We start from the raw sequence: 121,896 nt of genomic DNA on the forward strand, positions 1-121,896 counted from the left end.
ACCAGAGTATAACAGTGGCTCCTGCCATTCACTCCACCGCACGAGCTCGACGGCTGGCAATACCTAATATCATGGTTCATCACCTTATGACCCCAATATAACACTAACTGGTCATTACCTTGTGACAAATTAATCTTAACTGAATATAATAATGCATTATAATGCATTGATACCTAAGATATATATGGATACATATAGTCTAAGCAGGGAGATAGGTATATCTCCTATCCAATAATATCGTACACTTAGCTCATAAGCTCCAAAACTCTACTATCCACCATCCACCATTATATATACATTTTAGACTGCCCGGCCAAAAGGGTTGTCTAATAAATTTGTCGTTAGAAAACAATAACACTATATTTTTCATTTAGAACGACACCTCAAAAAGTTAATTAAAATCCCCCTATATTTTAGACTAAAAATTCCAAAACTATAGAACGACCTACTTATTAAAGTCCCCGAGTAAAATTCCTGGTCCTTTAGCCACCACTGGCCATGCCAGAGACGGAACCGGGGGGGGGGGGGGGGGGCATGCCTGAACCTTAGTGGACATAGGCATGTTAAAAATGATCTAAACCTAAATTTCTCACAGTCACTATGGGAGCGACACAGAACAACCGGTAGAGTGCAAGACGGACCACAAAGTGGACGTCCAGCTGACACCACCAGACGCCATCTTCATAAATCAAGGCTAATATTCGCGCCTCGTATGAATACGAGGAACGAATATTAGCCTTGATTTATGAAGATGCCAGCCGCCAAGACAGACTCCTTATCACCAGGGTCTTGTAACTCTAAACAGTCGGAAGGGCCTACTAAACTTATGGAGTCGGAAAGCAATACTAAAACGTTAGGTGTGTCACACGAACCACTCGTAATTTTACCTCACCTAGGACAGGCGTAAATTTCCAGATTTATGGCAAAATTTAGTTCTACACCAGACCAGTTGTAGCATTGACGTATCATTAGTTTGTGTGATTAAACAGGCGAAGAGTGGTATGATTCTAACCCTAACCAGGTTAGGTAATAGGATTTAACGTGCACATTCAGAAAAAAAACCCTATTTCAGGACAGAAAAGTGTTGGGGGGGGGGGGGGGAGGGGATCGCCTGTGCTGGCATGTGCAAGGGAGTACAAGCAGCCCTATCAGGGTCGGAAGCGGATGAGGGTGGTGGTTTTGGTGCTATTGAATTTGTAAATGTCCCATGGGATTATAGTGAAATAGAAACTCGTGAAGGTAATTTTGACGCTTAGTTTGTTGAATGCTAGCTCGTTGCAGGAACCTTGCCTTCACTAAGGCTGTGGTGGTTTGACTCCCATAGGTGCCCTCGTTTAGTCCTTAGAAGGACTATGTCCTTGGGGACCGTTTTGAGACTGTTTGGAGGCACCATATGGAAGTATTGTTGAAAGTCCTTAAAATGATTATTTGTAATGCTCTTAAAAGGACATTCATGTCTAGATGGTAATTCTCATGTCCTCAATGTTGGTCTGCTAACCCTCATGTTAACTGGATTATTATATTATATAGGCCAGGCATTACTGAATTGTTTGCAATATTACAAGATGATCTTAGGCGACAAATGCATTGGTCGCAATTGCTGTATGCCTCTACATCTGTAATTATAGTCTTATGTTAAGTATGTGGTTTGTAATTTATTTAACGACACCTCAGCACATTTGATAAAGTACTATTATTTGATGTCTAACATGGTTATTTCGACACTTTGGGGTGCGAGATGGAGAGGGAGAGAGAGCGAAGGGGACCCACTGGGCCAACTTTCTCATAGATATGGCAGTATATATACTAGTCTTTGACATATCAGTCGTTGGTCACCAAGTGGGAAGGGAAAAAAATATAAAAGTACACCAAGGGCGATCGATTCTACGTCGACCCATCGCTCCTCAATCGAGCGCTCTACCACTTAACTACATCAACCCATCTGTTGTCAGTTCGTGTGACAAGCATTTTCTATGGATCTCATTGTTGGAAACAAGGGAATCCCCTTCTTGTAAGTGTAAGTATTTTGAGTCAGTCGTTTTCCTCTAGCTTTACTTTTCGGTTTATACCAAAGCTACATGTATTTTGGGTTATACTACTAAACTCTTCCCTCGACTGTCGAAGTACTGTCGTGGCGACCACGTAACACCAAAATATTTACGACTGCTTCGAATTACCCTTCGTAATTGTCAATTCAATGCAACTCGGCTACAGCAGCAACTCCAAAAAGCAACGCAGACAGTTCTTGTTGCTTGTTGCACGCACGTGGACCGTACATTCATTTACCTTTTAGGCGTTAACTGCAAGACATCGCCAAACTCAGTTAGAATGTCATTGGCGTCATAAAAGATGGTCAGACGTTTGTTGATCAAATGACATGTTTAGTGACGGATCCTGGCCCCGTGCTTATAAACCTTAAAGTCTAGATTTTAATTAAGTCCAGACTTTAACGTCATGGCAACGCCATTCAAATAGCATTACGTTAAAGTCTGGACTTTATTAAAGTCTAGACTTTTAAGTTTTATAAGCACGGGCCCAGGTTTAATCTGGACTTCAGTGAAGGTCGTGTAAGAATGTTTTCAAAAATTACTTAGATGGACTTAACGCACCAGATCTCACCCGTGTGTGGGTGGTGATGATGGTGTGTGTATGTGCGTGTGGTGACCAGGGTCGTTGGTAAGCAAGGCTAGGTGAACGCTGCTAAGAGGTTGCTATTGAGATCGGTATGACGTAGGTCAATAATAACACGCAGAACGGATCTCTACATTTGACAAGGGAGACTACTACAAAACATTATCATCATGATGTTCTGCCATTTGCTCATTGTCATGGCACAGAATTTGTGTTCAGGATGACAATGCCAGAGCACACCATACAGTCATCAAATCTGGACCTTACCTTGGCCAGCGACATCCCCTAACCTTTTGCAAACAGAACACGCGTGGTATATCCATGGTAGACATTACACGTGTGGTATATCCATGGTAGACATTACATGTGTGGTATATCCATGGTAGACATTTTCAGCAATGTGAACAACCAACACAAACTTTTGTAGGATTAGGCAGGGTACTGCAGGAAGATTGGCATCAAGCCATATCAGAACCATGCGACAAAGGTGTATTGACGCTAGAGGGTCTTAACTGTAACAAAACCATTTTACTGGAATCTAGTCTGGCTTTCTGGTGATGTAAGCCATCAGTCAGCTCCAACAGTACAACAAATTTTAAATATTTCAACCATAACATTTTTGTTTAAATTCCAATTCTGATGAATTAATGTTTCATGACACATGAAAAATACATATACAATGAAAACATTTATTTTCTTTAACAATGCAACTAGGACACAATGATTTATTAATCATAGGCTATAGGATGTTAAAATTTGGTAATTCTGACGGTTGTAGAGAAGAAACCACCTACATTTTTCATTAGTAGCAATAGATCTTTTATATGTACCATCCCATTGATAGGATAGCACAAACCACAGCCTTTGATATACGAGTTGTGGTACACTGGTTGGAATGAGAAATGGGCCCACTGACATATGTCAATCCCATTGATAGGATAGCACAAACCACAGCCTTTGATATAAGAGTTGTGGTACACTGGTTGGAATGAGAAATGGGCCCACTGACATATATCAATCCCATTGATAGGATAGCACAAACCACGGCCTTTGATATACGAGTTGTGGTACGCTGGTTGGAATGAGAAATGGGCCCACTGACATATGTCAATCCCATTGATAGGATAGCACAAACCACGGCCTTTGATATACGAGTTGTGGTACACTGGTTGGAATGAGAAATGGGCCCACTGACATATGTCAATCCCATTGATAGGATAGCACAAACCACAGCCTTTGATATAAGAGTTGTGGTACACTGGTTGGAATGAGAAATGGGCCCACTGACATATATCAATCCCATTGATAGGATAGCACAAACCACAGCCTTTGATATACGAGTTGTGGTACGCTGGTTGGAATGAGAAATGGGCCCACTGACATATATCAATCCCATTGATAGGATAGCACAAACCACAGCCTTTGATATACGAGTTGTGGTACACTGGTTGGAATGAGAAATGGGCCCACTGACATATATCAATCCAAGACTTACCATCAGGCAAGCACTTTACCATTCCCATATATAATAAAATGGTTATTTAAGTTTCTCAAAGTATGTACAATGAGAAGAACTCTTTTTACAAATTACATCCAGCCCAGACCATCAGCAACACAACCTACAGGCATGTGATGCCTTTCTGCGAAATTAATACCACAGAATACTATCATTTTATAATGGCGAACAACAAACAAACAATCAGTATTAATGACTTTTATTCTTTCTTCTTTTTTTGTCAATCATATTTTTATCTTTTTTGCTAATCTAGTTAAAGGGATGTACCACAAGAACTATACAATGAAATCAGTTATGGAATCAGACATATTGAATTATACGTTTCATGGTAACAGAGTGAGGTAGCACCATGGATATGGATATTAATACATTATTAAGGAACTAAGAGAAGTCTTGTGACCCAGCACCACCAAAACACCCTCATAATTACATGTATAATGTACAATTATGTTAATAAAAACTGGTATTTTAACACAATCATTCCTTTGTGCAGACCTAAATATTAAATAAAATGATTTATTTTTATCAATAAATGTCACCACTATAATCCACAGTATAGTCAGGAAGGAGACTGACATTAGTTGAAATTGGCGGGGGGGGGGGGGGGGGGGGGAGAGACAAAATAAAAAATAAAATAAAAACATCCTCAAACTTACAGTACAGTAAATGAAAAAGAAATTTAGGTTGTATTTTAATGGTGCTTGGGTCAATAACTTATTCAGCAAACTTACCTGTAGCAACACAAACTTATCTGAAATAAACAAATAAATAATATATATTATGTTTTAATGATACATCTCCAGAACTGTTATTCAGTTTACAAAAGTAAGATGCAAAAAAACCACCACAATTCTTCTTTTAAATAATGATTTTTTTAAAAAGAGAAAGACTACTACTTTTCTTAATGATATAAACAAAAGAAAAACACCAGTTGGTTCATCTGATTGTTCAATTCCATTCTGCTTAAACAAATTATTTAACATAACAAAAATGAAAACAGAAAAACAAAATGCATCCATTTATATGGACAAACAACCAATATTTGTTTTAGTTATTCTAAGCTTATTTAAAAAATACAACTATTATAATATTACAGATAAAAATGGTAATCTGAAGTTGGGAATTGTAATGAACTGTTTTCATTAAGTCACAGAAAGAATTTTCACAACACAGAAAATATACATGAACAGCAGTACATAAAAAGCTGCATAGCAACACAACGCAAAACATTAACGAAGTTATAAATAAAATAAATTTATCACAATGTGTCAACTGTCTATCAATATTTATGTTCAATTACCTAATACCAAAATGTCAATAAAAAGACATAGGGTTTGTTTCAAAAATGCTTATAAAACTTCAAATTTAAAATATATATTGATGAAAAGAAATAACGATACCCATACATAGTAGCAGCAAATATTGAAAGCCACCAAAACCTTCACTGACAGTATCAGAAAGTTTACTGTGTTACCAGCAATCAATTCAACAGTACTGACATTTAACCCCACATTACATCCCACATTTTATACAGACGTAGTTCATTAAACTTGGCCTCAAATACCATGTTTCCTTATTTCCTTCCATCAGTATATCTCAAGTTAAAACAACTGAAGATCACAATAGAATTTTACATTAAAGCTTGGATGACCACCACTATGGTCACAGTGCACTCTCTCAACAAGAGGCAAACTGCAGAATCATTCATCAACATTTCCAAGATAGTAACTAGTAAAGTTATTATATCTCTTAATGCCATCTCATCTTATCTTTTTAAATTTTTTAGTAAACACTAAAATGTAAAATTCCATTCTGTCTACCAGTATCGTTTTGTTTTATTTTGTTTTAAGAATACCATAACAAGAAGATTTGGGTTATTTATCTAGAACATACTGGAACAAGAAAACAGATTTTATATATATATATACATACATACATACATACTGTTCTTTAACATAAATTGAATTAATGCCAATTATTAAACTACATTAACTGTATGTTCTGAAAATATTAAAGAGACAGTGCTGGTTAGTATGAATAATTAAACAGAAGTTTCAGAAGCAATATATAGTTTATATAAAATGCATCTCAAAAGAATAATTTTGCATCATACATTTTTGCAAATATTATCAGTAATTTCCAAAAGGATATAAAATTGTTCAAATGTCAGATCAAGAAGTTAAGTGTGACACACAGTGATAAAATATTGCACACAGAAAGCTATAAAACATACTGAAAGCCAATATTAATCGACAAAAACATAAAAACTCACAAAATTATGTCAAGTTCATGAAAAAAGAAAATTCCCTTTACATTGCTTGAACATACAGTAAAACAATAATGGCAGTGTTTAATAAATAGTCAATATTCTCCTGTCTATCTTAAGGCAAGTCAGTGAATGATGCAGTATCAAATTTTTAAATAATACATTTCATTTATGTTAAACAATTAAAAAGAAATTATTACATTTCCAAATTGTGATTCATATATTGTGAACATCACATTGTTCAATATCAATGTTTGAAGTAAAAGATTTTAACAAGGTAAAAAACAAAAATATTACATATATTAAACTAATATAATATTGACTTTTCAGGTAATATATTTAATTTCATATCATAAATATATAGTTTAATCCTTTGTTGTGAAACCACACAATCCAAATTGTAAATGTTTTGACCGTGTTCAATGACACATACGATGAAAACGTATGTTGTAATTTAAAGTTTTAGGAAGGCTCCAAAACCCGCATCATTTATTTTCTTGCCTCCTGCTGCCTTTAACATCTTCATGTTTGAACACATACAACTAGGTAATATATATCTGCATCATTAATAAGTTAAAGCACAGTAATGCAAAGCAATTCAAATGACACTTCATAAACCAGTGTTATGCCCTGCTAATGCCTAGTGCCTAATATGTTTCCTTCCAATATTAGATGCCAAGTGAAGATACATCTAGAACAGAAAAGCCAGTGCTGTGTGAACCGCAATATACCAATGCTCTACAGTTTTAAAGGCATATTATCACATATTTACAGGATCTTATTGCTCTAAATGTGGATAATAAATTAAAATATATAATGTTTATATTACTAAAATAAAGATTATTATTATTCAGAGCATGTTTAAAAGCATCTGCTTAATACACTTCACCAATGCCATGCTTTCTTCACACAGGAGTCACATGACTCATAAAATACTCCACACATAGTCATTATCCCCCCCCCCCCCCCCCATCCCCCGATATTTGGAACATTGCAAAAAAAAAAATAATAATAAAAAAAATAAAAAAAAATATATACAGTGAAACCCCTCAACACCGGATGTTTTCCGCAGTCCCGTGATTTACACATCTTTTAACACTATATTTTACCCCTCAAAACCGGAAACCCCTCTAAACTGAACACCGGACAAACAATTCGGTCCCAATGTGTCAACTTAGTGTAAATCCTACCCCTCAAAACCGGACCATCTAACCGATACCAATCAATATGGCGCCCACCTTTCTGTGAACACCGATGGCTAGTGCAATATGCGCATGCTCGAGATCGCTGTTATCAGTGTAATCACCGCTGCATACAGTACAGGTACTGCTCAGCAGGCAAGATTAGCAACTAGACAATAAACAATTAAAAGGACTGATTGCAAGCTTTGGTATGAAGTTAACTACTGTAAACACATTGATTGTGTTGTAATTATGGTTAACATTAGCGGAGTTCGGGTTTGGGTTAGATGTCTTTATTAAGTTACGAGTGTTGTGATGATGACGACAACATTCCGTTATCACGACTAGCACGCGAACTCGTCACTGCCGACGTGGACACTGACATCTAGACCAACTTCGACGATGACGTGCCCTTCCGTGGGGACGAAATACCCAATGACGGAAGCGACAACGAATCCGAACAAGATGTTTTTGTTCCGGGAAACGATCTCAGCTATCCTGACGTGTTGAACATGCTTCAGATTTTAAAGGACTTTGCAATACAGAAAGATGAACGTTTCCTATTGCATGTACAGGAATTAGAAAGTTTAACGCAGGCAACCATTGTTAAACACAGATGTGAAAGACAACAGACATCGATTGATACGTTTCTCAACGTAGGCTGATTTATCGATTGATTGACAATTTGTGGACTTTTTAATGTATTTTTTATTCAATATTACTCCCATAGATGTTTTTATTTTTCTTAATGCTCATAAATGCACCATTTTTCAACATTCTTCTTGTTCTTGTTTTAAAACACTTTCCCTATTTTATGGAGAACGGAAGGTATTTCCGTCCAGGCAGACCCCTGAAAACCGGACACCTCTGAAAACCGGACATTTTACTTGGTCCCATGGATGTCCGGTATTGAGGGGTTTCACTGTATATATATTTTTTTTTTTTAACATAATATCAATAAGTGGAATATGGTGGTTATGTCCCATAAAGTACTTTTAGGAACAAATAAAAGGTATATATTTTCAAGTAAGATTGACCATTAAATAGGTCAATGATCTGTGATAATATGCCTTTAATGCAGTGTATAAATCAATTTTTTAATTCATAATTCGATGAATATGAAAAATTATTAGATTAAATGTTTCAATAAATATAGGAATTCATAATTTTGTACCTCTTGTTAATGATTTGGAGAATGAGGCACTAGGCAATTTTAAAACAACTATGTCTAAAGATTAATAAAATAGGAATACTTTAAATGTTAAGAAAACAGCTGCCCTATCATTATACAAATATATACCGAAGTGTCTTAAAATCTAAAGATAGTGTCGTTATTTATGGGTTCTAATCATAGCTTAGTGCTATAAATTAATGGGGTGTAAAACAATAAAACCCACAGACCATAGTAAATATGTACATGTATTAAAATGATAATTATATGCTGGTAATTTGCTATAGGTAGACTGGCTACCTTTTTCTACACAGTATGGCAGCTTCAGCTTAACCCATGCAACCAGGTAAAATTAATATTTTATCTAATGCAGTCATATGGTCAAAACATTAGACATTTACACGGTCAATTTAATCCAACAGAGGGTATCCAAAAGGTGTAGTTTTTCTCCAGTTATGTATTTTCCCCTGGATTTTTGGAGTTAAATTTGTTTTATTTTAAATAATTTTAACTTTAAAACAAAAATGTTGACTTAATATTGCATTAACCATTGTGAATACCCTACTGTACATACCAACCTGCTTCAAAATCTTCATATAGCAAAACACCAACAGATTATTATGAATTAGTGCCTTGGTTTAAAACCATGGCATCTTCATACCATTAGATGTGTTCCTTTATCCTGCTACCTTGTCACAATAGCAAGATTAGAATCACACTGTGTAGGTATTTTAAAATGTCCACAAAGTCCCATATTCTTTTCTTAGATTCACATAGTACACATCAAATGAGTGTCCATATTTTTTGTTAGGTCCTTCTAACATTACTTCAATCTGAGAAATGTCCTTGTAAATAACCGCTCTTCAGTACACGTAATACTGCTTCCATGGTTACGAGCAGTAGTAGTTTAGTAATCCGTATGACTGATAAAGACACCGTCATGGTCATTATAGGAACTGAGATGAATGCAACTTGCAATCATTTATCGGTATCCTAAACATGGTATGTCCTTTCTCTCATGTTTATTAACACACCAGCTTAAGAACGTTTAACAAAACCTTGTATTTTTATACAGTCGACATAATACAATGCGACAATACAGGTATTTGTAATAACCGACCTATCATTGAGTTTGGTATAAATCATTTTGATATTTACATTAAATCTAGGTTTTATGACAGATCTGACTATATTTTACATTGTTAGGTTATAATAACACCCAACTTAAAGTGAATGCAGATTCTGAATGCACAGTTAAAAACATTCTGATCTACTGTCCACGTACCAAGTTTCATTTGTATCTGTCAGAGTAAATCATTACTAATACATAATATCAAATCTCTAATATACCAATACATAATACCAGATTATGTACATATACAGGGATGTGAATTTTCAGCTTTTTGTCCGATTTCAGCTTTATTTGCATAAAATAGTTTTCACAAAATAGACTGGATTTGATTCTTAAAAAGTTACCTTTACTTGGTATGGTACAGATATTCCAGCTTTAAAAAAAGAATCATTTAATTTTTTTTTACTGCTTAGTATCACATCCCTGATATACTGTGAACAATGATATAAACTCATGTTCTAGAGCACAGCATGCTATTTGTACATAAATATTCACTTATTTAAAAAACCCTATTATCTGAAATAGAGGAAAATGGCAAGGATATGTTACTCTTAGCCATAAGGAAGTTAAAAAGCTAAGAATTGGCAAATCCATTTATAGTCCGTCCCACAGGGAATGCCTTTTCTCATATTAGAACATTTCAAACACTTTATTTATTTACGAGCCAAATGTTTTCTAAATTCACACAAAACTAATTTTTGTATTTTATTTCCAAAATATTATTATTTTTATTTTTTTTACATCAAATCAAACTAAAAGTATTTACAAAAATAATTTTTGTGGAATGATGGGACGGACTACAGGCAATTATTTTTTGGCACCAAACTTAAAGACATTATAATGTATTTAGTATATGGTAATTTTTCATACTGAAACAATAATATACATGTATTACCCATATGAAGAGTTTCTCAACAAAACATAATAATTGCCAGTTTTAAATGTCTTTTTTTTTTAAATTGCTTGACCAACTGTAAAATGTGTAACACACATTTTTGTAACAAACAAGATCCTTCTGTATACTATGAAAACACTTCCAATATTTTTTTCCAAATTCAAATAGTTTGACCTCATGTGATGCTTATTGGTCTATAAATTTGGTGCCAAAAACATATTACTGATTATCTTTAAACTATTGACAGCAACTTGTCTAATCATTGATTTTTCAAAGCCATAACTGTACACAGATATAACAAATCAACACATCTCTTCCCACAAACGAGAGATTTCTGTACGCTGTAATTACAAGAGTGAACTGATTTCCAATAGGCACTATCTGTAATAATATTAGAAATAATTATTTCTCTACAACGTTCATCCCACATTCTAATGACATGATCTTCATGTATTTTAGCACTCCATTTTTATTATTAGATCAATGTAGTTTTTGGCATTACACCAAAGTCTATCCCCTCCCCCAACAATTTCAACCGATATACCCTACTGTCCATCAAGTAGGTGCCTACTTCAAAAGATCCAATAAGAATCATGCCAACTTCAGACTCTTAGGCCTGATGCCATTTAATTTGATGTCCTTTAGACACTACCAGCTCTTCTGTGCCTGATCACTGGTATTATGCAATAAGATTCCCTTAGTGCTATGTACATTACGTTGCATTCTCTGTATGTCACCATTCAGGACGTCTGGACTTTCTTTTGCTTGACCATGCTATTTACATTCTTGTTTATCTCCCCTTATCCAGGGCCTGCATCAGCAACCAGTGTTCGAGGGCCTAGCTGCTATACCTTTGTCAACTGCTGGACAGTTGCCTTTCTTTAAGTATTATATACTGTGCAATATACCGGGTAGATATCTTCAGAATGGAGGTGGACCATTGACGTATCTCAGTTCGGGTGAAATACGTATTGAGAAATTGAAGAACTTGTCTACAATATCAGAGTCCATTAAGTACACCATTCCTGCTAGTAAAGCAAGGGCAGTGAACTGCAGAGGTGCGGATCGAAGCCAGGAACGTGAAGTGGTGTCCCTTGAATGTTTGGAGATCACCTGGTACGACAAATCTTCAGGGTCTCTGAAAAATAGAACACTTTTTATGAAATGGTTTACATTAAAGATTCTTGTCCTCATTTATTAATAATAATAATTTATTACATGTAAAAAGAAATAGATTTACTGTTAAATCATTTACTGAAAATCAATACAGATACTTTTTGGTTTCAAGTTATGTTGAACGCAGACAAAATATAACTACCAAATGGAAGAATGGTGTCTTCAAACTCGGAGACAAAACAAGTTTTGGATCTCAATTTTAACCAAATACTGATGCTGGGTCAGACAGAAAAGCTCACTGTTACATGCTGCATATAAACCAACAAATTAAAATTAAATTAAATAATAGATATCTCAACTTTAACCAAATACTGATGCAATCAGATAGTCAGACAGAAAATCTCATTGGTGCATGCTGCATAGACACTAAAAAAAATTAAAACAAAATTAAATAAAAAATTAAACATTTTGTATCGACTTCACTCACAGCTTGTTTCTCCTAATGATCTTTTCGCGCAGGGTTGCCGCGGACATGGCGAGTTGTCCGATTTGTGTCTCCTCTAACCCAAGATCCTCCTCATCCTCCACGTCACGCTTCGTCTCACGGCACGTCTTCGTGAACACAAACAGCTGGTTACGCAGGTCCGCCAGTGATGCAAGGAAGTCTTTCTGGGTTTCCTCATCAGAAGAACTCTGCAGCTCACATCGCAATGACTGGATGTTTTCTAGCTTACACTCATAAAGTCCTAAACTGCCCTGTAGATTCTGTGAGAGTAAGACATAAAATATATCTTACATGAAGTTATCAAATAAAAATGTGTCTAAGTATACTTATGAATGGAGACCACACAGTTACAGTAAAGAAAAAATTGTATACTGTATTTTTTAAGTAAAGTAAAGTAAAGTAAAGTAAAGTAAAGTTTGTTTTGTTTAAGAACACCACTGAAGCACATTGATTCATTAATCATCTGCTATTGGATGTCAAACATTTGGTAATTTTTAGTCTTAGAGAGGAAATCTCTAAGAAAACTGACTAATGTGCAAACTACTGAATAATGTTTCTATAATCAAGCTAACAACTTTGTTCATCTTCAAAGTTGTAATATTTTCTGTTTAATGTTACTTTTAAATCTCTGTAAAAGTATATTTTTAACAATTAGAGTTACTCAATAAAAGTAAAAAAGCTAAATTTCAGCATTTTCAGAGTACATGAGAGCTAGATGAAGATGGTGTAAATGTTTAATACTGCACCTTGTACAACAATCATACCTCTAGTTCTGCAATTAAATCCTTGTGTTGAACACGTCGGCCATTATCTCGCTGACATACTAATTTCTGCAGGCGCTCTCTATCTTGAGAAACAAGACTTTCAAGTTCATGACGGCACTCGAGGTATTTATACCAGTTCTTAAGCATTGCACTTTGCTCGGACAACTGTAGCACCACACTGAAAGAAACAAAACACAATTAGACAAAACATATCCAGGTACTGAATTTGGGAATTTTTAAAATGATATAATCTAGATATTTTGGGAGTCCATCTCATAATCTTACACTTCCAAAACAAATTCTGGGATTCACAGAATTGGACTAAATTTGCAGTCTAGTACATAGATACTAGACTACAAATTTAGCACAATTCTTGGTTTACCTTTGCTTGGTAATTGATATATGCAATATTGATGTATCAGGTTGAAAGTATAAAGACTATTTCACTTTGTGTAATGTAGATTATAAAATATGAAATATTTTGAATATTTATTTCCATTTCATTTTAGTATTTAAAAAAATAAATTGGTCATTACTTTCACAAACTGCTTCATATTCATTTTATCAAATGATTTGTTTATTTTAATTCTTGAATAAAAACATTAACACTAATTTGTGTTTATTACTTAAAACATAGTAAAAAACACTAATAATAAGTCTAAAGATTACCTGGTTTGAAAAGTTTAAAGTTTGTTTAGTGTAACGAAACCACTGGAGCATATTGATTACTTAATCATTGACTACTGGATGTCAAACATTTGGTATACCTGATTTGAAGGCGACTATTAGCTTCCTCTATGTCAGCCAGCTCTTCAATGAACTTCTTGAGTGGGATGGCAGGATACTGCTCTCCAAACTCCTCCAGCATCCCCGCTACTTCACTGGTGGCCTGCTGCTCTTTCTCCAGACTCACCTGCTGCTCCTGATGTCAAAACAAATTTTTTTACAGACAAAATTGTTTAAAGATTTTTAAAATTAAAACAAAGTAAAAGTTTACTTGATCAGAAAAATTATCTGACCAAAATAATAATAAAAAAAAGAAAAAGAAAAAAAAAAAAAAAAAAAGTGAGAAAAGTTAAAGATTAACCTTTTATTAAAGAACAAAGGAAAGAACAGGTTTCAAGTAGTACTAAAACCCGTAGGATTTCCAGAATATTCCAGGGCATCTTTAACTTTGATTATTGACTGCCTCTTACTGCAGATGCACTGATATGATGTTAAACTTATAAGGTTATTTAAAAAACAATTAAAAATTAAAAGGTTTTTTTCCTCTATGAATTATAATATTACCCATACCTTCAATTTTTCAACAAGTGCCTCCAGCTCCTTAGCAGAACTGAACTTCTTAGTGTGAACATATGTTGCTACTTCCTGCTGCCTCTTTTTAATGGCCGACATTGATGACAAAATGGATGCCAGCTGGGTGGACTGCACCTGCCTCTCGGATGCCAGAGCCTGCAACTTCTCCCACTGATACAGCAAATCTGAATATCATTAAATACACTTATTTACTACATATCAGTGGCATGATTTTCAACTATAAAGAATTACCTGACTGTTTGTACTTCAAAGATCTAAAAAATAAACCCCAACATGTTGACAATTATGGTGTTATATACAAATGGTGATTAAAGATTGATGTAATAAGCAAAGAAAAAGATACTTGTGTTCAAACTTAAATTTCCATTACATATATTACAATATATCTTCATCCCATTTGTCCAGACAAAGGAATGGCAGTTTGTTCATTTCTCGATTAACGTAAAAATTACGTCGTTAGGGAACGTCATATCTGATGATGTCATTTTATACGGGCAAGATGTCTTATTGAGCCTTGTTTATGAAACAAAAATAATTCCAAATAAAATAAGAACTTTTAAAGTTATTATTGATAAGTATGTTTTAAATTTAATTATAGGGATTGTCTGTTATTTCTTTTTTGTTCATCTGGGTATGAACCAAAAAAATTATCGCAAACTTATATGAGAATGTTCGCCGATTCACAATTTTTGTATTCTGATGAACGTAAAAGAAATAACAGACAATCCTTAAAAAGATACAACAAAAGGAGAAGCATATTTGTAAACACCTCAGGACATTTTAAACCAGTTTGTTGTGTCTAACATATGATTCTTTTGACATGATCTAAATAGTTTTAAAGAAAAGGTGTCACAACAGAGGCTATTCCTACCAAAAGGTTTAAGTGATCTTTATATGCATTTTCCCACAGGACAGTGCATACCATGGTCTTTAATGTACCAGTCATGGGCCATTGGTTGAGATAAAAAAAAAAACCCACAAAAACAAGTCCATAAAAAGCAACTGATCTGCCATCCATCACACCAGAGATGTATTTGGCACACTTAGGCCACTAATATTTACAAGATTTTGCCACACCCTTAAATGTGGTGCCCTTGGCCTGGACCAAGTGTGCCTGTGCAGTAATATGGCTCTGTCTCAGGTAAGTGCTCTACCACTTAGCTAGATCTCGATTTGTTAGAGATGAAGAAGCTAATGGAGAACTAACCCTGCACCTTAAGAACATCTCGGTTTGTTAGAGATGGAGAACCTACTGGAGTGGAGAACTAACCCTGCATCTTGAGAACATCTCGGTTTGTTAGAGATGGAGAACCTACTGGGGAACTAACCCTGCATCTTGAGAACATCTCGGTTTGTTAGAGATGGAGAACCTAATGGAGAACTAACCCTACATCTTGAGTACATCTCATTTTGTTAGAGATGGAGAACTTAATGAGAACTAACCCTGCATCTTAAGAACATCTTGGTTTGTTAGAGATGGAGAACCTAATGGAGAACTTACCCTGCATCTTGAGAACATCTTTCTCTGTGACATCCTTGGAGTCGAGGTGGGCTGAGATACTTTTCAGACATCGGATGTTTGTCTCACACGTTGCTATGATCTCAGCCTAAACAATAAAACATGAACAAAAAAATACCATTAATATTTTAGATGATGTTGTCATTTCGTAGCTATCTTAGCACCATGAAATCATAAAATCATCACTACAGCACACCGTAGTGATGTCATAACTTACGATGATTTTACAATTTGTAGCACCAAGATACCTTCGAAAATATGGGCCCAGGTGACTAAGTGGCATTTAGATGTAAATAATTAACATCATTGACCAGGCTAAGTGAATAACTTACATATTTACTAGGTTAAGGCGAATAGTTCAATTGGATGGGTTGAGGTGCCGGATTAAAACTGTGGTTAATGACTTACATATTTAGAAGTTACATATTTGAATAAACTATTGTGAATAACTTACATATTTAGCTGGGGTGAGGTGAAGATGGGTGCCCATGGAATTTTTTCGTTTCTTCTTCAGTGACTGGTCAGCTAGTTTGAGCTGCATGCACGACTGATCTAGAATGTAGTGGAAATCCTCCATGTCAGAGTCACTGTCATCATGGTGACCCGATCCCGCCATCTGCAATAGTAATAAATAAGTATTTTATGTTTGGTTGGTCTGTCATATCTTTTCTGCATACATGGTTCAAATTTTAATTTTTATATATACTGTTTAACATAAAAATGGGATGACTATGTGTATAATCAATAAATATATGCAGCTGAGAAGGGGAGAAAATAGTTTGAGGACAGAAATTTTAAATGTACACTTCACTGAAGAAATCTACATAATGCAAAAAATACTCTGCCTGCATCCCCCCTCCCCAATCATGTAATGAAATCTGGAACACACCTAAAATCAATTTAAACTGTATCACTTCATTCCATAGAACAATCTCTAACAGTCAATTTATTGTGCTTCTTAAGATGTTCTCATGTATACACAGACTCTGAGCAACTCAAATATGTTCATGTTTCAACAAAACGTTAACTTTACTCTTACAATGACACCATCAATCATACCACTATAAACTGCCAGTATCTGTAGAAAAGTAATCACCTCTTAGTCTGCCACTCACCGTCAATTTAGCCTTGCGCTTCTCCGACGTGGCTCGTTTTGCGATGGCATCACCCAGAATGCTAGACCGATGCCCGTCCAAGTGGATCTCTTCATCAAACTCCATCTCGTCGATGGGCTCCCAGTGTATTTTCTCCTCAGTCAGATCCTCGCTCACACTCGGGTACAACGGGGCCTGAGCAAACATGACAAACACTTGTAAACACACTAATCATGGATTCAAATTACTATGGCATTAACAAAGTTTATAAAATATTACATTAGAAACAGTATAAAGCATGGACAGAATAAATTATTAAAAAACCCAGAATGCTGTTGTATGAAATATCTTTTCTACCATAAACTAAGAAAATAAATGGTATTCAGTTGAGGTTTTTAATTAACAATGTAATATTCATAATTGGTCTAGTTTAATTAATATATTTTCACTTGTAAAAATAAAAAATTTGACAGACCATGTATACATTTTCTCACCTGATAATTATCCCACGCGTTCTCGGAAAATGAACCAGTACTGTTGAGAATGTCTTCATTCTCGGATGTTGGGGGATCCATGGGTGGAGTGAGATAATCATCTGCGAGAACACAAAATATAAGGAATTTAAAACAACCCCTCAGTTCGTTATTTAAAAGCAATGACCCCAGTTAGGCTCATTACTTATAACAAATCAACTCTAATTGACAAATGTTATCATTAGAAAATATTTTAGTCATACTTGTCCATAAAGGTTATACATAAAATAATGCCTTTACAAGCATGTGGTCTTTAAGTGCAGGTGACCGTTATACGAAGGAATAACACAGGCCTTTGTATTTGACCAACTATCATCAGAGTTGTTATAAAAAGTGCTGATTATAGCAGACTTTACTTTACTGCTCATTTTGTAAACAGAAATAGGCATATAAAAGGTTTAATGATACCTTATAAAACAAGCATTATGATATTACTGCTAAAGCAATACATATTCCCTAACGAGTCCAAATTTTTTTCCATCTCCTAAGTTCAAGGACAATAACTCTGTCAAACATAGGCAAATCCCCATGAAACTCAAGCCTGGATCTTAATTTACAAAATTCTTGCAACTTTGCGATCTCGCAGTGCAATGCTAAAAGACTTGAAAAGAGGATGCTTTGTTGTCTAACAGAGCCTAAGAGACCTTTGTGAATTAGGCCCCTGATCTGTAGCTCTACATGATGAAGCTATATACAAAATTTATGATTCATATCTTGAGGCATTGCAAAAACTAAATGTGGGACAGACTGACAGACGAATGGACAGACAGATGGAGACATAACCGTACCCCACTCCTGTTGGATTAGTAGACAGGTCTATTCCACCCATGGATACACAATTTGTTGTCAGGGACAAGGCTTGCTGAGTCCCTGACATCATATTATGTACCTGAGGGTGGAATAGCCCTGTCCCACATGGATACATAATGGAGGATTATTTTTCTCCCATCCAAAAGATGAAAAACAAGCATTTTGGGAAAACGTAAAAAGCCTACTTTTTTTCTTTTTTTAATCTTACAATAAAATAATCATAACTGTACCCAAAAATGGTTTATACTAAAAGTATAATCCGAAAATGATAGTATAATTTCATTATGACAGCAGGTTTCCTTGTTTTCATGAAATATAAAAAGCATTTCTTGCGTTATTTTGCCTTTTATGTGATGTCACCCAATGTTAATATCAGCTCAAACAACAGAAATCACGTGGTCATGCAAGACCGATTTATTCCACATGGGCTGATGTCATGGCTAGGGATGGGAGAAAAGATAAGATCCAAGGACAAACATATGTAGAATTGACACAAAACTCTAGTCACTGGTAACAGCACCAACCTGACGTGTCAGACTCGCAGCTACTGGAGGATGCCCCACTGCTGGACTTGACCTGGGTTAACTGAAACCTGTCCACCATATCGTCCGTCTCGCTGACCGGGTGTGCTACATCATCCTCGCTACTCCACTCAATGGAAGGCACTGAAACATTTGAGTCTGCGCCAGACACAGCGGACGTTTTGTTTTGTGTGGACGAGTATCGCAGTTTGCGCTTAGCTGCTCTCGGAGATGTCTGCTCAGACATTGAAAGAGATCGTTGGAAAGTTTGGGGGGCATGCTTCTGCCGTGGCACTGTTGCTGCTCTTTCGGGGTATAAAAACTGTGATTTATGTTTCGATGGGGAATGGGTGATACGATCAATAGCACTTTCAGAGGTGGAATATGGCTGCGAGTCCAACATTTTCGTGAATTCCTGCATCTCTATAACACTCCATGGACGGTCTTTCAGCTTCCTCGGCCCCATCTGGTCCCTCAGTCGGACATTGTTCAGCACTTCCGCAGTTTGCTGAGAGAAGGACACATTCTCGTAGCTGGTGTTCTTGGAATCAGATGTGTAATCCAGACCGATGACGCTGTCAAACAGGGTCTCCGTGTTGTCATCAGTGGCCGTGGTGCCGATGTCATCACTGGCGGTGGAGAACTCGTCATCCTCACTATTGTGGTCGTCGGTCTCCTCACAGCTAGCCTCCTCCCCGCTGGCATCACACGAACTCACAGTGTTACAGCCGATGGACCGCACTTCCTTGACCGGCGATGGAACCACCCCAATCTTCACCGGACTCGTTCTCACCAGATCTTCTACCTTTTCTATCAGAATCTTTATCTTCTCCTGAGGGTCGGTTCCTCCTTCCACCTCAGACGACTGGCTACTCGAGCCTCCGTTCAGAAAGGCTTTCAGTGTGTCGTCAATCTCCAGATCCATCCGTCCAGAATTCACGGAGCAGGTGAACTTCTCCATGGGCACCTCCTCCTTGCTGCTCACTGTCACAGCGGCTGGGAAGCTGTCCAGCTTCCCATTGTTGGAGCCCACCACATCCTCGTCCGTTGTCTTGTCGGTAGATTCGATGTCGACGGGTACCATGCTGTACATGTAGTAGTTGTTGTGTCTGCTGTTGAAGTTCACGTGTTTCCTCTCGGTGAGCGGACTCCGGTCACTGCAGGGAGAGTCGCTGGCAACCTCACACTTCCCTGGGTACCGGTTCTCCAACATGCTGTGAATACGCATCAGCTCCGTCTCATCGTTGGAGTGACTTTCACTACTGTATCCTGAAAATAGACAATTACATTGTTAATGCTGAGATAAAATAGCTGACATGTTTTCAAGGAAAAAGGTTTGAAATACTTTCTTTTGCAGTGCTGACATATATGTGATATAAATTATTTTATAAAATAATAGAAGCATAACTTAAAAATGTTGGATTCATGTTGTAAGAAGCAGTACAAATCTGGTGACAATAGTTGTCAAAACTAGTCACCTGAATAATTCTGGTTAATCCCAATGCAGGAATCCAGTGACTTCATCTAACTGTGAAGCTCAGATTCTTATTTCTAAAAATAACATTTTGCGTTTAAAACATCACATTGTTCCAGCCATAACACATAATTTGTAAAATTAATTTCTTAAAACATATATAAAATAAACGTAATCCTAAACAACTTTAACCTATGTCTCTGTTTTCTGTTTTGAATAGAACCCTCTGGACGACGTCCATCTCACTCTCACTGCTGTGCGACACGACGATGCTGGCATTGTCTGCCGACAGGGAATCCTCCATCTTGGATTCGGCCTCGCTGATGTTGGCGCTGTCTCCACTGCTCTTGTCGAGGTAAGCCCTCTTGCAGAGGCTGCCGTAGCTGACGTCGAGGTGGTTGGGTGTGTCTCTAACGAGGTCAGAGCGCCGGCCCAGGTACAGGAGACTGTCATCCAGCTCCTCGTATCCCTCACCACTCAGGTCCCCTCGCCAAGACCGCGGAGATCGGCCGCCGGAGTTCGGGGACTGGCTGTCATAGTCAGGGGTGTCAAGTTCATCCAGGGATGGAAGCGTGTGTCCTACATTGAATGGAACACTGGGAAGATCCTGGAATTAAAAAAATAGAATAATTAATTATTTGATGATTACTTTGCTTCTATCAGGATTCCATAAGATAATCAGCTAAAAATTATCTTAGCAAGATGGAAATTGCCATGCTTCCACAATTTCGAAATAAAAAACATTTTGGAGGATTTTAGAATGGCATCCTCACATTTTAACTTTAGTAATTTTCACTAATTTTCCCTTATAAGATTTTATTTTCAAATTTCCATATTACATTTTTGTAATCTTATCAAAATCAGTTATTGGAAGAATACAAAATACATAACTAGCTTTAAATTGAATTTGAAGTTACATTATGTGTACATTTATTTTACATATATTTAGACAAATTTGTTTTAAAAAGTCACTTCAGAAGATATTCAGAAGCTTTTAGGATCCATGAAAAGAAAATTTAGGATGACAACCATCTTGTATAAGATGTAGTATTCTCTGTCAATAATAAGGACAGAAATAATGACAAAACATATTTGAGCAAACTATATATAATAATGGAATAAGTGGGCTACAAGAATGTGATAATGGTTTTTGAAATTTTTTTAAACTACCTGAAAGAGATGTAATTTTTCAGCAGTTCAGATCAAATTCTATTTATTTTGTGAAAATTATTTTATGCAAAAAGTTGAAATGACATAAGAAACTAAAATCATATCCCTGTGACTAAGTAGCTGATAGAGTACCACCCATGTTTATAGTCTAGTTGTGAACTCATGTTGAAGAGGACCTGCCCTTGGAGTACAGAATCTGGTTCAGCTGGCTTTGTGTGTGTGTGTATAATTATGATATTGATATGACAATCGATAACGTATCGTTCCGTATTTCGGCATGAGACGACTTATCTACAATTGAGTGCCATTTTCCCATTGATCAAACCAAAACATGGTCAACTGATATGAAGATCAAGAGAAAGATATAATAATTAACCTAGATCTGGCAGAAATATGACATCCATTAGAATAATTCCAGCATGCTCCAGTTCTTGAACAAACCTATCATAATCTAAATTAGGATCACTTAGAATTTAGAAGTAAATGTAAATTGCTCAATTCATTCAGATTTTCCCTTCCTTTTCCACAAGTATGCTTTATTGTGAAAATGTATGGGAAAGATCAGCTAGTCTCAAACTTGGACATTAAATTTGATGCTCTGATATTCTCCAAAGAGTGAACCACACCGGACTCAAGACTGATTGTGTTCACAGTTCTTTACTGTATGGTACCATATGTGGAAATGTACATGCAATATAAATGTTTACAAACTGAATCGGTGTGAATATTTTCTCGCTCGTGTGTGCTCAAACAAAATGATTTATGTATGGGCAAAAAACTGCTCACAGATATCGCTAATTTAGTTTTACTAAAAATTACTGAGAATTTAATACTGAGAGTAAATGTTCTACATAATTTCTGGAGAGTAGGTTATTGCCTACCATCAATTTTCAAACCATAAGCATTGGTTTCACCCTAAATCAAAACAAATTCTATTGATATCTTTGTTTTCTGTTAAAATTCTTTACAACTGGAAAATGTTTTTACAAATCTTTTTAAGGACACAAAATGTTAATTTGAGAAAAACAATGCATTAAAATCTTCACTTCATAAAAATACTTTTTAAAAAATGAAATGAATAAAATGTAAAATATCGGCATTAATGATTCTTCATTTACAATTCTGGCATCTGTTTTTGCATGTTATGAGTGCTAGTGCGAATTGTTATTTTGGCCCTCAACCATTTTGAAACAAAAAGTGAATTACTATGTTTTTTAATAACTAACTTAACAGGAAATTACTCTGCTAAATAAGAAATGATGATAAACTGGTTAATTAGTTCAGACAATGAACACATAAAACTGTGCCATACCATATGTAACAAAAACCTCAACTTGAACTTTCTGAATTGCAAAGATCAATTTATCATCACCTAACTGTGAACCAAACCACTAACTGATTATTCATTTATCCAACAAACAGTTCAACACGGACATCAATTCCTTTTTGCCATCAAAGTGTTGAAGCCATTAATTGTTGGGATGGAAAAGACAATAAGACAATGCATTTTTTATCAAGCAATCGATGGACTGTGGTAAATTTATGTTTATTACACCTGCTCCACACTTGAATGAGAGGACACATCAGAATTCGACCTCACATAAATTGATTGATCTGTAAATGAAGTCTTGGTCAGCTGTCACAAGTGCCAGGAGGAACCGTGGACCAATTACCAGCCAACATGATTTGATTTGGAAATAACCTGGCAGAGATAATGAGAGAAAGTCTTAATAGGGAAATGGAAAAGAGATCCCGGGATGACCAGCCAGTGTCATTGTGTTTGTGTTTTGCTGTTACATCCGGCCATTGGTCCGTGTTGAGCCTGCAGGGTCTTCACATCACACACAACAGTGCACGCAGATCGCGAAAACAATGGAGTCAGGAGAAATGATGTGCCAACACCACCATGACTTCATTAACAAGACAGGTCAGAAGAAAAGAAAGTGGCATGCCATCTTGACATTAATAATACTGTCAGTATTCCACATTTCACAACTTAAATATTTTCATTTCTTTCAGATTTGTATGACGTTTTCAAACTGATGAATCTCATGAATGTCAGTCATTTCAGGGTACAAAAGAATATGAATGAATGAATGAATGAATGAATGAATGAATAAATGAATAAATAAATAGAATAATGTTTTAAAATAATAAATAAATAATGTAACAAAATAGTATGAGGAAAAGTTTAAATAAAACATTTAATGAATTTGCCCCAGTACAATTCATAGTCAATTTCATGTACACCCATGGATTAAACTGCATCACCTTAAATTATTTCTTTCAACAATTGTTTTAATGTACTCACAATTAAATAGGAATAGATTCCACCAATATTAAGAATAACCACACTAAATTAGGCTTTGTTTAATGACTGACAAAATGACGAAGAGAAAAACCCTGTCTGGTTCAAATATGGCAGCTATTTAATAGGATTATGAAATCTATAATGGTACATATATTCTGGCCAAAAATCTAAATGTATTTTGGCAGAGTATAAAAAAAGACCAGACCAGTATTAAGTGCAGTGTTGCATGTAAACTGCAGTATATACAAGTATTTATAACAGCGTGATTTGGCAGATCTCCCCATATGTTCAAGTTTAGACAGTGTTTTACTAGGACATCTTATACTAGAAGTAGATGTACTTTAGTCTAAACCAATTTAAGTCTAGTCATAGCTATGAAATTAAGACCATTTACACAATTATAGTAATACTATAGTAATCAAGTCTCTTATTTCACCCCCACCCAAAAAAAGAAGAAGAAAAAAAGGATTTCAATGACATATACATAAATATTGTAGTGCATTATAATAAATAGAATGCTTACACCTTGTAATTTACAACTGTGGTTTTTTTATCATACATCTTCTGCAGTAATGGAAAATAAGACATGTAATATAAACAATATCTTACAGGATTTTTTTCTTATCCTTTATTTATGCTAAGCTAATATCACGGTCATAAAAATATGTATGCTAAACATTTACAAACTGCAAGTCAAGCAACAAATTTCACCTTGGTAAGATTAACATTCTGTATTCTCAATTAACTTTTTAAACTGTTTGGATTTACGGAGAAGCTAATATTGACATCTATTGATCTTTAAAACTCTGTCAAGGCTTTAGTCAAATGCTTAAGCACACAGTAGCCAGTGTCCAAAATGTCATTTATTTGAATACATAAAGTTCCCTAAAGTCTGGCCAAACATCTTGCCTAGCACACACAAGTTCACCAGAGAGGATAACAACTGGTCATTCCCGCTCGTGAGGTCACTGCGGTGCACAAGGAAAAACACATTAAATTTGTATGATAGATCAAGTTACTAAGTGGATCCAGGTAAAGGTGAAACAGTGTATCAAGTCTGATGACCAAGATATTGATGCAATGAACTTAATGAGAAAATTACATTAATTAAAGTGTTCAGTGTTTGGGAATGTTATATCCAATGATGAATGAGCCATGACATCAGAATGGTTTTACAAAATTCCTTATTAAAGTCCAAAATGTTAGTGAATGAAGATAACCATATAAAGTTCTTGTCTGATTTACTGTGCAAGGCTACATGCACTAGAAAAGTGGGTTTTTTTATGTTTAATGACACCACTAGAGCACATCGAGGTTTTAATCATCGGCTATTGGATGTTAAACATTTGGTTATTTTTGAGTCTTGCTACATTTTACCAATAACAGAAGGGGATCTTTTATAATAACAATGACGAGAGCACATAGCATGGCCTTTGATATACCAGTTAGATGTAGAAAAACTAAATCAGAGAGTGGATCCCCTCAGGTGGTTCGATCCTGTGATGCAAGCACCTCAGGTGAGTGCTCTACCGACTGAGCTAGATTCCATCCAGGCTATAAGCACAATAATTAACAACTGTTTGCGATAAATTATATATGCCATATACTAGAATAAACAACACATTCATATTTTGGTTTGGGTAATAGACCATAGTTTTATTTATACATGCTCGTACCTAATGTCGTGAAAGATGACATAGGACTTTAGAACTATGGTCCTCCATCTCAAACTATAACTACATAATCACTAAACTAAATAACTAAAATTAAATAACAGAATTAGGGTGAGGTGGGTGGGGATAAAACTTTAGCGCTTATGATAACGTGTTGCTTTATCGCTGCCGGAAAATGAATGCCCGCTTTTTGGGATTAAACAAAGGAACTTGCTTATAAGCCCTATGATTGGCTCATTCAAACTACAGAACATGCACTGCGCCCTTCGATTGGCAGAAGACATGCCATACATTTAGACAGGGCATGTTACGCATTGCGCAGCGGAAGTAATTGATGCGTAACAATTTACGACTTCAGTCACCGGAAGGTAAACAAAGACATGCATATTTCGCAGACATTTAACCGTGCCGACATTCAGAAACATCTGTGGGCGGGCGATCTACAACATATTAATAACATGTTAATTAATTAACATTCACCTCATCTCAAACAAATTATATCCCCTATTTAAACTAGTGGTATATACATGAAATCATAAACACATTTTCTCAAACTGTCATCTTGTGGACTTTATTAATCATATGGCCTCTTAACACAGGTGTGTGTTTAATACAGCTAGAGCAGGTTTGACTGTACACAAAACCTACTGACTGAGCAGTATGCTGTTTTGAACTGATAGGTTGAAAGTAACACCAGCTTGTCATTGTTTAGTGATATAAAAGGAACAACAGCTTGTGGTGGTTTTGCTATATATAGAAGTGACACATTAACAATAGTTAATACAAGAAACATGTTTTATGTTAGTCATACTTTACCTGCTGTTAAGATGTGAACTGCGGGAATCTTTGTTAGAAAAGATCAGTTAAAGAATGTTGTTAAAAATTAAATTCTACCAAATATAATCTAATATATATATTGATGTCCAAAAGAAACTTTACATACATAAAATTTAAATAATTTGATAAATATTGTAGCTAATCGAAAAGAACCAATTTAGAAACCACTTTACAAACACTTTGCATGTATCACAAAGTGCACTGTGACATTTAGATTGTGAACTTCATGATATTGTTACATCCGTCACCTGTCTCAAAGGGCCTTTTTTTACACTGCCTTTGGTGGCTGCTTAACACAGTTTTGTCTGTATACAGGTAACAACTGGCACTACTTACCTGTAAACTGTACTTTAAAGCATTGACCCTAGCTTTGCGGCAATGTAAAATAGTTTTTGGCTATTACTTTTTTTTTTTAATAGTTACTTACAATTTTGTTACTTAAACTAAATTATCAATTTCAGAAAATCATAGGTGTTTCTGGTCATCCTGGTACTTCTAATTCATATGCAGGTATAAACTGTATCTACTCTGTCGTTTTACTGTCCATCATGACCGATATGTACAAGAAACACTGAGTACACCATATTTCTTTTTAACAGCAGCCTAAACTGTAGGCAACAGGCCATTTCTGTTGTATCATTGCTGTATGCAAATACTGTATGATTAGGGAAAAGAAGTAAAGACTGTTTTATGTCATAAATGTAGATTTATTGAAATATGTGAGTTTTTATCAACCTTCACAGCTTCAAGTCGATAGAAATTCAAATGATTTTACACCAATATTATGGAAGCAAAAATATGTGTTATACAAAAATAGATTTTACTATGTTTACAACTGCTTTATTGCTTGTTCAAGAATTAAAAAACCACATTAACTTGGCTTTACAAAGCAAAGTGTTTGGTTAATTACTATCTAGCAGTCACAAACTATACTCAGTCACACAAATTACATGATCCAATATTTTTATTTCTGTATGACAAATGTTTTAGTGATGTAATGAAAAAGACTTCAAAACTTTTAAGGTAAAGGAAAAGTTACTTCATTCCTCATTTTAGAAATCAGAAATGCATTTTGCAAGTGCCAAACATATAAACTACATGAGTGTATATGAAGTTTATCAACTTTTTATTTTTATTTTTATTTTATATGCACACAAATCACCACTTCCAGTAGTATGTCAACATGCAAAAGGCATTGTTGTTCACAGATCATGGAATTTAAATGATACAGAATATTAGATAAATGAATCAATCAATGCTAAATTTGGAACCTATCTGACATTATCACAAGCCTGCATGGGGAAATAACTGAGCAAGGATCCCCATTTACCAAAACACAAGGACATTCTAAAACACGAGACTTCACACCCATGTATAAAATCTTTAGAACTTGCATGATCATATACTGGCGTAGGAAACGGGAGGGTGGGCGGCAACAGGGGCATGTGCTTCCCCCCACTTTTCAGATATTTTGCTTTATATTTGCTTTATAATAGTGTAAAAGTGTGTAAATATAAAAGTGTGCCGACCCCCCACCCCCTCCACTTTTTGGCACCTTCCTATGCCACTGTCATATTTAAACCATAGAGATAACATCTAATATTAATATTTTGACATGATCAACTCTCACCTGGGTAACTGAAGTCAGGTCAGAAATGAACAATCCCTTAACTATTATTATTTTGGGGTGTAGATACTAAACCAGTTTGGTATCAACAAATTATTTATATCATCTGTCACGAATATATGAAAGATAAAAGGTACACTACTTCTTTTCAGGTTGAAATGTTAAATCCTATGAGACAACTTAAACTTTATTTGCCTATCCAGTCTTTCATCACTATTGCGTCCTCGATTCCAATCAGCAATTACTGTAATAACCAAGTAATTACCGTAATACGCCAGTAATTACCGTAATACCTGGGACAGATGATTTTCAAATGTGTCCTCCTAGTCGTTAATTTATGGGATGATCAATGCCACTGCCTAACCAGCAATGGAAAACTAAATTTATTACAGTGTTACAAGTGTATGTGAGTGTGTGCACAACGGAAGCAAAATCACATTACCTGTCCATACCCACAGGGTACTCATCAATCACCACAGCGACATTAAAGCAGATGCCAAGGTAAATGGTTTGTGTTTACTTTAAACTAAATTACATGTAAATATGCATACAAATTGCATAATATACACATCAGATATAAATCAAGATAAATGGTTTGTGTTTACTTTAAACAAACTTACATGTAAATATGCATACATCTTATATAATATACACATAAAATGTATGTTACTGGTACTGAATTTTATTAACTTATTTAATTAACCTCTCACAAAATTAACTTTGACTTTGTCATGAAAGCTTAATTTATGAACTCAAAGCAAAAGTTTTTACTTTAAAATTTGTTTTAAAAATTTCAAACTTCAAAGAAGTGTTTTCTTCATAGCTTTGTCTAGACCACTGGCAGCCTTATTTGAAATGCCTTACAGGCTTATAAAAAAATATGAATTCATGTGATTTAAGTACTTTATTGCCTGCAGGAAAATGTGTTTGTGACTATGCTCAAATTTTAAGGATTATTTTATTACCCACAGAAGTCATAACTGGGAGCTATTTTTTTTAATATTACTGTAACATACTATTCTATTGGACAATTTTAAGCCTACTAAGCAATAAAGTTGTTTGTACTAAATTATGACATCACAATTTGGCAAATTTCCAATATTTAACCAAGTTAAAATAAAGTTTGTATTTAATCATTTATATTTAATGCTAAATTGCTAACAAAATGTTGGGTTATTTGGTAGGTTTTTTTTTTTTTTAATTTTTTTTTTTTTTTTTAGTGACTTCTTTGTGTCAATAAAGTGGGGTTTTTAAGAATTATCTGTGAAATTTAGCTACATGCACACACAAATTACAAATTTACACGGTCTAATAATTAATTTTACCAGGTCATCCGATTATTATGATAAACTGAAGAGGTGAGTGTAACAAATGTATCCAGTTCCTGCTGGTTTTTAGAAAACAGACGTGTGCAATTTCTTTTGAACAAAAACAAACATGAAATTCAAAATTACCAGCCTAGTGAAGTAGTCATGCATACAATCAACCATAAAACTGGGAAATATTGGGTTGGCATTCCAGTATGAAATGGTCTGCTAAAATTGTAACTCTGTCACACATTTAATCAAGTGTACATACTTTTCATCAACCGTTTTGAGAAGGAGTCAACTGTCGGACAGAACTGTTAATAGTGATGTGAAAGCGAATACTTCTTTTTGTATTCTGATGGTGTCAAATCCAACACAAGACCCATAAAGCACATTTAATGGTCACTTGAAAGTATTAAAACTGACTAGTTAATTCTGGACTGGAAAATGGGCGTATCAAGTGCTGGAGACTTTCAATATGGGATGTGGGTCAAAGACCACATTAAAGTGTATCTTGCCTGATTATAAATGAAACCTCCAACTTCAACGATGTATAATTGATGAACAGTATATTGGTATGACATAAAAACAGCCATTCAACTGGGGTAAGGTTAAATACTTTCCCTTATTTAGAAGTTGCTGCTTTGCATATCAAGAACTAATATTAACATACATTTCAGATATTAAACATATGTTTCTGATATTAACATGTGTTCTAAGGATTATGTTTAACAATAGAATAATCTCAATTTTCTTTTAAATGTACTTAAACAAAAAAAGTTTTATTCCAGAAATATCTGATAGCAAATATTAGGGTCAACCACCCAGAACAAAATCAATAAAAAAGACACCAACTCTGTATCTCCCACCTCACTCTAATAGATATTAAAATTAAAATTTATTTTGTTTAACAACATCTCTAGAGCACAATTATTTCTTAATCATCGGCTATTGGATATCAAACATTTGGTAATTTTTCTTAGAGAAAAAATCTGCACATTTTTCCATTAGTTGATATACCAGTCGTGGGGCACTGATTGGGATGGAAAAAAAAAAACATCCAGAAAATAGATCCACTGAGGTTTGACCCTACACAGATCCTCAGGCGACCATTAAACTGACTGAGCTAGATCCCGCCCCATCCCAATAGATATAAACAAAACATCGGTGAGAGATACTGCATGTGTTTTATATGCATGCATTATACTGATCATCATATATTATACTGATCATCATATATTATACTGGTTCAATAAAAGTTTTAGACAGACATATTTACAGAACTTCAACATATTACTTTCATTAACAAATTCGTCACAAAATAGTTTTATCAAATTATTTTTCAAACAGTTGTTTGGTTAATCAGTTTAGAGTAATGAAATCAGCCAAGGATGATTAAATAATCTTCAATAAAATTTGATTAAACATCCAACTATCTTGTATAAAGGGATGTTATAAAATCAATGATTTTCCTTCAGTGTCAAATACAGCTGTCCTTGTTAATTGATTACGTTTGAACATGATGAAAAAATTATAACGTAACATTACAAACAATATTTTGTGTCTGTACACTATCAGAATATTTCACAATGGAATGCTTTTATTATGATTAATACAATGACTGGCTGTCTAAACATAAAATCAGGGGTGAATATTTCCTACATAACCCACCCATAACCCATTCAATAAAGAAATGCCTTGAGGGCTGTTGTTAATATATGGGTTATCACATTTCCTTTGTAACAGGAATCACTGTCCACAACAAAGCTATGATGGTGGCCTACATACAATAATAATGAAATGAGAGTATAAGTTTGGTATTGTATAAATAAGCCAGAGAAAGACTTTAATTTCTGTGTGCGCCCATGCAAGGAAAGCCATGTAATTTTGGTTACAGCCCATGAGCATCGACTGACAATGACACCTAGAGGCTGTCTGAACAAGGCTCATGAATAATCAATGATTAGTAAGTGTTTTTCATTCAAAATGTGTATTCACACCACAATACGCTACAGTTTAAAAGTCTATATCTTGACCATCAAAGGCTCGAAGTTGCTTGTACTGGGATCTCAGGTTCAATGATTTACAATTAAACAACAGAAACAAATTAATGTTTGGAGCCAAATGTTGATCACATTGATTAATTCAAATTTGTCTTAATATTAATTTCTCTGTAATTATTGGGAATGACAAAATGCCAAATAAAAATGTAAATAGAGAATAATACATGAGTGGCTGTTGAGATGCCATTTGTCTCAAAACAAGTTGTTTTAAAAGGTATCTAACAAGCAAAAGTGAGTTTGATATATTTTTAAACGAGTTGTAAGATAAATGGTATTCAATGGACATGAATATATTATTCTATTTCTTACATATCCTCAAAAAAACTGGTTTTAAGCAAAGTTCAACATCTTTTTTTACTGAAAATTATTTACAGCCCTTGCATTTATGAGTCATAGACAAATGATTATCAGGTTTACTATATGTCACAGTGTAATCGATTCCGATTGTGCTGTTTTTTCATTGGATGTATAGCACTGGTGGCCTGGTCATCACGTAGGAGCAGCCAATTATATGTCTTGAAATTGTTAACACACATATGTGTTATCAAAAATAATTAACAATATTCTCACCAACGGGTGTGTAAGAAACATTTTTATGCTCCACTGGTTGAAATATAAAATCCATGTAGATAAGATTAAGAGTTAACAGATTTTTACATTTATAATAAACAGGTTTTTTTTTAACCTCTTAAAACATATCAAATGACTATCGTTAAATAAAATTAACGCATCTATTTTTAATATAATATTTTAGTATTTAACAAAGACATGATTTCAGAAATGCCTTAATACTAAAACCTGTGCTTACTTTGATGTTGGGAACCATGATTATTTCAGGAATCTGCTTAGGGGGAAACTGGCTAGATATTTTTAACATTCAGTACTTCGCATTTAGAACGACATACTTAAAAACATCAACCCACTGTTATTTTTGTATGGACAATGATGATAAATGACGCATTAAAGATGTCTCACTCTTTGCCAGTCATTATTTCAACTTCTCAAGCCAAACCAATAAATTATATTACCAAGAATTGATACCGACATAAATCATATGAGAGAAATAATGTCCAGCAAGCAAAATAAAACATTTATCTATTAACTAATTGCAGGTGTGCCATTAATTCCAAATACTAACAGTAAACTGACATGATGATTTGTGGTTAGTAACCATTAGCAACAGAATATAGCAAGGAAGCATAACAACAGTGTTAAAGAAAATCGTGCTGGCTCATCATTAGCAGTGGTATATGTAATTTCTGCTCTTCAATCACGGAGGAAGAAAGTTCTGTGATGCATGTCATGAAGATGTCACTATGGTCAGCTCCATTAGGCTCACACCGACAGTGATGGCTTTAAGTGACAGGAATTCCATATCTCACCCTGGCCAGCAGGGCCAAGCCCAATCAAACTGATAACCATGTGGTCTCATGGAGGATTCCTTTTCATGTGGAGGTCATACTTATAGCATGTTTGTTCAATAGAATTATCATGAGATCACAATGACAAAAAGTTCTTAAATTTGCAATACAGACCTCTGAGAATTGAAGATTTGCGTAACCCATTTATCGCAAAAATAAAATCTGGTTACCCATTTTAGTTCTGCATCACCTGTTATGTTCATGTAGATGATGTCCTAAATTTAGTGCACAAATGGAAATTAGATGAAGTAAAATGAGATTTGTGTGAGCGATGCAAATGAAATGACTGTACAATTTTTATATTTTTCATTATGAAATGTTTTTTAAAATCCAAACACAGAAACTTAAATGCACTACTAGTAACCATGTAGTGAACAGGTGACTAGTTCTTATACTTGCAAAATTAGCCAAATACCAATTTTAATTTAGAGAAATAATTTTATGTAATGATTGACATGTTTTTGGAAAATGATGGTGGCTTTTTGTAATTTTTAAAGTTTTATAGATAATACGGTGAATTTTTCTGCATACCCAGAGCTAGCCCAAGACAATATGTATTGGACAAGATGTGTTTCTGGACCAATGTATGGATGAAAAAAAGAAAGTGAATTAAGCGCTCTGCAATGTAAAGGTGCCAATAAACAAAACTCTCAATCGTTATGTTAACAAAATCAAGACTGCATAACCCATTAAAGTTTGATACCTTCTTTTCAAGAGTCTCCTCTAACTTGTACTGCCACTCTAGCGACTGCAACCAGATGCCGTGCCAGCGCCGCTGCAGACCGTTGGCCACGTGAGACAGAGACTCGCAGCGATCACTCGATTCTGTGGCACCATTCTGGAGCTGCTCGCTCAGCTGGATAACCACGGAGACGATCTGTGAGTGTGACTCAATCTCCTGTTGCAGAACCTGGAAGTAACAAATAACAACACAATAAGCAATAACTTAGGAAAACAGGCTAAAGTTATCCACCAATTAGAAGTTATAATGCTGAAAAAAAATCCATTATCATTTCCACTAAAATAAAGACCAACATTGGTTTCTGAGGAAGTAGAAAGACAAACTTATGAAAACAGGCTAAAGTTATCAACCAATTAGAAATTATAATGCTGAAGAAAAAAATCCATCAATGTTTCTGCTAAAATGAAGACCAGCATTGGTCTCTGAAGAAGTATCTACTTATAATTAAGTAATTAAGCAATCAGGTGTAACTAGTTAGATCAGTCCACTAGTATCTGCACATACGACTATATACCAGTGTCTTGGAAATCACATATTTGCCACAGTAGGTTGGGCATTAATAGTTGGTGTTAGAAGTTCAACAACAAACTTTATTCTTCCTGCAAAACTGTCCACAAAATGAATTTTTTATTTTACATAGTGTTTTGATCATTCTATTAGTTCATCCAACGTTTTTGACATATGCAATATTATCACCTGTTAAACCTCCCTCCCACCTAAAAAATTAGTACATGTACTTTTAAAAAACCCAAACAGTATTAAATGTTTTATCATCCAGAATATTACCACAGTTTAAACATAAGTATTAACTGGAATGACAATCTGCATGCAGTTGTTGCCAATATTTACCTGTGCGGTGTTCATTTGCGCTAGCGATATGAAAAATTACCTGCTGTCACGAGGCAACAGCTTCAAACGGCTACCTGACATCAAAGGCAATCTCTAAATGCACCAAAGTAAATTTCTGAACTTCAGCTACATGCAGGCTAATCAATAGGAGCTTGCTTCATGCACTAAACAAGCGAAGTTCAAACTTTATATATCAATTTTGTACTTCGTAGCCTCCTGTTGATTAACACAACAGAACCTGTTGCATTGGCAACGGCACAAAATTCTTATTCATACTTAGATGTCTATTTTTTTAAGTCTATGGCACAAAAATACTAAATCTGTCATCTCATCTCTTCATCCTGTAACATTGGTTACTAAATCACAATACAAACTACTGCCTTAATAAACCTGTGTCTTATATCGGAGGACAGCGAAGTTTTGTTGCCATATTTTAATATAAGAAAGCATTCTATCCTTATAAGAACTAGCAGTGAACTTTTAATGTGACAGATTGGAGATGATAGCCAGTATAAATCAATTAATTATTAAGGATTAAAGAGAAAATTGGAAGAAAATCAAACCTGATGATTTATTTTATATGCTTCAATAAAATTATACTTGAAATTGTTTTTTAACAAAACAAATATTCATACAAAGGCAAGCCATATTAGCTGTAAAAGCTAGTTTATCTCTTATGCCAGCAGTAGTTATTGATAGACTTTGAGGATCAATACGTTTATTTTTAGCTAGGTCACTGGATCTACTCCACAATTCCACTCGTTTTGAGAACCTACATTGTGCATATATAAAATGACCATTCAACTGATTGTGTTTTTCTCATTCCAACTAATGCACCACAACTGGTCAACGACTGTGGTATGTGCTTTCCTGTCTGTGGAAAAGTGCATGTAAAAGATCCCTTGCTGCTAATGAAAAAATGTAGCGGGTTTCCTCTGATGACTATGTGTTAGAATTACCAAACGTCTGACATCCAATAGCCGATGATTAATTAATCAATGTGTTCAAGTGGTGTCATTAAACAAAACAAATATGCTAACAATGCAATCACAAGTGCCAAAGGAATGTATATATATGTATATGTATATGTATATGTATATGTATATGTATATATATATATATATACATGTGTATATATATATATATATATATATATATATATATATATATATATATATAAACTACTAGATGTAAGCTATAAATCAGCAAACCTCTTATTGTAGGAAGACTTATCTTTTCTTTTATTCACAATCCAGGTATCCTGTATCAGCTAAATAGCTACCTGTCCACTCAAGTTAAATCTTCTTGGCTACTTAACGCTTTATTATTATGTTGTTTGTTAAGGTGTTGGTTTTAACAATGATATATGTTCCAACAATGATATATGTTCCAAAGTGCACAACTGTAGTATTGAATTTTCTTTGTTAAGAAATGGCTAGTCTAGCCTCTGTTACATTTTACAAGGTTGTTTGCAGTATATGCATCTAGTAGTTGTCTTACTTTCAAGGTTGTAACCATGCTGACATTTTTAGTGGTTCTTTTAACAAACATTTATGGGTGGGTGTGGTGGTAAAGGGGTTGTGAGAACTTTCTTGAAAAATTTACTGATACAAAAAAAATTATAGAGAAATAAAAGGATGATTTCATATAATGTATTTCTCGAAAAATTATTAAAGTTTTAATCTTTACTATTTAGTATTGCAAAACACAAACCCCAGTTTTGGTGACCTGCCTTCATGGAATGTGTAAGTTTTATTGCCATAGTATTGGTACATTGTTCATGTATAACATAAGAGATCTGAAAATGGATACACTCATAACATTATCACATTATTTCCAAAATAATATGAATCTCCATCCAGCCATATATATATATATATATATATATATATATATATATATATTTGTCTCTGTCAAAATAGATACCATCCTTCTGTACAGAAGCTACATCCCACAATTACTCTACAGCATGACTCTGACCTGAACTTCAAACCACAATCCAACAGGGAATTTCATCCATTGATTGGTACCACTGTGTGCATTAACTTCAGTAATGACCAGTCACCTGTAACTCAGTTTACAGTCGAAAAACAAATGCTTTTACAGACAAACATTTTACAATATCATCTCTACAATTATCGTGGGGATATAAACATGAAGGAAAAAGTTAACTATTCTGCCTCAAAACCATAATAAGGATTGACAAAGTAAGTCATGCCATCTGTCTCCAAGTGTGAAAATTCCGGCCAGTGTTAAGTCTTCTACAACATTTTAATATTTTTCTTCTAAGTATGTTAAGTTCAATACTTTAACTTTAGTTTTTAGTTACTCTTCTACAACAATTGAATATTCTTCTTCTAAATATGTTAACTTAATACTTTAACTTTAGCTACCTTTCAAAGTGAATATCCACAGTGGAATACTTCCTGTAGTGTAAATCACATAAAAATACAGTTTTTATAATATATATCTAGGTGACACATTAACAATAAATCATGTCACAGAGTGAGCCCATCAATCATCGCAGCCGGTAGTACTATCCACACTACTTGCCTAAATACACATAACAGATTCGATCAGTAAGACTAATTAAAATTGAAAAATAATACTGTGAAAAATTCAGTGCCTGTTTAACCAAACAAATGTGCATGCACACACACCACTTAATAATACCCCCACCCCAACCACCCCATCAACAGAATAGCACTTATCAATGTATATAATCAGTTATTTCACAAAAACTCCATAAAATTAAAAGGAAAAGGAAAGGATCGTTTGTTTAATAACACCTCAACACATTTTAAACTATGGTTACTTCAATTACTTGGTGTATGACCCCTGAAAAATTAAACAAATTTGCAACCATCTACATTTTTCTTTTTATCACTCAATCACCATGAAACAAAAAATCTATCAAAACCAGTGATGCATAAAAAATACCTTTCGAAGATGTGCACCAGGTATCAAAATAGATTTTAACACCAGTCAGAAAAACACCCCACATCCAATCTATTTTTAAAACTTTTCATTTAAATATTACAATTTCAGTATAATATGCTATATGCACCACAGCACGTGCAAATAATCAATAGTATGCCACAATAACCTACAATTAAAGAAAGCGTCAAGTTGGTTACAATCCATACTGTGTAACTGCACATCTGGCTTGAAAACAACACAGCCCATTGGACAGCATGTTACAGTTATCCATGAAAATCAAAATCTTCAAAGAAGGTTGCCAGGATAATTGATTAAATATGAAATTATCTATACCAGTCTGCTGTCTTAAAGCAATACCTTTAAAGTAATAAAGTGTGATCAATCTTTATGAATAGAGGTGGCAAAATTTCACAAACCATAAATGCATACATTTTGAAACCGTATAATGAATGGGTTAATATGAATCAATACTGAATTAATAAACAGAATATCATGGAATAAAAAGTTTGTTTAGTTTAACGACTCCAGCAGAGCACATCGATTTATTAATCATTGGCATTTGGATGCCAACCATTTGGTAATTTTGACGTAGTTTTAGTGAGGAAACCCACTACATTCTTCCATTAGTAGCAAGGGATCTTTTATATTCACCATCCCACGGCCTTTTGATATACCAGTCGTGGTGCACTGACTGGAATAAGAAATAGCTCAATGGGCCCACCGACGGGGATTGATCCCAGACTGACTGGTAATCAGACAAGCACTTTACCACTGGGCTATATCTCGCTCCAACATTAATAAAATTAAGTTTTTAATTAAACTAGAACAAAAATTACGAATGAAATTATTACTACTGTTGCCTGCCAGGACAGATATTCATGGATTAGTTTGAGCGGAGAAACCCCAGTGCTGCTTTATAGACATTGTTACTGATTGGCAGCAAGAGATCTTTTATATGCAAAGTTGGATCCCCAGACTGCATGGATAGGCCATATCACAGCCTATGGAGTCGATATGTATCGTGAAATCAATGCACGTTTTTATAGATCTGCATTGTAGAGCAGTAACTCCCACAGGGGCCATCATGACCCAAGAGTACATCATTGCTGCATTTCCATCTCAAAACAAGGTCATAGCGACTCTTACATGAAACATTGTCACTAGGATGATAACAAACAAAACAACAGTGTGTCAATGTGGATTAAAGGGAAGAAAAGGATATTAGAGAGAGAGAGAGAGAGAGAGAGAGAGAGAGAGAGAGAGAGAGAGAGAGAGAGAGAGAGAGAGAGAGAGAGAGAGAGAGAGAAATGTTTTATTTAACGACATACTCAACACATTTTATTTACGGTTATATGGCGTTCAGACATATGATTAAGGACCACACAGATTTTGAGAGGAAACCCGCTGTTGCCACTACATGGGCTACTCTTTCCGATTAGCAGCACGGGATCTTTTATTTGCACTTCCCACAGGCAGGATAGCACAAACCATGGCTTTTGTTGAACCAGTTATGGATCACTGGTCAGTGCAAGTGGTTTACACCTACCCATTGAGCCTTGGGAGCACTCACTCAGTGTTTGGAGTCGGTATCTGGATTAAAAATCCCATGCCTCAACTGGGATCCGAACCCAGTACCTACCAGCCTGTAGACCCGATGGCCTAACCACGATGCCACCGAGGCTGGTTTGAGAGAGAGAGAGAGAGAGAGAGAGAGAGAGAGAGAGAGAGAGAGAGAGAGAGAGAGAGAGAGAGAGAGAGAGAGAGAGAGAGAGAGAGAGAGACAGACAGAGAGACAGACAGAGAAAGAAAGAGTAACAGAAAAAGAGAAAGAAAGAAAGAGAAAGACGGAGAGAGATAGAGACACAGACGGAGAAAGAGACACAATCACACAGAGAGAAAGAGAGACAGAGAGAAAGAGAGACACATAAACATACAGACAGACAGTCACTGCTATATAGGCCACTCATACTAAAAAAATAGAAAGGTATCTTTTATATGCACCCTCCCAAAGACAGGACAGTACATAACATGACTTTTTACAATCCTCGAAATAAGTTGCGAATGAAAGGTCAGGTCTCATATCTATTTTATCTTGGTGGTTTCCCATAACCAATACTTCATTCGCAATCAAGATTTTGTTCACAATGCATGGTTGTTTACAAAATTCTTACAGTAACAAATAATACCCAAACATATTTCTTATGGTGCTAAAAATTCTTAGTAATATAATTTTAATTGCATTAACATATAGTGGGCTTTTATATCATGGGTCCTACTAAACATCTGAATGTACTGAAATTTACTGACCAAATATTTAATTATAACTTACAATCCTTTAGCATGATCCATTTGTCAGGCGTTTTGTATGACCCATTCTGACTGGCAACCTATTTTACCTTCCAGTTGAAATTTGAAAACTAAGAGTGGTAAGTGAATCAGTTACGACTGAGAAATACCTACAAATCGGTTATGTTGACTACAGCTTATTTCGATCCCGCTTTCACTCACAAGTCACACCTCAGACAAGTGCTCTACCACTAGGTACATCGCCCCCATTGCCTGGTGTGGACAAAAACTGCATATCCTAATGCTAATAGTCTTATTTGTCAGACAGTGCTTAGCACAGGAATGAAGAACGTTGCACATTTCCACCATTGCTACCTCTGTAAAACCCACACCAACTGACTGTGATAGTGACAAAGAGATTAACATGCTTTTATTATGGATTACCACGCTCATGCCAGTCAAGTAGTGTTGGGGGTCATACAGAATTACCGGCATGTTCGCTGCATTATCCACTACCCATGAAACAAGCCATCATTCCACAGTTATCAATCAAACGACAGACAAATAACTGAGACAAGCTTCGAACAACAGCGACATACTGAAATTCTGGACCACAAAAAGGGATGCTAAGACCAGAATATTTCAACCAAACAAAACAGATGGCCTGCACAATTATCAGCGAGGTAACTGATTTTAAGTATGTGAATATTTTCGCCTAACCCCAAACAAAACAGATGGGGGGTCGACTGCACAATTATCAGCGAGGTAAGACAGCAATTTGGCACATTAACTTGATTGCTGACCTAACTAGCCACTTACACATGGCATACAAAAATGTAAAATATACTCACAAAAGGAGTGTTTTTGAAACCAGACATTAATGGTTGTTCAAAACAATGTTTTTGATTAACTACATGAAACACCAAACATCCATAGCTATCATTTGGTACAAACTGACACAAATGGCTACAAGGCTACAGGTTGATAGTAGGAAACTGCGGAGGGTAACCTGGTAGACCTGTGTGCAACCCCACCCCAACCCTGTAGGCCCTATATACGGGTCAATAAAAAAATAAAAAAAAAATACGTTTTCAGGGCTTGAAATTAGGGACTCGACTTACAGCCGAGATCGACTTACAGGCGAAGATATACGGTAAGCAGCAGTTAAATTAAACCAAACTACATTTATAAAATATACTTATATAAAAGTTAATCACCACAGATTTGCAATGTAAGACATTCATAAGAATTTTCTGTCATAGCAAATTATAGGTTGACAAAAGTTATTTTCCCAGAATATATGAATAACTAATATGAAATCATGTCACGCACAGGTTAAAGAAGGAAGGAAATGTTTTATTTAATGACACACTCAACGTCAGACATATGGTTAAGGACCACACATATATTGAGGCACGAAACACGCTGTAGCCACTTCATGAGGTACTCTTTTCAATTAGCAGCAAGGGATCTTTTATATGCACAAAATGGGCTACTCTTTTCGATTAGCAGTAAGGGATCTTTTATATGCACCATCCCATTGACAGGATTGCACATACTACAGCCTTTGATGTACCAGTCATGGTGCAGTGGCTGGAGCAAGAAATAGCCCAATGGTCCCACTGACGGGGATCAATCCTAAATTAACCGAGCACACATCAAGTGAGCGCTTTAACACTGGGCTACGTCTCAGCCCCACAAAGGTTAAAGAAGGCACTTTAACTAAATCTATCAACCTATCAAAATGGGGGACCACTGAACTTTTGTTATTTAATTTGAGATCAATTATAAAATAATTAATTACCATAACCTATGTGATTATACTATTGCAAATTATTGACTTCTTCATTAATAACAGTGCTTTAATCTTAGTTTAAATATACTGACAATATCTTCTTTTTTTCCGAGGTGATATCATCTAGTTTGATGACCACCTAGTGGTATAGGCTATCAATTGTCAATTAGGCATTGGTATAACAGAAAAAATGTAGAAATAGTTATCTTCATTGTAAATACATTTTCATTTAGTATCTGTGTGTGTGTGTGTGTGTGTGTGTGTGTGTGTGTGTGTGTGTGAGTGAGTGAGTGAGTGAGCAAGAGAGAGCGACAGAGATAGAGATATAGATATATATATATATATATATATTAGAGAGAGAGAGAGAGAGAGAGAGAGAGAGAGAGAGAGAGAGAGAGAGAGAGAGAGAGAGAGAGAGAGAGAGAGAGAGAGAGAGAGAGAGAGAGAGTGTGTGTGTGTGTGTGTGTATGTGTGTTAGAGTTAAAAGGTATGTGTGTTAAAACTGTAAATGACTATGGACTTTATAGAAATAAAATTAAAAAATTTCACCTTATTTTATTTTAAATTTTGTCACTGGAACAACTGTATTTTGTTGGAGTGTCTTAGCATCTAACATACTGTGGTAACTTTGTTGAAATTGTTTTTGTTTACAAATTAAGTTTTTGTCAAGCCAAAAGTGTGCTCTTAAATTAATAACTTCTTTTTTTTAAATTTTATAATCTAACTATGTAACTAGCCAATTCATAAAGGTATATGTAAGTTTGAAACAGTAATATTCAACGTTTGACATCTAACAGCCTCTGATTAAAAACAATCATGTGCTCTAGTGGTGTTGTTACACAAACCAAAGTTTAACTTCCACATTACAGGTAGATGTAATAGGTACAACACACTTCTGAGTAGTGTCATGTCTTGAATGTCATGTTATTCACTGTACGCTGCTAGTGTAAATGTGAGCATGCACGTAACAGAAATGAAAATGTCAAAATATTTTCACACTGGGTGTATTACTGCAGCAAGTGGGACTTGGCAAAAACATTTCTCTCTAAATCAAGAGTAAATAGTCTCCATTAATTTTGGTGGAGAAATTTACGAAGTCTGATTTTTAAGCATAGTAAATATACCTACTTGCTTACACATGTGCAAGCTAAAAACATGCTTTGTAAATTCAAACCACTGTGTCTGAATATATGGTAAAAACAACTTTCCATGATGGTACACCGAATGTATTATGGTAAACAACCAATCAAAATGCTTTATTTAACACAAGTATTTTACAATATCAGAAACAATGAAGTCTGCAAAACAAAACTGGAAAAAACAAAACAAAAACAAACAAAAACAATAACTTGACTCGAATAAAAAAAACCCCAAACAATTACATGCACTCATCCTTCAAAAAAACAGTACAACAGAAAAGAATCCCAAGCAAGCACCAAAACTGTAAACCTATTTATATATAACATGTACATGACTAAGTCTTAGTGCACACATAGCTTGCTGCATGCTCCTGATTTACTACTACCTACTAAACAACACTTGTCACAGTGTCACAGATGGCGACAGAGATTTTGCTAACCAACACCGAGTTAATTAGTACGAGAACGGGCAGGTATTACCAGTGATCCATGACTAGTATATCAAACGCAGTGCTATGCTCGGTGTTTATGGGAAAGTACATAAAAGATTCCTTGACGCTAATCAGTAGTAGTCCAAGCAGCAGAAGTAGGATTCCTCTCACATCCATTAATAGACTGCACACGCAGCAGAGTTGTACCTCTAGCACAACATATAATTAAACCAGGAATGTTATGCCCATTTAAATAATAAAAGCTGAATTTATTGTTAAATAGCTAAAAACTCTATTCCAGTGGTAAAGCATTCGCTTAATGCACGCTTAATGCATGGTCGGTCTGTGATCGATCCCCGTCGGTGGGGTCCATTGGGCTATTTCTCGCTCCAGCCAGTGCACAACTGGTGTATCAAAGGCTGTGGTATGTGTTATTGTCTGCGAGATGGTACATATAAAAGATCACTTGCTGCTAATCGGAAAAAATAGCCCATAAAGTGGCGACAGTGGGTTTTCTCTCTCAGTATCTGTATAGTCCTTAAAGATATGTCCAACGCCATATAACCGTAAAATAAAATGTGTTGAGTGCATCATTAAATAAAACATTTCCTTCCTTCCTATTCCATACAAACACAGAAGTCCTTTTTCGGTATTTTACATTTCATTTAAAAACTAGTTCATAAAAATTATTTAAGAAAACAAGAAGACCTCAGACAAAAAGCTGAAAAATCATGGCATGCTTAAACTAAAGACGTAAAGACAAAAATAGATCACATCATTATGACCACCACACCAGGTGCCATTCTCATCCATTTGCTGGATTTTGCAAGTCCAACATCATCAGCTTGAATATTATTTTAATGGTCAAATGACAAAGTGTTAAAATATATATAATGCTTTTGTTCATCCAATTGGGAAAGTCTGCTCTAAATATTGTCCTAAGAAGAGATTTGATGGACCTTAAATAGTCTAATCACGCAACACTGATTAAAACAAATGATGCACTGGCTAACACAGAAATATTGGTAATATTGATTCTGCCAGTAATTATAACATTAATGTTGGATTGTGTTGTGATGACTTGGTGTAAGCACAGTGAAGGTATACTGTCCATCAGATCCATCAATAGTGTACTATTGCAGCTGACCTTGCAATGATTTGAATAAAGCAATTACTTATCTTACACCCAGAATCAATACCACACCAACAAGGAAGTACCAGATAGATACTCCATCTTGGTATCTGCTTCACATTATCGTACAATACCTGGCCGAGATGAACAAATTAAATATTCATAATAATGGGAACAGTCTCGGTCTGACTGTCCTAATAATACTAGTTTGGATATACAGTCAAACCTGGGTTAAACAGCCACCTGGGAATATCAAAAGGTGACTTTTAATACAGGTGGCTGCTTAATTCAGTTTGTACTATATTAGGGGAGCTATCACTCTATTCAGCTAATATTAATTTGACAAGTATAGAATATTTTCATTATATACTAACATATAAACTAACATCAAAGAAACCACAATATTTTCATTATTATTGTATTTCCACTTCCAACAAAGCAGTTGTAATGTTTTTGCTTAATGTAACATTCAAATTCCAAAAAGAGCAACTACATGTGTCAAAGAACTACATGTATCACAAAACTAAAGTATGTACCAAATCTTACATCTTGGGAGTTTCATTTAACATCTTGGGAGTTTCATTTAACAGAGACAGAATATGTGTATTTATAGCTAAAATAATGTATGGTTGTCATAACAGTTTCTTAGCCTTTATGATGGCAATGCTAGTAGCAACACTAATTATCCCATTGTTCTTTTTTTTTCAACAGTGTGCTTTCCCTGTACTGTTTAATCTGGCTATTCAAAACGTCAATACAGAACAGACTCATAGATATAGACTAAATAAGTTATTAATTTGGTAACTGTGTTTAAATAAAAGAAAACTTCACAGTGAAATTAGTCATTGGTTTGAACTGATGCATCATTTGTCAGTGTTAGAAACAGGAGTTTTTCAATACAGAATGAAATGCCTTACTGTCGTGCCATTAAATGTAGGTTGAGAGTCCGTGTACAATGCAGTAGTACCAAATGTTGTTAAACCTTTTCGTCTTACTAGATGTACAAATGACTATATAGTTAAAAGCTATTTGCCTCCTACCCACCTCAAAAAAACAAAAAACCACCCCAAAAAACAACCCAAAATATTTTACTTTAGAGAGAGAGAGTACCCTTTTAACCACAAAGGTTTCGGGCATTTCTGTCTCGGGCCCAGATTCTGGATAGCCACTGGCCTGGTCCGGGACAGAATTGACTTTAGAAGTGTACTTTTTGTTTAGTTGAAAAATGCACATTTCTGTGTCCTAGTTTCATCACTAAGATAGTGCTAAGATAAGATACCTTTTTAAAGCAGTCTTCACAATACACAATCACTGAACTCTAAGTTCATGTAGCTTTGAAAAGATACGCTTCAAATAATCAATAGTATTATTAGTAGTAATTATTCAAGATGAATACTTTGTCTTGCTTTCAAATTTAACCCAGATCCCCGTCCTACTGCCAAATGTGCCTGATGGGACAAAATATCTATTTATATAAAGAAATAACGCCTAGTCATCTACAGATGAAGCAGGTCACCACCTTACCACTTTGTTATACCAAAGATTATCAAAGGTCATAAATGTCATGTGTATAATACACAAAAAGAACATTAAATAAGATAGTTAAAACCCATAAATTCTGCATTTTGTCATGCTATCAGTTATATCATAATTAATAAGGTAATAAAATAAATACTTTATTGAAGAATAATGGGACATATTTTCCTTTTTTTAAGAATAAAAAATATTCATAAGAGTTCTAGTAGTAATACAATTTAAAAATACACTCATTACTAAGCAACCTCATTCTTTCGTTTAATAAAATAAAAATTGATGCATATTCAATGATTTTATTATAATACTTTTGTCCCCATTTCATACCTACATATACATATGATTAAAGTTAAAGGTTGTTTTGTTTAACGACAGCACTAGAGCACATTGATTTCTTAATCATCGGCTAATGGATGTCAACAATTTGATAATTCTGACAGTCTTATAAAGATGAAACCTACTAAATTGTCCACTAGTAGAAAGGGATATTTTATATGTACCATCTCAAAAAGAATAGCACATACCATCACCTTTGGTGGTGCACTGGCTAGAATGAGGAATAGTCCAATGGGTTCACCTATAGCAATAGATTATACTGATCGCACATCAAGTGAGTGCTTTACCACTGGGTTACATCCCGCCTGTCAAGGTCAAGGTCAAAGGGTTTTACGTGCACGTTCAGAGCAAGCTGTTGTAGCGCACGCCTGTCGTGGGCACAGGTGCCGGCCTTGGCCGGCCTCTCTGTCCAAGACAGGAAAGATCCCGCCTGTAAACATATTTCTCTTTTATATGTACCATCTCATGGTGCACTGGCTAGAATGAGGAATAGTCCAATGGGTTCACCTATAGCAATAGATTATACTGATCGCGCATCAAGTGAGTGCTTTACCACTGGGTTACATCCCGCCTGTAAACATATTTCTCTTTTATATGCCCATTGCCTATATACAACTACATATTCTTCTACTTGACTTTTGACTTCTCAAAATCTAATCAATTTTTCTGACCTTTGCAACAAAGCTTTTATTTCTTAATTATAAAAGTGTGATATAATGAATGTATAGTTTTTTAAACAATGTTTTCAAAGACTTTGAAACCAGTTTTGAGGAGGTTTTTAAAGATTTGTTCTAAGTCAATCCAGATGAGCAAAATGTATGGCCAAAACCCCTGAACACATGGGTTTGTTTGATATAAAACCACAAACGCAGCAGACTTATTGAGTTTCTAAGATAGTTTCTTTGATGCTGGTTGCCATACAGCTGAAAATCAATGCATGTCTAGCCTTCATATGAACAAAAAAAACCCATCTGCATTTCAACAGGAATGATATATTACTATTGTAGCTTTTCTAACAATGGCAATGTTTTGATGACAGTGATAGATCTCCATAAAACTAAATATGATAAGTATGTACCAATACTACTTCCTGTAAAAATAGCACAAGCAAGATGCGACAGAACTACCACACAAACAGAAGGAGAACAATAACATACCGCATGATCCAAGAGTTGTTATCAAGATGATGATTATTAAAACACAAAGATATTCCAACACACCACAGAACAATCAAGATGTCCCAAACTGTCAGATTTTATGAATGAGAGCTAAAGTAATCCCAAATCCTGTCTATTGACCAAGTATCTATCCAGAGCCAGTTGACAGACGTGGATTACGGGCCAGTGATAAGCTGCGAATACCTGCGAGCAGTCATGAACAACACCTACTGCAGATTAGACAAAGATCAGCCCATACAGTGACACAGTGACAGCATGGGCAAGTTTTGGAGCAACGCTGTCGGTGTTGTCTGTCTTTGTCCCGGCTCTTACCACATGTCAACGACAACGCCAGCCTGGGACTGCTGCAAGCCTTTCTACGATTGGCTGGCCATCATCTGCTTGAGGTCAAACATGGAAGAGAGTTTCATATTGATTTTTTTCAAGCGTCTCTCTTGCACACAAATACACACATACTACATTCACATTATCAGCAAGATTAGGAGTTTTTAGGTCAGGAAGGCAAAGGGCCCCATCTATTTTTAACTACCTTGTCTGGTCGATTATTAGACCGTGCACGAGGACACGAACACCTTTCCGTGACAGTTGTGTAATAATCCAGTGAAACTTTGGCAACACCTCAAATTGATAAACCTGTCATTCAATCCGATTGTGTAACTTCATGGAGCACAATGCTCCTATTTAGGAAGTACAAACCACTGAATTAGCTCCTAGAGTATGTAGCCATTTAACATATAATTTTGGCCAACATAACTTTTTTTTATCATTAAAATTGCAATAAACTTATTTTTTTTTACTTAAGAACAATATATTAATGTTTGTAGCAACTCAATAAGGAGTTTTTACTGCAATCAGTTTGTATGTAACAATTTATTTTCTCTTCCATCTTACAAGATGTTTTGTCAAATAGGTTGGGGGTTTTTATATTTTATTTTGGTCAAATAGTTTACAACAATTGTATCACAAAACAAATTGAAAATTTAACAAATTGCATATGCAACATTACAAATGACATAACAGCATGAAATAGCCTATTTTTAAACACATTTCTTATAAATGTTGTGGCTATACCACATCTGTCACAGCCTTAATACGTACTTCTGTTGAAGGCCGTATGTTCTGTAATACTTTTTCACGTTTTTCATTAAGGAGAGAGCCTGAAGCTAGTAATAATGTCCAATAATATTACTGGTGACACGGCACACATGGTGTCATAGAACTTCCCTAATCCCCTACACAAACACTGCCGGCTCTAATAAACAGCACGCAGGTTTTGTAAGTAAGCTCAGACACACACATAACACAATATTATCTACAATATCTACAACTGCGTGAACCGGTCAAGCAATGTTTGTTCAAGATCATACCTTGTTAAAATCAGACTAATTACATACGGGTCATTACATCCAACTATTCCAATTTTAAACCTGTTTGTAAAACTTTGGCAATAACATTTACATACATCATAAAGACAGGACCTTTTTCAGTTGGAATCAAAAGAAATTCTCAATTCAGTACTAAAACTCTACCTCTTCATTTGAATAGAGTCAGTAATATTTGATAAGCACCACTGATCATCGGAACAATTCTTTTAATTCAGTTTTTGTTTTTTGTGTTGGGGTTGACCTCCAAATAACAAGAAAGGTGAAACAGATCTTAATAGTACTCAAGGACACAATTTGACAAAGAAAGCAATAGGGATGGAGGAAATGTTTTATTTAACTATGCACTCAACACATTTTATTTGGTGTCAGATATAAGGTTAAGGACCACACAGTAATAGAGTGAGGAAATCCACTGTCGCCACTTCATGGGCTATTCTTTTCATTAGCAGCAATGGATCTTTTATACGCACCGTCCCACAGACAGGATAGTACATACTATGATCTTTCTTACATCAGTTATGGAGCACTGGCTGGAATGAGAAATAGCCCAAGGGGGCCACCGACAGTGATCAATCATAAACCTACTGCGCATCAAGAGAGAGCTTTACCACTGGCCTATGTCCCGCCCCTGAAAGGAATAGTACAATTTAAAACAAAAATAGAAATCAAGATGGCATATACTTATAAAATATACAAAAAGTAAATAAAATGAATTCGTTACATTCAGTGATCTATTGAAAATGTGACTGCTAATGATAAAATGGTCCGGGAAAAACAAGAGAAGAGTAAAATAAAAGGTTATGTTCACAAAACTTTTCCTAACTTGTGTAAAGTTACTTTTTTTTTATGTCAATGGGACAAAGTTGATCATGAAGCAAAGATAAATGTAATCACAAAAATTGCATAATAAAACAAAAATTTAAGAATACTATTTTAAAATTAAGTAGCTTTTATCAAAAAACATATAAAGCCAAAAAACATAATATTTTTATAGCCAAAAATATGTTCTTTAAAAATGTATCAAGCAGGTACTCAATCATATATACTGGTTCAGTAACATGAATGTTTTATCTAAATCATAAAATCATAATTTGAATACACTGCCCACAATCATGGATCAAGGATACAGTGAAATGAATATATTATTCAAATCATGTGGTCATAATTTGAATAACTGCCTCCAGCTGTATTATGTGGAACAAGGAATGACCTCCAAGTGAGATCACTTACAGGTAACAATGAGTCAGTCATCACTACTAATCTACAATAACAGGGGCGGAGATCTAGCATTTTTAGAAGAGAGGTGTTTAGCATGTGTGTGTGTGTTGACCTAGCCCAGTGGTAAAGTACTCACTTGATGCATGGTCAGTCTAGGATCGATCCTCATCGGTGGGCCTATTGAACTATTTCTTATTCCAGCCACGACTGGTAAATCAAAGGCCTTGGTATGTGCTATCGTGTCTGTGGGATGGTGCATATTAAAGATCCCTTGCTACTAATGGAAAAAATGTAATGGGCTTCCTTTCTAAGACTATATCAGAATTACCAAATGTCTGACATCCAATAGCCAATGATTAATAAATCGATGTGCTCTAGTGGTGTCGTTAAATGTGCTCTAGTGGTGTCGTTAAAAAAAAAAAACTAAAGGAGTTTAAACCCCTACACCCCCCCCCCCCTCCCTTGTATCTGCCAATGAACATACTATAAGGAAGGTGTTTACTGTTCCAGCTGAATAGATTAAGCACAAACATAAACCAGAGTATGTTAACAAGTTAACAATATACATGGTCCATAATTATCAGACTTAAACTTAGTCTAGACTAAAACCATACAAAATGCCCATACTTAAAGTCTAGCATCCAGTTCAAAGGTTTAATTACCAAATAGTTTAAAGTTCATGTTTGTTTTGTTTAACAACACCACTAGAGCATATTGATTTATTAATCATCAGCTATTAGATGTCAAACATTTAGTAATTTTTTTACTCAGTCTTAAAAGAAACCGCAACATTTTCCGTTAACAGCAAGGGATCTTTTATATGCACTTTCCCACAGACAGGATAGCATACTTTACAATGACCCATTGCATTTCGTAATCCGCTAATAAATTATTTATCAGCCAACAAGGTTCTTTTTCAAATTCAAATGAAGTAACCGGTTCTTTACAGAAAGAAGGAAGGTTGTTAAGCTGCTGTATGAGAACTGAGCAATTAATATTAAACTGCTCTGCTACATTTAAAGAATAAAATATTGAGGGCACACTACGACAAAATGTCACAAGAGAAAATTATGATGACAAGGTCACGATGACCTGATAACAGAAGTGTTTTGTAAATACTCTCTTAGAAAAATGATTACATAATGGCTTTAGGCAAGCTAACAGTCTGTGCAGAGCAAGGCAATAAAATGATTTAAGTTTCCATATGCCTATCCTGATGAATAAGAGAGGTAGTAACTTTATGTATGGGGCTTTTGCTAAATGTTGAATTTTTTTTTTTAATAAAGAGAACCAAATGAAAACTTTGTGAACGCGTATTACCCAAAAGTTTCCAAAAGTTTATTTGCATGAAAAAAAGACCAATGAATCGTAAAAAACCCACATAGTGTAGAGTTTTAAATCTACACCAACTGACATCATTTTTTTATTATTTAATTTTTGTTTTTAATTGTAAAATTTGTAAAAATCAATTTCCCAAACCAATTATCTTCAAATTATGTCCACTAAATGTCATAAAGACAACACTGGAGCACACTGATTTATTAATCATCGGCTAGTGGATGTCAAACATTTGGTCATTGTTGACTCGTAGTCTTAGAGGAAACCCATTACATTTTTTCATTAGGATCTTTTATATGCACTTTCCTACAGACAGGACAGCACATATCATGGCCTTTTAATACAAGCAAAGACGGGAACATCTAAGGTAGACAACTGCATCTAAATTGTGACCAGTGATCAATATGCAGCGCATGCAGGCTAAAGACAGACCTGCAAATACAATTACTAGCTTGGTTCTAAACAAGCTGTCTCACAGAAGTAATTTGCAATGAATTAGCAACATGTCCTGGTAGTCAGTAAATTACTTAACTGCCCCCAAATGAGTTTAGTAGTACATAAATAGTAATCTCTTAATCCACTAGGAATATAATGTTACAAGAAACAGGATCTGCTATTAACATGTAATCCACACAATGACATTACGTCACTGACCTTACAGGTAATTGCTTCAGGAATACACCACCAACTAACATACAACCAACACATTACCAGATCAAAGAAGATTTCCATTGTCAGAGATACAATTTTACTGACATGTCTGTAAAGACATGCGACAATGTTTCCACCATAACAAGTCTATTAGTGTTAGAGACATGGCACACTATTTCCAGCAATTAGCACAGATTTGAAAGTAGAGTTAAACCATCAAAGTGTTTCTGATGCATTGTAAAAGCCACTAAATGATACACTTGTCAACCGATGTTGTAATGACACCGCCTAGGGGCATGTAAGCATATGAAGCAAGACTAACTATTCTTTATATACTTATTTCACAATATGTTGTTTTAGGTACTTTTGGTTACCTAAATGACAAATGGGGCCAGTGATGCATGATTGGTCTAGGATTGATCCCTGTCAGTGGGCACGTTGTACCATTTCTCGTTCCAGCCAGTGCTTCACAAATGGTATAACATTAGCTGTATGTACCATCTTTTTGGTTGGATGGTGTATATAAAAGATCTCTTGCTGTTAAATGAAAAGAGTAGCCCATTGAGTGGTGGCAAAGGATTTCCTATTTCAATATCTGTGTGGTCCTTAACTGTATGTCTGACACCATATTAACCATAGATAAAAATGTGTTAAGTCCATAATTAAATAAAGCACTTTTTTCTTATGGTTTCAATATACAGTTTTACTTCCATCAATGAATGTTTAGGAGGGACAAATTGCTTGTGTGACAACTACGGTAATACAACTACATACATGTATAAACATGACCAAACAATTACAATGCCATATCCATAGCCAAACATGAAGTGCTAGGTAACTTTCATCATCAACACGAGACGTCACTTGATAATCTAGAGGTATTACAGTTTCATCCTGGGAACAAGGACAACTGCTACGATCAATATTATCAAGTTACCTGTTATCAGCTGTCACACCTGTAGATAATTCACTGGTTGGAGAGCAGGTACAGGTTAGGCAACAGTAATATTGGGAAGAATGAATCGAGTAATGGCCATTAATGACATGAGACATGTAGACGCATGTAGTGTGTTAGTCTTATATTATGTATCAGTAGGGTATTTGGTATTTGTTATGTGAAAAATTGAGATGAGGATGTATATTTTTACAATTCATTCCTGTTTTATTGGACTGGGTACCAAAACACCAAGAACAAGATGTAAATAATGAATATATGGTAAATGAAAATCAAATACTGAGAAAATTTAAGGTAGACAAAATCATTCTTTCTTGTTTTGTAAAAGGCTTGAATTTCTAAGAACAGGTGTTTTTAGTAGATTAATCTCACAGCAAATAAAGAAAATCACATATAAAGTTTATTCTTGGGTAACAATCTTTTTATGGCAGCAGTCCAGTTTTCAAGGACAGAATAAATAAAAAGAAACACTTAAAAGATTGTCTGGCCACAAATATTAAGTATTGTGTTTGATAGAACAAACTGTCTATTAAACACATAAAAACATCCCATTTATTCAACTGATTAGCCATAAATCATATTCAAGTAGGTGATTCTTTCTGTTACCTTTTATAGACACTAACCCTGTCATGAAATATATATATACACACACACACATATAATTATATATGTATATATATCCATTTAAGCTAAAAGCAATTCTAAATCAAATTTACCACACATTTCGCACATCATCAGACGAAAGAAAGACATGTTTTATTTAACAACGCACTCAACACATTTTATTTATGGTTATATGGCATCAGACATATGGTTAAGGAGCACACAGATATTGAGAGGAAACCCGCTGTCGCTACTTCATGGGCTAGTCTTTTTGATTAGCAGCAAGGGATCTTTTATATGCACCATCCCACAGACAGGGCGATTAAAAATTAACAGACTAGCCACGATTAAAAATTAACTAGCCCTACTTTACTTTATACAATTTTATTAATAATAATTGGATAGGTTACCTAAGAGGGAGATAGAGATTAAAAACACTCAGATTGGGGGTGGAGGTGAGGCAGGATGTTCATCTTTACAAAATAGACTTAAATGCTGCATTTAACAACTTTTTGTTTTCACTAGCTGCCGAGCATGGCAATAGTAGTTATTTACTAGCCCAACAATGGATATACTAGCCATGGGAGTGGGGATACAATAATCCAGAAGCCCTGCATGCCACATACACTAATTTATCATGACACTAATTTATCATGTATCAATCATTAAGTGAACTGGCAAGGAAAGAAAAAAAATCTAAATACATCAAGAGTGATTGATCCTATCACCTATCATACCTCAGGCGAGTGCTCTACCACTGAGCTACATCCTTCCTCCAGAGATACTTAGAATACATTCAAATATAGTTTGTGACACTGTAAACAGGTCCAACTGACTAAATATGTCATAGGGAAGCACTTACAATTAAGTATAGTATGAGACACTGTATATAAGTCTAACCGACTTAATATGTAATATGGAAGCACCTACATTCAAGTATAGTTTGTGACACTGTATATAATTCTAACGGACTAGCCATGGGAGTGGGGATACGATAATCTAGAAGCCCTGCATGCCACATACCCTGATTTATCATGTATCAATCATCGAGTGAACTGGCAAGGAAAGAAAAAAAATCACCTATCACACCTCAGGCGAGTGCTCTACCACTGAGCTACATCCTTCCTCCAAGATACTTAGAAAACATTCATATATATATATATGGAAGCACCTACATTCAAGTACAGTTTGTGACACTGTATGCAAGTCCAAAAGACTAAATATGTAATATGGAAGTACCTACATTCAAGTACAAAAAACTAAATATGTAATGTGGAAGCCCCTACATTCAAGGACCAGCTGACTAAATATGTAATATGGAAGCCCCTACCCAGACGTCAAATATTGGTAATTATTGTAAGCGGCCTGACCTCCGGTTAGACATGCCTGGTGTGTAACCTCCTGATTGTATTCACGGTGTGGATGGCCAGCTACAACACACAGTTTACGAGAGAACCCAATCAGGAATGTCAAAGATACCTCGTCCAGTCAAACAAAAACTCTACAACTGTTTGCCACACTCGTCAAATGCATACAACAGCATGACTTTGGAAGGTATACCCTTTGAAATGTATGCTGATAGCCACTGGTATGGTAATTAACAATGTTTTTAAAGACACAGGAAGCATGGAAAAAAGTGACATCCATTATCATTGAAATACAATGTACATTATTCTATCCCATTCCAACCAGCACTTCATGACTGGTATATCAAAGATCATGATATGTTATTCAGCCTGTGAAAAAGTGCATTAAAAAGACACCTTGTTGATAAATATGAGAGTAGACTATGTAGCAGCAATGACTTTCTCTTGTCACCCCCTACACCAATTTTCATAATTACCATATATGTTAGACATATAAAGGTTGAAATTTATAATTTGCTGAGTAATCACTATACCTTAACATGACTTGACTTAGTCCCATCAGTGATTTTATTTCATCTCAACAAAACCACTTTACAGTTTTTAACATCAAATTTACAGACTTCATCGTGAAACCATAACATTGTTAAAAAACAAAAACTCAAAAACATTTTCACATTCATATTCATATTTGTGATAATATACTCTTCAAAAAAAGAAACGCAAAAGGGTACAAATGGGTTATAACTCCGATTTTATGTTTCCTACCGGTTCATGCTTTGTGAATATAAGGTCATTGCATGTCCCAAACACATTCCCACGGTTACATTCGATAAAACGCAGCTACTGTACAATAAAGTTCCAAAATGTGAATATTCGCAAAAACGCAGCCACGTGCAAACCATGTCACCACTGCACGTGCGTTGTCTGCACGTGCAACATGAACACCGACAGTATAAAAGTGCAGGGTGTTCGCTTGCCTGGCCTCTGTATCTGGCCGACAGTTGACAATCCAGGACATGCCACGTCTCAGTGAACCGCAGAGAAACAATGCCATCGGCCGACTAGACGCAGGCGAATCCAGAACGGCCGTTGCCAGGGCATTCCATGTGTCCCCAAGCACCATCTCCAGACTGTGGGACCGTTACCAGCAACATGGATCAACACGTGACCTCCCTAGATCCGGTCGACCACGGGTCACTACCCCCGGGCAGGACCGCTACATCCGGGAACGCCACCTTCGGGAACGATTGACTACTGCCACCTCCACAGCCGCAGCAATACCAGGTTTGCGCAGGATATCCGACCAGACCGTACGGAACCGCCTACGTGAGGTAGGAATTCGTGCCAGACGTCCAGTTCGAGGTGTCATCTTAACACCACAACACCGTCGACTCCGACTGTAGTGGTGCCAGATTCATCGACAATGGCCTCAACTGCGATGGAGACAGGTGTGGTTCAGTGACGAGTCCCGATTTCTGCTCCGACGTCATGATGGAAGATGTCGCGTGTATAGGCGTCGTGGTGAACGTTATGCGGCAAACTGCGTGCAGGAAGTGGACAGATTTGGTGGGGGTAGTGTCATGGTGTGGGCAGCCATCTCACACACTGGCAGAACTGACCTGGTCCACGTGCAGGGCAACCTGAATGCACAGGGCTACATTGACCAGATCCTCTGGCCACACATCGTTCCAGTTATGGCCAACGCCAATGCAGTGTTCCAACATGACAACGCCAGGCCTCACACAGCACGTCTCACAACGGCTTTCCTACAGAACAACAACATTAATGTCCTTCCTTGGCCATCGATATCACCGGATTTGAACCCAATTGAGCATCTATGGGACGAGTTGGACCGACGCCTCCGACAGCGACAACCACAGCCCCAGACCCTGCCCGAGCTGGCAGCAGCCTTGCAGGCCGAGTGGGCCACCATCCCCCGGGACGTCATCCGTACTCTGGTTGCTTCAATGGGCAGGCGGTGCCAGGCAGTTGTCAACACACGCGGAGGCCACACCTGGTATTGACTCCAGATGACCTTGACCTTGGTGGTGTGTCCTATCACTTACTCACAATGGACTAGAGTGAATTGTGAACAATCCTGCAACATTTGGTAATTATCGGAGTCACCATTCAATAATTAAATCAATTCTCCAAATGTTACGACAATGTGGTTTTGCGTTTCTTCTTTTGAAGAGTATATGTGCCAAGAGACACAATACACAACTCTACATAAAATAACCTGTTACACTTTTAACGATGCATAAAACCAAGTAATAACAAGTCAGTATTTTTTTTATTGCTCAATTCAACAGCATGTGTTGAAGGTCAAACATAACAAAGATCTGTTTAAGCAAAATGTTTCCTGAAACATGTAATCAAACAATGTTTACAAAAATAAATATATTCAATGCAAATTGCCACACATATTATAACCCTGTGAGCTACCATAAGCATACGAGACGGGGGACAGGGAGGGGGCAAATCTTCAAATTCGAGCAAAAACTATAGAGATCCTGGCAAAATTATCTGGCCTGAAAACTTTTAACCATGTATTTCTAACATTCTACCCACAATATTATTTGTAATCTATGTAAAAAATGCATAGTGATTTGTCTGCAACTCTATTTAGCTGTTACACAGTAATACTAATATAAATAAATTTGGGCATTTCCGTTGAATATGGACAAAAGCAGGCACACCCCCAACAAAAATGTGAGCGTGTACACCTATTTCATTTTTTCATTTGAACTTATTTATGTGCTTATATCCAATTAAGGTTCAAGCATGCTTATCTGGGCACACACCTCAGCTATCTGGGCTGTTTGTCCAGGACAGTGGGTTAGTTGTTAGTGAATAGTGGTTAGTGAGAAAGAGGAGGGTGAAGTGGTCTTACACCTACCCAATGAGTCATTAAAACTCACTCTAGGTGGGAGCCGGTACCTGAATGCAAACATTGTACCTATTAGCCTTATGTCCGATGGCTCAACCACGACACCACTGAGGTCTATGTGAGCTACTGGTAACTTAATTATTGAAGTCCATGACTAAAATATCTGACACATTCACAACAATTTTTGAGACGTGTAGCACTGAAAAAGGAAAGACCTGCTGATTACTCCACTTCAAACAATATTACCTTTCACAGGTAAACATCAATGAGGTGATCACTGATGGAATAAAAGAGGGCAGATCGCAGGTCAAATGCAGCCTTTTTGATGAGGAAACAATTAGCTGCCTTGGTCATGACTGGACTATTATTTAGCCATTACTTTTATCACAGTATGATGCTAAACCACTAAACAATTGACAGGCAGTTCAAAATAAACCTCCAGATCCCACTAATTACACAAGGTTGAATAAATTTATGTGGGAAGCAAACAAAGCTTCAAGTTCAAAATGGGTGTATCCATAGTGAATTGGTACATCAGAGAAAAGGGAGAGAAAACACCTATAATATGTGAAAAAAGAACAAAAGATTATGATATAGTAGATATGGTATATACACATTGAATTGTGTACAACAGCAACCCTAACAATTGAGAAAACTACCACGTCACAGTCAACTATACTTTCACTCAGCATTTTTGAATATATATTTTTACCTGAATAATTCTATATACTTTACCAGGGTTTCTGCCAGAGAGTAAAACGGGTATGACGCCATACCCAAATACTTTGCAGATTTTGCAGATATATATATATATATATATATATATACAGTGGTGAAACCCCTCTAAACCGGACACCAAAGGGACCAAATAAAAAGTCCAATTTGAAGAAATATCCAGTTAGAGGTTCTGTACTGATATTTAAAAAGGGGATGTGAAAAATGTCCAGTTTTGAGGGAATTCTGGCTTACAAACTGCTACAATGTAGTTGGGTTAATTATCTTTACATACAATGATATATCTTTTTTGCTAAATAATAATTTTATGTTACCTGTAACTAACATATGGTAGTATTTTCAAGTTATTTATTTATAGTAAAACATACAAATGAACTATTTACTTTGTTTTTCAGTAAATAATTATGAAAACCAAAACATAAGTTTGCTCTATAGATTTATTTTGCTTCAACTTAATCAAAACAATAAAACAATGAATACCACAATAGTATTACAGTTATAAACAAGAATATATACACTATAAATAATGAAATGTTATTAAATATAACATTTATATATTAACAAAACAGTGAGATTAATTAAAATATAATATGTAGTATTCTGTCATAGTGTTACTATAATGTATGTAATATACAAAAATAATGTTAAAACAGTTGACCTTGATATATTCTGATAATAATGGGTCACTGGTATCCTGTTTGTTAACTCTAAGGTCAATAATATATTTCATGGTTTCTACCAACACAAGTCTGGATTTAGCCAGATGACACACCTGTATATATACTATAAAAAAAACCAGGAACTGACAATCTGTCACTCAAAACAGTAAGTTAATTTATCTAAAAACATGAAGTGAGCTTCAAGCCTCTATTCATACACCTGTTTATGTGTTTACTTACCTGACAAAATGCGTAAAGGAAATCAATGTGCCTTTGACAACAGCAGATGCCACTATTTACAACAAACGTACTGGTACATATCCAGTAAAACAAGAAGTGAAATAATTGCCAAACGCCATGTGTTTTTGTCGGTTTGTTACACGGACACACACGCTCAGGTTGAGTACAGGACTGTCCACAGTGATGACACAACTGAAATGCGGCCTCGTGTGTTACACTAAAGCTAGGAATGCAGCAGCCATGCTGTGCCACCTTGGTGTAAGGTCCAGTGACTTCACCTGCCGTACACAGAGATCAGTGGATCAATTTCCATCTCTGTAATCATACCTGTCCTAACTGTGACATCAGTGCATACAATGGAGTGTCCTCAGGAACACAAATTAAAAACTGAATCTTTACAAGCTGAATTATTTAAACTGAATCTTTCCAAACTGAATTAATTAAACTGAATCTTTCTTCTTTTTGTTTTGTATGTTAACACAAAAAAAAATCTTTGTCAATAAGCAGGAAAATATGTTTTTATTTATTCATATGATTGTGTCCTCAGCGAATTGAATGAAAAACTGAATCTTATATTATTAAATTAATCAAATTCAATTGTGAAATTAATTAAAACCTGAATGTTCTGTTAATTAAGCTGAATCTTTGTAAGATATATTGTGTTGAACCTATACAGTGTGTCACACTAACATACCATAATTATCAACAATCTGTTTTACACCACTGTAAATAATGTCATGAGAAAATTCCAACACCATCAACTAATTTGACCTGACAATGCAAGCTAATAAAGTTTGTTTTGTTTAGCAACACCACTAGAGCACATTGATTAATTAATTATCGGCTATTGGATGTCAAACATTTGGTAATTTTGACACGTAGTCATCAGAGGAAACCCATTTTCCTCCTAATGCAGAAAGGTATCTTTTATATGCACTTTCCCACAGACAGGAAAGCACATGCCATAGCCATTGACCAGTTGTGGTGCACTGGTTGTAATGAGAAAAAATCTAATCAGTTCAATGGATCCACAGAGGTGGTTTGATCCTGCGATGCAAGCACCTCAAACGAGCACCCAACAGACTGAAATAAATCCCACCCTTGCAGGCTAATAAAGGCATTGAAGGAAGGAAGAGATGTTTTATTTAATGACGCACTCATCATATTTTAAGTATGGTTATATTAGACATATGGTTAAGGACCACTCAGATAATGAGAGAGGAAACCCACTGCTGCCACACAATGGTCTACTCTTTCCAATTAGCAGCAAGGGATCTTTTATATTTGCTGATAAAAAAGTATTACGCATTTTTATCTAAATGACAAAAGGAAATTAAATCAATTTAAAAACAAGGTCCATGATAAATCCACATCTAAACTATTCTGAATGCCAGTGAATTTTTACACTGAATTTTTGTTTGGATTTTAAGTATGTGATTGTATTACCGTATATCTTCGCCTATAAGTCGAATTTTTTCACCCAAAAATTATTTTATAACTTGGGGGGTCGACTTATAAGAGGGTAAAAAAAATTCACCCAAAAATATTACCGTTTTTGGGATTATTTTACAAGTTTTATTGTTGAAGTATGCCCTGTATTTATACTCAAATATGTTAATTTGACACATTTATTTTTTTATAACCTATTTTTTTTGGCATTGTAACGGTTTTGGTTATTTGAAAAGGCGTGCGATCTCACTCACATGCCAAGACAACAGTCCACTTAGTTAAAATAACAGTCATCACTAATAGCAAAAGAAAGAAAGAAGTGTTTTATTTAACGACGCACTCAACACATTTTATTTACGGTTTATATGGCGTCAGACATATGGTTAAGGACCACACAGATTTTGAGAGGAAACCCGCTGTTGCCACTACATGGGCTACTCTTCCGATTAGCAGCAAGGGATCTTTTATTTGCGCTTCCCACAGGCAGGATAGCACAAACCATGGCTTTTGTTGAACCAGTTATGAATCACTGGTCAGTACAAGTGGTTTACACCTATCCATTGAGCCTTGTGGAGCACTCACTCAGGGTTTGGAGTCGGTATCTGGATTAAAAATCCCATGCCTCGACTGGGATCCGAACCCAGTACCTACCAGCCTGTAGACCGATGGCCTGCCATGACGCCACCGAGGCCGGTACACTAATAGCAAAAATGTAAACAATACTAACTACCTGAGTTTATTTTGAAATCTGGTCACTGGCATTAATGGTTGTTCAAACAATGTTTTGTCGGTGATTAACTTCATGAATATTACTGAGCTTTCCCTTAAAATAGACTGATCTCTGCAGTTCACTAGAGCAATAGGGCACATATCGTACAAAAACCAGTGTACTTTCCAGAGTTATCCTCCTTACATGTATTAATATGGCGGCAAAACATGTGATTAACCGATGATACATGTACTTTCAGTTTTATCGTAGTGATCTGTTGTCAGTGTTTATAAATAAAGTTGTTGTCTTTGCACAAAACCATGCTGTACAGTGCCATACAGTAACAGTCAAACAGCTTTCACTCTCTACTAAGGGAATATTTCATTTTGATGCTATGTAGTTTGATTGGAATATTATTGCGATGTACAAAACGTGAAAAACGAAGTTTGTAAAATAATTTTCTTTTGTTCAGATATTGTACATTATTGTTCCCATGAGCTGAAAATAAGAAATACTTCAATATTTATACGTTGTTTTTCATGGGTCGACTTATAAACGGATCAATAAAAAAATAAGTTTTCAGGGCTTGAAATTAGGGACTCGACTTATAGCCGAGATCGACTTACAGGCGAAGATATACGGTACATACTTCAGAAATTTCACAAATTTACCAAGAGCACTCTTTTTAAATGCTACCATTCTTTTCTCTCCTAAATGTTCATTTTTTAAGGGCTATTTTGGTGGATATTTTCTGTTGGCAATACATCCCCTCCCCAGTGTACACTTCCTACACTCATGAAAATATTAATAATTACTGTATGAATTGGACCATATCAATTTAATATAAAATGGCACATTTTTGTCATTATATATTTTTTGTCTTGTGTATCAGTCTTATCAGTCTTCAGCAGAAAGGAGAGTGACAAATTGTTAGCTTTGCAATACAAATTTTAACACATTTTATTTGAAACTTTGACATTCCACTACAGCACCATTTCAGATGATTGATCTTCAAATCGCCTTGATTTTGCTCATGGCCAAGACAGTGTATTGCTTCAAAATAAAAGTCTAAGAGAAAGTCCTTGAAGAAAAGAACCCCCAGGGTATGGATGACAATGACGACTACCCCGGACTTGACATTCAACACAGGCTGGCTGTCTGTTGACGGACTGACAACTTGCATGTTAGTGTGAGGTGTGTCTAGGTGTTGGTTCCTACCACATGTTAAGGTTAAAAATAAAATATTTCACAACACTCAGGTTTAGCAAACGAACAAAATCAACATAAACAGAGCTGTAGGACTAGCAGTGGTCAAACACTACCGGTTCTGAGAGCGTCATAATCCTCATAACAGCAGCTTAACACCACCTCACAGCCAACCAATGATGGTCCACTCGCAACCCAGTATTCAACTTTCAGCACATGCTAGATTTCATATCAGCTTAATAAGATTTGTTTTATTACCCTGAATAAATAATTCATGACTTTGACAACTGTATTGGAACTCTTGACAGCTATATTTGATTTTACTCTCAATATCGTCAACAGTGTGACCTGATCTTGCATATTGAGAATTTACATGATATTATGTCAGTATTAATTTTTGTCTTGAAACATGAATCAGAATATACAAACACGATTTCACGTCTATAAACATTGTAAGAATCATTTCATTCATCCATCTAATTTTGTTAGATCACTTTTTCATTCACACATGAAATGTAGGGCATCATTTACATGGATATGATGGGTTATACAAAAAAGAAATGGGTTACCTAAATTTGTTGCTGCTAAACCTATAAATGGTTTACACAAATGTTTATTCTTGCGAATCCTTGATTTTTGTAACACCATCAAATCAGCATTTTAACATTATTATTTGGTCAACGTTTTCTTAATATTAAGAATTATGCCTTGAATTAGAGCAAACAATTTAGTTTAAAATTGGTCTAAATAAAAGCTAAGAACTTATTATTCTTTAAATAATTTTAATATATTCCCGGAATATTTCTTAAATTTGTAATCATTTTCAATTGTACTAAATTCAGGAGGGAAGTAATTCTATAAAGGCAGTTTTTTTCAATCAGGGCACTGTTTGTGGTCTGGGCTAGATACTATTTTAAAATAAAAAAAGTAAAGTTTGTTTTATTTAACAACGACACTAGAGCACATTGATTTTTTATCTTATCATCGGCTATTGGACGTCAAACATATGGTCATTCTGACACTGTTTTTATCTTATCATCGGCTATTGGACGTCAAACATATGGTCATTCTGACACTGTTTTTATCTTATCATCGGCTATTGGACGTCAAACATATGGTCATTCTGATACTGTTTTTATCTTATCATCGGCTATTGGACGTCAAACATATGGTCATTCTGACACTGTTTTTATCTTATCATCGGCTATTGGACGTCAAACATATGGTCATTCTGATACTGTTTTTATCTTATCATCGGCTATTGGACGTCAAACATATGGTCATTCTGACACTGTTTTTATCTTATCATCGGCTATTGGATGTCAAACATATGGTCATTCTGACACTGTTTTTATCTTATCATCGGCTATTGGACGTCAAACATATGGTCATTCTGACAGTTTTTATCTTATCATCGGCTATTGGACGTCAAATATATGGTCATTCTGACACTGTTTTTAGAGGAAAGCCTCTGTCGCCACATAGGCTACTCTTTTACAACAGGCAGCAAGAGATCTTTTATTTGCGCTTCCCAAAGGCAGGATAGCACAAACCATGGCCTTTGTTGAACCAGTTATGGATCACTGATCAGTGCAAATGGTTTACACCTACCCATTGAGCCTTGAGGAGCACTCACTTGGTGTTTGGAATTGGTATCTGGATTAAAAATCCCATGCCTCGACTGGGATCCAAACCCAGTACCTACCAGCCTGTAGACCAATGGCCTAACCACGACGCCACCGAGGCCGAGGCCGGTCTATATTTTAAAATTAAAATGTCAGTATGAATATTTGAAATAAATGTTCAATAGTGTATTTACACATCCAACAAAGTTTCAGGGGAGAGAGATGATGATTTTGCAACAATTTGAAATAAAGGCAAGACATCTAAGACAACAATAGAAATACTGCCCCACCTGTGTATTCTGCCTATAACAAAGTTTTTTCTCAAAACAAAATAAAAGAAAAGAAAAAAGAAAAAATCCATAGAGCAAATGGTTTCACCTTGATGTTGAACAAATCAACATCATGCAAATATGGGCATATGTAATTGACATGAACACTAAGGAATACAGCAGGTGACAGAAAACATTTTCAGAAAGACATAAAATGGCTGCAAGAGATATCAATAGCAACAGCCTTTGAGTTGAACAAAGGTGAACAAAAATACTTCCTGCGGTTTACTTTATCACCAATTAGAAAGGCAATACAAGATGAGATAACATTGTGTTTGCAAATTGCTGAGGCATGTCCGTGAAGGGCAGAACTAATCATCAGTGGCACAATGGGCGACCATTAACAATTTGTGTCGATTCAATGGAAAATAAGATCACTGATTACTCCACATAAAGCAGCATACAATGTGGTTGCTTCAAAGCACTACTAAAACCTGCCTAGTGTAGATACACACCAAGAACATGATACAGCAAAGTGGTTGCTTTTTTGTCTTTGTTTGTGCATTAGGTCAAATGATCAATTTCCACCACTGGATTTGTTGGCATTATTGTTTATGCATTAAGTATTCTGTACAATAGCTCTGTGTGTTAGCTGTCAGAATGTTGACAGTGTAAATAGATTCTGAGTAGTAAATGATAGTAATAACACATTGGATATCTGCTTTTTTAAATTGGCAAATTTGGTCCTTAATTTTTTAGTAATGCATTAGCAGGTATATTGGAGTGATTGATTTATTTAGGTGTTTTTTTTTTGGGGGGGGGGGGGGGGGGTGGTCAATACACTGAATAAAATCACTCTGAATAAAATCAGTAGTAGTTTGTGCAAATATGCATGTTCAAATTGAGGAGTGTTTATACAAAACTTGTTAAAGTCGAAGATTGAATAAATTAAACATAATAAATTGCTTCTTTTATGTACTATGCAAAGTTACATACACAGCAGTTATCCCAAAAATTATTATATCCCCTTATATGGTTGATATAAACCAGTGGCATATACATCAAGTTATAATTTTTTGAAATATAAAACACTGGGTTTTTTTAAAATGACATTTCATAAACTTAATTTGTTTTGTAAAAACACTTTCAACAGCATGACTTTATGGTTTTATATCAAACATAAAAGAATGCATGAAATTAAATACTTTGGCCACAATAAAATGATTTGGTTAATAAAAATTAATTTGTGAAGTAGCATTCATTAATAAAAAAAATTGTTTTTAAAGTATTAAATTTAAAATTAACTAACATTCTATGAGTACTGCTAAAGTAATGCATGTCCTCTACTGGGCCCAACAAATGTTTGTATATCCTAAATTCAAGGGCCATAACTATCAAAAATAGGTAAATCACCATGAAAGTCAGTTTGATCTGTAACAGTATATGATAAAGCTATATACAAAATGTCACTTCAATATCTTGAGGCATTGTAAAAAAGAAATGTCCAGAAAACTATATGTGGAACAGAGTGACAGACAGATGGAGAGAAAACTTATATAGTCTGCTGTGATGCAACTATAAACTTCACCATGTGGAGATCATAGCACTGTTTAGTGCAAACCCCAGGATTTGTTTTTACAACTGTTTCCCTTCAACAGTAACCACCTTGTGAAAGTGCTATGTCACTACTACCATAAATTTGATTGCTCTTGGTAGACAAAAGCATTAACAGGAAATCAGTCTTTGTAGCCTTTTTTCATTGTTCAAACACATTCATGTAAGGCTCAATGCAGAAGTTTTAATTCACTTGCTGCTGGCCAGTAAATGTCATATATTCACTAGCCAAATCTATTCGTCCACTCGCCAGTTTTACCTAACATATAATTTTATAAAATAAATGTATGGCAATGCCCACAGTATTCGACCACTTAAGAAACAAAGAAATGGATCCAAGTTCTGTTTATACACTATACCCTGGTTAGAGCATGATCTGAGTGCCACATATGTTGAACATCTGCAGTTGGGTAAACTATTTTTCTTCCAACAGTGACAATAAACTTAAGTAAATGGTTATAACTGTAGAGTTGAGCTTTACCTTATTCATAATTAGAAAGTGGTTGAATACTGGGTCGTTTGGTCAGTTATTGCACATTCAACCACTTTCTAATTATGAATAAGGTAAAGCTCACTCTACAGTTATAACCATTTACTTAAGTTTATTGTCACTGTTGGAAGAAAAATAGTTTACCCAACTGCAGATGTTCAACATATATGTACTGATCAAATATTGATGCTATTGAGCTAACATTTGTTTGTTTTGTACAATGTTTGATAATTCCGAGTCATTATAATAAAGTGCTATTTAAAAGAATAAACACAACACAAAGTCAAAGGAATACTAGCTATTGTATAGTAATCGTTTAATGCATCAAACATAAAAATGGACATTAAAGCTGTCCGACTGCTCAGATGCAGACAAAAAAATATAAAAATTAATGCATCTATAACAAATTCAGACAATCTAAGGCGAAGTTTGTCAAAATAATATAGAAAGTAAACATGATTTGTTTCAAAATTATGTTAAGACTCATTACTAAGATATTAATGCAAATGCAAGTGTTTTATTCACTGTGTAGAGCCCTTTCATGTTTAGTTAAAGTTTGTTTTTGTTAACAACACCACTGGAGCACACTGATTAATTAATCATCGGCTTTTGGGTAATTCTGACTCATCAGAGGAAACCCGCTATATTATTTTTTGCATGCAGCAAGGGATCTTTTACATGCACTTTCCCACAGACAGGAATGCACATACCACAGCCTTTTTCCAGTTGTGGTGCACTGGTTGGAATGAGAAAGAAAAAAAAAAATCAACTGAATGGATCCACCGAGGTGGTTCCATCCTGCGACACAAGCACCTCGAGCCAGCAATCAACTGAATGGATCCGAGGTTGTTCCATCCTGCGACACAAGCACCTCGAGCGAGCAATCAACTGAATGGATCCACCGAGGTGGTTCGATCCTGCGACACAAGCACCTCGAGCGAGCAATCAACTGAATGGATCCACCGAGGTGGTTCGATCCTGCGACACAAGCACCTCGAGCGAGCAATCAACTGAATGGATCCACCGAGGTGGTTCGATCCTGCGACACAAGCACCTCGAGCGAGCAATCAACTGAATGGATCCGCCAGCAATCAATTGAATGGATCCACCGAGGTGGTTCGATCCTGCGACACAAGCCCCTCGAGCGAGCAATCAACTGAATGGATCCACCGAGGTGGTTCCATCCTGCGACACAAGCCCCTCGAGCCAGCAATCAACTGACTGAGCTAAAGCCTGCACCTACATTCATGTTTACTTAATCTTAAGAATTACTGTGGACTTCAATCAAGTTGTACTTTCTTATAAAATGAAACTTTGCACTTATAACAAAAATGTTCAAATAGGTCATTACATTTCTTAAATCCCCATGTGTTGTATCCAATGAATTTAATACTATTTAAAAAGATATTCCAAGAGTTAAACCTTTACTATTGTACAAGTGAAAAAAGGCTACACAAACTGTTTATGTACAGTGAGGCCTCGTTACAACGACCACGTTCGTCCCTGGGTCACTTTGTCGTTATATCGAAATTGTCGTTATATCGATTTATTAATCATCGGGTATTCGGTGTCAATAGTAGCAAGTGATTATTTATATGAACCATCCCACAGACAGGATAACACATACAAAGGCATTTAATATACCAATCGTGGTACACTGGCTGGAATGAGAAATAGCCCAACGGTCCCACCGATGGGGATGGATCCCAGACCATCATTAAATCCTAAGTATATTATTATTAATCAAAGCGCATTCACAGTCAATCTAATCGATTGGTACCTACTTCGCTTACAAAATGTAATAAAACTAGTATACTAGATTGTTCAAAGTTAATCCTTTAACTGAATGACTAAAGGCTTATGTTGAAAAGCAATACACGCCTACATAGTTAGCCAACATCGGTAACTCAGACATCATGTGACACTGTCGGCCCGTGATGAGATCAAGGATGCCAAATGGCTGTGCGTACTGCCAACATACTACGGCATCTGTGATTATGTAATGTTGTTGTAAAGAGGTGTTTTTAGATGTTGGGTGCACATTTGTACCTAATTTGCTCTGTCTGTGTCGGAAGGTGTGAATTCCATTGTAATGAACAGAATAACATTGGTGTATGTTCATTCCTGACAATTTGTGGTCGGATGGTGTAAATGTTGTAGTAACGACAGTCGTTGTAACGAGGTCGGACTGTATTTCATATGATAGCTTATTTTTAGATTTATCTATCTTTTCCTAAGCACTGTCACATGACTCATGTTTAACTTATTCTGGTTCAAAATGGTCGTTCCAAACCTAATTGGAGCAGCATTCAATAGTCCTTGGTACCTACAATATAACACTTTCCCATCCATTCTAGACTGTAGTTGAGATGCAGAGTACTACCATTCAAACCTATTCTCAACTGTAGTCAAGACAAAATAATCATCATAAATGTAGTTGTCAACATTCACAAAAGTTATCTATCTTGATTCTGTGAAAAGCTAGAACATGATAAAATAACAAACACACCTAGCAATATATTTTTTGAATGGTGTTCATACTTAAGTTCTTCTTGTAAAAAAGGAAAAAAGAAAGAAAGAAAGAGGGTCTAAAGTTCTGTAAATATTTTGTATTGATGACATAACATGCACATCAATTCAATTTCTTCTTATTTGCAAAATATTTCCTTTAAAACATCTTAAATAAATGTCAAGAGGCAATACTTGTTGACAATGACTGATGATACCGACTTTGAAGACAAGTGGGATCACTTGTTGTCAAATAAAAGTGAAAATAAGCATTTTGAGAGTACTGCTAAAGTAATCCATGTCCCCAACCTGACCCAACAATTTTTCTTCTCTCTTAAATTGAAGAGCCAAACCTCTATGAAAAATGGGTTAATTACCATGAAAGTTAAACTGGATCAGTAACAGTACATGATAAAGCTATATACAAAATTTCACCTCAGTATCTTCAGGCTTTGGAAAGAAAAACAAATTTTCATATCTCCTAAGTTCAAGAGCCATAATTCTTTCAAAAATGGGTAACTGCCTTGAAAATCTCAACTGTAACAGTACATGATAAAGCTATACACAAAATTTTAGGTCTTCTGAAAAAAGGTCCAGAATTTTTTTTTCCACGTCACCTAAGTTCAAGGACCATAACTCCATCAAAAAATGGGTAAATCTCCATTAAAGTCAAACTTGATCTGAAACAGTACATGATAAAGCTATACAAAAAATTTCAGCTCAATATCTTAAGGCCTTCTGAAAAAACCCATCCTGAAAACTGTATGTGGGACAGACAGACAAATGGACGGACGGACGGTGATGAAACCCAGTACCCTACGGTTGGACTGGTAGGGCATAATAAATTCAGAGAAAATAACTTCAAAAATTGTGATGTGATGTAGGTTTAAAAAAATTAAAAATTCAATTCAATTCTAAGCTTAATGTAAAATTTTAACAGGACTTACTATAATTATATCTCCTAAAAATATTACATAGATAAATAAATCAATGTGCTTTAGTGGTGTTGTTAAACAAAACAAATTTCTTCTAATTATAAAGTTTGATGCAAAAGAACATGCTTGTATTATTACAATATTGAAGTCTGATAGTTATTGCTATTTTAATAGTAATTCATAATTACATATTAGCAGTGGATAACACAAATCCACCATATAATAACTCATTAATCTGAGTGAAGTCTTACAGTGTTCGAGATTAAAAGTTTTGGGCAGTATCCCAGTTGGATACTAACAATTCAAAATCTGGTATCCCACCTGAGAATTTAGTATCCCACTTAAATGAAATTCATAAATAACATAACAAATTTGGACGACACCGTTCTCGTTCCCAATCTATTGCTACACCGCAATCAAAATCGCAGAATTCGTGAAATTCGCAATCAAACGGAATTGGCAAAAATATTTGCTGCATCTATTTTTGCGTAATATTGACATAAATTAATATTTAGCATTAAGCAATAAGTGTTTCTGACATTACTAACGATAAACCTACCTGTATCAATTTTCTGCAGATGTGGAATCGATCAATATCTCAAATAAAATTTGAAGGGAGGAAACATCCAACAAAAACAATAGCGACATAGCGGTTCCCAGCATTAGACTGGGTATGAGTTGGGGAAGATATTGTTACGGCATGGCATTAGACTGAGTAAGAGCTAAAAAATACTGTTACTTAACTTCACCAGTAAATGACGACTTTCACTGTTTCAGCAAAAAATAAAAATGCAGGATTAATAAAAGCAAGAACCTTATATGGTATCACGGTGGGATACTGGGTTCTTGAAGTCTGGTATCCAAAATTAAATTCTGGTATCCCCAGGATACTGGGATATCATTAATCTCGAACACTGTCTTATTAGATTAAATCAGCATCACAATGCCATTTTCTTCGTATCAAAATATTATTTTATTAAGTGATTTTACTTAAGTACTTCTTGTCTTCATGTGACTGTGGTGAATTCCATTTCCAGATCTGCAGACATCAAAATCCACTCTGTACAAAACAAGATCTAAATGCAAGATAAACAATATTTTTACCCAACTCACCTGATGTTCTTTCAGCTTCTCCTTGATGAAAGGATGTGACCATTCTGGTCGAACAACAAGGGGCAGCAACTCCTTCTCAACTTTGTAGAGCCACTTCCTCAAACAGTTTAGATCAGCCTGCAGGTCTGATACAAAGAAACCCATGAGAGATTTAGTGTTTGTATTAGAGCATAATATACAATGAAACCCCTCAATATTGTACCACAGTAAACCGGAATTATCTCAATATCCGATATATTTCATAGTCCCATAATCTTTGAACACTAATATTTACTCCTCCCCCCCCCCCCCCCCTTACAAACTGGAAACTTCTCTAAACTGAACACTGGATGAATAATCTACTCCCAATGTGTTTATTTAATGTAAATTGTACCACTGAAAACTGGACGATCAGCACCCCTAAATGCTCCAAACATCACATCAGCGAAATGCATAATAACACAGACATTTTTGTACATTTTAATAGCTTGCAGTTTTTACATGTTTATGTAGCTTTTGTCCTGATGATAAACAATTAACTTTTATGTTAAATAAGTAGAATAAAAATATACACAGTCTATATTATGATATTTGTTAAGAACCACTGCTGTTTCTTCATAGGAACTACTGCAATTACCAACAAGCAACAAGAATCTAATTCACTATGCTGCCATTGTTTGAAATGACTAAATTTATACATAAATGTCAGGGCTAGCCCTGGGTGGCTATTTTTGTTCGCCAAAAAATTCGCCAATCTTCAATTTCTTTCACCAATCTAAATATGTATTCGCCAATCTAAATATGTATTCGCCAATCTAAATATGTATTCGCCAATTACATTTTGGCATTTCAGTGAAAATATTTTGGTTTTAATCTTGTTCTTTATGATAATATAGTACATACTAAAATGTACTTATTATTCAGTTTACATCTTGTATGACACTGTTTTAGGAGATCTATTTTTTACTAATCTAATAATGAAATGCTGCTGATGGCAGTAGCCCAGTGGTAAAGAGCTCGTATGATATGCGGTCGATCCCCGTGGATGGGCTCATTGAAGTCAGTGCACCATATATCACAAAAGAAGCAGTTTTACTTTTTGTATGCATCAGATAATGATATAAATTGTATGTTTTTCTGTAATTTGAAAGAAGCAAGTGAAATTTGATCCAATATATATGTTCCCCAAAAAGATTCACCAGACTAAGATATACACTATACATATATTTTTACACCACAAGTGTGAAATGGTAAGTACCGGTACATAATGTTTACAATTACAATTTTTTTAAAATATGATGAGACATCAAAATAATTTGAAAATGACAAAAGGAGTTTATAAATGTCCAATTATGCTTTATATAAAAATAAAACTAGTCCCACCAGATACTGTGCTACCCCTCCAGATAAGTGTTCCAAAGCCACAGGCCTATATGCATGTATCTGGAATCTCTTTGGTAATAAATAGATGTATTATTATATATATAAGAGAAAAAATCTTATTATTTTTTTTAGAAACAAAATGACCACACTGGCTGTTTTATTTTATGAATTTTTTATATATATATATATATATATATATATATATATATATATACACACACACACACACACACACACACACACACACACATGTTTTTTTTGGTGTTTTTTTAAGTGCGTAACTCTTGATCATACCCTACACCATGACCTCGTTTTGTAACTACCCTCCTAACTTACCTGTATGATTTATTACCGAATACTGTTCATAATTGTTTTGGTGTCCAACTCAAGAGTATTGCCAGTCACCAAAAATAAGGACAAGGAAACGTCTTTATATGTTATTGCTATCTAAACACTGGCTCGCAACTGTTTCACAAGTGGAAAAATGCTCATTCAGTTTCACGCTGGTTTTGAGAGTTGTATTTCTGTGCAAGGGGCGGAGGCATGTATCATGTTGGCGTTTATATTATATCAGTAGATATAGCAGATATGAATTATAATTTCGCCATTTAATATGTTTGAAATATAATCTGTAAACGTAGAAAGGTTAAACTAATAATGATTGCATATAAGTGAGAAACAATATGTATTCCTCACCAACGTACCCACTTTGTGGAAATGAACTCAACCACATGACTTAGATTTACAACATTAACCTGTACGACAAAACACGACTAATAAAATTTAAAACTTGTTGTCGCTAGTAATCAAACATTTAGTATCAACAATGCAACATGTCTTTATGACAAGCAGCTGGCAGTACACTACTAAATAGTTGACATTATTATTATCAACACGTATAATCATATAGTTAATTAATAAAACGGTTGAATGTGACGGCTATTATATATAACGGGCGCAGCCATTTTGTACCATCTCAGTCAGTACGCCCTCTGGCGAGCTGGTGGTTACGTAATACTTAACGCGTAACATCAGGAATGAGCCTTAGAACTAGAGGAACACATCTACCTAGTTTTTGCGGGATGATAAATAGTCATACATTGCATTGTTCTGTAATAATACACATCCCAGTAAGCCAGCAATAAGTATATCCAGCACTATATATATTATTTTTCAATACAAAATAAAATACCATTGTCAAAGTGGCTACACAACAAGTCGAAACAATTAACAATGTTTTGCCCATGCATTAACCTACGTACTGAAATGATACACGGAGTGTTTTCTTAGTTAATTGGTCTATGCTGTTAGTTGCTTCTACCTGTGATTCCTGATTGGCAGGTGTGTATTTGATTGGTAACCAGATGAGCCAATTAATTGACGCTGTCTAGACACAAAAATACATACCGGTATTATGGAATATTACCTTTCGCCCCTAAAATTGTAATGGACATGGTTTATTACTGTAAATAGTTCTGTAAAACTATTGATTAAGTAGACTTTTCCATCTAAAACCACAGAACTGACCAATTACGTAGTCCCAAAGAAAAGAAAATTATCACTTGGGTATCGTGGGTTGTCGTTTTTGCTCCAACATAGCATATCAATAGGCCTAATAGTATACATTTTTCCTTTGGATTATTTAACAGAGAAAAATACTATAACCCCATTTTGTTCCGTTAATGCAACTTGAAATATATTTAGTTGAATAGTTTATTATATTATTACGTCATTTATGCTGTTTTACAAGTCAGGTTGATCAAAGAGAAGCGCCTTGTCGAAAATTACTGCTTTTGTTTACACTGTACATACAGGAGATGGTCAGGAGCTGACGTCACTTCGCCCCAAGCTATCTCACTGGACGTCACAAAAACGAAACAAAATGGCTGCCCCCAGTTAGCAGGAATAATCATGTTTTTTTATTAACTCTAAAATTACGCGTTTTTCATTTGCTAAAGTGTCAGTATGTGTTGGTGGTCCGGGTATGCATCTTTCCAACACATACGGCTCTTGTTTGAGTTGACCCTACCTTTATTTACACCACGAGGCGGATCAACAGAACAAAACTGGTTGAAGAAATGTTTGGTTCTAAAAATCAGATGGTGGAAAAAAATCTTTCGCACATTTTTTTTGCCAAATTGCAATTTTCTTTTTCTTTTTCGCAACTGGCGATTTTGGCGAACGATAGCGCGAACCCTGAATGTTTTAAACATACTGCAAAAATAGTTGCCAAGTTGAAATACCATAAATGCAGCATTTTATTGGCATATGACTGCAGTTATTTTTGACAGTTTTGTAACTTTTTAAAATATCAGTACAGGACAGAATCAATCTAATTAAAATTACCTCCACTGGTTTATTACTATTACCTGTGGATCTAACAGCACCCCGTTGGAGCTCATGTCCAGCTGACCTTTCATTCCACCAATCAAAACCTTACTTGCAAAATCATGCCAGTGATTTAAAAACATTCGGGATTATGCCGAGGGTATATCAAATGATTCAGGTGAATTACAAAGGATCCTGGAAACTAATTTCAATATAAAATTTTATATAAAATTTGTTTTTAGATGAAAAAAAAACCTGTGATGGCATAGCCATAAAATCTGTTTACCGTATTTTCCCGTGTATTATGCGCACTTTTTTCCCAGAAAATATAGATTTAAAATGGGGGTGCGCACTATACATAGCAATAGAAAAAATATCTTTTAAAAATGTCCAGCGATCATTCATGAAAAATCGCCGATCGGTAGTTTACGGTACTTTACAGGGTACTTTACAGGTTATTGACAGTGTTCATTACAACGAAACGCCAAAACCCTCTTAAAAATCGCTTTTCACTTGTGATGGTTGTAATAAATGCAAAATAAATCTACAAAAGTATCCATACCTCGCCAAAAAGTGCACAAAAATGACAAAACTGGACTGTAAATATTTTTAATTTCCATGAGATTTAATTCGGCCATTTCCGGCAAACCGGAAATATACCACACTTATAAATTTAGAAATCTTGCGCATTCACGTTAGCCATGAGAACGAAATGCAATATGCTATATTTTTGTTTTCATATATTTATTAGTCATTTACAGTGTGTGGGGTATATAACTTTGTTTTGATTTATGCACGTGTGAGTCTGTGACATGTAAGTACGCAAGTACTAGCCTTTGTTTAATGTGGCATGTAGGTCTATGTACTCAAATACCTAACTTAAGTTTTGTTTCTTGAATATACCACTTTTCGTTAATTTTGGTGACGGGGAAAACGGTACATCTTGCATTCACTGTCGATTTTGTGGTTTAAAAAAACGGTGCGCATTATATTGTGGTTTATGGGTTTTTTCTTGGAATAAACATTCAAAGTGCGCATTATACACCGGTGTGCATAATACATGGGAAAATACGGTATACTAGTTTATACTAGTAGTTTATTACTACACTTTTCCCCCTGTTTTTTAATGTTGAACTAGTCTCGCCCGATATTTTTCGAATTTGTATGCTCCCAAATAACGCTATAATAGGCTAAGTGTAATTGGTCGATATTTAAATTGTTATTTATAGATGAAATGTCACCTGGAGTCCACGCAATGCTGTGAGACCAGCAGAACTAATTTTAATCAGATTGGGACAGAATTACATCACAATTAAAAAAACCTCATTGTAAACCGAATATCTCACAAAAATTGACTTTTTACTTGGTCCCCAAAAAATAAAATAAATTTTAAAAGAGTATCATAAGATTAAGATATTCAAAGGACAGCTACATTTCTGACAATTAATTTATGCCAGAAACATGTGCTATGTTTTTGTGATCCTTACATAATAAATATATATATATATAATAAAAATAATCAACCAAATATCTACAATTGTTTTGTTGTTGGGTGTTGGGTTTTTTAGGCTTAAACTTTATATGGAGTTTCTTCCATTTTTATATAACAAAAATATATATACAGAGTTACTTCCCTTTAATAGTTTTTTTTTTTACAGCAGACCATTAATCTTTTTTATTATAAATTATATTGGGGGGGATAAAATACAGTTCCAAGGTTGACAGATATAAAGGACACAAAACTGATAAGATTGACTTTAAACTTATGTATTGGATGTAAAAGTCACTCTTATTCAAAACAAGCATATTTGCGATGACAACAGCAAACGGGTCACCTGTGATCATGGTCTGCCGAGTGTAGTCGGAGGAGGGCACAATGGCGGACTCCACCTCATGCCACTGGTTGTTGAGAAACGTCGTCATCGAGTTGATCTCGTCATTCATGTGTGGGTAACGGCACAACAACTGCTTGGCGTAGTCAATCAAGAACTTCCGACGTGGAACTTTTTCCGACAATACTTCACCGAACTAATAATGGGGAAAAAAGGTTGTTAACAGCCATCATCAAGACTTTAGTTATGCTTTATTTTATTTTAATTTTACTAACAGCATGATAATATCCGTTACAATGAACAAACAGTGAATTTGGTCATTCTGACTATTTGTTTCTATATTAACAGAACAAATATAGACAATGAAAATTCTTTCATAGCAAAAAGCACCACTAGACACTAGATTAATATGTGTACAAAGTTTCATGAAGTTATTTTGAATGATTTTGGAGTTGTGGATAGATGGATGGTGCTTGTTTTAATATCCCACACAAATATATTGTTGGAGAGAGAGAGAGAGAGAGAGAGAGAGAGAGAGAGAGAGAGAGAGAGAGAGAGAGAGAGAGAGAGAGAGAGAGAGAGAGGAGAGAGAGAGAGTGAGTGAGTGAGTGAGTGAGAGAGAGGGAGGGGGGAGAGAGAGAGAGAGAGAGAGAGAGAGAGAGAGAGAGAGAGAGAGAGAGAGAGAGAGAGAGAGAGAGAGAGAGAGAGAGAGAGGGAGGGAGGGTGTGTGTGTGCGAGCGAGGGCGAGAGAGGGAGGGAGGAGAGAGAGAGAGGAAGGGATGGAGAGAGAGAGAGAGAGAGAGGGGGAGAGAGAGGTGAGGGATGGATGCTGAGAGAGAGAGAGAGAGAGAGAAAGAGAGAGAGAGAGAGAGAGAGAGAGAGGGAGAGGGGAGAGGGGAGAGAGAGGGGGGAGAGAGAGGGAAGGATGATGGGAGGGGGAAATTGCAAAAGACAGAAAGAGATGGAGGGAGGTAGAGGGGGAAACAGACAGACAGACAGACAGAGAGAGACAGACAATGTGGTGTTAGTTACCTGATAGATGAGATACTTCTCCGACAGACTCATGGTCTTTCTCTGCGTGACAACCTGAATTTGGCGCAACCACTCAGTGAGATCTCGATACTGCTCGAGAAACTCATCAAACGAAATATTGGTGCCACCAGCGAAATGGTCGTCTTCATCGAGAGAAAGATCACTCTCAGTCGACTGTGTAAAAAAAAAAGAAGTGTAGGTCAGTAGAAAGTAAAAAATATTACATGTTGATTTCAACTAATGAAATCTCTGAAATCATAATATTTTTTTAATGTTTTCATAAAACTGCTTTACATCATGTGCCCAAGATACACATAATTAACAAAATTATATATTAGTAGTAAACACATTTTTGTAAAGACAAACACATACTGCTAAAAAAAACAAAAAAACAATCTACTACTTATTATCTGTGTATCAAACTATGTCACTGACAAATAATGAAATAATATTGATTAATATTAAATATATAGGACGAGCAAAACACACAGTGTATCTTTCTTACATAATCAATAATTCCCAGTTATCATCTGACATAAATAATACATGTATTCTAGATTAATTAACTGGCTTACAAATTGTGTAATTCTGTTTTAGTGTCTAGTAATATGGTGACTCAGCTACTGTATATACTTTGAACTATGTAACTTGCCCAATGGTTGTTTCTTTTCAGCTGGTCATTTGGAAGAAGGAAAGGAAAGGAATACTGTAAATCCATTATGAATTGCCATAAAAGAATTGTGAAAACACAACAGTAGCCCAGACTGCACTGTTTCATGATTCACTGCCCTGCATCCAGCCCTACGTTAAATAATATAATTGCACCTCTATATAATTGCATCTTCTGACCATGGTCCTTAAATGTTCACAAGACCCTGATAATTTTAACAGACCAAAAATAAAAATAATAATAAAAAATTAATGTTATGGGTATGATTCCATTCTAATTATTTGAAATTTTTGCAATGGTATGGTTAAACAGTTTGTTTTGGACCAACTACAGATGCCATACCATAATACGACTCATTATAGACAGGCATATAAAAATAGAATTAAAGAAGAATAATGTTACACAAATTAAAGAAAACTAATTTAATATTCATGGGGTTTTTTGTTGTTCAGTATATACATGTATGCCTAATTCAAGTGACCCAGAACATCTCAATAATTCAAGAAACAAATTAAAGAAAACTAAATTAACATGAATGTTTGTTTTGTTGTTCAGTTATACATGTACAAATTCAAGTGACCCAGTAAACACTCTTACCCGACACGTCTCGATAATCTCCTTGTCCATCAGGTATTGGTAAGACGGCTCGATGGCCTTCCATAGCTCATCCTTGCGGTAGTACTTCTTGAACTCAGCCAGCGTCCGAGGGGCCGGGGACCCACCTGGCGTGCTGCTCCGACTGTCATCGCACCACTCGAAAAGTGACGGGGATCCCGATCGGCTGCTGAGGATCGAACTCGGCGTGTCTCCGTTCATCTTGCGGCGCTTCGGTCCAGTCGGCAGGTCAAGGTCGCCCCACTCCTCTAGCACCTGCAGAAACTTCCCATCTTTCTTTTCTGGCGTCACCAGCCCGATTTCGAAAGCACCTTCACTCAACTCGACCTTCTGAACGGGTTCCATGCTTGGCGTCTGCTTCTGAGGTGACTCTATTCCAAGGTCATACCAGCCATGACTCTCTGGACTGGGAGGCAGGCAGCAGACCTGGGCGCTGAAACTTCGATGCTTGATGCTAACTGAGGATCCATCTGATATTCGGATCGCAGCCAAGGACAACGCTTTTGGTGCTACGGATATTCGAGAATGGCTGATTTTTGGTACTCCAACATTTTCCTTGTCATCACAACTTTCTGGCAGCTTCCCTCTACCAGAATGTATCACGAATGACCTCTTTACCTCAGAAAGAGAAGAAACCTGAAGACTACACCACTTGCCACGTAGCTTGTTGGTATATTCCAACCATAGAAAAACCAGGGTTTCGAGATCAACTTCAAGTTTAAAGTTGTTTTGTCTCTTCAGCAACTGTTCCCCATGCCTCACTAAACTGTGAAGAGATTTCCGCTGTATCTGTGTCTCAGCAATAAGTTCCTACAAAATATAAATGTTTAAATATTTAAGTACATGAAAAATATTTTTATATTAGTAAATATAGTACATTGGTAAATAGAGAATACTACATGCATCAGGGGATCTACAGCAGGGAACATCCTCGTCAGTATCACGTTGCGATTCACTACGCAAGTTTCAAAGATCACTACACAATTTTAAAACATTAAACAGTGGTTGCTAATCAATTCTCAGTTGACTAAAGATGTCACTAATGAAAATTTTAAAAACAAAATGTTTAAAGTAGATACATGTTTATACAGGTAAAATGTCATTCTTGTGTTATTTTTCTTGCCTGTGTACTTCAAAGAACAGATTTTATTAGACAGAGAACAAAGTTAGAAATTCTGACATTTGCTTACAGAGTAAACCAGCTAATAGTACATGCCAAATATATTTATTTATTTATTACACAGTCTTTAGACCTGTATTCTTACATATACAATGTAGAAAAAAATAAACACAAAGCTTACATTGACAATAACACAAAGAATCCATGACCAGACAATAAAAATCGGACTACATACGGACTGCTTAAATTAGTAATGATGAAAGGCAAGATAGCTGCATGACACCCAGATAAAGCACCAGTCTACCAGAACATAATTTCTATTCATCTGTAAAACAGCTGGGTAAAATGCATTACCCATTACAGCTGGCCAGGTAGAAATATAAACACAACTGTCCATCCATCTATGTCATGCAGTATTTGATGGGTTTCAGCAAACATTCCCATAGCAACAAATGACCACCTGTGCCACTGATTTAGACCAAGGATATCTAAAGATTTTAATCATTTTCACAGCACGCTGTTTTAGTCAAGTCAACTTATTAAAAAAATCACAAAACATTAATTTAGAGCTTTTAACTAAAAGCTTGCCTACTCATCTTTCAAAATCATTTACTAACCGAACCGACTGGCAATCAGGGCTCACCCTGTACATAGCCAAATTAGTCAATTGCTAATTTTTATACAAAGTGATTCCAACATTCAGTCTTTGGCTAATAAAGTATTCTTTAAATTAACCACATTTTAATAAGGAAATAACAAGTAAATACTCTACATATATCTCAAAATTGGCTAAACCAAAAGATTTTCCAGCTGGCGTTCTGGGCAGTTCACATGATCTACAACTGCATAACAAACATGCTAACAGAACAACGGTTCTCAAGAAATATTGTGTCGTGAATATCACTATTAACGGTTACCGTCAACTGCCTTCATATAACATACAAGCCAGTCACCATGTTTGTATTACTTTTTAACACAAACCTTTTAAATAGCAGGCCATTTTTCAGTGTTATGTGAAACATTCAAAGGCAAGAACATTAACATTGGTGGTCTAGTCTAAATGATCAAACAAAATAAAAATACACTGAAGACTGTAGCTTTAGAATGTTCTCATTGTTTTTCAATAATGGTGGGGGTTTTCTTCTTTTGTGTGATGTTATCTTAAAATAACAATGACAAGACAGTTATGCAATAGATACAAAATCACACCATTATTCAACCTTCACAATGATCAGCAGATCACCAAGTGAGCAACTCAAGACACCACGTATTATACATGTACAGTGAAACCCCTCCTAACCAGACCCTCTGTAGACCCTCAATACTGGACTCTGTAAACTGGATTTGGGGCGGGATGTAGTCCAGTGGTAAGGCACTCACTCGATGCGCGGTCAGTGTGGGATTGATCCCCGTCGGTGGGCCCACTGGACCATTTCTCGTTCCAACCAGTGCACCACAACAGGTGTATCAAAGGCCTTGGTATGTACTGCATATAAAAGATCCCTTGCTGCTAATTGAAAAAAGTAGCCCATGAAGTGGTGACAACGGGTTTCCTCTCTCAATCTGTGCGGTCCTTAACCATGTCTGATGCCATATAACCGTAAATAAAATGTGTTGAGTGTTGTTACATAAAATATACCTTTAAAACCAGACTTTAGTCTTGGTCCCTATGGTGTCCAGTATAGAGGGGTTTCACTGTACTTGGCTCATTCATCTCCTATCAATCACAGCCGAAGACAAGTGTACGAATACATATCTCTAAGTTGTAGGTCACCTTCAACACACGGTCTCCTTCTACGATGAACTAACAGGTTTTCCCGTGTGACATAAGCTGTACACATTTATAGTAACTAAATTCACGTTTCAAGTTGTTTAAAGATTTTATCTATATTATTAAATATTTTATACCAAATGATTATTTCTCGGATAAAAAGAAAACAAAATATTTCAGAACTGTGTTAAATATATTTCCAATTTAGATATATATGCAACTCAATAAACATTTTAAATGATTTGTATTGATATTGATTATACAGTATGACTATTTCTTGGATGCAGATAAAATATTAATTTCATAATTCAAATTAGACAGACAAAACAGGAAGAAGTTATTTCTTCCCCCAGATAATTTACAGAGAAATGAGGAGATTTAGGAAAAAGTGGTTTTGCTTTGTTTTTGTGATGACCATAATGGTTTTAATTGGGTGACTATTCTGCCTGAAATCACCCCCTAGCATGACTTAACTGCATTATTGTTCAAAATAAACAGGGCATGTTACATGATAACATATATACAAAAAAGGATTCAAGTGCAACAAATATCGGCAGAAGAAAATTGTAAATGTAAACTTGTGATCAAAAGCTTTATTTTTCATACAGAATGTAAATATTAAAAAAAAAATTAAACCCCAACAAAATACATGTATTTGGTCAATATAAACTGACAGACATGTTTACAAAACATATAAGAAAATTGTGGAAAAAGAACCTACATATTTCACACACACTAATTGTAATAAATGTTGTGTTCCCATAGTGGAGTAATTGATTAATGGTAGCTTCTTGAATGCAGTTATATCCCCTTCATACTGCACAACAGTATAAAAGGCAGTCATTTTAAAAACTGGGTGAAGGAATTAATTACATATGTAATGACACATATCTAACGTGGGCTTCATTATATTATTCTTTACTATGTACAGATTTCAAATTAGCACACATCTTTACCTTAACAAACAGCCTTTACTGCTGCAGATACTACCACACAGGGTAGGGTATATGCACACTCTACCAACAATTTTAACTTTTCACACCTTCTTTTTCAAACCCTGTACACTTTGTAAGACCAATAAATTAGAAAAATCAACAACATGCTTTAAAAAAAAAAGACAAAAAAAAAGTAAGCCTGCAGGCATTTGACCTGTTCACCATATAATCAATAGTAACCTCCCCATCCCACATGAATTATAAATGTAAAATACTTACAGATGCAGTGTATAAACGTGTATATTATAAAGCCACTTCCAGCACATTCATCTTACCAGGGAGCCTCTACAGCACAAGTCAAGGCTGAGGCCATCTGGTGAACATTCCTGATCAATGTTTAGCTTGTCTGGTGGTAATATTACAGTTCACTTTGAAACCACCATTTTAACTCTGTGCATCATAATTAGTGAAGAACTGATCTGGTGTTCTCGATCAGAGTTTTACTGGACTTGAGGTGGTAATGTTATATATCATTCTGAAACCACCATTTTAAACCTGTACCTTATAATTATTTATGTGGGTTGAAGTAACGTTCAATAGTTCCCGACATACAAGCCGTTTTCGTTTCACAAATTACATTTAAATAAATAACATTTTAAGCTACTACAGACACCATGATTGACCAGAAATACAATGGATTTGTAAAAATTGTTAATTAACAAGTTTATGTAATGCGTAATTTAAATTTTAATTACACAAACAAACAAAACCCTCACTTCATTATACTTCTTTTTTTCTTCATTTCAAAATTTACAAACAAAAAAAGAGCACCTTTTCTGATCATGCAGATTTATTCAACACTTAAATATGTTATAACCAGATTCCTTGGACTAAATACACACATATAATGTACTTTAATATTCTTACGTCTAAAATATAATTCCTGTTCTAGATACTGATACCAAACACTTCCTAATTGTAAGAAACCAACCAAGCACTGCCAGATGGCTGTATTTTAAAATAATCAATCCAGGTGAAACATTAACTCAAACAGCCAAGTCCTTCCACCACATCCAGGAAAGATTCATCTGGCTTGGACAACAAGGATCACGTTACACATTTCCATGACAACTTAGCAAGGAGTTTAATGTCAGCAATAACATATTAGAAACCAGTTATTAGCAGCTACAGTCTTGCTAATAATTGGAAACTGTAACTTTCACAGTAAATCTGTTAGTTTATTAAAGAAATATAGTTAATTATTAAGATTTATTATGAACTGTATACATATATTTAAATCTTTATAAGCTCTCCCCCCCCCCCCCCCCCCACCATGTTATTCTTTATTTTGTATTTATTATCCAAACCAGCAAAGAATTTTTGTCCAAATTGTTTGTGATGATTTCCATATATACAGAAAAATGTGATTTAGCAGTCGAAAGTGGATATTGAGCATATAGGTCAATGTGTACTATCATTTAGGGAAATAGTAAGGTCATTTAAGAAGATGTCAAAAGGTGGTTGCTTGAATGTGTTTGACTGTAAAACGGCTGCTTGGCAACAGAAAACAGCTCACGGTGCATGTATATAGAGTCAAAGACATCTCTATAGAAAATGGGGCTTTTATTCATTGGTCCATGTGTTTTTGGTTTCACTTCAACACCAAAGTCAACATTATGAGAAATGAAACAAATGGTTAAGTGCCACTCTGTCTCATGGTTTCTTACATCAATGCATTATTACTGAACTATAAACCAGTTATAAACTGGTCTGAGGCAAAAGAAAACTGCCATGTTCGATGGTAAAAAACCCTTGGTAGATGCTTTGAAGGTTTCTTTTGTTTCAGTGGATCAATTCTCTGATTGGGGTTTTTCCATCCAAACTGGTATATCAAAGGTCATGGTATGTGCTGTCCTGAATGTGGGAAAGTAAATATAAAAGATCCCTTGCTGGTAATAAAAAAATGTAGCAGCTTTCCTCTATGTGTCAAAAATTACCAAATGCATGACATCCAAAGCCAATAAATAATTAATCAGTGTGCTCTACTGGTGTTGTTATACAACGTCTTTTGATTTGAATATCTCAAGTATTAATGAACATGATATCAATCAATTACAACATCTGCTAGATACATCTAAAACAAATATTTTTTATTGCACACAAAAATTGTCACTTTTTGTTATTTCCAAAACACTTTACTTTTCTTCTTACATCAAATCAAACTGAAATTATTTACAAAAAACATTTTTATAAAAGGATGGGATGGACTATATATACACATTATCTTATCTTTATCTGCCCATGTAATACCACGTGCCCATGTAATACAAGGCGAAGGGATGTAATATACACATCATTATTTGATAATGTTACAAGGCTGTTATTTCATTCACAGCTTTACATCTACACCTTGATCAGTCAATGATTTCACGAGGCACCATAGAATATAGCTCAGTGGTAACATGCTCACCTAAAGTGTGATGGGCTGTAGGACTCATAACCTTCAATGGATTCAAGCGTCGAAATAACCATATGTTAGGAACCAAATAGTCATAGTTTTAAAGATGCTGAGGTGTCATTTAAACAAACGTTCCTTTCCTTTTTATAGAAATAGGCCAGACGTCTGAAAATTGTTCACGGATCCCCCTTAAGAAAGTAAATTTGTCATAATCTTTTTTTCATTCATGCATTAAAGTCAGGACATCATTTACATGAACATAATAGGTAAGGCAAAAAAGTAATGGATTAACTTAATTTATTTCTGCATAAACCATAAAAAGGTTCAAAACATTTTCAATTCTCAGAAGCCTGTAGGCTTCTTATAGGAAAAAGTTTTACCTGTGTAATCAAATCCAAAAATATAACAATGAACAACAGTGTTTACACATACTTGTACTAAACTATCTTAAATTGTGGTTATAGATAAGCACTTAAATTTCCAATTGTGCACTTACAATAAGTAATTCCACTGAAACACAAATCCATAATTATGAAAGAGGTCAATAAGTGTTGAAAACTACCATAAATCATTTTCCTGAAACAGCTTGCCTTAGATTTTTACATGCTGAGAAAAAGATTTTGTTTACACGTGAGCCTTGATGTTATGTAGGGAAGCTGCTAAATGGTATACTCAATGATGGAAAGTAAAGCAATATCATTTTGGAACCAAGAACCACATTCCATAGTAAACTATATTATGGACAATTGCCAATCTGAAACTGCTGTTTTCTGTAACTATTTTAATAAGTATTATGAATAGTAAGTCAAGGCTCATAATTATTAAAAGTGTCTAGGAACCAACTACAAATAATGTTGGTGCTTCAACCATATGCTGTATTATGCTATGTTGAGACCTGGTACCATTCAATAATGTTTACTGCTGTTAAGGATATGTACCACTGTGTACCCATTTATTTAATATTTGGTTGTTTTTTTTGCTAGAACTTTGTTTTTAAACTATTAAATATGGTAGTAAGTTAATTTCTCCTATGCTGATCTCAAAGCTGTTGTATATAGATTAATTAGCAAATAGAGGATTTCATCTCTTGAACATTAGATACTGTTAGCCATACTTTAAAATGTACTGAGGTGTTGTTAAATATTATTTCTTTTTTCAAAGGTGAAGAAAAAAAAGGAAATAACAAAACATAGAGTAGCAGAAGTACTTTGTTTTATACAATGCAGATTATTGACAAGCTTGTCCATGTGGATAATGTTCTGTACTTGATGTGGTTTGGGTTAAAATCCAACATGAAAGGGCTTTAGTCGGTTTACAGCTGGTCAGTCACACCTGTAGTGTGTTAGTAACTACCGCACACTTGATTCATCCTTACCACAAGCCTATGTATGCATTATTAATATGTGCCAAAACCAGTCTATTCAGCATTAACCAGCAGGGAGTGCTTAGTGTTAAGGTCTCATACATGAAGTACACACTGTAACACAGATATGGTAATTCTATTATCTCATTTTCTAGCAGTAAAAGAATGTTTCATAATCTGGTGTACTATAACTACACATACACATGTATGAATATGTATGAATGGATTTAACCATAATATTTGTATTACGTAACACACTTTTATATTAAATTAGGATAAATAGTAACAAAACATACCTATATAGGTAATATACATGTGCACAGCATTTTTAGTAAAAATAACATTAAAAAGAAAAAAGAAATGCAAATATTATTTTAGTTTTAATTAATTCTTTAAATATTCAGTTTGAATTCCATAATTTTTTTGTGTCTATTAAAATTACCAGTCTTAGGAACATTTTAGGCCCACTGTGATAGTCTATGCTCAAAACACAATGTACATTTCAAAATACATATACAGTTGAATCCCATTGGCTCGAACCACGTCAGTGCTCGAGAAAATGTTCGACCCATTGGGTAGTTCGACCTAACCATTCCATCAACAACGTGTAAGTGTAACTCAGAACTTCGTTCTTGGTTCGAGTGTTGCGATGTATTCAACCCTTCTTTTTGAGTTCAACCCAACGAGATTCTACTGTATTTGGAATATCTTTATAAAATTTACTTCCTTCTGTCTAGCACTGAAATTTGGACGGGGGAGCAACACAATTTAAGTCAAGAATGAAACTACATGTAACAACCACAAAAACATTCCATTTAAGATTTCAAAAGCTGTGTGTAAAACAAACTTTAACCTCACCGTAACCAAAATGCATGCTGGAACAGTGATCCAAAGAGATATTAAATTACACCCACAGTTTAAACAAGTGATAACAAAAGAGATAAATTTCTCTCATAAATATACATGGACACATGGCAGATTACAATAGCTCACTTGCCTGGTCCAATTGCAACTATTCATTGATTTTTATTGACCTAATTTGTTTAAAAGCCTGTGGCAATCAATACAACCACATTAAACAATACGAGAAATTCTATTACAGGTATTCACCAGCATTACCGGTGTTATTAATTTTCAATGAACAATGCTATTTAAAAACTATACAGATGATGCCCTATTTAAACTTGATGTCTGCCTACTGGTCAAGGCTATGTACAATGAAGTCTTCTATCACAGGGCAATGAATTACCTCCCACCTGCTGTTGACAAAACATCTTTCAGCAATGTATAAACATAGGTGTGTATATACACAGTATGATGCACAACAAACACACAGACTGTCTAGCAGCCGGCATGGCCAGCACCAAAGCCATCAAGCTCTCCATGACAAGACCTCATAATTCAACTGGCAATAACAATACACAAAACCACATGGCTGACCTCTGGGAATCAATAATTAAGACTCTCTGCATAATGATACCAAACAGATGGAGTTTAATTAAGACTTGTAGATCTCTGGTAACAAAATGAGTTGCACAACAAATTGGCATTGTTCTGGGAATTTCACAATAGCACCAGGTCTACCAACCAAAAAAAAGAGAGAGAAAAAGCTATCAGTTATTGGTGGTAACACTTGCAGTGCACTTTTTGTCAACTGTGAACCGTTTTAATGGATTTGTTCCTACAAAAGACAGGCAATTTAGATGATTGGTTTTCCCAGCCGGACAAATGTATGAGTCAAAATGAATCATGAATAAGGTCATAAGTTCAGGAAATGCATTTCTAATATTAACTATAACCATATTGACAGAAGGCAAATATATAACCTAGAATTGATCTGAGCTGTGCTTATATTTCAGTCCAGACTCAAATCTCTAATGACATCACACGCATGCAATTTGTATGGTGTTGCCATGACATTGAAGTCTCAGAGTTACAACTGTATTAGAGTTCAGACTTGAAGTTTTATAAGCACAGGGCTTGGTATTCACATGTGATCACTAGCTGACTGGCAGTGTGCTGTATTACTGTCAAGTATAGTGTGTAAGCATACATGTCACTTGTCCATTTATATTTTAAAACATAACAGTCTAATCCGTTTTTGCTATACATAATGTTATTGCAATTAACAAATATTAATGTTTAAATTTTTTAAAGTTATTTTTTATTCTAAATAGTTCTAACAGTTGTTAAAAACCTAGCAAGTCATAAGTCTTCCAGAAATCAATGCATTCCACTTGTTTTCTTGTTTTAACAATTAAACTTATAGAAAGAGGATATCTGCCAGATACAAAGCTGAGCAAACAAGACACAAAACACTGGAAGATAACACCCACTACAGTCCTTTCAAAGATCTTTTTATTCTGAGGCAAAAAAAGGCAGTTAACGTTAAATAAGTCTGTCAAATGAGCGTCTGGTTAAAACATTTGCACTCTAGATCAATCAATAACTGGACAATAGGAATGGCATACTTTGTTAGTTCTTCACCCTCAGAGTCCACAAATTCTGCCAATTAGTGAACCGTGTGCCAAGCGTATTTGTAAATATCTAAATGTACTATGCTGTCTACATGTGCTTTCAAGCACCATCATTAAAACCACTCTTTCCTGTTCTGACATTGTAGCATAATTCTGCCTATAGCATGGTTTTTGTGGCATTTGGCCTTCTGCAGTGTTTACAGTTTCATGCTTTAAGTAACTATTTCTGCATGTGTTTGTAACATTCAAGGTTCTATATGCATGCTTAAAAAAGATGTTTTGAATACTCTATACTCTTAGGGGTCATCCAAAGTTTTCAACATTTTCTGTCGTACAAGGCATATGACAGGGGTGAGGGGGTGTCACTTACGTACGACTTTTGTAGTTTATTAAAATGTCAATTTTTTTGTTGGATTTGGAAATTATTTTTGATACTGCCGATCTTGATCCCAACATCCTTTGCGCCACACATGTACCGGATGGCGGGTGATTATTTTACAGATCTGTATGCCAAAGTGTTAAAATTTGTATCTCAATTGCCGACAACAGTCCATAAAACACCTAACCATCTATATGAACATTTTATTAATGCGTATGTTTTCGTGAATGAGAATGCTGGACAACAGAAAACTGTAAGGGGTGGTCAAAATGAATGGAAAGCAGCTCGAAATTTAGTTTAAATTGTCTTGTAAACTTGACTGGTCACCACTGATAAAATAAAACGTTGATAAGTAATAATTTAGGGGAAGGGGGGGGATAATGTTGAAAACTTTGGATTACCCCTTACAAAGAAGTAATTTTCCAGGATTACACAACATTTTGGACAGAATCTCAGAATTTAGCAACTGAAATAGAATCCCCAATTTCTTTAAATTTGTTGTTTTTGTTTTGTTTAGCATATGAAAGTTTTATTCCTTAGATTCCTTAGTGGTACATAGATAAAACATAAGTATATCACTGCCATACCACCAACACTGTTCATTAACAAGACCACTCCATCTCACCAGTAAAATACTTCAGACTTCAATGTATATGTTGATAGCAAGAACAAGGGTTACACATGTATCCATTAGTAGGAATGGCTGTTACTGAAATTAATATATATACTCAATCACCTGTATTATACCTACTCCGTAACACAGCGTGGCCTAGTAGACAAGGTGTGCTTGTCAACTCTGACATTCACATACATTCTCCTATCTGGTTTTTTAAGTATCATGGTATGTGATATTTTCAGCACATCATCTGGCTTGTAACCCTTACAGCAATATGCTAATGCAGATGTAAAAAGTAAATAGACACAATCTATTCCTTCTATCAAGCTCTGTATCTCATTTTCATTCATGGACGAGTTCAGTTTGGAATGCTTACCTACAATATGTATTTCCATAACGTACCAAAAGACGTCTACCCTGTAATATCCAATAAACAGCCTATTTATGCAAGGGTTTTCACCATTACCACAGATAATATAACAATAACAAGAAGAATATTTATGGCAGCATGCAAGGGATCTTCATACATTATACAGAAATACTTACAAAAGTACCCGCAAGTTTAAGGGACTGCTTTAAATACATGTATTTTGAATGTAATCAATGTTTTATACATATGTGTAGAATGCACATATGTATAAAATATTTTTTGCTGCTAATGCAAAAGTAGCTTGCATGTCAGAAGCAGGTTTTTTCTCCTGACATCAACTCAGCAAATGGTAGATGGCTCAGATTGTTGAGGTGTGCCCAGGACAATGCATTTGAATCTTAGTCTCAATGATCAGGAAACCTATTATACCATACCACAGAACTTGGCTTAGGGTGATTATCTGGTGCAGAATTTGTGATAAGATGATCAATGGACCACTAGGTGTCAGTTCAAGTGAAGATAGTCCTGCAGATGTGTGGGAGAACACATGGCTACACACACCAGTTAATCTGAACTTACCAGCCACCAGACTGTGTAAACAGACATGTATCAAAGAGACTGGTACAATGTCCTCTGTCCCAGTCACGATGATACTAAACACTGGGATTTTTTAAAGCTCTCAATATCAGAACAACCAGGACTAAAATATTCAAAAAAGCTTTACAACATCACAAACATTACACCCCCCCCCCACCCACACCCACCCTGAAAATGGCATATCAAACAAATTTAACACATGTACAGTTTCACCTCACCAAATCATCATTTACTAATGCTAAATAGAAACACAAACAGTTTTAATAAACGTGTGCTGTAATCATTGGCTAATTTTATACAACATTCATGTCAGTTAACATTTTTGTGGTATTACACTGAACACAAAACAGAAGAAAAATATCCCACTTCAGAGTTAAATGGAAACTACATGTTAATGTGACCTTGATTACCGAGGATTGCCAAATAATATTGGAGAATGGCATGCAATTGTAACAAAATTAATGTGTTATCTATTGTAAATGAGATATTACAAATGTAGCTGTATAATGTTTTAAAAACAGGATTTTAACTTTACAGTACAACTCCTGCAACTGTCCACAGCCCCCAGCAATGCCATGAATATTGCCGTGAACTTTTTAAATTTTCCATGGCACATTTTTGGCTGTGGTCTATATTTGATTGATTTTTTTTTTATTGCAAATTTTTTTGTCTGTAGACATTGTCTTAATTGCAGGGGATACAATATTTCAAATACAAAATGTGAAATTTTCTATAACTCACAAGTGTGAAAGTGTTCGTAATAAGAATAGAAACATCAAACAATTAAAATATGAAAACAAATGGAAGCACTTTAAAATGTCCCCAGTGACCAGTCCACACTGCCTGAAAGCACGCTTTGAAAACACACAGCAATTGCAAAAACGTTAAATTACAACATTCGCACAAACATGGCCAAATGCTTTCACACGATTATTTTGTTTTGTTGTGCTGTGGGTCGGGCATCAGCACAAAGATGTCACCATCGCTGCAATGTTGGCTCACTTTCCGGGTCTCAGATCACTAAAGTATAAAGAAGACACTGTTGTTCTGTGTGGTGACCACCGCCATACGCTCTCGTACCACATACACACCAGGTGCAGACACATAGCAAATGTAATAGCTTGCATAACACAACCATGTGAAAATTTGTCCCCCTGTTGTTTTTAACTTGGCTTAATTTGCTAACACTAGACACTGAAGTCAAAACCATTGTTTGTAACAAATTACTTGCAACTGTCAAACCACTTATTACTTTAGCAATTTGGATCTTCTTTTTGTCAAATTCAGAACATAGTTTATTGCAAATATTTTTTAAAGTATCTGAAGATTTTAGGTATGAGACTAGTCAATGACGGTACAATATGCATATCTTATTTCTGACTCCAATTTCAGATCCATTTTTTTCAGAAATTGTACCATTTATAAAATTAAAATATGTTTATTAAAGCCCAATCAGATACATTCATAAACATTTAAAAAAAAAAACTTTTTAAAAAATGGATTCATTTACAATATGCATATCTTATTTCTGACTCCAATTTCAGATAAAATTTTTCAGAAATTGTACCATTTATAAAATTAAAATATGTTTATTAAAGCCCAATCAGATACATTCATAAACATTTAAAAAAAAAAACTTTTAAAAAAATGGATTCATTTACAATATGCATATCTTATTTCTGACTCCAATTTCAGATAAATTTTTTCAGAAATTGTACCATTTATAAAATTAAAATATGTTTATTAAAGCCCAATCAGATACATTCATAAACATTTAAAAAAAAAAACTTTTTAAAAAATGGATTCATTTACAATATGCATATCTTATTTCTGACTCCAATTTCAGATCCATTTTTTCAGAAATTGTACCATTTATAAAATTAAAATGTTTATTAAAGCCCAATCAGATACATTCATAAACATTTTTTAAAAAAACTTTTAAAAAAATGGATTCATTTACAATATGCATATCTTATTTCTGACTCCAATTTCAGATCCATTTTTTCAGAAATTGTACCATTTATAAAATTAAAATATGTTTATTAAAGCCCAATCAGATACATTCATAAACATTTAAAAAAAAAACTTTTTAAAAAATGGATTCATTTACATATTGAAAAAAAAGAGACATATAAGAACATATTCTATCTCTCAACTAATAACTCAGGTTATTAAATTAATTTATATATTGCCTGTACCACACATACCATACATATTAATAACTCTCTTGAATACCATATTTTGATTGAATTTGCACTCAAACTCTATAACTTTTACGCATTTAATATTTAGACAGGAAAAAGGTGGTAGCAGTAAAGTCACAAGCTATTGTAAATATGATTAGGAATTAGACGAATTATGTGATTTATTTGTAAACAGAAGACTTTCAGAACAATTGAAACATAAACCCAACATAACAGTAAACATCCTGACTCAAACTCTCATTGTGGCCATGTCTACAATGACCACTATGTGGACACCTCTAGAAGTCCACCGGTAACGACTTCCTCAGGTAAAATATTAAACGAACTGTCAGGGGACAATCTACTTAACAAGAACTCTGAAATATTTGCCTGGGAGCTGAAGAATCTTCAACTACAAAGCCAGCTGGGAGATGGGCTAACATAACTGATCTGATAGTCAAATAAGTCAATAGCCAAGACAAACTATAAAGTTATAACCAAATATCAACACCTAACTAGACCATGTGTCTCTCAGGCAACATTACAAACAACTGCACCTAGATATCTTATAACATCCATTTCAAATTGTACATTTTCTGTATTGCAATATTTACACTTGTATATATGTGTAAGTGTATTTATAAGTGAAGCAATTTGCTCCCTAGTGATGTCTTATGTGCATGTAACAGCAGTTTATATGGTTGACTAACCAAGTGAAGAATTCTATTTCTTATTATATCTTTTCCCTAAACTCGCAAAAACCCCCCACATCAGTATAATTTAATAGCTGAGGTTTAAATACATATTTTTAATTGAATAAGTTAATTCAATAAAGGCCGAACTCCACATATTTTCGACTTTCAAATTTTGCATGCATTACAATGTTTATGTAATATTATTTTCTGCTTGTGTTAGAGAATGGTTCAAATCTATTTAGTATATAACAGTGTGTTCATGCTTATTTATAAACCTCTTTATATGCTAACATCCAAAAGAAACTTTACAAGGCTTGAAATTGTATTATAGAAAAAATGGTATGGTGGGATATGAAAATATCATGAAGTTCAACATCTAAATGTTACAATGCAGTGTTTGTCAGGTAGTTTCTAAATTGTTTAGTTTTATTCTTAAACACCCATTGGTGAGAACATCATTCGTTATTTTTCATAGCACATACTTGTTTACACATGTACGTGAGTTAACAATTTCAAGACAAGGCTGCTCCAAGGTGATTACCAGATCACCAATGCCATACATCCAATGAAAAAACAGCACAATTGAAATAGATTACACTGACATATAGTTAACCTGATAATCATTTGTCTGTGAAGCATAAGTTAGCTACAAGTGAAAGGGATGTAAATAACTTTTAATCAAAAAAGATGCTTAAAAGCTGGTTTTTGAGGATATGTAAGAAATAGAATCATACATTTGTGTCCGTTAGATACCAATTATCTTACAACTTGTTTAATCAAAATGTATCAAACTCGCTCTAGCTCGTTAGATACATTTTAAAATAACTTGTAAGATAAATGGTATCTTAACAGCCACTCATGTATTATTCTCTATTTAGCAATAATATTGATCAAATTATAAAAATTTAATGTACCGTATAACCGGAAAATTTCGTGGTCTTAATTTTTCGTGGTTTGGGGTATAAAAAAAGTTCAAGGTTTCTTATTTTCGTTGTTTGCCAAATCTAAATTGAAAGTGATTTTATTTTCGAGTTTTAGCAAGTCTAGTTGCGAGAATACTTGCTATTGTTGATTAAAGTTTCACTTCGGCTGCCAGTTGTTCGATACTACCGAAGTGTAAAGTTAAACAATAGAACAGTCACCTGTAGCCTAATTGGCCACTGTGATACCCAGTGTGCTATTCGACAGACAACTGACCACAGTCTTTGATTTTGTGTAAAGCCAATTGCGACGTATGTGTGAACAAAGCACTTAAGGATGCCATGAAGTCTAATTTTACCACATTGTATTCAAAGCGGGTTTCCCTGGCTATGAAACACGGCGAAGTTGTAACGGACATCAAGATCGAAATGCGTACTTCGGCGATAAAACCAATTCATGCAAGGTGGATTATGAAAGTTATGTCAGAATTAAAAATACGCCAGGAAATGTTGAAATCTGCATTCATCCACCCCAGAATCTCTGACGCAGTGCGGGCGGACATTGACAAAAACAATATACGAAATTTAAAAATATTTCATTATATTCTACAAACAGTGAGATTCATGCAATAACTTAAAAAAAATTCTAACTTGTTGTTTTGACTATACTATTCTCTTGTCGTATCCGGTGTACTGCGCATGACAGGAAATAAAATGTTCCGGTAAATTGTCAGTGTGTTATGGTTTTCATAATAAATATTTTAGTTAGAATTTGTTGATTTTTTGAAATATTTTCAAGGATTTATATTTTCGATGCTGACTACTTACCCTCGAAACCCACGAAAATAAAAATCCTCGAAAATTTCCAGTTATACGGTATGTAAAGTTTCTTTTGGACATCAGCAGACCTTTCTCAAACAGATTCCTATTTTCAAAGATAATTATCACCCTATATACATATTCTAGGCTCGAATTTAATGGTGGCTATGCTGAAAATTGCCGCAGTGTCCTAATCGTATACTCCAGTGCCCTGAAAATCAATCAGAATCTTATGGCCAAACTGGCTGGGATGTTAGTAATTGGTCATCATACTCAAATGCAACTTCTGAAGTTTTTAGTACAAAAATATGAAACTGTTCACATTTATTTATTTTGAATGGGTGCATATTAATACACTTGTTGAAGTTTGGCGTGTTGCCCTGCCTTTTAGCCATAATACCCTTAAAAATATCCATCAGTCAAGGCCAAATGGCCATGCCTTCTTATTTGCCAAATTCGAGGCATTTTAAAATCTCACTTTGACGCAAAATTTGGTACTATGGAGTTGGACACTTATAAATTGATTTCACCAAAAGTTGTTTATTGGTTGAAAATTGATATTTAATGTTAAGAATTGTGTAGTGATTTCTGAAATTTGCATCGCGAATCATGATACGATACTGAACAAAATGTTCCCAGCATTCGAGTCAAAACCTGTACTCAAAGAGTTCACCAAATCAACAAAACTAGATCAGCTCCAACACAAATCTCAATTTTTTTTTGTCTTCTCTGACTGGCAGCAATTCTGACAAAAGCTGTGTTCATATACACCCAAGTGAGATTAACAATAGCAAGCACCATAGCCTAAAGATACCATCTCTACTTGAGGAAAAATGAAAACAAAAACCTACAGGTGTCTGGGTAGTTTGTGTGTTCAAGTCGAAGATTAAAGCTGATAATGACACTTCAGTAACCATGGTATTAGAGGGGATGAATCTCCATGATCACAGGGTGTACACTTGGAATTTTTTCTTACCTGCCAATTAGGCCAGTCATGTCAACACTTGACTTGCCTAGATGCAATATATGTATGGTACAAGTGTTAATATTATTCCTAAATTGAACTTAAAAAGCTGTGTGTGATATTTATTATTTTATCATGTTTTTATCATAAACACAAAAACATCTCCTCACAAGCCATAGCATTTTTCACAGCCCGAATTACAGTAATGATTGGGCGATTACAAAACTTGAGTTATTCCATAAAGAACAAACATTTCTGATCACAATGTAAGAGCATTCACAACAAAATAAATGCACAGTTCATGATGCCACTAATCTACAACCAAGATCTACCAAATGGTTTTCACTCTGAAGGGCTGATCATGTGGTCTGTATAATTTTCAGTTTTACTGCATATGTATATATAACAGGAAACCCAATCAATTCTAATAAAAATAGTTTTTACCATTTAATAAATATTAAATATAAACAAATGTATGCACCAAATGTTTGTTGATGCATTTTTTAAAGGGGATAAACATTTTTTACTCAGGTTCAAATATCATTGTCAAAATTATAACTATTGCTCATCCTAGTATCACCTACTAATATTACAGAACTGATGATGTTCTGAACCTGTCAGAATTATTTTAACTTAAATATGTTATGTTGTAGCTATGATAAACATGCTAGTTAGGAATAAATGGTGACCTTCAAATTTGTCCAGATATAAAAATTAAAATGGAGATCACTGTGTTACTGTTAATCACTTTTTAGTAAACTATTATAAAATGACACAAAGTTCAAACCTGCCAAGCAATTATTAAAATAATGGGTCCTCCAAAGTTCATGTTACTGGTCATAAATAGGTCAAGTACTAAAGTACTACCAGAAAACTACTAGTCTCAACAGTACTGGTATAAAACATACATAAATAGGTCAACTACTAAAGTACTACCAGAAAACTACTAGTCTCAACAGTACTGGTATAAAACATACATAAACAATATAGTTTTTGACATATCTAGACTGTTTTTCAAACTCATGTTCACTCAGTAAATACAAACAAGATGTAGATTTTGTTGTGTTACTCATATGTTAAAAACAAACTACTTTACATGAGGTGTCATCACATTTACCCTACCTCAACCCCTTCCAACACCATCACATAACCTTCATGCACTGAAAATGTAACAATCAATATCTATATGTCATAGCAAACAGCAAAATTATGAACATTACACAATAAAAAAAAAGTAAGATACTAATATGATAAAATATTTATGAATTTACTTATTTATACCCAGTAATGTCAGTCAAGATACATACATGCACTTCTTTTGTGCAGTAATTCCAACAAAATGAAACAACAACAGAACTTTGATGAAAGTTTTGAACCAACATACATGATGTTTCCGTATCACAGAAAGCACTATTTAGTGATGAACTCCATCTTTAGACTGCAGACTGTTGAATGTCAACAGCGACGTTTGTCTGAATCATTGCCAGACACTGTGTGTGTGATAGCAAATGTCTGAATCACTGCCAGACACTGTGTGTGTGATAGCGGCTGGCCACCAAACCTAGTCCTATGAATTGATGCACAACTTCCATACACAGGAGTGTTGTTGGTCACCTTTAATCCAGTACAACAAACAGGCAGAAATGGACAGTGCCAGGCGGAGTATGACTGCAGCTGACAATCAAATATTCTGCCACTAGTGCCAGCTGGAATTGATCCACAAAAGCAAAACAAATGCAGTGATGTTTTCCCCTCCAAATATAAAGAAGAGCAAACAACAGTCATCTTTGCTGCAATCAAAAAGTGCAGTTGTCTATTTATGTACAACAGCTACATTGTCAAGTGTACTGCAATACATGTTATCCATGTGGCACACCAAAAAGCAAATATGGAGCTTTCTAAATGTAAACTAAAATCTATGCATAGATATCTAAAACAAGACTAGGTCACAGAAAGAGCTGGCATCAAAACAAGTCTCCCGAGTCCCATTCCAGTTTTAGTGCACAGCACTTTTAAAACAGTACAGTCATTACGACATTCCGCCTCTTTTCTCGTCCGGTCTTTTAATAAACAAGGTGCAAGTACACGTACCTTCAGTTGTGCATGTTATCCACAGAAAACAAATATAACAAATAATATTAACATTCTCAAGGTGCCAACATTCTCTTAAATATTTACACACTGAGTTTATTTCAGAAGAAAATATGTTTTTTCATGTTGTGACCAGTATTAGCAGTTCAAACAGCTGCGAAATGACACCTGCTTGACATTTAATTTTGAAAAAAGCAGTTGCGCGCCAAACAGACATGACTAATGTAGAATACAGAGGGTGGTTATTACTCATGAATGCACAAGCCTTTTCCTCTCAACATTTCCTGATGCACAAACACGTGTATGCAATGTAGATGTGTTTAGGGCTGTTTGAAAAATTATCAAGGGGACCATTGTTTTGTGTAGTTAGTACTCACAGAACAAAAATAAATGATCTCATTTTAATCCAGTGGACTCGGTAAGCATAATAAATATACGCTTTTCACCGTAACAATGCACACAAAAAGTAACGAACACATCCCTAAAACGTGATGTTTTTTAAAACAGCTATGGAACATTATATAAATATTTAATAAAAAATCTTCAAAGCACGTTTACAGATAATGGAGTAATAATTTAAATTTTTGTTTAATATTTAATATTTAACAGCACCAGAAATTATTTAATGTTTAACATGTGAATTAGAAATCTGAATAAAAAACAAACCCCAAAATTACACCTCTTGTTGTTTCAATAGAGTTAAAGTTGTTGCAAGATTCTTATACAAACAGGTGTATTTGAGATATTTTACACACCTGCCTGTGAACTGATAGGCTGGAATTTCACACCAAACACCAAACTTCCACACTGCATTTAACAACACTTCACATACAGGTATTCACAAATTCACGTCAGGTGACCAGTCTACTACAAGAAAGACTGAACACCAGTCTTCACAAAGCTTGAAATGACCAGTCTATGTTCAAGAGATTCCATAAGAAAGGCTGCCTTTTCCTGAACTACCTGTTGCTTTTTTTCGCTCCACCTAATTCAACTATTCTGATTGCTACAATATGTTGCTTTTCCATGAATCATGGTTTCCGTTAGTTTATCTTTACTCCATCTGTTTTCATTTTCTTGATACATACAATAATAGTAGATACAATGTGTTTCATTCCCAGAATGTGGTAATTAATTAAAATATTAACAGCAAGAACTGGACTTGATAGAAGGTTAGAAACTCCCAGCCCATAATTTATTTGAAGCTATCTCAGCACTACGAAATTGTAAAACCATCGTAAGCTATGACATCACTATTTTATTCGAAGCTATCTCAGCACTACGAAATTGTAAAACCATCGTAAGCTATGACATCACTATTTTATTTGAAGCTATCTCAGCACTACGAAATTGTAAAACCATCGTAAGCTATGACATCACTATTTTATTCGAAGCTATCTCAGCACTACGAAATTGTAAAACCATCGTAAGCTATGACATCACTATTTTATTTGAAGCTATCTCAGCACTACGAAATTGTAAAACCATCGTAAGCTATGACATCACTATTTTATTTGAAGCTATCTCAGCACTACGAAATTGTAAAACCATTGTTAGTTATGTTATGATGTTAGCTATTGTTAGCTACAAGGGTTTTATGAGTTTGTAGTGCTAAGATAGCTTTGGAAATCGCTAGCCTGGTGCCACTGCATGGTTAGTTATCAAGTACCAGCAATCATCTATTATAAGCACTAGTCAAGACACATACCATATTCTTTAATATATCAGTTGGGGAGCGCTGGCAGTAATGGGGAAAAAACAATGGATTTATATATTGAAGGGGATCAAATTTGCAAAAGATTATACTGCCCTCAAGTGAGCATTCTAACAAAGAATTACATCCCATTTCTAAAAACATGTTGAATTAGTATATATAGTATACAACATCAGGTTTTCTGCATACCAACAGTGGTGTATTAAACCTGTCTATGTGACACTGACAGTGTATTTATTCATGTCTAATCTAAGTCCTAGAGTGTTTTGGCACTAAGTTCTTAACCCAGCTGTTACTGAACATGTGATTTTTCATCAGATAATCAACCTTCAGTCTTAACTCTCAAAGAATTTTTTTTTTTAAACTCGGAAAGAAAAAAAAAGCTAAATGTAATCTGCTAATTTTGAGAGCAGCTGTGTTAAGTTCATCCAGGTAAAGAAGTACCTCAAGATTAATGAGTTATTTACTTTTAGTGAACACTTCTGCTATCAGGTACTAACTGTACAACAATAAACATGGCTGCTATACCAACCAGTAAGTCACAGTTGGTCATATAAGGAATGCATATTACTGAAAGGTTATAGTGTACGTGTAGTAACAGCATACAAAATGGTCTAATCTGTCTTAGCTTTAAAAAAGTTTTTGTTTTGTTTAACAACACCACTAGAGCACATTGATTTATTAATCATCGGCTATTAGATGTCAAACATTTGTAATTCCGACATATCTAGTTTCAGAGAGAAAACTCTTTACATTTTTCATTAGTAGCAAGGGATCTTTTATATGCACTATCCCAGACAATATAGCACATACCACAGCCTTTGATATACCAGTCGTGATGCAACAAATAGCCCACTGAGCCTACTGAATATTTGCTAAAAATTAATTGATTGAAGAAACTGGCCTACTAAAGGGGACTGTTCTCAAGAGACCCTGCATCTCCGGTGAAAATTGTATTATTGAGAGCATATAAACCCTGCTCCATGCTTTTGATTTAAAACAGTAATCAACTGCATTTAAACACATTATCTTTTTTTCTTGTCTATTATTCCTCCTGTGGCATGTAATCAGCTGAACCAGTTTTATACATACTGATTTATGTCAATGAAGAAAAGGTAACGAGAGTACAGGTATAAAAATATTCAAAATGACATCAGCTTTGCATCATGACAATTATACATGTAGCATCAACTTAAACCAGACAATTCATTAAAAAAAAAAACCTTTGGAACATTTTAAATCTTGCAAAAGTCATTATGCCAGCAAGAATGCCGTAGTATTTAAACTGCACAAATGTATTGATTTTATGCAAACAGCAAAATGGGTTAAAATCAATAATCTTGGTTTTAGCTCAGAAAATGCTTGCAAAAACCTGTCAGCATCTGTCATAAAGAAACCAGAAATCTTTGAAACAGAAAACTCAACCACCTATCATTATGTCAAAGAGAAAACTGAAGTACATTTCTGTAAAATGGCATCAATGATCATCTTCATTGTGAATCTAGAAACACTGACAATGGAGCTAGCATGAATTATGTATCACCATCTATCCACATGGTTTACATGTTAGTGTTGGGATTCAGCTGCAAATTCATCATTAATCATCACTTATATAATCGGTTTGACCAACCGATAAACTGTTGGCTACAAGAACCATCCATTTATTGTCGTGTTCTAGGGATAAACCCTATATATTGCTAATTTTACTTTTAATAGCTATTTAATACCTTTTTCTTTACATACATATGAAAACAAACCCCAATTCCATTATTTAAACTGGACAACAATTAATGTTGATAATCTTCCATGATTATGAATTTTTATAATTGATCAATGTAACATCACTACATTTGTAATACATGTATACCTATGCCTGATGACACAAGTCTTTAAAAACCACATATTGAGAGACACTTCAAAACAGCTATGGTCTATACATGTAGATCGAATCATATTTTATTAATAGTATTAAAAAGTCAATACTAGACACACAATATACAATGTAACATGTCAGCCTGTAAGATAAACTAGTTATATCACATATCTGAAAAGGTCTGGTGTACACACATAAAACGCAAGGAAATAAAAAGTAAATTCTTGGTGTAAATTTCTACTTCTGAAATTACAACAAAAATTATACTAGAAAAAGAAATCTGGCAGCAATAAAACTTTAAAGGCAATGTTCCATCAGCCAATGTTTTTAATCCTCACATTTAAATCGAACAGTCAGTTTTAGTAATCTTTCACTGTTGATAAGGGATCCAATCTTTTAGCAATTTAATCAAATCACACTGTATTAAAATAACTCTCCCCCTCTGGGTTTTATCTGGCACCATTTGTCTGGGCACAACTGTGAACATGAAACCTATAACATGATGGTATCTACTTATGTTACCCTATCACCTGTTGGTATGTACTAGTTATAGAGTCCTCTTGTTAGACTAAGATAATACAAAGCAGCTGAAGGGTTTTTTGTGTTGTCCGAGATCAATCAAATGTCATTCTTGCAAAACTGAGCTACCAGAATGTGTGTTGGGTTTATGTCAGATGTCAAATTCACTCTCATCTGTTCACAACAATCATGGAATCTTCTGTTTTGGTCAGACAGTGCTAACCACTGCTAACTACATAGTATACTCTATATTGGAGCTGTTTATACAGAACTGGTATGTCATATTCAACCTAGATCTATACAGGGTAGTCTCAGGGTAGATAACCTATGAGCTTGTGCGGTCAGTGGGTGGGATCTAGCTCAGTCATTAGAGCGCTCGCCTGTTTGCATCATACGATCAAACCACCTCGGATGACCCATATTCTAATTGTTGTTTTCCCTGACTCAACCGGTGCCCCATGACTGGTATATTAAAGGCTGTGGTATGTACTTTCCTGTCTGTGGGATGGTGCATACAAAATATCCCTTGCTGCTAATGAAAAAATTTAGCTGGTTTCCTCTCCAAGATTATATGTCAGAATTACCAAATGTTTAATATTGATGATTAATAAATCAATGTGCTCTAGTGATGTCGTTAAACTAAACAAACTTAACTGGCATGGTCATATCCAACCAAGATTAAATATACAAATGTCCCGGGGTAGACAACCTTTAAGCCTGTCATACATGACTAGGCTAGAGGTCATTGGCTTGTCTGAGAGCAAAGAAACATTCTTCCAACATAACGGCTACTTTAGTTAATCGGGATTAAGTGGTCTGGCTTGGAAGCTCTGTCACATGCAGACTAATGAGGATGGTTGATCCAGTAACTTATCACACCTCAGGAAGATGCTTCACTCTTTAAACAAGTTCTACTCTGTTAACTTCATGTATTAAACAGGCAACAGAATAATTACAGGGATGTGATACACATTTAAAACTAAAAGCTGAAATGATCTTTAAAAAGCTAAAACCTAAACTTTAAAGGCAAAATAAACATCATCTTTCAGCATTTCAAATCAAGTCCAGACACTGCTAGGAAAAAAATTGAGGGAAGTAATTAACCGCTTTCCTAACTTCGATTGTGGGGAGAGCCATTTAAGATATTGCCATATTAATACCATATAAATCCAAGGTGAGGTAAAAATTACTCTTCTTGAACTTGTCTCAGGGGAGTGATGCAGAGCAAGAGTGATAACTCCACTTAAAAGGTGAGGTCTGATTTCATATCCAATCTACTTTTTGAAAATTATTTTACACAAAGAGATGAAATCTGATAAAAGGATGAATGATCACATCTCTGTAATTAACCCACCTGCAGTTTCTGATCTAACTTAGCAATCAATGTTGTAATCAGAAAATGAAAATATGGTTTAAGAAAATACTTTTTTTTGGTATGAATATACATAGTTTTTGGTGTGCTTCAAAAGACAGTCCCAATGTACCTATAGAGTATGGTATGATAATTCACAGGCATCAACATTCTCTTCTTCTCTGAAGGCTGTCCACTAAACGCCCATCTGTCCACTGAAGACCAAGAAGAGCAAGGTAAAGAAAAGGTCAGCAATGCGGACTAGAAACAATCTTCTTACCTTAATGCACACCTGTAAGCTCTTAAACATCAATTCCCATCTGACAAATATGTCCAAAGACAAATCAGCTCAACGTACAGGAGAGAAAAATGTGTCTGAACATTCTTAAACACATACTTGTAATATGAGCGGGTATTTTCATCTCGCTCACCATCTGAGATGTTCTATACATGTACGTATATGCAGTTCTAGTGTCAGCTACCTCTTTCTAGATATAGGCTCGATTACATTTAAATTATGCCATCAAAATAGGAATGTCTTTGTATATCACTGTACCTCACCTGTAGGAATCAAAAGTAAGGTGATCAAATGTTGATGAGTGAGCATTACTGACATGGTTGCATGTAAAGTCAAGCTGTATGTGTAGAATGTGTTATCTGGGCGTTTTTGTTGTCTTCTACACTTTCTATTACTTTATACACCAGAATGATCATGGTTTTAAAGCAAGTGGTTTTTGTCAATGAAAGTTACTGACTAGGTTTGTAAAATGCACCAGACATTTGGTGGGGTTTTTTATTGTGTAAATTTCTTAAGAATAATAAAGGTACTTTCCAGGTTGATTATTTTTAAATGAGTATTCCTTTTCCAACAGGATATTTGTTTTCTTCCTCTTCTTTTCGTCCCCTGACAACTATGGGTGTTGGTTTTCCAAAAAGATTTCTAATATCATTATATCAGTTAAAACAATGAAAAGAAGACTGTAAAAATATATTATTGTTAAACTAGCCAATAACCACAGTACATAATGAAATACAAATATGCGCCAATAAACAGCCAGGTTATTTTGACATTCCTACTAAACATAAATACAATTACAAGCCAAGTCCAAAGCATACATTTATTCAGTATTTTTATCAAATAATATTTATACTTTTTTCATACCTTATATATGAATACAAGCCATTTGACACTTTTCCTAAACTTGTATAAAAACTCAAGATAAACAAAATAGAGACTTTTGTATCTAAGTTCAAGGTGGAACATCAATCTAGAATATATTAATATTATCAGCAGTAAAAACTGATTTGATCTAATGCAACCTACACAATATTCCCAGTAGTAAAATTGTTATTTTCTGCTGTTTGACTACCATTACCAGACAAAGCCAACATGTAATCAACGTTAGGATTATGGGATGGAACGGACAATGTCTGCTTGTTGCCGCAGAGATAAAGGCTATTGTGTTCAAGGGTTATGAAACTTAGAACTCCTGGATTAACCTGGTTTATACACATCTCTGTAGTACTATAGGAAAACGTTTCTTTTGTTTAATGACACCACTAGAGCATATTTATAATTAATCCTTGGCTAATGGTTAGTAAACATTTGTAATTCTGACACTTAGTCTTTAGAGGAAAACCAATTAATTTGTTTCATTAGCAGCAAGGAAGCTTTTATATGCACTTCCTACAGATAGGACAACATATACAATGACACAATGACTTGTGATATACCAGTTGTGGGGCAATACTACTAAAAATATTTCTTGCAATACCATAACATGCTATTATTAATTATCTTTATTTGATTTTATTCATGATCATTCAATTACATAAGTTATACCCACAGACCCACCATCCACAAAATGCAGGTGACTTCTACTAACTACAATTCAAATCAGTTTTTTAAAAATCCCAATATTTAACAAAACAATTATTTGGTGGCATAATGGTTCAGCCATAAGCTTTAAGGCTGGAGAGTTCCCAGTACCAAAGTTTGTTTTGTTTAACAACACCACTTGAGCACATTGATTTATTAATAATCCGCTATTGGATGTCAAACATTTGGTAATTTTGACATGTAGTCTTAGAGAGGAAACCCAATACATTTTTCCATTAGTAGCAAGGGATCTTTTATATGCACCATCTCATAGACAGGATAGCACATACCACGGCCTCTGATATACCAGCTGTGGTGCACTGGCTGGAACGAGAAATAGCCCAACATAAAACTGGGAAGGTATAAAGCCACTAAATACTGACTTCTCTTTTACTAATTAAATTAAAAACTAATAATTATAATTAACCACTGTCCTGTCCAGAATAGCTTATTTGAACCATAATTGAAGATAGCCATGGGAATAAATTACAACAAACAACGACCACAAGATAGCCCAGATAGTTGGTGAGTGTGTTCAAGACAGCATACTTGAACCATAATTGGATACAGCCATGGAAATAAATTACAACAAACAACCTGATAGTTGGTGAGTGTGTCCAAGACAGCATACTTGAACCATAATTGGATATAGCCATGGAAATAAATTACAACAACCTGATAGTTGGTGAGTGTGTCCAAGACAGCATACTTGAACCATAATTGGATATAGCCATGGAAATAAATTACAACAAACAACCTGATAGTTGGTGAGTGTGTCCAAGACAGCATACTTGAACCATAATTGGATATAGCCATGGCAATAAATTACAACAAATAACAAGAAGAAGAAGCACCCTTCATACCTGTCCAAGTGTGTATGGCAGATACGGTAATTATAGCCACCATGTGGACAGAGAGCGTGAAGGTAAACCACCAGACCAGCCATGAACGCCCGTCTACCTGATAGATAATGAATCAACAAATTAGTCCAATAGACCACAGCTCCTGATAGGCCCTGACCATGCTTAATAACAATCATTCTTTTTGCATGCATAACATATAACAGTTATGGAAAAATCAGTTACAGAGTACTATATGCAGATGTGGAAGATAAAAAAAAAATATGGATAGATGTTATTAAGATTACTAGTATTGTATATTGTATATGCAAGAGCATGAACATTTGTAAGTCAGTCTTCATACACTATATTCATTCACTTTAACTTATTTCCATGCTTTTTATCCATCTGAGTTTCAAGCATGCTTTCCAAGGCACACATATTAGTTATCTTGGCTGTCAGTTCAGGGTCCTGTTTCACGAAGCAATCTTAGCGCTAAGAGTAATATGTAAGTGCATAATTACTGTGTGCATTTAAGGTGATCTTAGTGTTGAGATCACTTCGTGGAACGGGTCCCAGGATATTAGCCATGGGAACTTATTCTGATTGGAATTGATACAGAACAACAAAGCCAGTACCCACCAGTCTTAAATCTGAAGGCTTAACCACTACGTACACCATTGTGGCCTTGACCCTACCAAGGTACAATATTTCAAACAACTTTAAATTGATGCAAACCGCCAATATGGTACACAATTAAATTTTAAAATTAACTTGCAAACTTAAAGATTACAGGTAGTTTTCTTGTATTACAATGACTCGTGTATTACAAAAATCCATGTATTGCAATCTTGAATCTTTTAGACTGAATTTTGGACAATGGAAAAATATTATTATTATGTTTTAAATATTAGTGTAGTACTTAGAACTGCAGTACAGATGTGTTGGGTTAAGTAATTCAGTGGTTAGTTACACCAATATAATTATTTAGTAAATAAACAATCACTTATCTAAGTAAAAATCATGAGTTCAGATTTCCAGTTACCTACAATTTTTTAACATTCTCCCCTGCTTGTAAGTAAGTGAATACCATTTTATATTAGCAATAATAAAGCTAAAACTGATAGGAATGTGTCTATGCTAACGTGTACCCTCCGCAGACAATAAGCGAAATACATTCCATTAACCAAACCAACATACATGTACTTACGGAACTACATTATCTCCGAAATCTTTCTGCTGAATTTGCTAAAACATGTTCTTATTACTAGAATCCACAATAGAAGAGTTTTTCTATTCAGCACACACAATAAGGAAGCAACAGGCCATTACTAAAACCAACAGTCACTGTATACGCAGTGCCTTCTACCACCTTGATTTAGTGTAATTGTCTCCCACTACATTAACTATATGCTGACCTGTTTTCTACAGGTACTCGTTTCCTACACTTACCTGAACAGGTGCGGCTTAGACGTAGGCCAAGTACTGTGTACACTATTTTATATATATATATATAAACCAGGCAAGATTACATACACATGTTCACACTACTACACACATTCATGTTTAGACCTACATTACATAAATACCTTTGTCTTTGAGTGTGTTGTACGAACAAGAGTTAACCGTGACCTACCGTTATCTGAACATGGTTATTCTACATTTTGTTTTAGTATCTTCAACCACCACAACATTTTGAAGTTAAATTTAATATTTATAGGGCATCTTTGAAAATAAGAATAAAAACAGAAATAGTAATTTTAAAAATATAGTAATTTGATTATATAATTAATAAATCCATGTAAATGTAAGCTATAATTTAGTAAAAATTAAAATGTGTGTTATTTCTTCAGTTCATACATTCACGGTACAGTACAATAGTGTTTTCCTTAGCTTGTTTTAGCATGGTGCAGCACTATGCCTCAATAGTTTAGCACCATCTTGCCTCAATCAGCACCATGCTGCCCTGAGATTAAACAAGCCTTTTTCAGTAATTAATTCTATAATTGCCTTTATAAAACACCCAAAAAGGTATTATTAATTAATAAAATTACAGCAAGCACATAAATTACATTAATGTTTATTTTAATTTTTATTTTTTTTTATTTTTAATGAAATACAAGTGCCCTGAAAATGGTGAAAATGCCCCAAAAGTGTTTTGTCTACCATGCCTTGCCTAATTTCTAGGGAAATCACTATACAACATAAAGTTAATGATTGTCATAAAAATTATTATGTTTCTTGGTTATGAAACAGAGCATGTTTTCCTGAACATATTGCCTACACGTGATACCATTCCTACAGACATGTTATTCACATAGCAAGACTACTTCTGAGCGGGAATCTTACTAAAAATACATTTATTATTGGCAGCCAGCTTAGAAACTTGCAGCTCAGATCTTGCAATGCATAAAATAGTTGCTTCAAAGCAATAAAATTACGACATCTTAACGTATGTGCATGTACAGTTTGCTTGTTTTGTTTAACAACATTGCTAAAGCACATTGTTTTATTATTTGGCTATTGGATGTCAAACATATGGTAATTTTGACATAGTCTTAGAAAGAAAACCTCAGGTCCTGCTACATTTTTCTATTAGTAGCAAGGGATAGCACATACCACAGCTTTTGATATGCCAGTTGTAGTGCACTGGCTAGAACAAGAAACGGCCCAATGGGCTAATGACAGGGACTGATCCCAGATGGACCGTGCATCAAGTGAGCACTTTACCACTGGGCTATGTCTTACCCTATATGTACAGTCAACAGAAGTCGGGATGGGGGATGGGTTATGGAAAAGAAGTTGTTTAATGACACCTCAGCACATTTTAAACAACAGCTATTAGTTTTTATAATATGGTTATTGCTTCATGTGATATATGCTATAAGTTGCAGCAAAATCATGTTTTTCTCAAAATGACGACCCAAATCAATATATCACATTTTGGAAAAAAACTCTTCATATACTATATCTGTTAAACTGGACAGAAAAAACTCATGTTCCAGAAAGCACCCACGTGTAGACTAATACTTACTTATTTTTATTTGTGTATCCTCCCCACACAACAGCACCACACCCTCATTCACAACTCTCTCTGCCAGACTGTGTGATTAGCTCTTATTGTCTAGACAAATATAAACCTGTAATCAAGTTCACTTAATAAGAATAATTCATGCTGAATCAAAGAAACATGTTCAATACTTTCAATGTTCCGAGAGCACTAGCTCTCAAGTACACTGCACCGATACTTCCAACAAAGCATTCAGTCTTCTGTCATTACTGCCAGTTAAGAGACTTGTGCTATGACCTAGCACTGCGTGGTTGACATGACAATGAACTCCATGCCGCCAACACTTACCAAATATGATCTGATTACTCACAAACTTCCATACACACCCCACTGTAATGATCCACAGCTGTAGAGTTATACCAAGTACCATCAGACTTCAGAATAAGGAATGGATCTTGGTTCTTCAGTTTGTCTGTTAATTCTGAACCCAGCTGCTTGCTTGATTACAATGAACAGGCAGTCTGGCTTGATTAGGTACTAATTGTCTATAATAATGCACACAGCTTTGACTGGTGTAACTCGCCATTAATTCTCTTGGATCTTGCAACTTTGCACTTCTAGCAGACCCATTAACCCAAGCAACAGTAGTCTTGACATCTTAAGGTTTTGGAATGCTTTATTGTACCCAGTGGATCTTCCTCAGAGCTAGAAATTACATTTTCAATATAGTTACTCAGTAACTGATAAACAAGCAGTATTTTCCAGTCACATATATACTGTTCATTTTAAGTTAAATGCTATATAACCTGCAATTGCTGTACCCACATCAAAACTAAATATTTCTAATTACAAGTCAAAATCTTTTTATGCCATGCCCATCAAATGATTTACACTGAGAGCATAAAAGTTATAAATGTCAACAAAATATGCTATGGTTGACTACAATCATATTATTAGTAAAATGCACATAAAGATATCTGCATACTTTGTTGCTGGAAATTTAAGCAGTAAACATGGCAACAATGGAAACGAAATTATTTCATGAACCCCTCCTCTCGATTGTCAGAATAATAGTGACTTCTCTACTATGTATGGTGCATTCACCAGAATACTGAACTTCGTAAATTGGTATGGTTTTTTTACTTCTTGTACTTCCTGGAATAAGAGATCCCATCCACAATGTATATCACAAACACATATTTTGTGTGTTCTTAAGCCACAGTAACTTTATACATACAGTTTTAGCTAGCAGCTCAAGGAATAGGTTAATAATCACAACTACGAAGATAAAAAAAGAAGAAAAAAGAACAATGCAGAAAATGAGTAGCACATTGCCAAGTCTAAGTACATGCAAGAAGGTTATACATGTACAGGTTTATAGCCAGAGACTAAAAGTTGTGTGTCTGTTCAACCCATGTGTATAATCATCACTCACCACAGTACATGTTATATTGGACCAGGCAGCAGTGATTCCCAGGCCAAACTGGCTTTCACAAGCCTTGGATGCTAAGTCTTATCTTGTGTACATGTATTTGGGTCAGGTAATCAGGCCAATAAAGTCCAGGCAGGAATAACTCAAGCAACAACCAGCTGGTCATATCTTGATCAGTACCACATTCAGACACATTTTATTAGACCGACACTCTGGTATGATATTCTAACTTGTTAAATTTGGATGGTGGGATGGCATGGAGGTTATTTTCCTATTGTTAATATTTATAATATATATATATATATATGTATATATTCTAATTAAAATGGCAATACACACAGATTAAACTAATTTGGAATTTGTGAAAAAAATATTTTAAATGCAATTAAATAATTAAATTACAACATAACACTATCCCATTGGGCCAGACGTATCAATAGGAGTTTGTTCATTTATCGATGAACATAAAAATTACGTCATCAGGGAACATCATATCTGATGACGTCATTTTATACTGGCAAGTTGTCTTATTGAGCAAATTGTCTTATGGAGCGTTATTGTTTATGGACAAAAAATAATTCAAAATAAAATATGAAATTTAATTATAAGTATTGTCTGTTATTTTTTTTTACATTCATCCGCGTATGAACCAAAAAATCATCCGCAAACTTATGTGAGAATCAGTTTTGGAGATGATTTTTTTTCATACCCCGATGAACGTAAAAGAAATAACAGACAATCCTTAAATGACATAATATAGATATTAATTTAAACAAATTATTTCTTTTTGGTAAGAATTGGCCCATGTTAAATAACTTTAAGTTCCGGTTTGCTTTATCCAAAACCAAGTAAAATAATGACATGCTTGACATTTAAATGTTTTGGCTGCAGGAAGATAATTTTGTCTATGGTTACAACCAGATGATGAATAACTCATCTCCATGTATCTAAGCCTGTTATTAAAGGGAATATCCTGAATTTGTAGCAAGCCTCTGAAAATTGCAAGAGCGATAAGTTTCGTTTGTGCATCGTTTGCATAAGTATAGTTTGCGTAACCCATTTTATATTCGCTTTAATTGAATTTATGACATCATTTACATGATCATGGTAGGTTATGTAAAATGAAATGGTTTACGCAAATTTTAAATTCTCAGAGGCCTGTAAATTGTAGCCATAAAACAGGATTAATCTATTTCAATATCTACATCTTGGTAATAAAACCTTTAAAAAGCAGGGAATATAATTTTATATTGATAAAAACATTTGGAATTGGATGAAAAAATAATTATGTATGAAATTATCTATAGGCAAAACTCAATATTCAGCTACAGTGGTAAAGTGCTCACTCGATGCGCGGTTGGTTTGGGATCAATCCCTGTCGGTGGGCCCATTGGGCTATTTCTCGTTCCAGCCAGTGCTCCATGACTGGTAGATCAAAGGCCGTGGTATATATTACCCTGTCTGTGGAATGGTGCATATAAAAGATCCCTTAATGCTAATCGAAAAGAGTAGCCCATGAAGTGAATACAGTGGGTTTCTTCTCTCAATATCTGTGTGGTCCTTAACCATATGTCTGATGCTATATAACCGTAAATAAAATGTGTGGAGTGCTTTGATAAATAAAACATTTCTTTCTTTCTTTTAATATTCAACTATAAATATTATAACCAAAAATGCATTGAAAATATATTACAAGCAAAAAATAAATAAATTATATGAAATTTTTTTTTTTTTTTTTTTAAGATTTAAAAAATGTACTGCCTATGCTACACAAACTAAAGATAGTTCCTTTAAATTCATGCACAAATATCTTATTACCTGAAAAAAATTCAAGTCTGTGATCTCTGCTAACAAAGCTTATTGTACGATTTTTAAATTGTGAATACACATACATTATGCAGCAAATCAAACAGTACATACGTGCACATTGTCATCCTAAACCATCGCTGGTAGCGGTTTTCTCATCAGTGTATCAGTAGGTCACGTTAAAATAATAATTTCCACTTTAAAAACCTTTAGCTATCTTTAAAAATATATTACTTTCACAAACACATTTTATGTATTGATCAACAACTCTATTAAACAAGTATAACATTGAATAACATTTAGAAATCATATTTCATTGTTTTATACATTTGTTACACAATTTAAATATAAAAAGATGATTTATGTATGTACAAGTTACTAATGTTTACAGGTAAATTCATAGTGAATGGTCAAGTTTTGTTGATCTACAAAACAAATTTTAACTCCAAAAGAAAACTTAATGTAAATCTGATCAAAAATTGATATGACACTGAATTTGTTGTAAAGTACATGTACTACTATACTCTAGTAAAATTATACTAAAAAATTACATATGTATGCACCCATACACACAACTAAGGATAGAAATTAGTGCTGGCCACCGTGTTCCAGAACAGCAGAAATGTTTAAAAATACAATTCAAATGATGTTACCATTGTTAGACCCCAAGGCCATTGGAAACAGTAACTTTTCTAGGCCAATAGAAATATTTCTTAATTTTTACCCCAGCTATAAGCATTGTGTTGGGAAATAACATGCAGAAAAACATTTGTACAGCCTTCACTGCTCCACTGAATATACACAATCAGTTTTTGCATTGAAAGATACATGACAAGTAGCTTGATTTCAATGTTAAGACCCACATGTAGTTTAATGTACGCGGGTCACTGTAAAAAAAACTAATGTGAAAACATGGCGTGAACATTTAACACAACAATGGGAAATTGGAATACCTTGAAACAAGGTAACCTGTTTATAGGCATTATTTCAGATGAAGAAACTACAAGAATTTTTTTTCACTTGAGACACATTAACTATGATCAGTGTTCTTTTGAAAATAGGAGGCTGAGAAAAGATTAAAAGTTTGGTTTGTTTAAAGCCGCACACCCTAGTTCCATCCAGCGAAAATAAATTATAATTTGGTTAATCTACAAACCTGTAACACACTTAGATCACGTTTTTATCAAATGGAGTGAAAAAGCAGGTTTTATATCGATAAATACCATGGGAATCCCCATGTCCCAATTGCTTGAAATAATTTTGAAAATTAGTATTCTGATGTCACTGGTAGAAGCACAACAATGCCTACGTCACGACAAATTTCACAGACTTGGGATGCGTTCGTTTCACCTCTCCTGGACATGTTCCAACTGTTCTGTCCTGGTTGTATCCCCTCTCCAGATATCGTAAGACTTAGCAAAATTATTGGTTTTAAGGGTTTGTAACGTTTTGTATTGAGACACTTACTTGTCTGAACTTTATTGTTACTGAAAATGTTCACGAACTGTGAAGAAAAATCTCACAAATGAACAACAACAAATCGGATGTTGATTGCGCGAACCATGCACGAGAAAACAAACCGAACCAAAATGATAACGGAAATGTGTATTCTAAATAATAAAATGTAAGTAAAGTGCAATTTTATTTGTGAAAAATGGGGTTTAATAGCGAAAAACAACGCTGTAATGGTTAACAAATAAACGTAACTAGGGTGTGTCCCTTTAATGACACCACTAAAGCACATTAATTAATTAATCATCGGCTATTTCATGTCAAACATTTGGTCATTCTGACATGTAATCATCAGAGGAAACATGCCACATTTATCATAATGCAAGGGATCTTTTATGTGCACTTTCCCACAGACAGGAAAGCACATACCATGGCCTTTGTCAAGTTGTGGTGCACTGGTTGGAACAAGAAAAAATCAACCGAGGTGGTTTGATCTGCAATGTAAGCATATTAGGTGAGTGTTCAACAGACTGAGCTAAATCCCGCCTCTGAATGTTTTAACGACGCACTCAACACATTTTAATTGTTATATATCGCCGGACATATGATTAAGGACCAAACAGATCAGCAGCAAGGGATCTTTCATATGCCTCATCTCCACAGACAAGATAGCACATACTGTACCACGGCCTTTGTTACACCACTTTTGGAGTATTGGCTGGAATACAAAGTAGCCTAATGGGCCCACTGACAGGAATTGATCTTAAACTGACAGTGCATAAGGCTTTACCAATGGGCTACTCTATATAAACTAAATGTGTAGAAGTTTATAACTGCAAGCATGAATATTAAGAGGTAGTAGCAGTCTTCTGAACGTGTACAGCAATTTGCAATATGACACAAAACAAATTAATCATTCACAAGGGTCGTAAACATTCACTATGCTTCAGTTAAAAAAACAGATTAATGCCAAATCAGTTTCCCACTATTCAGCAGTTTCCCACTTGCAGAGTCAGACAAACTGACATTGATTTTGTCAGCAGTAGTAATAGTGTCTGCACTGACAAAAACTTGAAGCTGCAGATAATTTTATTGATTTTTAGCCTGATGCTAAATAAAACACTACAAAACTGCAACCAATTCAACAATTATTTCCATGCCAAATTCAGAATATGGTTTGTTATGGTTAAACCAAAAAAATGCATATCTAAATTTAGTCTATACATATATGCACTTAACAGGAGAAATGTATACACAAAGGACAGCAGAACATTGGTGTTATATTGATATGCAATTACGGGATCTGCTAGTACTAATACCAGCAATAGACATGCAATTAAGGGCAATCAACAGTACACTTCTACATCTACAAATATTGGCACTAACCCAACTCAAACATACACATAGTATAAGGTATTACAGTAACTCAATAACTAGCACATCAGTCCAGTAACACAGAGATGCAAACTAAACTTGGTTATGGACCTATGATTACAGCTCTAATTATTACTAAATTTGTTAAAGATGTTAACAAGTCAGTCCTATGATCATTGCAGTCTGGAAGTCTACAACGATATTACAAATAATTTGAGAATACTTGGATAATAATGTGAAAGCTGGGACCAGTGCATTTAACATTAATACGTGGTCAGTCCTATTGTATTATTTGTTGCGGTTTTTTACTATCCAATCAGGGAACATTTTGTTCAACCAGGGCTTCTAGAATTTTTTTTAATCCACTAGCCATGGGATCAGTGATTTAAAAAATTTACTAGCCACGATTAAAAATTCACTAGCCCTATTTTAATTTAATTTAATACAATTTGACTAAATAATAGTAATATCAGATATGTCACCTAAAAAGTGAGATAGAGCTTAAAAACACTAACAATGTAACATTGGGGGTTGGGGTGGGGTCAGGATATTCATATTTACAAAATAAGCCTTGACTGCAACATTTCACAAATGGTTTTTCACTAGCTGTCGGGCATGGCAATAGTAATTATTTACTAGCCCAACATTGAATATTATTAGCCATGGGAGTGGGGTTACCATAATCTAGAAGCCCCGTCAGCATCACGTTTTGATTCATTACACAAATTTCTGAGATTGCTACACAATTCTAAAATGTTAAATACTAGTTACTATTAAATTTTCAACTGATTACCAACTGTCCCGTATCAAATTTTTAAAAACAATGTTTCGTCAATTATATACATACATACCTACATATATGTATTTGAAGTGGCTCCAAATGTATTTTATGTGAAATAGAAAAAGATGTAGGATCAGAGACTTTAACACATATATCACTAATAACTGTAACTGGAGTAAGATTGCACTTTGGCAGATGTAAATATTTCATCACATTACTACTGTACACATTTATGGCTTGAACAGTCTTACTGTGGATACTTAAAACATGATCTCTATTTACATTGCACATTAACGGCTCATAAAACAGTGTTAGGCATGTATGTGCATATATAACAGAAGTGTCTATACACTGATATCAGGAAACATAAAATATGATCAAAACAGTACTACATAATTATGATATTATAACAATGTACAACCTTGAAAAAAACATTTAAAATATATTTTATATACTACATTTGTTACTACAAGTAATATTCAATTTATAGGTTTATAAATTATACATACTGTTATTTTAATACAATATGCAATAATTTACCTTGTTCATATTAATTGTAGGCCTGTGGTTAGTTATTAACAAATGATACTGCCTTTGGTGATGTGTATTAAGTTAGTTTAACACTTGTTAACTGTACACTGCTATATTGGAAAAGTATTTAGTTTCTTTAGGCGTAAAAAAAAAATCGTGTTTCCGGTTTCCCGACCGACCCTAATTTTACGCTGCGACCCTAAAAACATTTTGACTACCAACCCCCCCCCCAAAAAAAACCCAACATCTACCACGATTTTTGCAGTCCGCAAACTAGGTTTGTAACACTTCGGTTTATAATAAACGTATCATGTAGTTTTAGACCGATTCCAGATTAGAATGGTTAAACATGCTAAATCAATATTATTTTTTTTGGCGTATCATGTAGTTTTAGACCAATTCCAGATTAGAATGGTTAAACATGCTAAATCAGTAATAAAGTTAGTTTTGATAATCATGTTAAATATTGAATGAATGAATGAACTAGTAAGGGCACACTGCAGTGCACATCAGAATGAACCTAATATTTAAAAAAAACGAATTAATGAATGAATGAATGAACGAAATAAATGAAGGAATAAATGGGGAAAAAATGGATAACATATTTTATCATTACAGAGTTTAGTTGACATTGGTATGGTTAAAACATCACTAGACTTTCAATCTGATAATAGCATCATCTGAATGCAACACGACGTTCACGACAGAAGGGTGAGTGTTTTTAAAAGCCACTTGTTCAGTGTGTCGAGATGTGCCATTTCTCTGTTGCAAGTCTTCAGTGTTTCTCCCATCACGTGTCACAACTGACGGAAGTAGCGAGCGAGTGAGTATTTTCCAGACCGCCCTTCCCATCGACACATCACAGTAATAATACGTTAGGTACTCACCTCGGAAGAATCGCCTCAAATCCAGTAGTTATAGGGTACCTAGTGTTTATTTACCAGGTGAACAAAGACCGTAACTCTCCTGTACAAAAATCCAAGTCTGGCGATATTCGGCGCTTATGATCTCACCCTTTGCAATCCACATGCTGATTGGACAGTAACATGTTCGGCTAGCCAATCATATCAACTTATTGATTCGAAGAAGGAAAAAAAAATGAATGACAGGAACAGTTTTACAGAATTACTCACGCGTTGCAGCATATTTAATATCAATATAATAAATAATATTTTTAAAATAAATATATACCATATCCAGTTTTGACTAATCTTGTTATAAATAAGACTAGGGGTGAAAACATACATGATACAAAAGACACATGGAATAATATTTAGTTGGATCGAATGACTACAGTTTGTTGCCTAGATGTAGTACATATTTGTATGTTTTATGTGAAATAATGTGATACATACATGATACAAAACATGAAACATACATGATAAAAAAGACACATGGAATAATATTTAGTTGGATCGAATGATAGATATATATTTAAATGACTATAGTTTGTTGCCTAGATGTAGTACATATTGGTATGTTTTATGTGAAATAATATATATATATTCGCGTGTCGGTTACGCAAAATTAAATTTACGCGAACCGCAAATCGGTTACGTCGTGACCTGTAGATGTTCAGAAATTAAAACTAGCAAACTTCACGATTACAGGAAATTTATTCATGCAGACATAGTGCTAGTATTCCAGCAAATGTTTTAGACTGATTTTTAGTACTTGATGCACGGCAAACCAGTAGACAACGGTATATAAAGTTTGTTTTATTTAACGACGCCGCTAGAGCACATTGATTTTTTATCTTATCATCGGCTATTGGACGTCAAACATATGGTCATTCTGACACTGTTTTTAGAGGAAACCCGCTGTCGCCACATAGGCTACTCTTTTTACGACTGGCAGCAAGGGATCTTTTATTTGCGCTTCCCACAGGCAGGATAGCACAAACCATGGCCTTTGTTGAACCAGTTATGGATCACTGGTCGGTGCAAGTGGTTTACACCTACCCATTGAGCCTTGCGGAGCACTCACTCAGGGTTTGGAGTCGGTATCTGGATTAAAAATCCCATGCCTCGACTGGGATCCGAACCCAGTACCTACCAGCCTGTAGACCGATGGCCTGCCACGACGCCACCGAGGCCGGTACAACGGTATATTGCAACTGTTGTAACTTGCGACCAAAGTTTTAAAGAAATGTGCACGGACCGCTATGGCGCCTAAATTATCTGCTGCTATTCTATTTCTAAAGGAATATATGTAGACATAATATTGGATTGCCTATAATTTTACAAAGGTTGAAAACGGTTTTAACGTAAACAAAAATGCAAAAATGTCACAAAAGCTGAAAAATACAAACATCGCATAATGCGCTTTAAATAACAAACATTTGGAACGTCACTGTAGTATAGAAAGAAAGAAAGAAAGAAAGAAATGTTTTAATTAACGACGCACTCAACACATTTTATTTACGGTTATATGGCGTCAGACATATGGTTAAGGACCACACAGATTTTGAGAGGAAACCCGCTGTCGCCACTACATGGGCTACTCTTCCGATTAGCAGCAAGGGATCTTTTATTTGCGCTTCCCACAGGCAGGATAGCACAAACCATGACCTTTGTTGAACCAGTTATGGATCACTGGTCGGTGCAAGTGGTTTACACCTACCCACTGAGCCTTGCGGAGCACTCACTCACGGTTTGGAGTCGGTATCTGGATTAAAAATCCCATACCTCGACTGGGATTCGAACCCAGTACCTACCAGACTGTAGACCGATGGCCTACCACGACGCCACCGAGGCCGGTATTGTAGTATAGAAGTACCAGCGATAAAGTGAATATAGCATCGCCACCGCAAAATATCAGTGTCAACTTGTGGTCTTTCTTTTTATGATATTATAAGATGATTCCCAGTCTGGAGCTCCACGCGGTAAGACGTGTTTGTTTCGCTTGTGCACACTGCACGTGCTTTCGTGTGCTCGACTTGGGGGTCCTTCATTTCGTTGTTTTTGTTAGCGAAATGAAGTTTTCTACTGGGATGTATGCGGCCATTGGAACTGATTGAACGCTGGAACGCTTCTCGTTTCGACAGTCTGCACCACCAGGTTGGATTCTTTTTCAGCGAGATTCCTCGCCTCCACGTCATTTCTCCGTCTGACTATGTTGACTTGTTTTTTCGTGACTCGTATGACGGCCATTCTGCAGAACGCCACGGTTGTTCGCGTTTAGTCTCTACATGTCCGAGCCTGTCCTAGCAGCACTGGAAGATTGACCGCACCACTCTAAGAAGAAATAGGAAGCGGGGTCGGCCCCTACTACTCTTTTTCTAGATTTTCATTGCTTTATAGTGATACCATCTCGTATCCTCCGGAGTCGGGCCCGTCCGCACCACTATACCAACCCATGACGACTGGACTATACCCTAGTCTGATACTCTACTCGTTCAGACGGATCCGGCTTCTCAAGATCTGTATTTCAGCACAGCACTACACCTTCAACGTCTATCGACTGTCAATCTAGGGGTTTTCTTGACGGGATGCAACCCATCTCGTCCCTTTAAGCTGTGCACCCAAACGGCCTTAACGAGGCCACTCGCGTGGACATATCGATCGGACTTTAAACGTTTAGATCTGCGTTCAACATTTTATGTCGAAATTACTTCTTTTTTGTAATATTATTAAATAGTCCGATCCTCTCTTCTTTCTCTTATTTAAGTTTGGACTGTCCTTTTAAAATGCTCCAAATTATATCAATATTCGGCCGAGCAGTCAATTCTTTTTCTTTTTTTTCTTTAATCTATTAACTTTTTTACTAATTGCTATTTTCAAAATTCTGCCCATTTCCCTCCCCCCCCCCCCCCCCCCCCCCCCCCCCCCCCCCTTCATCCCGAGTCAGGCCACCGATCTTATCGGAGGTCGGACTCGGGATGGGCGTGTTCGAAACCCTAGTGGTATATGGGCACATTAAACTAGTTATCATCGTATTATAAGATTTATTTTTTATTAATCTAACCATGCACCAATGAGTAGCCTGTTTCATAGTTCAGAGGAACTGGACATTTGTTGTTTGGGTTTTTGGTGGGGGTTTTAAAACCTACAGTATACTAAATTTTACATATTATCAGTGACAAATGGTAGCCTTTATTTGTTATTTATAAAAAAAAAAATATTAGTCTAATCATGCACCAGTGAGTGACTGAGTGTTTTGCCTTATACTTCAGAGAAACCAGGGAATGGACATTTTTCCTCCAAATGTATCTATTTTGTTTCAGTACTGGGCTAATAGTGTTAACTTCAGCAAGCTGCACAGAGGTTTTAGAATACGGCGGCCCGATGCCTGAGGACAGTGGTTTTTAGATTCGGGCAACTAAAAATTACTTTTTGCGATTCCGATGGCAAGTGGTGAATAATAATAATAACAATAATAATAATAATAATAATAAATCTACAACGCTACGATCGTACGAAAACAAGAGAAAGATCTACAAGTCACTTCTTTCGATTTGCAAGCATTAAAGAAACTGTTTTATAAAACGTTTTCTTTTGTATTTTGTTTTAACTTTATGTTTGAGCTAAAAATTATGTATTTAAAATATAATTTCAACGTA

The 121,896-nt window shown here is 35.1% G+C and overlaps 1 protein-coding gene across 1 annotated transcript; it reads right to left on the reverse strand.

Moving 5' to 3' along the window:
- Positions 1-9,770: 9,770 nt before the first annotated feature.
- LOC121371719 lies at positions 9,771-118,328 on the reverse strand. The gene is made up of 17 exons (XM_041497816.1): positions 118,223-118,328; positions 78,999-79,826; positions 77,732-77,905; positions 76,703-76,895; positions 71,178-71,302; positions 33,561-33,767; positions 20,641-21,055; positions 18,978-20,243; positions 17,605-17,705; positions 17,132-17,305; positions 16,471-16,632; positions 15,999-16,104; positions 14,474-14,661; positions 13,945-14,099; positions 13,178-13,355; positions 12,396-12,673; positions 9,771-11,930 (listed from the first exon to the last, which is right to left on the reverse strand). Exons 2-17 carry the CDS (start codon positions 79,359-79,361, stop codon positions 11,714-11,716), a joined length of 4,302 nt encoding a protein of 1,433 aa, XP_041353750.1. The 5' UTR covers positions 79,362-79,826; positions 118,223-118,328; the 3' UTR covers positions 9,771-11,713.
- Positions 118,329-121,896: the final 3,568 nt, after the last annotated feature.

The sequence above is a fragment of the Gigantopelta aegis genome, chromosome 4 (assembly GCF_016097555.1).
Source record: "Gigantopelta aegis isolate Gae_Host chromosome 4, Gae_host_genome, whole genome shotgun sequence".
NCBI lineage: Eukaryota > Metazoa > Mollusca > Gastropoda > Neomphalida > Peltospiridae > Gigantopelta > Gigantopelta aegis.

Bases quoted from the DNA above. Each gene is read 5' to 3' on its own strand.
- LOC121371719 (XM_041497816.1), bottom strand. From the start codon at position 79,361: ATGGAACCCGTTCAGAAGGTCGAGTTGAGTGAAGGTGCTTTCGAAATC. The intron at 21,056-33,560 runs GTATCAAACTTT...TTTTAATTCCAG, and splicing joins AGGAGACTCTTGAAAAGAAG to GATCTTCCCAGTGTTCCATT. The intron at 14,662-15,998 runs GTAAGTTCTCCA...AATGATATTCAG, and splicing joins AGATGTTCTCAAGATGCAGG to ATTTGCTGTATCAGTGGGAG.